Consider the following 112,675-nt stretch of genomic DNA (forward strand, 5'->3'; position numbering starts at 1 on the left):
TTTTCCAATGAGTCAACTCTTCACATGAGGTGGCCAAAGTATTGGAGTTTCAGCTTCAACATCAGTCCTTCCAATGAACACCCAGGACTGGTCTTCTTTAGGATGGACTGGTTGGATCTCCTTGCAGTCCAAGGGACCCTCAAGAGTCTTCTCCAACACCACAGTTCAAAAGCATCAATTCTTTGGCACTCAGCTTTCTTCACAGTCCAACTCTCACATCCATACATGACTACTAGAAAAACCATAGCCTTGACTAGACAGACCTTTATTAGCAAAGTAATGTTTCTGCTTTTGAATATGCTGTCTAGGTTGGTCATAACTTTCCTTCCAAGGAGTAAGCGTCTTTTAATTTCATGGCTGCAATCACCATCTGCAGTGATTTTGGAGCCCAAAAAAATAAAGTCTGACACTGTTTCCCCCTGTTTCCCCATCTATTTGCCATGATGTGATGGGACCAGATGCCATGATCTTCGTTTTCTGAATGTTGAGCTTTAAGCCAACTTTTTCACTCTCCTCTTTCACTTTCATCAAGAGGCTTTTTAGTTCCTCTTCACTTTCTGCCATAAGGGTGGTGTCATCTGCATATCTGAGGTTATTGATGTTTCTCCCAGTAATCTTGATTTCAGCTTGTGCTTCTTCCAGCCCAGCGTTTCTCATGATGTATTCTACATATAAGTTAAATAAGCAGGGTGACAATATACAGCCTTGACGTACTCATTTTCCTATTTGGAACCAGTCTGTTGTTCCATGTCCAGTTCTAACTGTTCCTTCCTGACCTGTATATAGGTTTCTCAAGAGGCAGGTCAGGTGGTCTGGTATTCCCATCTCTTGAAGAATCTTCCAGAGTTTATTGTGATCCACACAGTCAAAGGCTTTGGCATAGTCAATAAAGCAGAAATAGATGCTTTTCTGGAACTCTCTTGCTTTTTCAATGATCCAATGGACATTGGCAATTTGATCTCTGGTTCCTCTGCCTTTCCTAAAACCAGCTTGAACATCTGGAAGTTCACGGTTCATGTATTGCTGAAGCCTGGCTTGGAGAATTTTGAGCATTACTTTACTAGCGTGTGAGATGAGTGCAATTGTGTGGTAGTTTGAGCATTCTTTGGCATTGCCTTTCTTCAGGATTAGAATGAAAACTGACCTTTTCCAGTCCTGTGGCCACGGCTGAGTTTTCCAAATTTGCTGGCATATTGAGTGCAGCACTTTTACAGCATCATCTTCCAGGATTTGAAATAGCTCATCTGGAATTCCATCATCTCCACTAGCTTTGTTCGTAGTGATGCTTTCTAAGGCCCACTTGACTTCCCATTCCAGGATGTCTGGCTCTAGGTCAGTGATCACACCATCGTGATTATCTGGGTCATGAAGATCTTTTTTGTACAGTTTTTCTGTGTATTCTTGCCACCTCTTCTTAATATCTTCTGCTTCTGTTAGGTCCATATCATTTCTGTCCTTTATCAAGCCCATCTTTGCATGAAATGTTCCCTTGGTATCTCTAATTTTCTTGAAGAGATCTCTAGTCTTTCCCATTCTGTTGTTTTCCTCTATTTCTTTGCAGTGATTGCTGAGAAAGGCTTTCTTATCTCTCCTTGCTATTCTTTGGAACTCTACATTCAGATGCTTATATCTTTCCTTTTCTCCTTTGCTTTTCGCTTCTCTTCTTTTCACAGCTATTTGTAAGGCCTCCTCAGACAGCCAGTTTGCTTTTTTGCATTTCTTTTCCATGGGGATGGTCTTGATCCCTGTCTCCTGTACAATGTCACAAACCTCCGTCCAAAGTTCATCAGGCACTCTGTCTATCAGATCTAGTCCCTTAAATCTATTTCTCACTTCTACTGTATAATCATAAGGGATTTGATTTAGGTCATTCCTGAATGGCCTAGTGGTTTTCCCTACTTTCTTCAATTTAAGTCTGAATTTGGCAATAAGGAGTTCATGATCTGAGCCACAGTCAGCTCCCGGTCTTCTTGTTTTTGCTGACTGTATAGAGCTTCTCCATCTTTGGCTGCAAAGAATATAATCAAAAGAAAAGCCAAACACAAAAACTGCATACTGAAGGATTCTATTTGGAAGACATTCTAGAGAAGATGAAACTATAGTGAGACAAAGTAAATCAATGGTTGCCTGGAATCAGGGGTGAGGCAAGTATAATGACTGCAAAGGAGAAGATAGGAAATTGTTGGGATTATGCCAATGCTCTGCTTATTGAGTGTGGTTTGGTTACATGACTGTGTACATTTGCTAAAACTCATTAAATTCTTCAATACCTTGGAGTCCTGAGTAGCTCACATGGTAAAGAATCTGCCTGCATTGCGTGAGACCTGGATTCAATCCCTAGTTCGGGAATATCGCCTAAAGAAGGGCATGGAAACCCACTCCAGTATTCTTGCCTGGAGAATCCCCAAGGTCAGAGGAGCCTGACGGGCCACAGTCCATGGGGTCGCAAAGAGTTGGAGATGACTGAGCGACACACACACACAAACCTTGGAGTTGTGGAGTTCAAACCTCCATATTCCAAACTGTGTGTCCTCCATTCCACGGTAGGCAAGCGTTCTTTTTTTCTTATTGCTTTAAATTTACTTTACCTTCTCAATGCCTTAGGAAGCATGTGGCTTATGCAAAGATAGTCCAAGCAGAGCCAAAGGACCACAAGTCATGGATTACTCTAACTAGAGGATGAGACAGTAACTCCCTGACAGTTGCTGTAACAACAATCAAGGTTCAGATCCTATAAACTTCAATATACTTTAAGAAGGCAGTGTATCATATATAACTTTATAGTGATCCTTACAGTTAAGATAAAAATAAATGAGAGGTGTTCCAGAGGAAAACATGAAGATGTCTTGACTTTGCTCATGGACATTTTCCAATGAGTTGCTAACAAAGAAAATAAATGGATCAAGAAAAGCTAGGGTAAGAACCAGAGGAAAGAGAAGGAAAGCCCCATGAGGCCTTCTTAAGAGGGAGGTGTTTAGAGGCTGGCTGACCATAATGGACGCTGGCCTGGATTCTGAGATTCCTGGGAAGCCAAGAAATGACGGGTAAGATAATTATTGTCATCAAGGTCTTTGCGGGTATCTTGACTGTTGCTATTAAAAGAGCTCTGTCAGATTCACTGTAAAGAAGTGGTAGGCAGCCCAGAAGGTTTTTATTTAATTTTCTAAGTAGGGGCTTATGCGCTTGGGGTCCTCAAATGGTTATATCATGTGCACAACAGCTGTAAATCTGCATGGAAAAAATATCTGTGCCAGTGAAAACAAAATTCAGAATTACAGAATTACAATATTTGGTTATAATTGCATGCATGGAACACATGCTAAGGCTGGGCTCTGAATGCTTTGCACATACTTAGGCTCTGAATGCTTTTCAAGAGCCATATGAAAGAGATGCCATTATTCCTTCCATTATACATTTGAGAAAAATGAGACTTTGAGTGTAAGTCCAAGGTCATAGAACTAGAAGGTGGGAGAGGGATCTGAACCCAATTTCCTCTGACTCCATGCTCTATACTGCCTTCATTCATTCAATAAATATTCTTTACTATCTGTTATGTACCCGGTACTTGTCTAATAAAAGAACTCTTTTTATAAAAGGAGAGCAAAGTAAAAAAATAAAGAAGTAAAAAATGTAAAGGCTTAAATTCCATGAGCTTCAGTATACTTTAAGAAGGCATTGTAACTTATTTATATAACCTTATAGTGATCCTTAGAATTAAGATAAAAATAAACTTTTAAAGCAGAGTTATGAAAATCTCCTTATTAATCCAGAATATATCTCTGGATAAGTACTCCACAAAAGATTTTTTTTATATTCCTTTTCAATAAATCTTATTATCCTAATCAAGTATATTATTTGAAAAATTGACATTCAACATGAAATCATGGATAAATTCTAATCCTAAATTTAAACTCTTACATTTCCAAAATATTATTCATCTAATTATTCAGACATCCTGAAGGAAAGAAAAAAGGGTAACAATTTTTTTTTTTCATTCAAAGAATGGTGCAATATTATTACACAGGGCAGCATTATCTACTCTTTGATTATTGTATTTAGCTGGAATGATCAAGTGATCACTTAAATTTTTTGCATAATGTAAAGCTATGTAGGAGATTGTGTTAACAGTTTAAAGTTTTTTCCCCCCTTTATCATTTTGGGAATTGTAACAAAGTCTTTCTGTTTACACAGTTTTCTAAAACTTTAATAAAATAAAGGGAAGCTAAGAGAAAAAGCTTAAGACAAACACAATTAACTTGTCTTTATACCATTTATATCAACGGACAGATAATTAAGGCATAAGTAAAGGTTTAAGTCTGTTACTTTATGACATAGGCTCCCTGCTACCCTGGCCATTACTTGACAGGATGTTTGCTTGCAAAATGACTATTTTCCTACAGTCACTCTTGATTTTAATATAAGAGACTATCATTATGACTCACTTTGAAGATTAGTCACCATAGAACGTCAATAGTCTCTACAAACAGTTGAATATTGATCATAGCAACTTTTAGAAACAGAATAACCAAAATGAAATGTAAATGAATTAAAAAGTATTAGTTTGAAAATGCTTTTAGGTTTCTAAAAACACATTAATCATTGGTTAAAATGTCTCACAACTCTCTGTATTTTAAATTTTTATTAATGTCCACCCTGTTATAAAAGTAATTTAAGGCAAACCTCAAAATTATAACATGCACAGTAAAATATTATTTTCCTTCTATTATAATTGGCATATGTAAAATCAATATTTCCATATACACTGTTAAAGAAAGAGTCCTTTGTAGAGTAAATACTCTCTATGTTCTTTATACAGAAATTTATAAAACAAAATGTGCATCTCCTTATTGATACCATTGGTCTTATAAAAAATTCTTTATTTCAATTCACAAATATTTTAATTCAATTACTATTTTAACAAAAACAAGTTTTCTTAACCCTCTGTCCATCACTACTCACTTATATATTGTAGTTGGGCCTCATTAAAAATCTTCTATCACCTTCAGATTTTAAGAAAAGCATATGAAAATTCCGAGTTTCCTTAGGCCTCATTTGCCCATGTATTTCCATCGACATTATTATTCTTTGCCAAATTTCTCCTCATTTCTTGGTCTATAATTTATAGAACACTGCAAGTCAAATAAAACGTGCCAATTATCTGATTAATTTTGATTTAGAACACCGTTGCTCCAAATGATTCAGTCCTATTTACTTTAGCACAAAATAAAATGTTGAGTAATTACCCAGATACTAGTAACTCAAATCCAAGTTTCTAATAACATGGACTGAATTGACTGTATTAATACAATTCTCCCTTTTACCCTGTTGCCACTCATTATTTTCTTGATATTTTATGACATTAAAATGACTTTATAAATCTTGCTCCCCATTTATGGAAAGTTTCCATAAAACACAGGTTAGAATGCTTACACAAAGGAATGTAATTTTGAAAATAACACTTGAAAGAGTTAGGACAACTGTGGTTATGTTTTAACCTTAATAATCAAATGCTTAGGGAGAAAACAATGGAAATTTTCACTTATTTCATAGGCACTTGTTTTCACAACAGTCTGTAAAATTACTTTCTGAGCATTTACTATGGTGTAAAAATAAGTTATGTATCAACTTTTTAAAGTATTTTCTTACCAGAGGCAAAGAAAGAGGTTGGATGGGGATGAATGAAATAGGTGAGAGAGACTAAGAAGTACAACTTCCAGTTATAAAATAAATGAATTATCAGGATGTAATATATATTATAGAGAATACAGTATAAATATAATAACTTTGTATGGGGACAGATGGTAATGACTTACCAAGATGATCATTTTATAATGTATAAAAATATCAAATCACTATGCTGTACATCTGAAACTGATATGTCAATTACACTTTATTTAAAAATAAATTAATAAAGCAAAGTTTCAGAATATTCAGTATATGCAAAAAATGTGAGAGAATTGAACACAATTATTCTAAGAATTTTAAAAAGTATTTTTAGATTGAACTTCTTATAAACTTGTTTCAAGTCTAAATTTTATTTTGACAAGGGAAATAAAAATATGTATTCTCTTGAAAATACCATTCAAAAAAAACATAATTAAAATGTTAAATTCTTATCCAGTATTATTTAAAATATCATATATCTTTCAAAACATTAAAACTCTTTCAAGACTTTTTTTACAAAGTAATCTCTCTTAACATATTATTTTGGTTTAAGTGTTTACTTTAAATGAGTTAAAAGCATATTTTGTTCTTGTGTCTGCAATGTATTTAATTCAGATCACACATTCTTACATTATACACATAACTTCTAAAATAATTCATCTGATAAAAGATGATCAGATCTTTCATTTTATAAGCAGTACAGATGATTGTTACCTGAATACAGTCTACAAAATACTTTTTTATTGTTTCCTCTTTTTTAAATGATACTCCTTTAAACAAAATAAGTATAATTTTTGTGTATTACTTAAATTTCAAATTTTAATATATAAAAAGCATGATCTCAAAATACGAACTTTTAAAAAATACTGGCTTTACACAATAATATTCCTTTGAGCAAGTCCATTTGTTCCTTTTCGGTTGTTGTTGGAATTCATTGATCTGGTCAAAACTTCAGTTTCTGAGGTCTGAGAAAATACAGTGTTAGAATAGAGATTCCAAAACCAGGACCAGAAAGGAAGGGAATCTGTTAGATATTTTCTGTTGTTCTAGAGTAAGTATAAGCCATCTTAAAACTGGTTAGGTTCTGGACATGACAGATCTCTTGTTCCATTTTGAACATGACTGTGAGACTTAGTTGAATTCAGTGGAACTAAGAGAATCTTGCTATAATGTACTGTGTCAGAGAAAAAAAGAGTAAATAAGTTTTCTGTGCCATTTCTTCTCTTCAAGGGAAAACAATTTCCTCCCTCCCTCCCTTTTTTCCTTTCTTCTTCCCTTCATTCTTTTAAGAAATATTCAATCTCTCTCTCCCTCTCTCTTTAAAAGTATACTAACAATTTAAAGGACAGTCTGTATGTATATGGAAGAATTAATCAGACATATTCATCAAAGTAAACTTGTTTTAACATGCCCATACTTCACTTTCATTCAACTCCAGCTAACTCATGGGTCATTCTGGCTGATACCAGATCAATGAAGTAGGAAACTGAAGTGGTGATCTTTATAACTGAAGTTGGGAATAAAACCAACCTGCTGCTGAGGGGGAAACTGTTTATTATCTAAACTATTTGACAGAGCTTATTGGATGATTGGCCACTTCTAATTTTCATATCACTTCACTGGTGAAGTAAATATAAATTATGTGACAAGGAGAAAACTTGCTTATTATAACCCACACAAAAAGATACTTTGTCATCATTTCAATCACTTACTGAATTTAAAAGTAAATAGCTTTTATCTGTGTACAGAAATTCTAAGACACATAATTCAACCTGCTCTTTTCTCATGAAATACACTGTGAACTATGATTGCCTTCCTTGTTTCTTATTTCCTTACCTTTAAATTAAATTTTGTCTGCATCCCTTGCCAAACAGCATTTTAAAATTTTTATTTCCTTTTAAAAACCCATTCCCCATTTCTTCCTAGCTGAAGATTTCATGATTTTAGTCAGTGAGAGTCAGTTATTCCCATGTGACTTTAGTTACTTGGCTTCAAAATAAGGGATTAAACTTCCTAACAGAAGCCCTGAAGAGTAGACATGACTTTTCCAATATGCAGAAAATCCTTTGAAACTTATAGACTGCTAAGATACAAAGATTTAACATTAAGAATTATCATTTGATTATTATGTACATTCCTTTAATATTATAGAATTATCTCATTCTGACTCAAGAAGCTAACAAAATCAAGGCAGGACACTCAAAGATAAGTCCCAAATTTCACTTGAGAAATTCAAGACTATTTTCCTTTTTGAACAATATCTTGACTATAGACTTTCCTATTTGTGAAGTTTAACAAAATCATAGTTTCTTAATATCAAAAGAAATACTGATACTAATCTATTTAAGAAACTCAGTTTCTTAGTAGTATTATCATGTAACCTATTACAATTTAGATTTGAAATATTTAATTTTGATTACTGTTCTATCACATTTTAAAGTTTGATATTTTCCTGAGGCAACTATCTGAAAAGTGAAAATTTAAAAATACCACTAAATGATGAAATTATTAAAGAGAAATTGTACTAACTAGTCTAAATGTTTTGAATTACAGTTGGGGGGGAGAAAATTCAAAACATTTGTACAAAACCATAAGCATAAATTTTATAAGCATTTTAGAGAATGCTGTAGCACTGATTTTCATTCCTATGGTTCCAATTTCTTTAATGTGACTAGCATTTCACTTGCCCTCACATACTAAGGCACAAGCTCCAGTGAAAGGAATTTGAGTTTTATGCTCCAATTCTCAAATACAGGACAGGCTATATGATGTAAGGGAAGGAAAAGGTTGTATTTGCCTATATTAATTATTGTAGCAATGATCATTTATAAATTCTTAGACACTGGATTAAATATTTAATTTGAAAATTAAAGCTTCTTTCTCGTCCCCTCTGAATGCTCGATGTGGTCTTTTGACACATGCCACAAGACTAAATTTTAAATCACTGAACTCTGCTGTCATAAATGTGCAAAAACTTGATCATTTAAATTCCAAGACCCAATCTACACCTTTCCAAGTTAAGATATTTAATAAAAAAATGTGTGTAGATTTTATAAACTTGACTGAAATAATTTTGACTTACACTTTAATATACTATTTGCATCTCAATTAATCACTCCTCCCAAATGTCCATTTGTGGCTAAAATAACTTTAAAATAATAAATTGTTTTTATTAATATTTATCTCAAGGCTTTAAGATCACTAACCATCAAATAATCCATATGAGGGGTAGAGACAGAAGATGGTTTCTTGTGTTTGTGTAATATTTAAGCATTTTTAACATCCTTCTTTCTGGAAAATGAGCAGATATTCCATGGGTAGGGATAAAATAGAACCCCATTAGAACACAGTATGTATGCCAATAAAAACCTTTGGATGCATGAGCATTTAAGTATATTGGCTTTTTTTTCTCCCTGTGGATGTTCAAGGAACTCTTTTGTCTAAAGGAATACTTTCCTTCAGTTTTCTCTGCACAAAAGCAAAAGTATTTATACAATCTAAAAATTAAATACTAGAAATTGTTTTCTGCAACTAACAAATGTACCAAGGAGGCCTCTGGGAAAAGCTGACCACACAGATCCTATAAATGCCCCAGCATATTTAAATTGTACTCATGGTACAGAGGCCAACATTAAATTGGCTTCTAAAAAAAACAAATAAACTAACCAGCACAAAGGATACAATGTATTTTAAAACATTCTAAAACATTATTTAAAATGATACTTTCTAATTCTTTGTAGAGCCTCAAAAAGAAACCCAAATTTATCAGCATTGTCTATCTTAATATTTGCTGTGTAAGAGGAAAAATACGTTATTAACAGGATCTTTGAACATCTATTTTGCAACTTTCAGCTGCATATAACTGTTATTTTAAAAGGCTCTTTCAGGGCAAATTTAATCTATTGGCTTTAAGGCTGTAGAATTTTTTACGTCTAGTGAAAGCTCCAATGCCATTTTCAGTGATCAAAGTAAAAATTGTAAATAGTCCCCCCCACACACTTTCAGAACGTGTTCATATATAGTTTTTCTAATAATATAGAATATACTGATTTTATTGCCACAATGAAGAGAGCCTACATCTATGTAATCATGACTTTTAATGATTATACTTCAATGTATTTCAATGGCTTCCTTGTTAAAGATACACATGTATGATCTACAAACAAATACTTAATCCTGTGCCTCCTTCAAAGGGAGTTGAAATAAATGTACCTATAGGAGAAAAAGTCAGTTTTTCTAGTATTAGAGAACATTATGGTGAAAGTTTTGGTGTGAGCTGGAAATGGACCCATCACTTAGGCCTAACACAGAAATACATATAGGCAGAAGAGGACAAATGCCTTGTAAAAAAGAAAGGGCTTACATATATACAAGAGAGTAATGTGACAGTTATTACAGAAACAATTCTTGTGAATTTCCTAATTTTTATGCTCAGAAACTCACATTTTAATTGTATTTACTTTACTCTTTTAAAATAGCATTAAAATAAAATCTATGCTCAGCATTACTGCCTTCTTTTTTGACATCAAATTATGATTACAGTTATCGATTCAAATTCTTTTAGAGTATTAACAATCAATGTTATGCAAGGTTATAAAATATATGTGTAACAAACATAATGAGCTTGGGTGTTGTTAATACTGTTTAACTTTTACACAACTCTGCCCTGTAAAATATTCCTTATGCAAATCATTTGCATATCTTGACATTTTTCAACTGATGTTTTACTACTGATGAGAAACAGGGAATTTAGAAAGAAAAGAGAGATGGGAAGGAAAGATGAACATGATTAATAGGTGTTTGTTTCATAAAGACTCAAGGGAGACTTTTAAATTCTTCACTGTTCCTACAGGCTGACCAAAGTGGAAAGCTGGTTCACATGCCTTTCAGTGCTTTCAAAGGAGAACTGAGTAGTTACTCAATCTTTACTGATGCTAAATTATTCTATTTGCGTTCTGTTGTGAAATCAGGTGCTTTTTATCCATTGGTGCAAGGTTAAATGTCGACTGTATTCATTAGGAACTTGTTTTTCAAATAAGCACCTAAATTATGCCTTTAAAAGTGTTTCATCCTAAGTCTGTTTCAAATTATGCCTCCTGTAGACTAAAACATCTTCCTCCTTCCTTATCCCTCCTCTCTACCCAAAAGAATTTTAAATTCTTTTGATCAAAAAAACTCATAACCTACTTTGTTGTGCTTTTTTTTTTAAAGAATCATTCTTGTTCTTCAACTTCGTATAACTATTAAGGGGGAAGTTACTTTATACAATATTTGAAGTTTCAAAATTATGGGCATTCACTTCTAATAAAGATTTTGCCATTCTTAACTGTATTGTACTAAGATAACTATCTGATATAAATATTTGAGGGCTGCTTGACTAATTAAAACAGGACCCATAAATGTTGTGAGCACCGTAGCACAAAATCTGTATCAGTTTCTTTTGGAAAGGTGTTTATTTGCAGCTGCATCTTACTATTTTTTATCATTTTGTCCACTGTGTTCGTAAATAAGGTACTATTCTCTCAGTTGTCGAAATACAGAACTTAAACGCGCGCACTATATGTATACGTGTGTTTACACCCCCCCACGCAGAAAAGAATCAATTGCCGTATTCCAGAAATGACAATGAAAAAGGAGAAATAAGCAAGAATTATAATTAGACGTCTACAGTCTCATTCACATAAGGGCAGTGCTAGGGGATTAAGCAGTTGAGTTAAAAAACAAAAAAGCTCAAAACCAAAAACCAACCAGTTGCCTTAGATTGGAGCTTCCCGCAGCTTTCGCGCTGAGCGGGGCGCGGGGAAGGAGTAGTTCTCGGGGCCGGTGGGGACCGGGATCCCGACACCGTCACCACCACCCGCGGGGTCTTTCGGGAGCGCTCCCGCGGGCCCCGCAGGAGCCGGTGACAGTCCTAGGTGAGCGCCGAGCGCGTCCACAAAGCTCCCGGGCCGCCCCTCGCGCTAAGGCGCGGCGGCGGCGGCGGCGGCGGCGGGAGCAGAAGGAAAGACTAGACGGAAGCGGCGGCGGCTGGCGGGCGGCCGGGGACGCGGGCCGGGAGGCCGCCGGGGAGGCCCTGGGCGGGGAGGCCCGCAGCCCGCGCCGCCGCCGCCGCCGCCGCCGCCGCCGCCCTAGCCGCGTGCGCGCGCGGCCGCATCAGCTGAGCGCGCGGCGCGTGTCACGTGGTGCGCGTGTCGAAGGTCACGGCGCGCTCACAATGGAGCTTTCGGAGTATGTGCAGAAAGGCTTCCAGATGCTGGCCGATCCCGGCTCCTTCGACTCCAACACCTTCACGCTTCTCCTCCGGGCGGCTTTCCAGAGTCTGCTGGACGCCCAGGCGGACGAGGCCGTGTTAGGTAAGCCGCTCGGCTCTGAGCTGGATCGGCCTGGGTGGAGGGGCGCTCGGAGAAGAGGAGCGAGAAGGGGAAAGCCCCGGGAAGAGGAAGTCTTCGGGCTTTGCCCTTCGCTCCGGACGGAGTGTGGGGATGTGGTTCTGCCAGAACCCACAGCGGACCCAGATCATTGTTCTCTCCCCACTTGGCACTTGCACACCGCCAGCTACACTTTCCTGGTCTGATTTTCCCTCTCAGGCTCTTTGTTCTTTTGTAAAGCCGGTATTCAAGTCTTGTTTGTGGCCTAAACATCTAAGGTTTTCACCCTGGTCTGGGGCAGAGACTGTTTGACACTTGGACTTCATCAGGGCAGCTCCCTGCGATTCAAGTTTTCAGTACTAGGCTGGCGAAGGTTTTAAAGGGTCTGCTTCCAGAGTAATTACTCGGTCAAATAGTGTTGACATTTTCCAGCTTAGAGAATACCTCAAGTTCCTCTGCTCATTCCAACACTCTAGTTCAACATGTTTTGCACAGGTTCCACGCCCAGACTCTTAAAATGTGGTGTATAATGTTTTGTTCCGCATCAGTTATCAGGAAGCAAGTCTGTTTTAAATGGTCCGGTCACTGCGGAGTGCGGTGTCAGTATGGATGGAGGCATATTTAAAGATAGATCGCTTTTAAATTATTTTCTTAATTATAAATATCTCAACAATTCAAATTTTTGTGTTTTTTTCCCCTATAGTTTCACGAGCTAAACATGTGTACCAAAAGCATGAAAGTGGAAGTTCTTTAAACGAAAATAGTAACCACCACCTGGGTTAATCTCCAAAAAAAAAAGACTGTCGAAACTTGAAAATATTTTGAACCCTTTCCTTCTCCTCCACCTCCATGTATTAAAGTCCGTGGAGCCAGTTACCTACCCTAAAATTAATCTTTAGAAGGAAAGTTTATTCATTCTTAAATTGACACCATGTAAAATATTTATCTTATTTTCCTCTCAACTTACTCCATCCAGCTTTAGAATGACCACTGTATATTTTACAATAGGACATTTTTTTTAAGTATTAAGGTAAAATAAAATGAAGGTAATTTGACCAAGTAACAGCAGGATTATTGATGTGTGCTCTTCATTGTTTTGCCATTGACCATATTGCTCATCTTAAAATTTCTAGTGCTTATAGTTGAATTCTTCTTATCTTGTTAGAGTTCTTCACCAAATGGAAATACCTTTTTAGAAACAGGACTATAAAGAATTTATTATCACAGACATCATTGGCAATTACTTTTATTATAGATCACCCAGACTTGAAACATATCGACCCAGTGGTTTTAAAACATTGTCATGCAGCAGCTGCAACTTACATACTGGAGGCTGGAAAGCAAAGAGCTGACAGATCAACTCTAAGGTACAGGATTTATTTAAATATCCATTTGTTTTAAAATAGTGCCTTTATGATTCAAATTTCAGTTTTTAAAATGGAGACTAAACAATGTCGTTTTTTTTTTTTTTTTTAGCACTTATCTAGAAGACTGTAAATTTGACAGCGAGAGAATAGAATTGTTTTGGACGGAATATCAGGTTACTTAAATTTTAAAAACTTAACAATTACTATTTTTCTTCTACTCTGTTTGCAAAGACATGTTTTCTTTTTCTTTTTTTCCTACCAGAATAATAGGAATTCCCTAGAAATCCTACTGGGAAGGTAGGTACTGTATAAGGTGTCAAGCTGAGCCACTTTTCACTTGCAGGTATGAATGGAGAGTGCTGGTGTGAAACAAAACAGGACAAAAAACGGGGATCTAGACCAAAAGAAAAGGGGCCAAAGGGCAAGTGAAACAATTGAAGTTAAGCTAATGTTTTTAAAGATAAAGTTTATTGAGGTAATTTTTTAAATGCTCTTTTACTATTCAGGACTTGAAATAAAGTTTAACAGTGTTTTAATTTCAGAATGGATTAAAATTGTGTGTGTGTGGTGTAGAAGGTGGTAAAGAACAAATACTGAAAGTTTTTCTGTAGCTATTATGTACAAAATTATCATTATATCTTTCAGTATAGGCAGATCTCTCCCACATATAACTGATGTTTCTTGGCGTTTGGAATATCAGATAAAGGTAAAGTTTAACAAATGTTCTGTAGGGCAATTTAGGGAACTTTAAAAAAAAAAAGAGCTAAAGAATGAAATCTCTGTGTTGTGTTATTTTAGACCAATCAACTTGATAAGATGTACAGACCTGCATATTTGGTGACCTTAAATGTAGAGGTATTTATACAGAAGCCCTGTCTAAAAATTTATGTATAATAAAATTTTCAATTTCCTTGATTTAAATAAACAGCACTTTTTTCTTCCCTAGAACACTGACTCCCGATCCCACCCAGAGATTAGTTTTAGTTGCAACATGGAACAATTACAGGTACAGTATTAGGATCTGTGAATATGCCTATCTTCTTACAGATTTTTAATTGCGAATTATGCCCATGGAAAGTTCAAAAGAAAATTAACCATCTGTCAGTAGATAATGAAGGTTGGTTAAGGAATTATTGGGAAGGGGGCTTCAAAAGCAATATTTTAAAATAGGCTTTTGAAATTAAGATGTTAATAGAGAACTGGTCTGGTTTGCTGTTCCCTTCAATTAAAACAAACTTGTAGTGTTGAGTGTAAATTCTATTTGTGATGTGTTTGAGCCAGTAAGACAAAGGAAAAGAAAGCTTGGCTTTGAAAAATGTTCTCTTTGCTTTCAAAAATTTAGTAAACTTTCAAAACATGATTTTTAAACAGTGGTTTTAAATGACTTTTTATAAAGGGGCAAGTTACAAAAATTCTGAAACTGTTTATATTGCCTGTGTAAGTCACTGGGGAAATTCAAAATTACATTGATTAATGGAGATGACAACGAATTTATTTCTTAACACTTAAAAAAAGTGAAGAACATCTCTTGAAATTTTGATGAAATTGATTTTTTCCAAAGGAATCTCCTGCAGAGTCGTTTTAATGTAACCATTAATTGAACTTTAAACTTTCAAAAGATGTGAATATAGCATTATCCTTGTTAGGTAACTTGAGAAATTTAATTTTGGTAAACCCTGCATGTTCAGAAGATTTAGTTGGAAACTGTATTTCACATCTGAGGGCAAGCATTTTGAAGATGAGATATTTTAGAGGAAGACTTTACTTTGATAGTGGTTTGTCAAAGGTTTAAAATCTTGAATTTTAAATTGTTTAGAAAGTGTCTCCCGACTTTTTTCTTGCATCTTTCTCAAGCTTGGATACTTCTTTCTTGCGTTTTATCCTAAAAACGAGCTATGATATACATCTTTCAGGACTTAGTAGGAAAACTTAAAGATGCTTCGAAAAGCCTGGAAAGAGCAACTCAGTTGTAACTTGGGAAAGTTAACGATCTGCCCGGATCTAGAGGAAGACCAGGAACGTCTTGCCGTCCGCTGAACCATTTCTGCGAGCTGGGTGTCTTCCTTTTCAGAGCAGATTTTTTTCTTTTGGATTTCTGTCACTCATAAGTTTTGACACTTTTTTACACCTGTGGAAGGGTTAAGAGGGAATTTCTGCCTAAGTATTTGAATCTTTAGTATTATCCGTACATTTGATCCCATTTGATCTTTTCCACGTCTTCCAAAAGGAAGCAGACAGTATTACATTCTGAATAAATAAGTTGTTCCCACAAAAAGAGTGGTGAGAGTTTGTCTGGATTTGAGTTTGTTAATTATTACTTTGAAGACATAGACAGGATTGGCGTTAACTTTTAACGATCTCCTCTCCTCAAGATTAAAGTTAAACACACTGGAAAGGATGCCATCTCCGGGGTTGCTTGAAGACCCCAGCTTCGGGACGTGGGGAGCGGGCGCGGTCGCCCAGCGGCGGGAGCCAGTCCGTTCCGTTAACTGCGCCCGAGGGCTCGCCCGCTGCCCGACCCTCGCCCGCGGGGCTGCAGAGGCCTGGGAGGGCCGGCCCCGCGCGGAGCCCCTGCCCGGAGCGAGCGGCTGCCCGCGCGCGCCCCGCCTCGGCCACTGGCGGGCGGGAAAGGGGGCCGGCGCGGCCGCGGGAAGACTGGGGCGGGCGCTGTTGTTTCCGCGAGCCCAACTCGGGCGCAGGTTCCGCGACGCGGCGCCGGAGTCTGGGCCGCAGCCCGTGGGGCCGAGCGGGGCTGTCGGCCGGCGGTCTCCTCGCGGACTTGTGTGCCGCGGGCGGAGACGGACCGCGGAGAGAAAGAAATAACGGGGGCTGGGGTGGGCTGAGCTGCGTGCGGGGCCGGAGCGATGCCCGCGCCGAGAGCAGGGTGGCGCGTGTGGCGCTGTGGAGAAATGTCTCCGCAGCCGCGCCAGCGCCGCCGCCGCGCCGAGCGAGGAGGAGGAGGGGGCCGGGTCGCGGAGCTCCGAGGGGAGGGGGCGGCCGCGGGCCCGACTACACCGACACTAATTCCCAGGCCGCCCTTAAGGAATGAGGGGAGCACGTGACCCGGTGGGGGGGTGGCGGGGGGAGGGGGCGGGCGGACTCTGAGCCATTTTGGAGCCGGTGTCAGTTTCCACTCTGCCTTCAGCGGTGCATTTTTTTTTCCACCCTCCCCTCCCCCGTCCTCAGCCTTCCTCCCTTCCCCCCGCCTCTCCGCACGCACACACACGGCGCCCCCCACCCGCCCTCCTCCCCACCAACGGCAACTATGAAATAATAATCGTAGTATTAAAGGCAGAGATCGGGGCGAGACAATGGGGATGTTGGCGAGGGAGCCCCGATCCGGATTAGAAACACCTCCCAGCCCCGCAGAATAATACTGATTGCGCCCCCTCCGCGCGCTCCCTCCCCCGAGTGCGGAGCGGGAGGAGGCGGCGGCGGCGGCCGAGGAGGAGGAGGAGGCCCAGGAGGAGGAGGCGTTGGAGGCCAAGGAGGAGGAGGAGGAGGCCGCGGAGGAGGAGGAGGCCGAGGCGGAGGAGGAGGAGGAGGAGGCCGGGCTCGGGAGGCAGCATGAGCCGAGCGCGGCGGCCGCCGCTCCTCTCGGCTGCGCTCGTTGCCCATTGACAGCGGCGTCTGCAGCTCGCTTCAAGATGGCCGCTTGGCTCACATTCATTTTCTGCTGAACGACTTTTAACTTTCATTGTCTTTTCCGCCCGCTTCGATCGCCTCTCGCCGGCTGCTTTTTCCGGGTACGTAGGAGGCGAGGCGCCTCCGGGACGGGGCCTGGGGGCGGCGGGGGCCGCGCGGGACTCAGGCCGGCCGCGGGTGGACGGGGAACGGCCCCCCCCCACCGCGCCTCGCCCGCGCCGGCCGGGAGGGCGCTGACAGCGTGGGCGCCGAGCCCCGCGCCGCCGCCCGCCGCCGCCCGCCGGCCCCGCGCGCCGCCCGGCCCCGCGCGCCGCCCGCGCCCGCGAGCGCGCGCCCGCCGCCGCCCGCCGACTCCCGCGGCGCCGGGACCGACCCGCAGCCCGCGCCGCGCCGCCGCCGCCAGCCGGCCTCGGCGCCGCTCCAGCCGCCGCCCGCTCCAGCCCGGACGCGCCGCGCGCGGCCCCACGTTTTAGTTCCTTTCTCCCCCGAGCGCCCCTCTACACCCTCGCGACGCACATGGCCCCCGAGAAGAATACTTCTATTTGCAGCCTCTGCGGCTCTCCCGTCCACGGCGCCCTTTGTTGAGAGGTAGATTTTGATGAAACGGGGACGGGTGCCTGAAATCGGGAGCTGCTTGGGTCAAGTGGCTTCCCTCCTCTCCCGAAGAAAGGGCTTTGGAGGGGTTTAAACAGCCAGAGAACGCCCCCATTTTATAGGGACGGGTTGCTTGGGGGGCCGCGATCCCGCCAAGGTGGATGTTAGGCTGAAAGGAGCCCGAACAAAAATGTTATTAACTTAAGTTGGAGGGACACTTGGGTGAATTTAGATGGCTTGTAAGATGGCGGTTCCCAGTTGTTTCCAAGGTCTCCTGCGTTTGTGTTTAAAATGGTAAAGTTTTCAAGGTGTTATTTGTTGAGAGTCTCGGATAAGTTCTTCAAATATTACTTGGGAGGTGCTCAGTGGGAAGTGGGCATTTCAAATTTGGAGCTTTTTTTGGAGTGATGATGGTGAATGGACGTTAGTCTTGCAAGAGGTTTCCTCTCTTTTTCCTTTTTCTTTTTTTCCCCCGTCTCAGAGACTACAGTTTTTTTTTTTTCTTCTTCTTCTTTTTTCCACCTCTAGTATGGGATGCACTTAGAACCATGACTTAAGTCTACAACGTTTTATAGGTTTTACTAAATGTCAGCATAGGTCATGTGGTGAAGAGATGCTTTGGAGAAAGGAGCACTAAAAAGTTGATGGCATATGTTAATACAGTCTTTTGGGTTTGACAGCCATGTAGCACGATCTTTTTCCCAGAGATTTACAGTTAATAATTGGAAGTAAATAAGTATAGAGACTTTGATCATTCCCAATTGCAATAAAAGGATTTAGTGGGCTTAGTGGTCACGGTTCAGTATCTGAAATAGAAGCATGTATTAACCCCTTCCCAGAAAGTAGGCAAAATCCTGGGCATATTTATTCAAATCCAAATGTAGGTTGGTGATGCCTAGAATGTTATGTGTAGTTCAACTTATGTTTTATAGGAACCTTAACCCCCATGTTCTGGAAACATAAGCCACACTAAAGTCTAGAAACTTAAGGATGCCAATTATTAACAGCATATGCTAACTTAAGACTATATTAACATTTGAGTTTTATTTTAAGTAGAATTTCTTTGAGGTTGATTTTATGAGCAAATTTATAAATTTTTAAATAATTAAGTTCATTTCCATACATCTGCACCAAAGTGCAAGGGTGTTTGAAATAACCTACCTGTATAAACTTATGCCTAGTAACAGTATCTTTAAAGCCATTAAGCCACTGTGTATGCATGTGTGTGTTTGTATACACACACACGCTTCTGTAAGAAAATTGAGCATTTAGTTGTACTTAAGTCATTAATGCTCTATCATTAAGTTCTTGGATGTGCATTCAGTGCCCCTAAAAGGTGAAATTCTCCCTAGGAGTCAAGTTAACCCCAACTTTACCCATACTTGTATTGGGCTGGGAGCCTCAACTGGGGTTATGGAGTTCATTTGCATTTCTTAGACTGCAGTAGTCAAGCTGATTGTTAACATAAGAACTTGCTTCTGTTTTCCTTCATTTTGACATGACTGGTGTTAGGCCTCCAACTAAACTGACTGCCCCAACTAAGTATGTTATAATGACAAGTTTTAACTATTGAGTATTTTTCCATAGTATGTTTGGTGCCTTTTTGCTTGCTTAACTGGCAGTTTCTGTGGTGGAACCTAGAAGGTTTTCCTTTCTAAGGTGCAAGAGATTGTTTCTGAAACTCTTATCAAACATGTCAGATGTTTTGGAAGTCTTTATTAGGCTGCCAGTGCTTTCAAGTAGTATAAAAAGATAAAGAACTGATTCTTACACAAGTAACAAAGTGATACTTACTAGCACTATAAATGGTTATAGGGTTGTGGCCAAAGTCTTCTGAATTGAAGTAAAGGAGTTGTGTGAATTAAGACTTAAGATGAATTTGAAAGGGTTTTGGTCAAGTAAATGAGACTTCAATCTGATTGTTTTCTGTCTTAATATTTGTGTTTGTCTGGTGTTGGTTTTATATAGAGGAGAAATTAAGGCAGCTGTTTTTATTAATGCCCCTTCCTGAACTTCAGGATCCGGTGGTATTAGCATGATGTGCTTTCACATGGAGACAGAAGTATCACCTTGCTATCTATCTATCTAGGAAAGGTCCTGCTGTTTCACAAGGAGAGTTTTCTTTCAGAACCAAGAAGGCTTGTCTTTAATCACCAAGTACAATAGAATTAAATATTGCTACTCTTTAGGGACACTGCTCCACCCACAACTCCTCTGTAACCCCACTTAGATTTATAGTAACAATATGTTGACAATATTCCTCTAAACAAATCTTCCAAAGATAACTGAGGAGTCACACATGACGTTTTCTGGTTGAAGTCACTGGTTGCCATTGTGGTCATTTTTCATAAAAGAGGCTTTGTTTTATTTTTACCATTCTCCGCCCCCCGCCCCCCCCCCCCCCCAGTACTCCAAAGCTTTTAGTTTCAGCCATTGAGTTGTGTTGATTAGTATTTCCCTCTTCTGCATTGAAATTCCCTGAGAATTAAAACCTCAGATGCATCTTCAAGTTTCACCAGTTCCTAGATTTCTATTCAAGGCAGCTTTGAGAATGTGCTTCAGAGAAATCTGGAAGCTTGGTCTTATTTCGGATTCTGAAATGAATGAAGTAGGAGTCAGAAATGCATTTTTCGAGCATGCTGCACGAAGTAATTGACTTCCCTTATTGTCCACTGGTGTATTGTTGCTGACAGTTCCCCCCGCCGCCCCCTCCCCCGTGACTTTTCTGTAATATATGATATCTGTTGGGAATGTCATTTCATTGTGTGGAGGTTTGCTTGGAGGTTAGGTTGAGAAAATGACATTTGTTTTTCTCCTGTGGATGCTCAGGGCTGACAAGGTGTTGATTTAGCGTTGGGAATGGGCTGGTCACACGGTTCTTTAACTTATTGTCACTATCGCCGATTCAAGTAGTTTTTCTTGTCTCCATCCAGCATAGTTCAGGTAAAACACAAGGCTTTGTACTCGCCTCCTCTGCGGTAAAACAGATTTCAGTTTTCAGCCTTTCCAAAACTTTGTATCGCTCATCTAATCTGCAGAAGAACTTCCTACTAGAGAAGAAAGCATTAAAGAGGTTCATTTCAATAAACATCTCTGCAATTTGAGCCCTTATAGTTTCGGGTTAAGTGCACAGTTGGCAATTCTCAAAAGATCCTTCGTGAAAATTTTGACCTAGTGATTGCTAACTGGAGAGACCGAGTCAAGATCTGAAAGAAGCTCTTCGCGCCGAGTCCACATGGAAACAGGCCCCCAAGAGTGTCCGAAATGGCCGAGAGTGCGGTTTGCATTTTCCTTTACGACTTCACGCTCCAGGGTCCCCCGGGCTGCCTACCGGGTCGCCCTGCTCGGGATCCTGCTCCCCAGCGTCAAGGGGCCTCGTGGGGCCGCCCCACCCCCGCGCCGCGCGCCCGCACCCCACCCCGCCCCCGCGCCGGCCCCGCCCCCGCGCCGTGCCGGCCCCTCCCCCGTGCCCGCCGCCGCCGCCGCCGCCGCCCGGCAGCCCCGCACGCCCGCCGAAGCTCCGGGCTCGGCCGGGCTCCGCGCGCGGAGTTGCAGCGGTGGCCGGATGCCAAGTGTAAGTGTAAGTTGCTATGGAAACCCCGACAGAGGCAAGTTCCGAATCCGGAGCGAGACGGAGCCCCGGGCGCCGCCGGATCCGCCCCTCGCATCCCGGCCCCCGGGCGTCCGCGCGCTCAGGCCCCAGCCCGAGGCCGACTCGAGGTGCTTCTCCTGCGGCCCGAGCACCCAGCTCCGGAAATGCCAGGGATGCAGATAGAGCAGAATTTGCTTTCCCTTTGTATCACGTCAAAACGTGCCAGGTTCTGGTGGCTGGAACCGCCTAAAACAACCGGAACCCCTGGGAAGCGGGGGCATGCGCCTGGATTTTCGATCGAAGAGCCGTAAGGAAGTTTTACGATAAATTTGGAGTCCTGGAACAACCCCTCGCGGTTGGTAAATATCTGCGGGGAGTGTGTGGCGTCTGCAGCAGCCGTGGGGCTGCTGGGCTGGAGGACAAATGGAAGAAAGCGGCCCGAATACTCTCAGCTCCCAGCCCCCACCTCAGACCTTTTCTTCTCCCTCCTGGAATGACCTTGAGGGACCAGATATTACTTTTTTTGGGTTCTTTTTCATCTTTTCAGTAGAATTGATCGAGGTCCGATCGGTGAATTCCTTATGTAGAAGATGTTGGGACAATCCTGCTGCAGTGTTAAAAATGCATTTTATGAACTCCTCCAACATATCAGAGCGTATGGTTCCTGGGAGTTGGAGATAATCTCAATTCTCTTTCTGTGAATTATAGCCAGTATTACTTTGTCTTGCAGGATCTTTTATCAAGCAGAAATGCATCGAACAACCAGAATCAAGATCACTGAGCTAAATCCCCACCTAATGTGTGTTCTTTGTGGAGGGTACTTCATTGATGCCACAACCATAATAGAATGTCTACATTCCTGTGAGTACCAAGTTTTAGACCTTTTTATGTCGTGCATATTTAACATCTTGTTCTGAAATTTGAAAACTAACAATTCTGGCTATCCTTAAGAATGTTGGTGCAAAGTGAAGAAGTTGTCTTCTTTTGTATTTAGTGACTTTTTTGTTAATGCGTATAATAAAATACTATTGTGTAAGTATTCTCAGGCTATCAACTGAGTTTAATTATAAATACCTTTTGGCAATTACCATTTTGTTACTACTAGTTCCGTGTTTCTGACACTGATTTTATGGTTTAGCATCTAATTCCTGAACTGTAAAAAATTTATGTTTTTACTTCTAGTCTGTAAAACGTGTATTGTGCGTTACCTGGAGACCAGCAAGTATTGTCCTATCTGTGATGTCCAAGTTCACAAAACCAGACCACTACTGAATATAAGGTAAGAAAATGTTTAAAAATCATTGTTTGTAATCTTTATTGGAATTGTAGTACTTAATAAATTATAAATCTATACATAAATATTCAATAAATTGTTGAATTTATTGTTTATTTCTTCACACAAAATTTACTCTTCAGTCTCCATCTGATATGAATGTTTTGTAGAGGGTAGCTCCCTTCATTTCTTGGCCATTTTAATGATGGCTAAACAGATTTTGAGTTTTTTTAACCATCTTTTAGAAATTGAATTAATTTTCCATTTTTGCATTGTTTTTGACCTTGTGACAGGCCAAGAGTGAATGTGTTTAAACTGCTTCCATTCTCTCTTCTTTGTTCTCTTTCATATTAGCTAGTTTGGTCATTTGAAAAGCACACTTCTCTTGGTGAAATGTGAAGAATTTATTAGTGAATAAAATGAAATATTCTTCTAATTTAAGACAGTGCTACCACATAAAGAACTTTTATCCCCATAATTATGTTGATGTAGTTATAAACAGTGTCACAATCAAGTTAAATACTATAACACAAAGAAAACAAAGAATGTGTTGCAACGTATGAACATTATAGTTTTTGCTATATTGAAATTTTATTTTCTAATTTATTCTCTCAGGTCAGATAAAACTCTTCAAGATATTGTATACAAATTAGTTCCAGGGCTTTTCAAAAGTGAGTAACTTGCTTAAAAATAAACATTTTAAAAGTATTTACCAGTTTTACCTGCTACACCAAATATTTGTCTTTTTATTCTCTTTAGATGAAATGAAGAGAAGAAGGGATTTTTATGCCGCTCATCCTTCAGCTGATGGTAAACCCTTTGGAATGGGAAAGACATTTTATTTGGAGGGAGAACTTATTCAGTAATTTATTAAAACTAAGTTTAAAGTACAGTTCTTCTATGTATGTAATATTTCATTTAAATGTTTATTAAAAATTGAATTTTAAAATGTCTTTATAGCTGCCAATGGCTCTAATGAAGACAGAGGAGAAGTGGCTGATGAAGATAAGAGAATTATAACTGATGATGAGATAATAAGTTTATCCATTGAATTCTTTGACCAGAACAGGTAAATTCTTTAGGAAATATGTTTTATGCTAATATATTTATTAGATACATTGTTTGCTTAATAAATTATTTTGCTTTTTAGATTGGATCGGAAAATAAACAAGGACAAAGAGAAATCTAAGGAGGAGGTATGTTCAATGGACAAAAACACATTGTTTAGATTCTCGACTTTATGAGAGTGTATGTTCCCCTTTGGAATATTCTAGGATTGGATGATGCTATCAAATAGAAGAAAATCATCATATTTGATGTTTTAGAGTTGATCTATATCTGATAGTTAATAGATGGAATTTATATGATTATTCTTACAAAATATTTTCAGTAATATTTAATGTTTTGATATACTGAAGAAATCTGTTCATCTAGTGTTTATAATAATAGCACATTCAAAGTATAGTTGAGAACAGTCGAATCTCAGCTTTGGTGTTAGTACCTTTTATCATACTCAGACATCTATCTAATTGACTTAAAAAGAAAAACAAAGTTAGGAATTTAAAAAAATTAACTTTTCTTAAATATGCTTTTAGGTGAATGATAAAAGATATTTACGATGCCCAGCAGCAATGACTGTAATGCACCTAAGAAAGTTTCTCAGAAGTAAAATGGACATACCTAATACTTTCCAGGTATCTACTTTATGGTTTTCATGCATTTGATGTAAATGCTTTTTAAAAAAATTCAGTGACCTTTTTCTTTTTGCATTCTAAACCCAAAAAAGCAACATTTTTTTTTAACTTGGTACTTTATTTGAAAATAGCTCTTTAAATGTTTGGTATGGATCCTGTTTTATGCTATGAAAGCAAATCCCTTAATGATTTCAAGAAGTTTTTCCTCATTTGAGGTTCCAAGAGGGATTTTTGCTTTGCCCAAATGTTTGGAGAAAGTGTTTTTTAAAAGCGTTTTTGTTTTTTTTTTTTAATCATTTTTGGATTATATTTAGATGATCAGAAAATCTGTATTCACCATAATTCTTTGTGATGCTTAATAATTGAAGTGTTGTTTATCAACAGATTGATGTCATGTATGAAGAGGAACCTTTAAAAGATTACTATACACTAATGGATATTGCCTACATTTATACCTGGAGAAGGGTAAGTAAGCATACCTCATGCTCATAGATTATTTTGGTAAGCTGTACTTAAAGATCTAAGACTGATTTGTTTCCCCCCCTCTTAACTTTGTAGAATGGCCCACTTCCTTTGAAATACAGAGTTCGACCTACTTGTAAAAGAATGAAGATCAGTCATCAGAGAGATGGACTGACTAACACTGGAGAACTGGAAAGTGACTCTGGGAGTGACAAGGCCAACAGCCCAGCAGGAGGCATCCCCTCCACCTCTTCCTGTTTGCCCAGTCCCAGCACTCCAGTCCAGTCTCCTCATCCTCAGTTTCCTCACATTTCCAGTACTATGAATGGAACCAGCAGCAGCCCCAGCGGTAACCACCAATCTTCCTTTGCCAATAGACCTCGAAAATCATCAGTAAATGGGTCGTCAGCAACTTCATCTGGTTGATACCTGAGACTGTTGAGGGAAAAAAAATTTTAAACCCTTGATTTATATAGATATCTTCATGCCATTACAGCTTTATAGATGCTAATACATGTGACTATCGTCCAATTTGCTTTCTTTTGTAGTGAAGTTAAATTTGACTATAAAAGATGGACTAGATGTGATATTCATATGGACGTTAATGGAAAAGAAAGATCATTTCTCGAAAGAATTAGTTTCAGAGAAAGCAGGCAAGATGTTTTTCTGTGTTAGGACCGATGTGAAATGGTTTCTGTCACCATTGTTTGGATTTGAAAATCTTCTGCAGTGGATATAAACATTGGGCCGTAGTTTGTTAATCTCAACTAACGAAACCTCCATTACATCCTCCTTGATTGTTCTTGTTACTATGCTGTTTTGTGAACCTGTAGAAAACAAGTGCTTTTTATCTTGAAATTCAACAAATGGAAAGAATATGCATAGAATAATGCATTCTATGTAGCCATGTCACTGTGAATAACAATTTCTCGCATATTTAGCCATTTTGATTCCTGTTCGATTTTTTACTTCTCTGTTGCTACGCAAAACCGATCAAAGGAAAGTAACTTCAGTTTTACAATCTGTATGCCTAAAAGCGGGTACTACCGTTTATTTTACTGACTTGTTTAAATGATTCGCTTTTGTAAGAATCAGATGGCATTATGCTTGTTGTACAATGCCATATTGGTATATGACATAACAGGAAACAGTATTGTATGATATATTTATAAATACTATAAAGAAAATATTGTGTTTCATGCATTCAGAGATGGTTGTTAAAATTCTCCCAACTGGTTCGACCTTTGCAGATACCTATGTTTGAGCCTTATCAGCATAGAATATTTTTAACGTGGATATCTAACTTCTGTTCCATTGGAAGCAATTGGCATTATTGTCATATGGATTTTTCTCTAGTAATACCTTTTACTTTTAAAATTAATTGCTGCATTAAAGGAAAACTTTTCACTAAGGGATTTGGAAATGCTGTCGTCATTTCCTGTTGCTTACGATGGTAATTAATGTGTTTTTAAAATGCATATTGATTACTGTAATTCTAAGACCGATTTTGAAATAAGCCAGATTGCTGGAGAAAGAAAATTTTTATCTAAAATTATTTTAATATGTGGCATAGTGGAAATCTCAAATTTAAGAATTGCTTTTACAATTGTAAACAATGGAATTTACCCTCTCTGTAAAGTCTGGAAATAGAAGCAATTTATTGTGAGCTTCTACAGGTATTAGTTTTTAAATAGAGTGAGCATGTTGAATTTAAAATATGAATATGCGCCCCCCCCAAATTTTCAGATTGTGTTTTGCTTTGGTCGGACTTGGTGTGTGTTCATCACCCATCAGTTATTTGTGAGGGTGTTTATTCTCTATGAATATTGTTTCATGTTTGTATGGGAAAATTGTAGCTAAACATTTCATTGTCCCCTGTCTGCAAAAGAAGCACAATTCTATTGCTCTGTCTTGCTTATAGTCATTAAATCATTACTTTTACATATATTGCTGTTACTTCTGCTTTCTTTAAAGATACAGTAAAGTTTTATGAAACCACAAAATACATATATTTTTATTTTGACTTAAATTTGTACAGTCCCATTGTAAGTGTTGTTTCTAATTATAGATGTAAATTTAAATTTCATTTGTAATTGGAAAAAATCCAATAAAAAAGATATTCATTTAGAAAATAGCTAAGGCTTTAATAAAAATTTGATATGAAAAGCACAATGTGCAGAAGTTTTGGAAACCCTGTTGTGGATTACACCAGGTAAAGGCTAAAGAACATCCATTGCTGTCTTAGTGATGTTGCTGAGAGTACATGCTTTGTTGTATAATTGCTTGAAAGCCCAATGGAAAGATGTATCTGTTTATTTACTTTATAATCTTTGAAGTAAAAGTTACTCATGTTTGCCAATTTTGGTGAAGTTAACTTATTTTTCTAGGCTTTTCTTCTCAAGTGTTTCATGATGTTATCTAAGACAAGAAAAAAAATTAATGAAAGTTTCAAGTGATGTTTTTACTTTGGATATGACCATGTATATAAAAAATGAAAAAATATTTTCAAAGTCTAAAAACTTCAAGTGCTAGTGGACTGTCATTTGACTTAACACAAAACCAAGTCGTAGGACCAAAACAGAACTCAAAGACTTTACGTCTCAACTTTTTATGGATTTATTTTTGAATTTACTTAGTAAAATATCAGATACTGCATTTATAGCTTACCTAACACTATTTTTCCATCCTTGAAACCATGTCCATTTATTTTGTTTAAAAGAGGAATTTTCCCCCAGTCAATGTGAAAATTGCTTGAGCTTTAAAGGCTATTTCAGCTAAAATTTGTCTTTAAATAAAACAGAAGAAAGATTTCAATGTTTTTTATTCTTGGTAACCAGCCATTACACTTGACAATTAGGCTTTAAAACTTTTGCTAAACTACCACTTAAAATTTCAACCTTACAAAAACCCATAGCTGCTAACTTTGTAACTCTTAGTAGTCAATGCAGGAAACGGCTGTAAGTTTGGCTGAAAAGTATTCTGGGATTCTATACCACAAAGTTAGAGCTAAAAATATTCCACAGAAAACACCTAAATTGATTTCACAGATTTTAGCTTAAATGCAAAAAAAAAGAATGAGGCTGGTTCCTGTTGTGTAAATAGTGATCTATCTTGCTTTACACGTGCATACCCCTTTACAAGTACTTTTTTGCCTTTAAAATTGCCGGCCGTTAATTGCTTTGAGTTGAAAAAAAAAGTTGCCCTTCAGTTGACTTCACCTACCAACCCATAGTGCTTCGTTTCCATATTCGTATGTGCAAATGTTAGGACCTCTGGAGGTACAATGCAACCGGCAGAGTAAACTATTAGGGCTCTTCCTTCATCCTTTCCTCTTATTCTTTTCCCAGTATTAGAGTTGCAGTTCACTTGTGGTCTTTTGGTACACTCACTGTATAGGCCTATGAAAAAGTTTTGGTATGAAAAATTAATAGGAACGTAAAAAGAACCCATGTGAAATCCCATGAAATCTCCACTGGCCAAGGAGAAATGAAAATGTTTGGTTTTTTAAAAATAGCTTATGTTAACTAACCTTTAGAGGAGATAGGATTTTAATTTTAGAAACAATCTGCACATTGAATCTAGTCTCAGAATCCTGAGGTGAAGAAAGTGTTATTTTTGTCCATTTCTCTTTATACTTTAAAAGTTTTAAAAATACACCTTTTTCTTCTGGGTATTCCATTGCCCTGAAATGACAGTTGGAAATTCTGATTTAGTTTAGTGCTCCATGAAATGGAGGCTCCATGTTATTTTGAAATATAAGGATTGTTTCCTCCATACAATTTTACTCGCGTGTTATCCAAAACAAAAGGTCTTGATGAAATGACATTTTAAAGGGCCATTAAGAGAAAGAAAAAAAAAGTATATACCTTTAAGACTTAAGGTGTAAAGAGCACAGAACGCAGCTCCAAGGTAAGGCTCTTGGGTTAGATGAAGTCATTTCTTGAGGATGTTTCTTCAAGTATAAAATGAACAGTACAACAGGTGATTATTTCTAAGGTTGCTTTAAAAAAAATCCTGATTCATCCATAATAAATTAAACTGGGACCACAGAATTCAGATAGATGGGTCCTTTACAATGAAGAGAAAGTATCACATAATAGAACCTCCCAGTAGATCAGACGTGGGAAATACCCCGCGAAGCCTTTCCATCGCCTTAAAAATCTCAAGATCGCCCAGTTTTGATTATGAAAGTCTCCGAAAATGTTTACACAGTCGAGTGTTTCCTGTTTCCGCAGTTAATTTTTTTAACGTTTTTTTCTTCTTTTGGTTCTTGAAACGGATTTCCTTTATTTGCACCAGTTTCTTTTTCTGAGTGTGCAATTTCTAGAGGTCTCACATGAAGACTTCACCACCAACTTTATGTCTTCATCAAGTCGACGACATCAAAAGTCATTTATCACTGGAAAGCCTATTCCAGGATCGTTGGGAGTTTTCTCAAGAAGTTCCAGAGCATGTGGAAAACTCAGGCGAAGTCTCATTTAACCCTCTAGAGGAATAGTAAGCACTCAATAAAACTTCCAATAAACGAGTTAAATTACTTCCATTCTTCTGACTCTTGTCTTAAAATATCCTTTCCAGAGGCTATTAGAAGGGACTTCCCCAAAATAGCAACTGATGTTCTCTCAGATTCACCTACATTTCAATGTTTTAAAAAAGTTACTTCTTGCTCTGTTAGGTCGTCATAAACTCCAAACTTCAAAGTGAACCTCATTTCAAATTCGGTGCGGATTCGGCGCTCTCCAACCCTGTCCTTCTAAGTAAGCTGGAACCCAACTGACCCTCCGAAGGCTGCGGACCAGGGTATTCCCGAGACGCGTAGGGATGGGCGGAATGAGAAAATTACAGAGACGGATCAAGAGGTGACTGGAGTCGGCGATGTCGATCTAGGGGCTCCAGTCTTAGGTCTAAGTGCCCCCAAGAGTGGAAATATTCAAAGAAAGCCTAAGACAGGAGCGCACGGTGCGGCTTGGAACATAAAGCGGGGGCTAGGGTAATTAGGCTGGAAAGAGCAACTGTTTTAAAAAAGAAAGAAAAGGAAAGAAAAAAGGCTTCTTCTCTTCGGGTATCGGGTGGAAAGGGCACAGGACGCCCGCCTGGAGAAAATGACCTTCCTTTCCCGGTAAATGACCTGCCTTCCCAATTAGGGAGCATTCACCGAAAGGACGGGTTAAAGAGGAAACGACCCTTCTCCCCGCTTTATTTTTTAACTAGCAGCACTCCGAGGACTGCAAAGAGCTGCAGCCCAACCCTCCGCCTGGGATCACGCCGTGGGGTTCGGCCCGGCCCGGCTCGCGAGCCCAGGCCGCGGGGCACCGGGAGGCCATTTTGCGCGTGCGCCGCTCGCCTCGCGCCGCCCGCAGCTCGGCGGACTCCGCTCCCGCCAATTTTGAAAGCTAGATTCTCAGGCCCTAGCAGGCTGGGGAGGAGGGGAAACGAAGTCCTTTCTCCAAGTCCGGACCCCGTGGCGAGCTGCGGCGACAGCCGGGTGCGTGCGACCTCACAAAGCGGCCCCCGCCCGCCGAAGCTTTTCCACCGAGAGGGACACCGAGGCGCGGCAACTGGCCGCCTGTCCTATGTCCCCGGGAGGCGGCGGCTTCGCGTGCAAAGCCCTCAGAAGCGCATCCTTACGGGGGTCATTCCAGATCATCGTCTCGCTTTGCCCTTCTCCCTGTGGCTGCTTCAATCCCTATCCTCTTGCCCCTTCAATAACAAGATGTCCTTGGAGTTTGGGGTTTTGTTGGGAAAAAAATTGTAAGCCAAATTATTAATCAATATAAAACTGCCATCCTGGGGGTTCCTAAAGGCTGAGCTTCGTGGACTGGAAAGGCCGATGGGAGAGAGTCCTTAACCCTCTTAACAGGCTGAACTTGTCTAATAGGTGGAATGGACTCTAATACCCTGGGAAGGAAACTTGACCAGGTGATAGTGTCGAGGAAGTGAGTGGCCGCGCGACAGGAATGTCAAGATCTGGGTGAAGGACCACACTTCGGGACCCAAAGGCGACGCCTAGGTCTCCGGCCAGGGCAAAACTGGAAGGTCCGGCGGCCTGGAAACCCCGGCAGGGTAGAGGATCGAGCGGTCGGAGGTTGGGACGTCGCCTCTGACAGCCACCAGGACGCAGAGGTTTCCTGCAGAGTCCGCGCCTGCCTAATTCTCCGGGGGCAGAAACGCTTTTCTGGCCCAGGACTCCCACGTGCGCCCAAAAACCGGGAGAGAGAGGGACGGCTTGGTGAGAGGGGTACGGGTAACTGCAGAGAAGTGAAAGCGGCCTAAAATGGGCGACACCCGGCGAGTCCTCTTTATCGGCGCAGACTGCAGGGGCCGCCATTTGGTGGCGGATTTCGGTATTTCTGTAGCACGTTGTTCTGAACTTCACAACTGGCTGGTCTACGTGGCACGGTGGTTTCGGAACCGCAGTTCTTAAAGATGCAAATTTCCTCTGCCCACCTCCCACCCCCCGCCAGTCTCCAGGGATCCCCTTCCCTCCCCTACCCGTGGTGGAGGGCACGGGGGCTCCGCGCTCCCTCGACCCGGGGCGGGGACCTTTCCTCCGGCTCCACTGGCCTCCACGAACGGCCAAGGGCTAGTGTGATGAGGGGTGGCGCCCAGCGTAGGACGAACGAGTGTTTTCCTCCCCGTTTTCCCGGAGATTGCGAGCCCGAAGCTTTCTCCCCCGAGGAGAATCTCATTTCCTTGGCGGGGCGGTGATGGGTATTGTCTTTTTTGCAGGGACCGCATCCTAGCCCTGGGCTCTCCGCCTCACATCTCTCGGGAGCAAGGAAGAGAAAGGCGGGCCAGGCCTGGCGGGAAGGGACGCACCCGACGAGAGGCGGCTCCTCCCTAGGTGTCGGGTTAGTCTCTCGGACTCGCGATTCCAGCTCGGCCCGGCGCCCTCCGGAGACCCGGGGGAGGTAAACACCTCTCGGGAGTCTCAGGACGTCGGCGGGCGTCACCCTGGGTCACCCTTTCTTCGAGGGTCACCATGAAAAGCCCCCGAAGCGCGAGGTGCCTATCGAGTGGAGAACAAAGGGCCGAGGGGCGAGCGCGAGGCGAGTCCGCGCGCGGTTGCCCTTGGCTGGGCCCAGCTCGGAGGCGGGGGGCACCGGCTGTGCGGACTCCGAGCCCGGAAGGGAGGAGGCGGCAGCGCTGGGAAGTCCGCGGCCCCCGCCTACCCCGGCGGACTGGAAGAGCCCCCAGTCTTCGAGCCAGAGCTGCCATGTTGCATTCGCGGAGGACACCAGTGATTTGACGCTCCCGAGGCAGCGACACCCCCGACCCGAGAGCCCTTTGGGGGAGCCCTACGAGCGTCACAGCCCTAAGGGATGGCGGGCCGCGGGAGGGAACCCGATCCCGGCGGGCTGCGGAGCCGGCACGGCCGCGGCGCCGCCGCTTCCCCTCGCCACCTTCCTTCCAGGGGCTGCGGGGCTGCGCGCTCGGCAGAGGCTCGGTTGCCAGTAGCAACCACACGACGGCGATTTGCAGCCAAGGCTGCAGCCGCCGGTACAGCCGCCGCCGCCTCGTACATCTCGGTGTCTAGCATTCAGAACCCTGGGGGTTGCCCTCGCTGACATGTCTCGCCCCCGCCCCGGGGTCCTCATCCTCCAGGACCCTCAGCTCCGCTCGAAAGCAAGCTCCCCCGGCTCGGCCCTGCCCCCACGGCAGACAATAGACAAATAGGCTCGGAGCACACTGCAGCGCGGTGCTGAGCCGGCACCTGAGCCCCCGGGATCCTGGTGCTCGGCTTCGTCCCAGCCCCAGGTGCCCTTGTCTCCAACTTTAGCCGAAATTCTTTGTCAGTGGCCAGTCCATTAAGAAGCCTTTCTCGACATCAGCAGTAAGGATAGTGGTAAAGAAAGAAGTCAAGACAAGACGCCCACTCCCTTTTTAGTAACATCGACACAAAGAGCTTAGGGTTGTTTGGTCTTGGTAGCGATGGCTTCCCTCTGGGTTAGAGCCACAGTCAAACCGTACCGTCTTCCCTCTTCTTTGTCTACCACGAATATTTTGCATGAAATTCATAATATAACTTTCCAACATTACCTCCAGATACTTGTCTTTTACAGAAGTGGATGGAGCACTTTTTTTCTCCTTCCTTTCATTTGATGAACCACACCAGCCTTGGTAATGAGGACTGAGTGGTCTGATGCTTAAAGAAAATAATTGACACTAACTCTAAGGAATCTTTCTGCCTTTTCTAATATCTGTGGCTCTGGGACATTGATTTAATTTTTTAAAGAACTCTTGTTAGTGTTTTAAAGACGTTTTTATTGAAGAAAAATCTTCAGAGTATCCAGCACAATCTCTTGATTAAGCTAGTAGGATAACCCAAGAAATAGGTGCGTTGCCAAACTTCATCGCTCTTACCAAATGTCCCAGTTTTTAAAAGTCATTAAGTTAGTGGAGTGTTCTTCCTAGATTGACATTTAATGTAAGTCACAGATGTGCTGAAATTAAGTTTAAAGCTCCTTGAGGAAAAGTACCTATCCTGTTTATCTTTGCATGCTCCAGGGTCCTTTTAACATAACAAGTATTTACTGAATTTCCAGAGGATTCCTAAAGTTCAACAACCCTTATGAGAAATAAAACTTATTAACAGCTACTATAAAGCTTGGATATCTTTCATGGACTCAATGAAAAGGTGAACACTTTCCAATGAAAAGGTAAACATTTTCCAAGCTAGTGGTACTAATCAGATATCTTCACTCATGCATATTTTTTACTTAATTATATTTCAAATGTGGTGATTGTATTAAAAAATATCTGACAGATGTTTCCAGAATTCTAAGAGTGATAAGAACTTGTAACTTTGCTATTTTCCCACCAAACGTGTCTGGAAATTGGTTAAATAGGCATAAGAGGATATTTTAAAGTGACTTTCATGCGGGACAGGCAAGGCATTAACTGTCTTCACAGTTCATCAGGAACTCTGAAGGGGCTAGTATTGGATACTGCAAATCTACTAAGACAATGCACACTGAAATAGCCTATTTAACTTAATCTTTAAAATGTACTGAAAATAGTTAATATGTCTTAATCATACCTAATGGTAAACTCAAATCAACATGTCTCCTAAAATGCCTCTTAGGTATGTTATCAGAGGTTCACCTTTAAGCTTCAGAAAATGTCAAGTTCATGATATCAGACAGTTTACTTCAAAGAAGAAAGTTAACACTACTTGATTCCTAGAGGCAACATAATGACCTGTAGCTTGCCCAAACACCCCCACCACCACCTGAAAAATAGGAAAGCAAGGCTTTAGTGAAAAGTTCCTTTCTACGGTCTTTCAAGAAAGAAAAGCTCCAACAACTTGCTTTGGACCAAGTTAAAGAGCTTATCTCCCTTTTTCATTATGACTGTGTCTTTCAAAGAATTGAAGGATAAGATCAAAGTGCATTCATATTCATGTGAATTATCGCTATTGACTTGAATAATGATGGATTTCATTGTTTTATTTAAACTGAAACCAGAAATGCTGCTGCTTTTGAGTCTACACCCCCTAAGGCTGTAGAATTTCTTCTGAGGACTCAAAAGCCAAGCAATTAGGTCTGACAACCACGTCATTTCCATAATGTACTTCTGTACTGAGGACTTTTTATTGGAATTGGTTACATTTCTATAGAATCCTACCATGCAATTTTTGACTCCTCTTCAGCCTTCTGAATAAAACTCTTAAGTTCAATAAACACTTATCCAAAATACTTAAGTATAAATGGTACTGGGGAAATTGAGTGATGTTTAGAAAACATCTAGCTGTTCCTGAATCAGAAAATTAATGTTATCAGTAATTAACTCAGGAGAGTGCTTTCCCTTTGAACATGATTTATTACAGTTTGTTTTCTAGTGTAACTGAAGAAGTTAGAGTAAGCTTGGGAAAATGTGTTTTCCAGCTGTTTCTTTCTAAATATGCCTCATGACAGTTATCTTAAAATATTTTCATTTGGGTTCTCTTTAAACTATCCCATCATTTTCTAATGAGAAAGAGGCCACCAGATCCAAGGGACCCCACTCCCTTTTACCAAATAATCATTCTCCTTAAGTTAGTCACCAATTAAAATGATCACTTTGGAGAACACTTCTAAGGAAATTCATTAGAATAAAGTAAGTTTACAATAGAATAATACAGGCAACCTTTAAAATTGGCTTAAGGAAATGCCTTTTCATGAACTTTAATACACACAATTTGTATAGGCTCTCTAAACTTAAAGACAGACCTTAGTGCAACCAATTCTATTATATTATGATGATCTGCAATGGGTTCTGAGAATACCCTTTCCAAGAAAGAAAACTGATATCTTAATTGGTATCACTGTTAAATGTTTGCCATACAGTTAAAGCAAATGCATAAGCACCATTTTTTAAAAAATCAGTGTTTTTTTATCCAGTTGTGCTACAAGAAGTCTCCATCTTAATTTGTCTCCATTTGGTGTCCTTTGTATTGCAAAGCATTCTTTAAGGCAAAAGTGTCTTAGTAAATTTGATTCTTTGGAATTTGACCATAAATACACCGACATTACAAACTTTGTAAACTTCCAAGACCTTCACCCTTCACTTAAAATGATAGGTAATTATTATTATTTCACGGGGGTGGGGGGGAGGGAATCACTTCTTGAATAAAAAGTGTTTCTTTACAATTCATTTCCTGTCCTACTAAGGGGAAAGGTATTAGCATTTTTTTTATATAGTCATTAATTTTTTCTTATGTTGTCTATGTAAGAACCTTTATTCTTCGCTTTAAAAATAAATATGAGGTAACACTGAACTAGGAGGTAAAGTAATTCAGCTTTAGCCATATTCAGGTGTTTCCTCTGAAATGTATATTTTTAAAAAAGACGGCAGGAGTTGCATAGCTTGCTTGGACTACGGAGGATGCAAATCATAGCGCAAGTATTTCCACTTAAAGAATGGGAAGCTGTGCCACTGAGACTTCCAAGTCTAGCCTACATTTTAGCGGAGCTACCTCTCGGCTCTGATAATCTGTGCGGGGAACCGAAGAACAGGATGGATAGACAAGCCTGTGCTATTTTTGCGAAAGCAAAAACCTTGAACACTTTCTCTTTGTACTTTTGCACTATTTCCTAGGAATCAGAGAATAGAGTTATTTTTCTGAGTAATCAATGAGCAAGAAATTTTGGCTTGGGATTTGATGTAGCGAAATGACGTCAAAAATTTTTTTTAAAGGCTTGCACATGCGCAGTAAGACGCTTTCCCCCCCCCCCCCCCCCCCAAAGTAAGCTTTGGGCTCTTCACCCCGCCTTCGGGATTCGGCCCGCGCCGCGGGGTCTAGGAAGCTGGCCGATCTAAGGCGGTGTAGGATTCCCACACTCCACTCGGGGTAAAGAGAGTCGGATCCCCCCTCTCCAGCCAACCGGGCTCTCTTTTTTAAGTCCCGGCAAGAGAAAGTCAAGGGGAAGCAGGGCCGACCTGAGCGGCCGCCGCGAGCTTTTCTGGCTGCGCAGCGTTGCGGGACCTCGGCTCCGGGGTTCCAGCCTCCGCCCGCACCAGACTAGCCCCTGCGAGTTGGCCGCACCACTCCGGGGCCCACGGGTCAGCCGCGCCGTGGGGAGGCTCGAGCCGGGACCCCTCCGCGAAAGCCCGCGCAGCGTTTCGGTGCTTGCTGGATGCCTGGCCCGGGGAAGCAAAGCGAAAGGACTCGGGCCTTCATCTTGCAACCCGCCCCCAGCAGACGCCGGCGGCGGCATCTACGGCCCTTCTCCCTCTCGATCCCTCCGCAGGCCAGCGGCCTGAGGGGCCACGAGTCAGTCGGAACAGGGACCTGCCCGCTAGCTCGCCCCTGTAGGCCCCGCGGAAGGGGCGCCGCCGGTGCGGAGCCTGCGCGGCGTTTCCGCACTTGAGCCCTGGGGCCGCGCGCCCCCGCCCTTTCCACGCAACGGTTTTCCCGGCCCTGCCGCCCCCACACCCCCTTTTCGGCCCATCCCAGCAACCCACGGCAGGGGCCTCGTGGGTTTCTGATTCAGACAAACGGCCTGACCCCAACCGATTCACGCGCCTCCTCCCCGGTTTAGAATCGCGCGGAGTCCGCGGAAATGCCCGTTGTGGAGTTTGAGAAACTTTGGCCTAAAGGAAAAGCCGAGGACATCTGTGGAGCATCGCCGTCATTTCTTCCCCTGGGCCCCCGACACCCCACTGTCCACACTGAACGCAGTCGCCTGGCAGGGCCAGCGCCGTCGAGCCCGGCACCCCGCGCCCATTGCGCGCGGACACCCGCCAGCGCCCAGCCGTGCGGCGTCGGTCCAGAACCTTCCCCGTGCGGCGGGCCTGACAGGACCGCACCTGAGGGATGCGTGAGCTGCGTCTCCTGGGTCTTGGCCCAGACGCGGGCTTGGTGAGGCTCCAGGGAGGTTTTTTTTTCCTTTGTGGCATCTTCCATCTTTTGTCTCTGGCGTCCTGTACTAATAAAAAGATGGAAAAGGAATAGTACCGACCTTGCTTGAGTGAGTCCAACACGACCAATATTTTAAAGGGGTGGGGGGTCTGGGGAATGCTGAGGAGTGGCCGACAGACATATAAGGAAAGGCGCCTAGAGGGTATCTGGTGGTGCCCGGCTTGGATACAGTCTTAAAGGAAAACCCACATAAGTCTTTAAAAAAAAGATATTCACATAACACACACGCACATCAAGCGGCAATGATTTGTCTTCTGTGCGGTGTCTCATTGCCTTTGAAAGTGTTATGCTGATTTCAGATACTAGAGTCATCAATTACATCACTGTGCTATATAGTGATTTTGGAGGTGAACTTATTCGTGTGTGGAATTTACCCCTAATGATGGTTTACTTTGGTAGTGGAAAAGCTGAGTTCAATCTCAGCATCCACTGAATTACTGGAAAAGGAAGCCATTACAGGCATATCTTTAGAACTTTGGGGCCAGCAAAATCTGTCAAAACATTTAAACATTTTATTGGCCTTAATACAAAGAAACGTGAAAACTTTAAAGTTTAAAATATAAGGAGTTGCCTTTAAAAGGCTTGGAAAGCAAATGATAGGAAACAAGACACAAGCACAGCACCTGCATAGAAATGTTAATCTTCCCATCTTGGATGGAAGTGTCCGAGCCTCTTCTGCTTTTGCTGACCAACTTGATGGCACAACTGGTTGGTCTGCTGAAATCCAAATGTAAACTCCTAAGATTTTTTCTCAAAAGAGGAGTAGAGCAACATTTAAGATGTCATGTTTGCTTTCATCATTACAGATAATAAGAAAACTAACTTGGTTATGGGTATGTAATACCTTTATTTCTCATTCGAGTATGTATATATGGAGTTATTAATTTTAGATTTTATGTGGCAAAATGATTGTTGTGTTCTTATAACCTGAAAAATTACATGCAGTTGCCAAATGAATGCATATTAAGTACTGCCATTGTGTTTTTAATTTATGGTGTGTGGGGAAGGAGGAAAGATTTCATATCTAAAAGTCAGCTAATTTTTCTTAAAAACAAGACACCTTTTATTAAAGTGATATTTTAGATATTCTCACCTCTTCCCCTATGTCACCCTAAATCCCTCTTCTTTGTTTCCAAAGCACTTACAGCACTGAGTGCAATTATAGTCCTTAAAACGGAGCAGGCTGCAGTATATGCTTGTTTAATGAATTAAACTTTCTTCAGATGTCTTTATCTCCCACTAGATTTCATGTCCTAGAAGACAGGTACATTCTGTTATCTGTAGTGTGTAGCACACACTGATATTTAATGTTTTTGGCTTGGGAGAGAAATATATATATACACAGTTGATTTATCTAGAAGCAGTTTACAAAATGTGGATATTATATCAAATTAACATCTAATTAGTATATATAAAGTTTAACTTTTAAAATTCATCTAGAAACTGAAAAAAGAAAATGTCTGTTAAAATTAGTAAAATTTCTTCTAGGCATGTGTAGAATATATTCCCATGATAATGGGTTTTTCTGAATTCCCAAAGCAGATTTTTAAAGAGAAACAACAGGATTTTTAAACTGGCTTTAGAATGTTGTCTTTTTTGAATCTCATTTTCATAAAAAGAGAAACTACATGCAAAAATGATTTTGAAATTACATGTGATTAGCTTTATACAAAAGGGGTCAAAGTTTTCCACACAAATCTTTCATGGAAACATTTTTGCAAGTTAATTCAGATAATATGTTTCATTCTCAATCAAACATATAGTTTACTGTGTCAAGTACATTGTAGATCTGTATTTAAAGTCACCTGGTACTTTTAGAAGAATAATCTTAATAGCACCTTTTCTTTTTTAAAAATCGAAATATCCCTTTGAATAGTTTTCTTTCTCACTACTTAACTATTAGAGGTGTGTATGTCGTCTTGGGGCATACAATTAACATTGTAAAACAATGGTATTTTAAAGTTAGTAAGTTCAAAAGTGGGTCAGAAATTATACTTCTGTCAGTAAAAGTAATCTTCCACTTTTGCCATATTTTACATTTGAATTACTAACAATTCTTTTCTGTTTTATGATTAATCTATGTTACATTTCTCCATTTAATTTTAAAGACTTCTAAAAAGAAAGCTAGAATAAAGAGCTATGTTCTACTTCTTTAGTTTGTCCAATTTCAGATATAAAGTAAGAATTCTATATTGTGTTTTATCAGGAACAACACAGACACTGTTAAGGACAAATACTCAGAATCTATAGTTAAAAATAATTTATATTCCATTTAACTTAAGCTTTCAAACTTTGAGGTGTTCCATAAGTAGACTGTCATGTTTACAGGTTTAGACTTTTTTTTTTTTTCACCATTGGGCTCTTACCTCAATGCTTTTAAAGTGGAAAATACACAGTAAAAACAATTACTAAAAATGGCAGCTGTAGTCGCTTAGGAGTTCGAATTGTTAAAGGACTGAAACCAAACATAGAACCTTTTAGTTTTAAGGGGATTTTTTTTTCATAATGCAACAAGGAACTGAAAATAAAATTACAATGAAGGTTTATTTGCCATTTTAATTATTTGTCCAATCTGTCCCCCTCCCATCTCTAAATTAGTACACACCAAAACTTTAATTTTAAAAGACCTGTTTCCTTAGGGAAACATGAGAATCACTGTTAGACTTGATATCTCAGGGTTAAGTAAAGGGATTGTGGGTATTACTGGCTTCTGAACTTCGAAGCAAAAGACATGCACCTGTTCTGGGGGGTAGCAGGGATCCCACTGAACATACTTATTCTTCTTTCTGATTGCTGGTCCATCCCACAACTATTTGGGGCTTCAGAAAACACCAAGACTTCATCAGAGAGCTCAAGTCAGAGTGAGATTTCAAAGATCATTGTATAGGACTTATCCCAAATATGAGAACCAGCTAAATTTGCATGTTTCCTTCTATTAAAGAAGAGACATCAAGAGGTTTCCTGTCTTGGCACTACTCAGCAGCAGCTGTGACTATCCCCTTGACATCTGGCGAAATTGTAGTTTCTGATGGAGGAACATTTAAAGTTGACACCTGTCATTGAAACATTTGGTATACAGTTTTCACACCAGCTAGAAACCGGTGATAGACTACCTAACTTGTGTTAAAAGAAACTGGGTAAGAAAGTTATGTCAGCTAAGAGAAGTCTGATTATGATAGTTTGAATCAAGACTTTCCAGGTAAAGATTCTCTCTCCTTTTCTTTTGGAAACGTCCTTCAGCAACAAATGAAGTCTACATTTAAAAGACAAAAAATGTTTTTGAAAAATCTCATAAAAATAAGGAAGCAGCAAAGTTGGTTGTAATTTGGAAAAGTCATGGAAGATAGGACGTTTATGATAGTTTTCTTGTCTGCTTTTCTCATTGAATCTTTAGGAGTGCTAATTAAATGCTTTTAATACATTATAGTTAGGTGTATGAACCGAGGTATCCTGACCCTCTAAGAATCCTCAAACCTGAAATGCCCAGTATATAAAAGCTGGACTAAAGGGGAAAATATTTGACTTGAAGACAGCACTGACAGTAATGTATTTATCAGATAATACAGTGTTATATGTGAGATTTCTCTCGACTGTCGAATCCCAGGAGACTCCATCGCGGCAGTTTGCTTGTCTCGCCGCACTAGGATCGAGTTTCCTTGGCGCGCGAGGCTCCCTCCCGCCCCGCTGCAGTCAAGTCTGGGTTCGGTTTGTGAAGTTTTCTGACCTCCTGGCGGACGCCTGTGCCCAGAAGGTGTGACCCTCGACGGCGCACGGCTCCCGCGGCGGCCCTCAGAACTCCGCGAGTCCGGGGAGCCGCGCAGGCGGAGTACCCCACCTGAGGCCGCCGACCGCGACGGGCGCCCAGGCACCGCGCCGTGACGTCACGCTGGGGACTGCGGTTGCCGCGAGACGGCCGCGTTCCGGTTCCGGTCGGTTGCCCGGGAGACGCGGGTACACAGAGAGAGCCTCTGCCGTCGGAGGCCGAGCTGTAGCCGCGGTTGCCCGCTCCATAGACTCGCAGGCCCAGCTCTGTCGAGTCAGACACAGGAGTCGGTGACGCGCGCAGAGACGCGGGCGCCATGAGTCAGAGGCAGGTGCTGCAAGGTAGGCCCGGTCGCCCCGACGGGGGAGGGAGGACGGCGGAGCCCGCGGACCGCGCGAGGCGCTCTCCAGCTTGTTTCTCTCCCCGCAGTGTTCGAGCAGTACCAGAAAGCCCGGACCCAGTTCGTCCAGATGGTGGCGGAACTGGCGACCAGACCCCAGAACATCGAGACGCTGCAGAACGCGGGTGAGCCCTCAGCCTGCACCCGCGTCGCTGCGCACCCCTGGCCTCGCCTCGCCCGTCGCGCGTCAACCGGGTCCTGCCTCCCTTGCAGCCCTGCCCTCTCCCCACATCTTCATTCCTGGTTGCCCCCAGGTCCTCCTCTCAGCCTCGCCCCTCGCCGCATATCCCCAGGCCCTTCGCCCAGTGTCCCCTGGCTTCGCCTCAAGTCCCCGTCTCCCCGCTCCCCTGCTGGCTGGGCTGTCAGGGAGCTGCGGGGTGGGGACGGAGGATGGCGTCCCTAAGTTCCCTCAATCCACCGCGGAGGCGGTACAAGTGTTCGGTCTCTTTCGCGGCTCTTCGCGGGTCAAGTTTCCAGATGGATATGAGAGGGGCCAGGCATTCCTATTTCCATCTTTGTCGCAACTAGGAAAGTATCAGATTGAAAGTCAAGACCGTACGAATTGCCTGGAAGTCATTTTATGTGAACGTGAACCTACCCTAATCAGCCCCATTCTTCCGGATTCCCTGCGTTTGATCACCTTAGACTTGACTTTCTCACACCAAAGGAATTCCAGAGCGGTTGATAACGTTATTTCTTGCTTTATGTTGGTGAAAGAGCAAAGATAGGCTTGAATATTTTTCCAAGAGATTCCAAGTAGGCAGAGACCTAGCTTTGAGAAATCTCTAGTGGTGCTCTTATTCCACGTCTTGATCCGAACTTATGTAGATTCTATAGGCAGAGGAAGAATGCGTGTGTTATGTGTGTGTGAAGTTCTCCTTACCTTTTCACATAATGGTGGTCCCTTCTCTCTCTCTCTCAATCCTCTGTGTCTGATTAAGGATGATTCCACCACCACCTGAAGGTAGCATTTTATTGCTGCTGTGTCATGAGAAACCTTCAATTTATGGGTTATGATCTTTAAAACTCATTTAAATTAACATGGAATTAGAAGAGAATTAACATATTTCCAGGGCAAGAATTTTAGTCACACTGTTTACTCTGGGTTTCTTTGAGGGGAATTAGTACTATGCTAGGTGGAAATTTCTCTTGCCACTGGGAGGGATTCTGTGCTTACTCATTGCATGCTTTTATTGGGGAGTGGGAAGGAGTGTAGTTAGAATAGGGAAAGTGTATTTTATAACCACTTTAAAAAGCTATTAATTTTGAGGTAAGTGTACATTCACATGCAGTGGTAAGAAATAATACAGAGAACTCAGGTGCCTCAAAACTGTAGTGTGATCCAGGATATTGACATTGATAACAATCCATCAGGTTTGTTGTTGTTGTTGTTGTTTAATTTTCCCTAGTTTTCCTTGTACTAGTGTGTGTATGTGTGTGTCTAGGTCTATATAATTTTATACTGTGTGTATCCATCACCATTATAGTCAGAGATTATCACCACAGAATCTCTTGTCATGCCTTTTTATAATCACACCTACCTCCCTCTTTTCCCTAACTTTGGGCAACCACTCATCCCTTCTCCATTTGAAATTTTCCCAAAGCTGATAAGCTTTTGTTCTACAGTTGTTTCACATGGATTCATTTCCTTTCTTCTGCATGTGTATGTGTGTGCTTGTGTGCATGCATGTATATTCTCAAAGTATCCAGCACAGTGCTGGACATACAGTGTTTCATCTACACTGACTATGTTAACTTTATTAGAGCATGTTACATTTTTTGAACACACTTTTTTGAGGGATTTTTTTCCTTCCAGTCCTACTCTTGCTATTTATGAATATTTGATTTTTTGGACAGTATGTATACAGCTAAACAAAAATGTGATTTCTTAAAAAGGGAAAATGACATTATTTTAGAAATTTGATAGCTGAAATATAGATTGTATAGATAACTACTGAATATCATGTTTAATGTAAGAGTGACAGATTATCTCTTCCCATAAGTATACACTATAGACTATATAATGGAATTTAATCAATACAAACAGGCTAAGTCATCATCAAAGTATAAGTGACTTAGATATGACATTCTTAAATAGCCACCTATTTCACTTACGGTCTGACTTAGAAAAGAATGGAATACAAAAGTAATATAGCTTAACAGTTTGAAATTATCTCTACTTGGTGAGAGCCTGAGATGGTTAATTTTATGTCAACTTGACTGGACCTTGAGATCTCCAGACAGTTGGCTAAACAGTATTTCTAGGAGTGACTAGGATGTCTAGGATGGAATGGTAAGATTTTTCTTTCCCCTGAGGAACTTATTTTAACATACTTCATGTTATGTAAATTCAACTTAAGCACCCCTTTAATAACTTTAAATAGAGACAGATATTGGATATTCCAATAGATTTATCCTTTGAATATTAAAAAACCCTGTAAGCTTTGTTATGAAAACTGCTTTTATTAGTCAATTAAACATTTAAGTGGTTTCCTTTTCAAAAATCACTATGGATTTAAGATGCGTCTGAATGAGCCACAGTATGTGTACATAAATTACATATTTTGATCAATTTTTTTCCAGTCAAGTGAATTCATTTTGGTAACATAAGATACTAGTACATTTTGTTCCTGACTTTGATATACTGTCTTTATATCTGGGAGAGTTTTGTTTTCTCACTTTTCTCCCTTAATAAACTGTTTAAATAAACATGTATCATGGGTCCAAAATAATGGGAAAAAAAGTTTCCATATAGACATCATGATAAATTAGTAGTTCACTTGTTAAGAATTTTTAAATCCATTGACTATGAAAGGAACCTTAAAGGTGAAAATTATCGATGAAGTTTTAATTCATTTAAAAAACTCTGATCTTTTTCATTGTATTTTTGATGTGTCAGTGAGAGAATTTGCTCTATTAATTATGTCCAAAGTAATTTTAAAACACAGTGTTGCAAGATATCTTCTTCAGAGTATTTAGACAAAAATAGGTTTGACTCACTAGAAAAACTGTGTACAGTGTGTCTATAACCTGGATTTTTTTCCTCATTGAGATTTTGTTCTTTCTAAATCAAAAGAACATACATGAAAACATTAAAAAACATAAAAAGGAAGAAATAGAAAACCTTAACAGACCCATCACAAGCACGGAAATTGAAACTGTAATCAAAAGTTTGTTATAAAATCTCATTATGCACCTTCAAACCCTATATGTCTGAGCCATTAAATCTTGCAGGTATTTAAAAATGAATTTGAATACGTCCCCTCTTTGAATAATTAGTAACACTTGACTGCAGTGCTAGAGATAATACATAGTAACTTGTACCAATTGTAGAATTTCAGCATTTGGAAGGGGTTGTTTAATTATAAAATATAAGAAAGATGTTTTATGGTATACTGGAGTGCCAGGCCACTCTTTGGTTGTTTAGAAGGTCTTTTAGAATAAGCTAATAAAAGCCCCGAGAACTTGATTTTTAAACTGCTTAGCTACATTAAATAAACTTTTTCTGAAACAGCTATTTATATAAGAAAAGTAGGGGTAAAGTTTAAAATAATACTTTGTAATATTTTGCTTATCACCTATACCCAGAAGGTAAACATGGCAAATCAAAAGTTATGCATATTTTCAAAAGAGTAGGAATAGAGAAGTTTGCCTAACACTTTAAATATGCACCTGTATGAAGTGAATTTACAAATTGAGGCAATTTATTTGGTTCATAATTCAAGAAAATAAATAATGCATGTTGACATAAAATGCTTTTAAATTACATGTGTTTGGCACGGGGTGAAAATCTTCAGATTAATGATCTAGCACTTCGGTTTCTATGAGAAGGAAAAGCCTGTAGCAAGCATTTATGATGTATTGAAAACACATCCTGGGAGGTACATGAAGCATGATTCTCCTACAAAAACTACTTTTCTAAAGGATTTTAGAACCAAAAAAATAATTAGTAAAGCAACTTCAAAAAACTTAATGAGTTATGCTCTTTAAATTTGATGTTTTTCCAATATAAAAGGAGTCTTATAGTTCTGAATGTATGATAATTACAGCACCTTTTTTTTAGTGACGGGGAGTGTTTTTCTTTTTTTAAGGATAGAGTTTTTTTTTTTAAGGATAGTGATAGAGGTTTTTTCTTTTTTCTTTTTACATATACGTAAGTGGAAAATATTCCAGGAAACTATTAAAAATTCTGAACTTGTATGCACCTAGTATGTCCTATAAACAAGATTTTTCAGAGTTTTATTGTGTGTCCCAAATCATTGTTCCTGTGTGGACATTTCCTGTTTTGATATCTAAGCATTGGTACATAAGTAGAAAATACTACAACCAGGACTAGGATTTCACTGTTTTCCTGAGAAAAGCTGGATGATTAAAAAAAAAAAAAATCCAAGCGGTACGTGAACCTGAAAGAGTAGGTTCTTGAAATGGCAAATTGTGTGGGTTAAATTTTAATGTCACAGATTAAATGGCTTTGAAAAGTTATTTCAGTGTTTTCTAAAAACACTTTGCATTTGAATGTTTTTTCAAGGCCTTTGCTCTTCAGACTTTTCCTACACTTTTTTGCCCAATTAATTCCTACTCATTCTTTATAGCTGTTTTTAGATGTTGATTCCTCAGGGAGATCTTCCTCGAGCCCTTCCAGTGAGTTGTCTCTTAAGTTTCCCTGACTGTAGCATTTCTCTTTCATAGTCCTTATCACAATTGTAATAGTTTAATTTCTCCTTTCTCTACTAACTGTAAGTTCTGTGCTTAACATAATGCTTAGTATAGAGCAGATATTCAACATGTTTAAAGAGGATGAAGGAAGGAGTAATTATTTTTCTAAGTGTTTTCATATCTCTTAGATTAGATTCTTATAACAGCTCAGGTGAATAGAGTAGGTATCGTCTTCACTGTGGTTAAATCTCAAAGAAGACTGGATAATTGCCATCATCTCTAAGTGAGTTAGTTGCTGAACTGGGACTAGGACCTGTTTCTGTATTGTTAGCTGACTTTGTGCTCTTCCTGTGTTACCTGAGGTATCAGGAAACCATTCATAGATGTTCTAGGAGTTTCGAATAAACCTCAGTGTTAACTTTTTTTTTTTTTGGCTGAGCCACGTGGCTTGTGGGATCTTAATTCCCAGACCAGGGACTGAATCCCGGTCGTCAGCAGTGACTGTGTGGAGGGCCACCAGGGAATTTCCACTCAGGGTTAATTTTTAAAATACGTCATCTGTTCAGGCCTTTGGGTACCAGTGACTGTCCAGTAATTGTGTGTAATGGCTTTTGAGGTCTCCTCGAGGACCACTGTGGGACCTTGAGTGGAGGCCCACATGCCAAAGACTAACTTTAATTGATAAATACCCGGAGATTTGAGGAAATGGAAGTTGTATTTAGCACTTAAACTGGCCTCGGAGTTCTAGAAGACCTTTTGGCTTCCTCTTAACTTCTAAGGAAAGCCTTTTCAAACCAGAGGCTCTTTCAAATTACCCAGAGAAAGTGTCTAATCCCCTGGAAGTTGAGAACCAAGAGAGAGTACTTGAGAGAGTCGTTGGACTGACACCCGCTATCGTCAAGAAGAGCAGCTGGGAGACCTCGCCCAGAGAGGCCAGCTGCCCTCTGACTGACCGCCTGCCCTCCTGGACTTTTTGAGAACATGTGAAGTAAAGCTCGGTGAAGAAGGAGGCCCTTGATATTTGTTGGTTGATTGATGTGAGCGAATACTTAGCACTTTCTTTTGTTCTTTATTTAGTCATACTTTGTGTGAAGGACTTTTCTTCCACATTCACGGGGAGCAGAACTTTGGGATTTCTGTTAAGTAGATGTACTGGTCCTAGAAGAAATCCAGGGCCGTACCTTGAGAAAAAAATTGTCCTTGCTTTGTAGTTGGCCTATCTGAACACAAGTCAGACTTACCTAATTTTCAAAGTGAAATATTGGTTTTGCCAGACACCCCAGACTAATAAGGGCGGCTCAACTTAGAATTTAGTTTTTAATCAAGTTCTGTTAAAAATCTAGGTGAAAACTAGTGGTATTTATGCTTGAGTGCCTGTGTCTCCAAAGGAAATGATCTCTGTTCACTTTTCTATATAGTCTAAGTTCTATCTCACTGTCGATTTAGAATCACTATTTAATTGTGTACAAATGCTAGATTATATTAGCTTTCCATGGAACTGTCTTTGTAGATTTAGTCTAATAATATTCCCTCTTTTTTTTTTGAGGGCTTGTTTAAAAATAGCTGCTTAGACTTTCCCATGACTTTTAAAATCTATCATTGAAGACATTGTGCATTTTGCTGTTATTTTTAAAATATAAAATTGTATTATTTTAAAAGATTTTTTTGATATGGACCATTTTTAAAGTCTTTATTAAATTTATTACAATGTTGTTTCTGTTTTATGTTTTTTGGCCCCGAGGCGGGTGGGATCTTAGCTTCCAAGCCAGGGATCGAACCTCCATGACCTGCAGTGGACGGTGAAATCTTGACAGACTAGACCACCAGGGAAGTCCCCAAGTTATACTCTTTTATTCAATCAATCTTTTACTATTTATCTAAATATTATGTTTCAAGCTAGGCCTATGATTTCAGGAAAAAAATTGTTCCTGCTTCCTTTTATTTCACAGAATGGTTCTCTTTTTACTTTTGCTGCCATAAAACTCAAGTTTTATGCCCAGAGTTCAGTTGTAGAAACTATTACCTAAACTATATTTCTGATTTAAAAGAACAAAACACCCAGCCCCCCTCTCCATTCCATCGCTGTTAATTATTATCTTTGTATCCATATCTTTTAGAGTGAACTATCTCAAAACAATGTAGGCAGAGTATGAGTAAAACCAAAAATTTCATCTGAAGATAGATTTTTTAAAATTAATTAATTTATTTTAATTACAATATTGTGGTGGTTTTTGCCATACATTGACAAGAATCAGCCGCAGGTATACATGTGAAGATAGATTTTTGAACTGATTGCCTTTCAAAAGTTTCCTTTTCAGATATTTCCAATGAAACCTCTGGGAGCAGGCAGTCCTTTTAGCAGTGTCTTCTCTTTTCTCTGTACTAGCCTCATTCCAACATTCCAGTCTTCTCCAGGCAGATGGGTGTAGTAGGTATATATGTAAAAGAGAAAACAACAGACTCATTATTCGCTCAGAAGAATTGAAAGCAGGGACTCAAAGGGATACCTGAACATCAATGTTTACAGCAGCATTATTCACAAACCCGAAAGTGGAAACAACCCAAGTGTTCATTAACACATGAATAGACAAACAAAATGCATGTACACACAATGGAATATTGTTGTTGTTTAGTCACTAAGTTGTTTCCTACTCTTTTACAACCCCATGGACTGTAGTCCACCAGGCTCCTTCTATCCATGGGATTTCCAAGGCAATAATACTGAAGTGGGTTGCCATTTCCTTCTCCAGGGGATCTTCCTGATCCAGAGATCCAACCTGCGTTGATAAGGAGGCAGGCAGATTTTTTTTTTCTCCTGTTTTTTTGTTTTTTGCTAGGCAGATTTCTTTACCACTATTATTCAATCTTAAAAAGTAATGAAATTGTGATATATGCTACAATATGGACAAACCTTAAAAACATTTTGCTAAGTGAAAGAAGCCAGACAAAAAAGGACAATATTGTATGATTCCATTTATATGAAGTATCTATAATAGGCAAAATCATGGATACAGAAAATAGAGTAGAAACTACCACAGGCTGAGTGGCGGATATGGGGAGTTATGATTTAATTGGTATACAGTGTCTGTTAGGAAGGATGAATAGGTTCTGGAAATGATAGTGGTGATTGTGGCACAACATTACAGCTGTACTTAATGCCACTGAATTGTGCACGTAAAGTGGTTAAAATTTAGGTATATTTTACTACAACTTAAAAAAGAAAAAAAAAAGAAGATAAGTCACCAAGGCAGCCAGAAATCTTTACTGTGACTTCAGTGAACCCAAAGACCTGGTTTGCAGAGACTTGCTTTCAATAAAACAAAGTTGAGCTGTTAAATATCTTTATAAAGCACCTGAGATTGAAGTAATATGTATAGAAATTATACGCATGTAATATGAGACTGAGTTATTTCTTTTGTCTTTAGAAACATTTGACCTTTTTCCCCCTGGCTTATATATCCAATTGGCCTGCAAAATTCAAGTGATAGGCCTATGTTGTATTAAAAGGAATTAAGGGAAAGGTTGGTTGAGGCTATTCTATAATTTCTTCCAATACTTTTTTGAGAGCATGAGCTGCCTTTACTCATCTGTGAGGTCCCTATTTCTTGCCACTTGGTAAGCCTTGATCTGTTTTTTGAATGAATAATTGTGGGCAGGATTCATGGGGTTTTTATTTTTGTAAAACTAGATAACAATGTAAGTATTATTAATAGAAGCAGTGTCTCCAGTATGGCACTGGAACAAGAAACACAGAAAAGAAACTTAAAGCTATAAAGTTGGGGATGGGGAAGATTGTAAAGATTTAGCCTATAGGTTAAATTTCATAAACATTTTCACACCATTTAATGAATTTATATAGGGAAGACAAAATTGTCTTATAGATATCAGAGTATAATATATAAATTACTTTTACTATTAGATATAATATTAGGTAGTACTTGTTGGTTCCTTCAGTGGAGACCCCGGTGAGTTCATTAGCTCCTCACTGAGGACCTTGTCTTATTAGATATTATAGCAGTCATTCAGACTGCTATAACCTATGGACTCTATATTTTCATGCATTCGCTCACCAAGGATCAATCACCATGGATTCCTAATGGACAGACAGGTAAGGAAATTTCTTTTTTATGTTATATATGCTCCTCTCTTTCCTCCTCCCCTCACTCCCTCCCTCCCTTCCTTCTTTCCTCAGTTCCTCTTGCAGCATTATCTGTATTTTTAGGACAAACCTGAAATTAGAATAACAAAGTATGCTTAGCCTGTGTAGGAGATAAAAACATGTTCCTGGGGATTGAAGACTATGAAGCACTAAGAGGCAATTCAAGGACTAGAAATTCAGGCAATACTTTCTTTAGTAAAAATGACCTCGTTCAGATATTTTAAATGGAAACTTTAGCTTTTACAAATTTTTCAAAATTCTCATTGTCTGAACAAGGGCATATGACAGAGCATCTGCATGAAAGCCTAACTTTGATATTGAATATAAGAATAGAAACAAAAGGAATCATGTCATTTTATTGACCTGATTTTTGCTGGGCCAAATGAAGTAGAAAAAGGGAGGAGAAAATATATAAAGCAGCAAAATTCCTTTGAGTATGTGGACAAGTGAAATACATTTTTTGGGGTAGAACATCTTATTGCTAAAACGGCAAACTGAAGATATCCAACACTGGGAGACTTGTGGTATACTAGCTAAATATAGTAACTAATAATAAATAATAATGTAATTGTGCTTATTGTGCTTAGTCACTCAGTCATGTACAACTCTTTGTGATCCCCATGGACTGTAGCCCGCCAGGCTTCTCTGTCCATGGGGATTTTCCAGGCAAGAATATGGGAGTGGGTTGCCATGCCCTCCTCCAGGGGATCTCCCCAATCCGGGGGTTGAACCAGGGTCTCATGCAATTGCAGACGGATACTTTTCCAGCTGAGCTACCTGGGAAGCATAAGAAGTATAAACTCAGATAGATGAATTCTGGTTCAACCCCCGGATTGGGAAGATACCACTTCATACCTACTAGGATGGATTATTCTAAAAAAAATAAAATGCAACCATTGGTGAGGATGGGGAGAAATTTAAACCCTTGTACTTTGCTGGTGGGAGTTTAAAATGATGTAGCCTCAGTGTAGTGGAAAGTGGTTTAACGGTTCCTAGATACTGGTGATGATTACACACCATTATAAATGTGTTTCATGCCACTGAATTATACACCAGAAAATGCTTAAAATGTTATGTATATTTTACCACTGTTAAAAAACTTGAATCAAGTAATAAGCAACCACAAAGAAGAGATCAACAAATGGTTGGTTTTAGATCCAGCTTTCTAGAAGGAATCATGTTCACATTTGGTAGTCATTCTAATACCTTATTTTGCACATTGAACTGTTTGTTCTGAGATACTTCAGAAATTGTCTCCGTAAAAAGTGTAGAGAATAATATAAGAAACACTTATGCACATGGACATGCTGAATTGTTTAACATGAGCTGTGGCCTAGGCCTGAGAAGGCGGGCTGTGTGCCTGCAAAGTTAACCAGCTCAGTCAGGATGCAAACTCGCAGCAGTGGCCTTCTGTAAAACGATCTAACCAAGTCAAATTAGACAGAAAAAGGATCACTGAAGAAAACTGGGAACCGAGAAAAGCCAGAGGTCACATCATTAAATGTTTCTGTGATAAGCATCCTTATTCTCTGTTTATGTTATTTGATAGTACTGTTTATCTTATTTTGGTCTAATTCTAAATGTTGTTGTGTTTTCCTTTTATTTCTATTTCACGTGTTTCTGGATATAACATTACAAAAGAATATTGGTAATATGTATCTGCTTTTATAGGTCAGAGTAATATTTTTTAACAAAAGATGTAATAACGTGCAAGTTGAACAGCCCACTGTAAATGAAGTTTAAAAGTCAAGGGGCCCTTTGTTCTAGTTTGAACTCCGTTATCACCTTTTTTCGTAGTATTAGACTAAAACACCTCTATTAAGGGGTTGTCTGCAAGATGGCACAGTGGTAAAGAATTTGCCTGCCCATTCTAAAGAAGATCGCCTGGAGTAGGAAATGGCAACCCACTCTGGTATTCTTGGCTGGAAAATTCCATGGACCGAGGAACCTGGAGGTCTACAGTCCATGGGGTCACAAAGAGTTGGACACAACTGAGCACACAGCACAGCAGAGTTAATATAGAGTTGGAATATTGAATAAAATGATCCAAATGAAATAATTTACCCCACCTCCTCAATTTTCCATATTATTTCCATCCAGTTTTACGTATTTAGTAAGTATGAATAAAGAATGTCTGAATTTCTAACCTTGCTTCTGCATTTTAGCTGTGTGATTTCCCTAATTTTTCTCAGCCTTCATTTCCACATCTGTAAAATAGACATGATAATAGGACCTACTTCATAGGTTTGTTATGAGAATTCAGTGAATTGATATAGAAAATAAGTTCTTAACACAAAATAATATATAAGCTATTTTTATTATTGTGCTGTGATGATGGTATTCCTACTATGTATTCAACCCTAGAATGAATATTAATGAGAGCTAGTAATGTGACATACTTCCTTATCTTAAAGAATTTATTTATTCGGAGACAGTGTCAGAAATCTGAATTTACAGCCCTTTATGAATGGGAAGCCCTAGTCGAATGGCCCTTCTAGCTCACCTGGCCTTGAAATAGATCTTCATAAAATTTCTGTAATAGACTCTAAGTTGGTTGGAATCAGAGGAAAAAAACACCAGAAGACTTGAGAGGAAAGAACTGAACTGAGCCCTGAAAGAGATAGGGTTTGCAAAGGCTGTTGTGGGGGGCAGGGGGTGGGGTGGGGCACGTGGGGTTGAGCGGGGAGGAACACAGCTTCTTCCCCTCCACTCCCCACCCCCATAACCCTGCTAGGAAGGCTTTCTACTGTGTGCTTTATAGTCTCTCTCTGCATTCCTCGTGACGTCACACAGCTAGAGTTTGCCAAATCAGGGATTTAAACTCTGGTTCTCCAAAGCCGTTCTTAGTTCCATGCTAGGCTGCTGCTTTGATAATTGCAGGTTATATTATTCTATACCTTGTCCAGTTGGCTGCTGCTTCATATCGTATTAGGTTTTAGTGGATGGTTTTTGTTTGCTTGTTTTTAATGATATTTCCCTTTGCATTTTCCTATCTGCATATATGCTGAATGGTATGTTTGCTTTTTAATTTAAAATTTGCTGATTTCTTATTTCTTGTAACTTAGGCGTAATGGCTTTGCTGAGGCCTCTTCTTCTGGATGTAGTCCCAACAATTCAACAGACTGCTGCTTTGGCTCTGGGGAGACTGGCTAATTATAATGATGACCTGGCAGAAGCAGTCGTGAAGGGTGATATTCTTCCACAGCTTGTTTATTCATTGGCAGAACAGAATGTAAGAATTTTTTAAAACCAAAGTTACATGATTTTTGTTTTGGATTTTTAAAAAATTGATAGTTTGGGTACAATTGCAAGTGTGTAGGCATAGAATTATTAGGATATTAATACAACCTTCGGTTCTTTGAACTACACATAATAATACCTTGAGGGTGTTTTACTTTGGGGCTAATAGATAGCTTTTCTGCATTACTGTTAGTATAGGAGAAAACATATTAAAGTTTTTAATGGAATTATACACACAGCAGTACTTCTATATACGGTCTTATTCAAGTTATAGGATCAGTCTTCGAAAGATGTATGGCACCCTGGGCAAATGAGTTACATACAGTAGTGTTGTGTTATTCGCTCAGTCCAACTCTTCGCGACCTCGTGGACTGTAGCCTGCCAGGCTTCTCTGTCCATGGGATTCTCCAGGCAAGAATACTGGAGTGGGTTGCCATTTCCTCCTCTAGAGGATCTTCCCCACCCAGGGATCGAACCCAGGTGTCCTGGGTTGCAGGCAGGTTCTTTACCGTCTGAATCTAGTTAATGGGCAGTGGAAGAGAGAGCTTGGAAGCAAGGAGGAAGAGAAGCATTTGAAAGCAAGGAGAATGCATGTAAGAGAAGGTTTGACAAAGCGTTTTTTGCCAAGCATGCAAGCATGTCAAGCCTTTTAAAGGTCATCTAAGAGTGCTTCCATTTTTTCTCCCATCCTGTCTGATTCCCTTTCTGTTCCTAACAATAGTTAAGGATCTTCCTCTAGGTAGGGTCTTTGCCTGTTTGTTCCATCCTGCTGATTTATCATAACCTAGGGATGTATCTTTCTTGACATGTCTTTAAGATTAAATTATCTTTCTTACACATGTATAACCAGAGGACAAACAATTAAATTAAAACATGGGCAAAAGACTCACAGACATTTATCCAAAGAAAATGTACTAAGAGCTAAGATGAAAAAATACTCAATGGCATTAGTCATTAGGAGATGAAAATCAAAACTGTGAAGAGCCAGCCATTCTACCTACCAGGATGGCCATAACAAATAAAAGAAAGAAAAAAAAGGAAAATAGCAAGTGTTACTGAAGATGTGGAGAAGTTGTGTACAGTGGCACAGCTGCTATGGAAAACAATTTGGCAGTTCCTTAGTAAGTTAAACATAATTACTATATGACCCAGCAGTTCTCCTGGTTATATTTCCAAAGGAATTGAAAACAGGTGTTCAAGCAAAACTTGAATGCAAACGTTCATAGCAGCATTATTTGCAATAGCCAAAAGAATGACTAGATAAAGTAAATGTTATATATCCATACAATGGAGTATTATCAGTTCTAAAAAGGGATGAAGTACTGGTACATTCTACAACATGGATGAACCTTGAAAAAGTTATATTAAGAGGAAGAAGCCAGACAAGGCTACATATTGTATGATTCCATTTATTTATATGAAGTATCCAGAAAATGCATATCCACAGAGATGGACACAGATTAATGATTACCAGGAGCTGGGGGAAGAGGGGAGTGAGAAGTGGCTACTTAATGTAGAGGATTTCTTGTTGGAGGAATGAAAATATTCTGGAACTGGATAGGTATGGTTGCACAACATTGTGAATGCACTAAATGTCACTGAATTGTACACTTTAAAGTGGCCAAATTTTTTTAACGAAATAAAATTCTAATTGCTTTAAAATGTGCTTTTTTTTTTTTTTTTAAAGATTGGAGAGTCATTTGCTAATGACTTTTATCTCTAGGAGGAGTTAAATTGTATTTTTCTTGTAGGCATTCTTTCTATCATCAAATGCTTGGACTCTTAGCTGCTTCTCTGAGGGCAAGGTCTGTGTTTGATATCTCACATAGAAGGTTCTCTGAGGTTTTCTAAGTATGAATGAGTGCCCATTAGTTAAAGCAACAGGGCACACGTGAGGAGAAAGTGAGACTAGGAAGCATCTTCACAGGCTTCTGTCTCCTTCCCCTTCCAGGCCTTTAACCCATTTCTCATGTGAGATTTAATCTCTTCTCTATGCGTACAAAGTCCTCTGGTTTGGTTTTTCCTTCCTTTTCCCTCCAGGTTTACTTTCGTTCCTTCCTTCCATCCTTTCTTCTTTCTCTTCCCTTTTCTTTTCTGGCAGTTCTTTTGGTGAGGCATTCCAGGAGAGAAGAGAGTTATGGATTTGGAGAAGCAGAAGTTAAGAGGAAGAGGGAGTGAGAGTATGAATTCTAGGCACTGTTAGTTAATGCTAAATGGTGCTCAGTAAAGTGTGAATTTGAAAATTCTGCAATATACATTCAAATCAGCTTATGGTAATGACAAGAAATGTATCACTATTATTTTTCCACAATCATGAGAAAATAATCTATGGAAAGCTACTTTAAAACTCTTCTAATTTTTGTAATGATTTAGTAGATATTTGGTTATGGACTTGTAAAATTAGACTTTGTAACAAATATTTTAATGTCTATGTTGACATTTAAGAAACTAAAGAAATATATCAAATCAAAACATTGTTACTAACAGTAGATTCCTTATCTTTTCAACATATCCTAATTTTTAAAATATATTCTGTTAAAATATACCTTTTGTATTTTCTCTCTCACATAATTTTTTATTGATTTTTAATATTTTAGCCTATGTAAATAGAATGCTTTCAGAACAGTTGCTGTAGTCACCTTAGTTGCTTTTTTTGTATACACTGTGAAGAAATAGAAACTTTATCTGATGATTGCTAAGTGCACCTCAGAGCATAGCTGTTATTTCAGGATAACACGAGACACCAGAAAGGTTAGTTGAGGTCACGCTTAGAGACTGAGGGCAAGTAAAGGAAATGAGTTTGTCAGGTGACAGTTTGGTTGCACGTGCTAACAATCTAGGAGTTCCCACAGGACAAACAGTACCTTTCACTGTAATGCACAAACATAAACTCCCATTATTTTATGAATCTGTAGGAAATACAATGCTTACATTTTATTTTATGCAGTTTCCAAATGCATGTTTCAGAGTAAAACATTTGAAATGAAGTTAAAGATGTACACCGTTTCAGTTCAGTTAATGAACAAAAGCAATGCGGAAGCCTCAAAAAATCAAAATGATTTTGCAGGATGTTTTTCATCTTTTGTATTTAAAAACTGCTGAGCTTTTTTTTTTTTTAATATCAGTGTCATTTTTTTATGTTTGTTTTGGTCTATTTTAACTTTTAGCTTGATTCATACTGAGTTTTATCTCTTTATGCTTGTAGCGTTTTTACAAGAAAGCAGCTGCCTTTGTATTACGAGCGGTTGGTAAACATTCTCCCCAGCTAGCTCAGGCAATAGTTGATTGTGGAGCGCTGGACACACTGGTGATTTGCTTGGAAGATTTTGATCCTGGAGTCAAAGAGGCTGCAGCCTGGGCACTTGGCTATATTGCAAGACATAATGCAGGTAATGGCCCTTATTATAAAATAGGATTATTAAAGTTTACATTAATTAGGTAAACCTGGTTTTGCTTACTAGTAAACCATAGATAAGAGGTCTTAATGTTGTATCTATACATTATGGGAGATAAGTTTTGAATGAAGGCCAAATTGTTTGGATCACAAATTCATAAAAAAAAAAACAAAAGCCTATACATGTCAGTCTTTATCTTAGTTAGCAAAAGAGACATTTGAAGACAGAGTGGGAAGAAGGGGGACATGGGGAGAATGAGATATTGATTGATTCAAAGACGTTAGTAAATTGGTTCTGTTACAAAATTATTAGAGTTTGTTACTCCCCAGGGGACATTGGGTCGTAACTCTCACTTATGGTAGGGTATTCCAGGGTAGCCAAGAGCCATGTTTTATGAGTGAATAATGTTGAAAAGATGTGGGCATGGTAGCTTTCTAGAATATATTTGTATTCAGCCCAAGATTGGCAGGAAGAAGGAGAAAGAGAAGGAGCACCTTTTCTTACAAACTGAGCTCAGTGAGGCCATCAAGAAGGGACCTGGGCCTCTTGTGTGAAGGTTGTGCCGATACACTTGATTGCTAAAAAGTACACAGTGAACAAAATTGCCCCCACCACTTTACAGAAGTTGCTAAATAATATGCAAATAACACAATAAGAGAATAACAGTTTTAAACATGTTAAAATGAAAACTTTGCTAGTAGTCAAAGAACTGCATAATAAAACATCAGTGAAAGTAAAGCAGAAAAAAAACCAAGTGGTTAAGAGCACTGTGGCCTTAGCTAGAATCTGAGTTTGAGTCCAAGTTCCAGTCTTTAGTTGCTGTGTGACCTTGGACATGGCTTTTAAACTGTCTGAAACTTAACTTCCTCATCTGTAAGAAAGGTTGTACTACTTCCACATTTGTTGTGAGATTGATGAGATAGGCCAGTACATGGTAAATATTCAATACATTTAATATTATTAAAACTGAAGATTTGAGAGGGCACAATGATGTTTCTATTGACAAAGGCACTAGAAATTGTATGAATTTGTAAATGCAAATTCATATCATGCAAATCTAAGCCATAAAAGAGTTTATGGTTACTGTAGAAAGCCTACTTTGAGAATTCATCCTAAGGATAGAATCCCACAGAATGAAGAAGCTGCATTTATGCAAATGTTATTGTAGTGTTATTTGTAACATCAAAACCCCTCAAATATTTGGTAGAAATTTAGGGGTTAAATTATAGAAGTTTACTTAATGGAATCTCATTCAACAGTTATGAATCCTGCATGATAACATGAAAAAGTGATTATAATGTGAAAAATTAGAAAATTATATTACAATTATGTGTACGTATGAAAGTCACTCAGTCGTGTCTGCACAGTCCATGGAATTCTCCAGGCCAGGATACTGGAGTGGCTAGCCTTTCCTTTCTCCAGAGGATCTTCCCACCCCAGGAATCAAAGCCAGGTCTCCTGCCTTGCAGACAGATTCTTTACCAGCTGAGCCATAATGATATAAAAATAAAATCCTATGTGGATATAAATTACAAGTGAGTACATGTTTGTGTTACTAGGGTTATAGAATGAATATTTTAAATTCATTTTCTAGATTTTTCAATGTGCATGCATGTATAAAATAATGACTACTGTTTATTGAGTAATTACTATGTGCCTGGCTCTGCGCAGTATGCATCAGGATATTATCTCATTTTGGCTGCAGATACACTTAGGGCAGGTATTACTCTCCCTGTTAAACAGAGGAAGAGAGTGGAATGTAGACGATGCCTGAAGTTACGTTAATGGTTGAGCCAAAATTGGAATCTAAATCTGTCTGACTCCAAAGCCATATGTCAACCCCGTACCATACAGTTTGACTGCGTACTTCTTGAAAGAGTATTGAAGAAGAAATTCGAAACAGAAACAGGAAGTGGCTGTCCCATAGTTATGTTTAATTTGGTTTTTAAATGATGACACTACTGGAGACAATAAAATGATGTAAAAATAAATCAAGAGAGAAAACTATTTGTCATGCTTAGAATGATTCAGAATTGGTACAATAAAATTATTTCCTTAATATCTGAATTTTGGTTTTCCAAGTAGGTTCACCTTAGGACTATTGCTTAATACATGTTGATTGAGAAAACTAAGGCAGTGTTTTAAATTAGAAGCTGGTTATCATGGGGAAACTACATGAGTATATTTAGTCTTTTTTTTTTTTTTTTAATGTCAGAGGACTTTATAGATCGTAACATGAGTATTTTAAAGGGTGATACGAAAGAACTTTGAGGACAACTGTGCAGATACTCTGTCAGGCGGGTGCCCATAGATAACCTTTCCATATCTCCCTTTTGTTGAATCTGAGGGTAAATGATTATAGTTTATAAATAGGCTCTGTCTAAGGGATTCCGTTCCAATTTCTTGCTATAATCTGGCTCCCACATGGAATTCCCAGTGTAATTTCAATATTTCACAGTCATTAGGGGCTTGGGACCCAGAAGCTCCCAGAAGGGATTACTGAATAGATTTCTCAGAAGGAAAGGGAATTGTTATCTAGTAAGCAGTAAGTCAATATTCACATCCTGAATATCAGTGAAAAGAGAAGATTTACCTTCAAATGACCTGATTTCTTTCTTGATGATCTCCTAAAAATGGAATATATTGAGATGGAAGGGATTCATTCAGCGTTTTCTTCTGGGAACTAGTGGTAAATTGTTTGATTAGGTAGTTTAAGAAATATAAACCTTAGAGGAGATACAAAAGAAATGACCTTTAAGGGCAATAGAAGGAAAATGTTTTGCATGTAGGAAACAAAAATAAAGTAAACACACAATTACTAGAAGAGGAAAGTCAGTGGGCATCATCTGATGTTTCCTTATTTGAAAAATACAATTTCTAGAAGCTACTTGTACATATAGATTTTAAGGCATTGTACAGATAACCAGAGGAAATTGGAGGCTAACCATCAGAAATGGTGGTCGTAGACTCTATCATGGAAATTTAATGAGACGATTTGCAACTCTGAGCAAATTGTCTCAGTAAATTTCCATGATAGAGTCACCAGTTACTGAACACACTTGATAATACACACCTCTTTGAAGATAAATAAACTACCTCTTTCTGTTTTGGGTTCCTTAAGAAAGGCTCAGACTGATTGTTGGTCCTCCTCTATTGTGCTACAGTCTCCCCCTCAGCAGAATTATTCTGGCTGCATATTTACCTAACTAGTGTCCAGTCTCTCATTATTTTCAAGCACTAGTCTTGTTTTTGGAACTACAAGGGGTGAGGCCAGAGGAACGGTGGGCTCTGCTGCCTTAGTGCTCCCACCGGGAGGGCCCAGGCCTTCCCTCCCTCCCCACTCTGCCTGGCAGCCTGGCTCTAGCCTTGCACCTGTGGGTGACACAGAAGCTCCGTGGTGACCTGGGTGGAGTGTGTGGCAGCCATCACAGCACTAGGGGACTGAGGTGGGAGCAGTGGCCTGGTGGCAGCCTGAGGAAGAAAAAGCCATGTAGGTGTTTTGGAGGAATGCTGTTCCATGTTTGGCCTAAAAAGAAATAAATTTTAAGTGTTTGTTTAGGAGCTTTAGCTAAAAACACTGTCTCTTGTAAACTTTGTTTCCTATAAACCTTTGCTGTCTCTCAGTAAACCTTAGCAAGTTCTCAGTCCTGGCAAAGTGGAATAGGTTGGATTAAGTGTCCTAAAACATTTTAATTATTAACACAATCACCCTATTACAGATGAGGAAACTGAAATAGAGAGGTTAAAGGATTTATTCTGGTCAGACGGCAGTTTATGGCAGAGCTGTTTGGCCATTACTCAGAAGCCTTCAGAGATTCTTCCTTTTTATAATGTGAGAAAGGCAAGTGTATGAAAGCTCATCACTCTTCTTCTTAAGCTCCTTGCAGTATCTGCAAGTCTCGCCGGATACTTCTGTTCTTAATTCCCGATGACTGGTTCCACATGTGTGACTATGCTGTCTCCCAGGGACCTGATTTATCTCCTTAGGACCTAAATCAAAAGAGAGACGTCCCTCCCTGCTTGGTAGTGGTCAGGAGAGGGGATGGCTGCAGCCCCAGATGAGCAGTGCTTAGCGGGCTCAGCTGATTAGGATTCCACAGAAACAGCGAGTAGACTGTGTCTTGTTCACCAAGTAGATAATGTAAGGGAGGAATCCAGACAGAGCTGGCTAGCCTGATTCTTTTCTGTGTCATTTAGGATGATGAAACGATAAAAAGAAAAAATAATTCTAAAAATCAGAATTTTTGCATATATTCTTCTTGTGCCACTCAAGCCACCCATATATAAATACCAGTAGTCTACATTGTGTGGAACAGGCTTAGGTTGCAGTAATTAATTTAAAAAAATCTACATGTTAGTGACAAATATCTGAGATAATTAGGAATTCTGTACTGTAGGTCTTAGAGTAAGGAAGGAGGGGGAGCAGAGGACAAGAGGATGGTAATTCTGTGTTAAAAGCCTTAAAGACTTCAGTGATACCTGTAGATAATAAGTTGGTTTCTGTGCCATCTTTTTATAACTTATTTTATCTTAGAGGGGTTGAGGAACACATAAGCTTAGAGGAAAATGATGTATATGAGATTATATGTATTATATATTATACCAATTTTGATCCTAACATTTATTTCTCCCAATACTTTTCTCCTTATTTAGGTGTTGGTAAAAAAAGATGAAAGTGAAAATAAATGTCTCTTCTGTGTTCTTTGGACATAGGCACCAAATGTGTTAACGTAACATTTTAAAAAATAAGTTTATTTATTTATTATTTACTTCATTTTTGGCTATGCTGGGTCTTTATTGTAGCACGGCTTTCCCCTAGTTGTGGAGAGCAGAAGTATTCTCTAGCTGCAGTGTGTGGGTGTCTCATTTTGGTGGTTTCTCTTGTTGTGGAGCACAAGCTTCAGCAGTTGCAGCTCCTAGACTCCAGAGCACAGGCTCAGTAGTTGTGATGCACAAGCTTAGTTGCTTGGCAGCATGTGGGATCTTCCTGTACCAGTGATTGAACCCGTGTCTCCTGCTTTGGCAAGTGGATTCTTCACCATTGAGCCAACAGGGAAGCCCTAAAATAACATTTTTAATTGTAACTTTTACTCAGTGGTTATCTAATTTGTTAGTCTTTTTTAGGGTTAGTTTGTATGCTGGTAAAAAATTATATGTGTGTATTTTTATTTCTTGTGATTTTTAAAGTACAGACTTTTGATTAATAAAATCTTCTAAGCTTTCTTTGCATTTTTTTGGAATTCAGAATTTGGAACAATAAAATATAATTCTGTACTCTCAGATCCCCAAGTCACTGAGAACTACAACTTTATATATAAAGCTAGCAAGCAGTTTCTTTATCTCCATCATCATCATCATTGTAATTATCAAAAAGTGTTTGAGGCATTTATGTGTATGTTACCATGCTTTTGTTACTGTACAAGGTCAAATAAGTTGGCTAACATCTCACCTCTAAGACTTTATGATCTAAGATGGAAGAATTGATACAGTGAGCATAGAGGTCATCCAAAGAGCTGACCAAATATGGAACAAAAAGGTACAATATTATCTTAATATGAATAATATATTGGGTGATTTTACTTTGGCTCAAGTGAAAGACAAATTGTGAGTTATGTTTTTGTACTGTGGTAGAAAGGGGAATCTTTACTTTGTTTTTACAAACTTTGTTATATCCAGATAACCTCTGAACTCTGTTGGGCATAGATATAAAAGGAAAAAGTGACATTGATAGTGATAAACACACACACCTACAATCAATTAATCTTTGACAAAGGAGGCAAGAATATACAATGAGAAAAAGTCTCTTCAGCAAGTGGTGTTAGGAAAGTTGGACAGCCACATGTAAATCAGTGAAGTTAGAATATACCCTCTCAGCATACACAAAAATAAACTCAAAATGGCTTAAAGACAAACATTAAGACATGACACCATGAAACTCCTAGACGAGATCATAGGCAAACATGCTCTGATATAAATTGCACCAATGTTTTCTTCACTCAGTCTCCCGAGGCAATAGAAATAAAAGCAAAAACAAACAAATGGGACCTAATCAAACTTACAAGCTTTCGCACAGCAAAGGAAACCACAGACCAAATGAAAAGACAACTTATAGAATGGAAGAAAATATTTGCAAACAATGTGACTCACAAGGGCTTAATTTCCAAAACAAACAGCTCATGTACAACTATAACTCAACAACAACAAAAACAACCAATCAAAACATGGGCAGAAGACCTCAATGTCTTATTTCTCCGCAGAAGAAATACAAATGTCTAATAGGCACATAAAAAAAGATGCTCAATATCACTAATTTTTAGAGAATGCAAGTCAAAATGACAATGAGGTACTACCTCACATGAGTCAGAATGGCGATTATCAAAAAGTCACAAATAACAAAATGCTTGAGAGGGTATGGAGAAGAGGGAACCCTGCTATACTGCTGGTATGAATGTAAGTTGGTACAGCCACTATGGGAAACAGCATGGAGGTTCCTCAGAAAGCTAAAAATAGAGTTGCTGAATGATCCCGCAGTTCCCTTCCTGGACGTATACCCAGACAGAACTCTAATTCAGAATGATTCATGTACCCCTACATTCATAGCAGCATTATTCACAATAGCCAAGACACGGAAACAAATGACCATTGACAGATGAATTGATAAAGAAGATGTAGTACATGTATGGAATACGACTCAGCCATCAAAATGAATGAAATGCCATTTGCAATAACATGGATGGACCTAGAGATTATTAAGTGAAGTAAGTTAGAAAAAGAAAGACAAATACGATAGGATATCACTTATATGTGAAATCTAAAATATGACACAAATGAAACTCTTAGATCATAGGCAAAACACCTGTCTATGAAATAGATAAATTCACCTATCTATGGAATAGAAATAGATTCAGGGACAAGGAGAACAGACTTATGGTTGCTAAGAGGGAGAAGGTTGGGAAAGGGATGGAGTGGGAATTTGGGGTTAGCAGATGTAAGCTAATGTATATGGAATGGATAAACAAGTGCCTGGTAATTAGGAAAACTTTAGGCATGACTGGAACAACGTTCATATGTGAATCTACTTTTTCAACTGTAAACTTTTTGGAATCTAAATACTGGAGATTGAGCATTTCCAATAAAAATTTAGCAGCTAAATTGAGACACGCTGTAAGTGCAAAATATACACTGGATATCCAAGACTTGATGTGAAGAAAAGAGTTTTAAAACTTTTAAATATTGATTACATGTTGAAATTATAGTATTTTAGATATATTGTGTTAAACAATTTGATTATTTAAAACTTAGTTTACATTTATTTTTAAATTAGAGGATAACTGCTTTACATGGAGAAGGCAATGGCACCCCACTCCAGTAGTCTTGCCTGGAAAATCCCATGGACGGAGGAGCCTGGTAGGCTTCAGTCCATGGGGTCGCGAAGAGTCAGACACAACTGAGCGACTTCACTTTCACTTTTCACTTTCATGCATTGGAGAAGGAAATGGCAACCCACTCCAGTGTTCTTGCCTGGAGAATCCCAGGGATGGCAGAGCCTGGTGGGCTGCCATCTATGGGGTCGCACAGAGTCGGACACGACTGAAGTGACTTAGCAGCAGCAGCTTTACAATGTCTTATTAGTTTCTGCTGTACAACAATGTGAATCAGCTATAAGTATACTTATATGCAGGCTTCCCAGGTGTCTCAGTGGTAAATCTGCCTGCCAATGCAGGAGATGCAGATTTGATCCCTGGGTCTGGAAGATCCCCTGGAAAAGGAAATATCAACCCACTCCAGTGTTCTTGCCTGGGAAATCCCATGGACAGAGAAGCCTGGTTGGCTACACTCCATGGGGTCACAAAGAGTTGGATAGGACTTAGCAACTATACAACAAAAACAATGCATATATCCCCTACCTCTTGAGTCTCCCTCCCATCACCCCCCATCCCACCCCGCTAGGTCATCACAGACACCAAGCTGAGCTTCCTGTGCTACACAGCAGCTTCCCACTAGCTATCTGTTTCACACACGATGGTGTATATATGTCATTGCTACACTCTTGATTAGTCCCATGCTCTCCTTCCCCCGACCCCCGCCTGTGTCCACAAATCTGTTCTCTACGTCTGTGTCTCTATCCCATGATTAAAATTAATCTCACCTATTTCTTTTTACTTTTTAAGTGTGGCTACTAGAAAATTTTAAATATGTGGCTCATGTTCCCATCTGACAGTACTGACTTAGAATTCCTGTGCTGTGCTCTGTGTTTTTTTGTTAAAAGGCAATGAAGTGGTGATGCTGTGGCCTCAAAAAGTCACTTAATATGCTTAAATTAATCATTATAGCTGAATGGTGATATGTAGTAAGTTAAGGAATATGGAACTAAATGTACTATTTGGGGAGAAATAAATAATGAGTCAACTTCAAGCAACCACTTACTAATGTAAGGGCTGAAATATACTTTATAAGTGGCCAAACTATCAGACTTGCACATTGTCAGTGGGGCCCTGTATTGATAATCCCCTTTGGAAAACAGTATTGCAGTGCTTATTACCTTGACCTATATGAGATTACCTATATTTGATTGGTCTTGACTTAACAAAAACAGCAGTTTCTTGTGGCTTAATCCAAAAATACCAAGAACCTCTGAAGCAGGGCAGCTAAAGCCTGTGCTCTGGGACAACCTAGAGGGATAGGGTGGGAAGGGAGGTGGGAGGGGGCATTCAGCATTGGGGGAACACATGTATACCTATGGTCTGCTCACATAGGTACACATGTATACCTACACCTATTTGCCTGTTATGTATGGCAAAAACCATCACAATATTGTATAATAATTATCTTCCAATTAAAATAAAGAAATTAATTTTAAAAAGCCACCATTCTTCTTCTCAGGACCACCACCTCAGAGCCTCTGTCTTAAGTAAATACACACATGCATGCACACACATATGAATGTGTATGTTTGTCTAATGTGTGGAATATGTATGTATGAATATAGGATCCATGGTAGCTAGACTCCAAGAATCCCCTCAAATATCCCACATCCTGGCATTCTCACCCTGGTACAGTCCCTCCCATATCACACCAGGAATGATCTGTGTTACCACTAGACTGCAGCAGAAACAATGGTCTGCCACTTCTGAGCATGGGTGACCAGCTTTACAAGCCTTTACTATGATTCTGTTTTGGGGGTCTCTCATCACTTGCTTGGAGGGAAGCCACTGCTATGACATGAGGACCCTCAGATAGCCCATGGAAAGGCCTGTGTTGTGAGGTCTTTGACAGCCAGCAAGAAATGGAGCTTTCTAGAACGATGTGAGTGAGCTTGGAAGCAGATCCTCCGCCAATTGTGCCTTCAGAGATGACTACAGCCTCCACAGACAGTGTAGTAGCAATTTCACGAGAAATTCCAAGCCTGAACCACCCAGCTAGACTGCTCATGGATTTCTGACCCACAGAAAGTGTGAGAGAGAAAATGATGCTTTAAGTCGCTGAGTTTGGATCAGTTGGTATGTAGCAATGGTTAAATGGGCTTTCCTGGTGGCTCAGAGGTTAAAGCGTCTGCCTTCAATGCGGGAGACCCAGGTTCGATCCCTGGGTCAGGAAGATCCCCTGGAGAAGGAAATGGTAATCCGCTCCAGTATTCTTGCCTGGAGAATCCCATGGACGGAGGAGCCTGGCGGGCTACATAATCTTAAAGCACTGTACTTAATAATGCAAAGCCCCAAACCCACAAAACAATTAAGTGTCCCAAGTTGGGGGGATGGTTAAGTAAACTATAGCATATTTGCTCAGTGGCATATTATGCAATTATTAGCACTGTTGGGGCAGCTCGTCCTCAGGAATAAAAGTGGACAGTGGAGGCCCGAGGGTAACTTCAAGGAACCACTCAGAAGGAGTCACACCAAGAACTGCTGACCAGGGAGCCCTCGTATGAAAACGTCCTGTACACTTTCTAACCATTCAGTATTTCGTTTCTATCTCCTCTCTCCTTTGTGTGTTCTCATAGAGAATTCCACTAGGGCACAGCTGATCCTTTACTGTTTAGCCTCCTCTGTTAGCCTGAAGCTCCTAGGGGCCTGAAGCAATAACAAATGCCAATGAAGTTTGAAGGTTCAAAGTTTAATAAAATCTTTTAAACATATTAAAATCCATGTAAGATTGTTTTGTTTTTGCAGATTGTAGGTAGAGTGAAACTACAATTGTGGTTGCAATATTATATAAAGCAAGTGGAAATGTATTTTTTGTTTGGGTGTTTTTTTGGGGGCTGTGCCACATGGCATGTGGAATTTTAGTTCCCTGACCAGGGATTGAATCCACATCCCCTATGTTGGAAACAAGGAATCTTAAACTTAACCTGGATTGCCAGGGAAGCCCCTAAAGCAAGTGGAAATGAATGGGAACATTTCTAGATACAAAAAGCATATTTTGTAAAAAGCTGATTCCAAGTAATTTATTGTTTCATCCCAAGAGCCCTCCAGACCCTCTCTGTAGGTCTGGCTTCTTCCATTCAGCCTAGTCTCAGCTGTTGAGTAGGTATAACTATGAAACTGAAAGTCACTAAAATTGGGGTTTTAAAAATTGCTTTATATCTTATGCTACTTATTATCTTCCAAGGCCATACCAGTCTTTGTTTTTTCCCACCTTCTTTTTTCTCTCATCTCCACTTTTTGACTTTTCCTTTCCATATTTTGAAGCTGTTTTTTTTATGCTTGAGCCTTGTATAAGTGTGCCATCTTTCCAGCTGATTGTAATTTCTTACTAAGGCCCCATTAACTCCAGATCAATGGCTTATTTGACTCACTTGACTTTTTAAAGGAGCTAGAATTATTTAACCTTCAAAGCATATGTATGTATTTATGTATGGATGGATGTACGTTAACCTTTAATCTCTCAAACACTCAACCCATGTGTAAGGGTTAGATGGATGGTTCTGAAGATTGGGTGGAGAGAAATGGTATGGAAATGATGAGTAGGAAAAATGGCATTTGTGAGGGTGGGGGATAAATAAAAATCATAGATTAGATTTTTTTCATAATAATATGCAAATTCCTTCCACTTTTTCACACTCCCACCTGCAATTGGAGATGTCAACTTCTCAACTCAATTATAGCTCTAGTTAACTGTTAACTACACTCTTAACTACAGGAGAATGTTGCCTCTCTCAGATGTATTGGTATAGAATAAAGGTGGTCCACTGGAGAAGGGAATGGCAAACCACTTCAGTATTCTTGCCTTGGGAACCCCATGAACAGTATGAAAAGGCAAAATGATAGGATACTGAAAGAGGAACTCCCCAGGTCAGTAGGTGCCCAATATGCTACTGGAGATCAGTGGAGAAATAACTCCAGAAAGAATGAAGGGATGGAGCCAAAGCAAAAAGAATACCCAGTTGTGGATGTGACTGGTGATAGAAGCAAGGTCCGATGCTATAAAGAGCAATATTGCATAGGAACCTGGAATGTCAGTTCCACGAATCAAGGCAAATTGGAAGTGGTCAAACAAGAGATGGCAAGAGTGAATGTCGACATTCTAGGAATCAGTGAACTGAAATGGACTGGAATGGGTGAATTTAACTCAGATGACCATCATATCTACTACTGTGGGCAGGAATCCCTCAGAAGAAATGGAGTGGCCATCATGGTCAACAAAAGAGTCTGAAATGCAGTACTTGGATGCAATTTCAAAAACGAAAAAATGATCTCTGTTCGTTTCCAAGGCAAACCATTCAATATCACAGTAATCCAAGTCTATGCCCCAACCAGTAATGCTGAAGAAGCTGAAGTTGAACGGTTCTATGAAGACCTACAAGATCTTTTAGAACTAACACCCAAAAAAGATGTCCTTTTCATTATAGGGGACTGGAATGCAAAAGTAGGAAGTCAAGAAACACCTGGAGTGACAGGCAAATTTGGCCTTGGAATACGGAATGAAGCAGGGCAAAGACTAATAGAGTTTTGCCAAGAAAATGCACTGGTCATAACAAACACCCTCTTCCAACAACACAAGAGAAGACTCTATACATGAACATCACCAGATGGTCAACACCGAAATCAGATTGATTATATTTGCAGCCAAAGATGGAGAAGCTCTATACAGTCAGCAAAAACAAGACCAGGAGCTGACTGTGGCTCAGACCATGAACTCCTTATTGCCAAATTCAGACTTAAATTGAAGAAAGTAGGGAAAACCACTAGACCATTCAGGTATGACCTAAATCAAATCCCTTATGATTATACAGTGGAAATGAGAAATAGATTTAAGGGCCTAGATCTGATGGATTGCCTGATGAACTATGGAATGAGGTTCGTGACATTGTAAAGGAGATGGGGATCAAAACCATCCCCATGGAAAAGAAATGCAAAAAAGCAAAATGTCTGTCTGGGGAGGCCTTACAAATAGCTGTGAAAAGAAGAGAAGCGAAAAGCAAAGGAGAAAAGGAAAGATGTAAACATCTGAATGCAGAGTTCCAAAGAATAGCAAGAAGAGATAAGAAAGCCTTTCTCAGCGATCAATGCAAAGAAATAGAGGAAAACAACAGAATGGGAAAGACTAGGGATCTCTTCAAGAAAATCAGAGATACCAAAGGAACATTTCATGCAAAGATGGGCTTGATAAAGGACAGAAATGATATGGACCTAACAGAAGCAGAAGATATTAAGAAGAGATGTCAAGAACACACAGAAAAACTGTACAAAAAAGATCTTCACGACCCAGATAATCACGATGGTGTGATTACTGATCTAGAGCCAGACATCCTGGAATGTGAAGTCAAGTGGGCCTTAGAAAGCATCACTACGAACAAAGCTAGTGGAGGTGATGGAATTCCAGTTGAGCTATTTCAAATCCTGAAAGATGATGCTGTGAAAGTGCTGCACTCAATATGCCAGCAAATTTGGAAAACTCAGCAGTGGCCACAGGACTGGAAAAGGTCAGTTTTCATTCCAATCCCAAAGAAAGGCAATGCCAAAGAATGCTCAAACTACAACACAATTGCACTCATCTCACACGCTAGTAAAGTAATGCTCAAAATTCTCCAAGCCAGGCTTCAGCAATATGTGAACCGTGAACTTCCTGATGTTCAAGCTGGTTTTAGAAAAGGCAGAGGAACCAGAGATCAAATTGCCAACATCCGCTGGATCATGGAAAAAGCAAGAGTTCCAGAAAAACATCTATTTCTGCTTTATTGACTATGCCAAAGCCTTTGACTGTGTGGATCTCAATAAACTGTGGAAAATTCTGAAGGAGATGGGAATACCAGACCACCTGATCTGCCTCTTGAGAAATTTGTATGCAGGTCAGGAAGCAACAGTTAGAACTGGATGTGGAACAACAGACTGGTTCCAAATAGGAAAAGGAGTATGTCAAGGCTGTATATTGTCACCCTGCTTATTGAACTTCTATGCAGAGTACATCATGAGAAACGCTGGACTGGAAGAAGCACAAGCTGGAATCAAGATTGCCAGGAGAAATATCAATAACCTCAGATATGCAGATGACACCACCCTTATGGCAGAAAGTGAAGAGGAACTCAAAAGCCTCTTGATGAAAGTGAAAGTGGAGAGTGAAAAAGTTGGCTTAAAGCTCAACATTCAGAAAACAAAGATCATGGCATCCGGTCCCACCACTTCATGGGAAATAGATGGGGAAACAGTGGAAACAGTGTCAGACTTTATTTTTGTGGGCTCCAAAATCACTTCAGATGGTGACTGCAGCCATGAAATTAAAAGACGCTTACTCCTTGGAAGGAAAGTTATAACCAACCTAGATAGCATATTCAAAAGCAGAGACATTACTTTGCCAACAAGGTTCGTCTAGTCAAGGCTATGGTTTTTCCTGTGGTCATGTATGAATGTGAGAGTTGGATTGTGAAGAAGGCTGAGCACCGAAGAATTGATGCTTTTGAACTGTGGTGTTGGAGAAGACTCTTGAGAGTCCCTTGGACTGCAAGAAGATCCAACCAGTCCATTCTGAAGGAGATCAGCCCTGGGATTTCTTTGGAAGGAATGATGCTGAAGCTGAAACTCCAGTACTTTGGCCACCTCATGTGAAGAGTTGACTCATTGGAAAAGACTCTGATGCTGGGAGGGATTGGGGGCAGGAGGAGAAGGGGACGACAGAGGATGAGATGGCTGGATGGCATCACTGACTCGATGGATGTGAGTCTGAGTGAATTCCGGGAGTTGGTGATGGACAGGGAGGCCTGGCGTGCTGCGATTCATGGGGTCACAAAGAGTCTGACACGACTGAGCGACTGATCTGATCTCTGATCTGAAAGGTTTCTTGCTAGCTGGCTTCCATGTCTGCCTCCTCCTATTCACATCCCTGTGTAATCTGCTTCCACGTTGCACCAAATATATATAGCCGAAGTGATGGTATGTGCCTTCTGAGGTTAGATTATGAAAGACTACAGCTTTTGTCTTGGGTTCTCTCCTGTGGATCTCTCACTCTGGGGGAAGCCTCATCATGAGCAGCCTATGGAAAGACCCAGAGACAGGGAGGAACTGATGCCTTCTTCCAACATTCCCATGGCTGTGCTGGGAACAGATGCTGTAGAGCCAGTCAAGCCTGCGATACCTGCAGCCTTAGCTAATGGCATAATTGCAACCTCGTGAGAGGTCACTTCCGGAACCTCTAGCTGAGGTTCTCTCCCAGATTCCTGAACCTCCAGCTGAGGTTCTGTCCCAGATTCCTATATTCTTATTATAGAAACAATAAGACTATACATGTTTCCTGTTTTAAGCAGCTGAGTTTGGTGTGATGTTACATAGCAGTAGGTAACAACCCATTGTAAACAGTGGATTAGACCAAAAACTAGACAAATTCTTCTACTTTGGAAGTGACATTTCTAAAGTCAAACTGGAGTATGCTGTGCTGTGCTTAGTTACTCAATCATGTCTGACTCTTTGCGACGCCATGGATTATAGCCCATCAGGTTCCTCTATTGGAGTGGGTTGCCATGCCCTCCTCCAGTGGATCTTCCCAACCCAGGGATTGAACCCAGGGCTCCTACACTGCAGTCATTCTTTACAGTCTGAGCCACCAATGGTCAGCATGTAACTAACTTTGGTGATTGCAACTCCGTATTTGTTTTGACTGTGATTTCACCAAATCATGAAAAACTTGGTTGAATGGCTTGATAATGTAAGATTAACATCATAAGTTGTAGCCAAATCTTAAATCTTTTTTAACCTGCTTTATTTCAAACAGGTTTTGAAGTAATACAGTTATGTATTTTACAGCCAGATGTAAAACCAGCCTATCTTTAAACCGATAAATAGGGCAAACTAAATGCAAAGAAATAATGATTCCTAATTTTATTTTTAATGAAGCAAATACTGTAAAACATAACTTTTTGTTGGGTTTAAAAACAATGAGTTACAAGCAGTGTTTGGAAAAATATATAAAGTTAAAAGAAATTAGAGTCCCTGAGGTATTTGAGTTGCCTAACTACTTTTGAATTAGTGTGCTAAATATATATACATATTTTTTCCTTTCTTTTTTCTTTTTGGAGAACCTCTTCATTTTGAGTCCTTTTTGTGAGTTCTCATGATGGATCACTTAATTTTGCTCAAATTCTTCCCTCCTACATTGCCATTGTGAGCAGGAAAATTAGCTGAGTATCATAATATATGTTTAGATTAATCCTTTTTTTACAGGCCAGTTTTTAGGTTTTTGTCAGTCTCTTGGAATTCACCTCTGAATTTTCTTATATAACCACAATAGTGGTTCTTCCTTTATGACTCCACAACATGTCTTCAAGAATCAAAAGTAGAGAGAACTACACCTTTTTCACATCCAGAAAGTCCCCACAGCTCATTTCAGAAGGTTTAAGATTTAAGCCTAAGATTGTAAAATGACGAACATATTTTATTTGGCCTGCACTGTGTTGTTTTAGGGGGCTTCCCAGGTGGCACTAGTGGTAAAGAACCCATCTGCCAATGCAGGAGACATAAGAAAAGTGGGTTCGATCCCTGGGTCAGGAAGATCTCCTGGGGCAGGGCACGACAACCCACTCCAGTATTCTTGCCTGGAGAATCCCATGGATAGAGGAGCTTGGCGGGGTAGAGTCCATGGAGATCACAAAAGAGTCAGACACAACTGAAGTGACTTAGCACGCACGCATGCATGTTGTCTTACACAGTGTTTTTTTGTTTTGTTTTTTAAAGTTTCCAAAACTTAAAGCAATCAGATGTCTGACATCTCTGGAAAAATCCAAGGATCTGACAGTGGTTAGGTCTGCATTCCCACGCGGCAGCGCTGGGCTGAAGAAACTGAGTAGATGGTGCTCCTTGTATCTGGTGCATATGTTTTTCCAGTTTACTGTGCTCCCCACTCAGTTATTGTTCCTCTGGCTTCACTTATTTTAGTTACTTGCCTGGGCCCTGTCTTTACCACTGCTGATCTAACCAAACCATGAGCTGTAACAATTAAGAGGGGTTAAGGCCATGGTGGTTGTTTAGTTATGTCCAGCTCTTTTGTGACCCTGTGGACTGTAGCCTACCAGACTCCTGCTATCCATGGGCTTTCTCAGGTAAGAATACTGGAGTGGGTTGCCATTTCCTTCTCCAGGGGATCTTCCCAACCCAAGGATTGAACCTGCAGCTCCTGCCTTGGCGGGCGAATTCTTTACCACTGAGCCACCAGAGAAGCCCTAAGGCCATGATGAGCACTATTAAAGCAAAATCACTTTTGCCTGATGCACCTGGTTTCACCTGTACCTATTATACACTGATGGACTTTCCTGTTTGTGTTGTTCCTGTCTAGTCCGCATAAAGTCATTTATAATAGTTGATTCATCCAGATTTAGATACTAGTAATTTTATGAATGTTGTTGATCTCAAATGTCCCCCCTTTTATCTGTGTCTCTTTTTGTTTAAAAAATTAAATCTAAAGTCATACTGAGCTTGTCAAAGTTCCATAGAGATGGCTGCCTCATTTCCTTCACTCAGCAATGAGGTGTTGAGGAGGCCGAAGAGAACTAGTTATTCCTTGGCTGGAAATAGCTGACCATCAGATTTGAGGACTGTATATCAGTTGTCTACATGCATGCAATCGATGGCTTTAATTATTATTTATGAATAAGGAAGGTGCTATTGGATAGCTTTATTTCCACTGACAATTTGAAGCCTAAAAAAATGTTAAAAATGGATAACACTTAGCATTTAAAAAATGTAGTATTTTAACTGTAACAAAGGCATGAATTAAGACAAGAAGGAAAGTGTGAAAAAGTGAATAGTATTTCTAGAATATATTTGTAATTTTTCAAAGAAAAATTATGCATTCTTTCCTAATTTGTTTAAAGGAGATATATATTCCCACCATTTTTAAAAATAAGAAACTTTCTTCCATATTGAGAAGTAAGCTAAAGTATTTATATTTATTTTTCCTTTATAATAATAATGTTAGTATAGTTAGCCCCAGCAGTAGCTATGTGTATAGTCAAAGACATGTTCATATTTCTTTTATTTTTAAAAAATAATTACATTGAAGAAAATTTGGCAAATAGAGAAGAAAATATATCACCAATAGTGCCCTATGCTATGCTATGCTACATCACTCCAGTCGTGTCCGACTCTGTGTGACCCCAGAGACGGCAGCCCACCAGGCTACCCCGTCCCTGGGACTCTCCAGGCAAGAACACTGGAGTGGGTTGCCATTTCCTTCTCCAATGCATGAAAGTGAAAAGAGAAAGTGAAGTCGCTCAGTCGTGTCCGACTCCTAGCGACCCCATGGACTGCAGCCCACCAGGCTCCTCCATCCATGGGATTTTCCAGGCAAGTGTACTGGAGTGGGGAATAGTGCTATAAACCCCACTTAAATCCTATTAATGTGTTGGTATAACAGAAAACCTTTTTTCTCTGATTTTTTTTTTTTTTTGGCATAACTACTTCTAATCTTGCTGGTTACCTAACAGTATATGATTATGTCACATGTTCTTGCATAAAAGAAGATACAGTTGTTAAAAATTCACTTTTTGAAGATTCATTTAAAATTTACAAGGAGGTTAAGATATTTTCCCACACTGAAGATAAATTTCTTGGCTTGTTTTTTCCCCTGGTTAAAACTTTTATGAACGTCTGTACATATCAATCTTTGATTTCCAAAGAGTAATAATTAAACAACCCAAACTCATTTCCAAATTAGAGTTAAAATGAATTCTGTGAGATTTCTCCTATGGGGAGTAACTTTAAAAAATGTATTTATTTATGTGGTTGTGTTGAGTCTTAGTTGCTGCAAGCAGAATCTTTTAGTTGCAGCTTGTGGGATTGAGTTCCCCGACCAGGGACTGAACCCGGTCCCCTGGGTTGGGAGCACAGAGTCTTAGCTACCGGACCACCAGGGAAGTTCTCTATGGATATTAACTTTTAAGTATACTAGATTTTTTTTGAGGGTTTTGGTTTTTTGAGGGTTTTGGTTATTCCTGCCTTTTTTTTTTTAAGAGTAGAAAAGTATAGGGAAGAAGAAAAGGGGAGATGGAAGGAAAATGGGAAGCACTGCCTGAAATTGCACCGTGTACATTTCCCCAAACACTCCACGTATTGACTCTCAGCCCCACTCTGCACTGCGGTCTGTTCACACACTCACCTTTAGCAAAGTCCACCAGGACAGAGCAGTGTTTTACTCTATTTGGCTTCCCCAAGATCTAACTAACCCAGTTTCTGGCACACAGGAAGCATGTAATGAACACGAAATGACCAGAAAAGAGAGCAAAATATGTGCATACACCAAGCCTGAGAGGGCAGAATCATATCAGTATGGCTGGGGCTGTAAGTCAGACTATCAACCACACGTGGCTTAAGCCTGAGGATGTTTTTCATTTCACATGACACAAAATTCAGAGTCAGGGCCATTCCAAGGTTGGTTATGCAGCTGAACAGTGTCACGGGGGACCCAGATGTTTCTTATTTTTGTACTCAGCCATCCTCAGCATATTGGCGATTTCTCCTATTACAGTTGCAAGATGGATGTAGGAGTTCCCAGATGTCATTTGCAGGCAGATGTGCCCATGTCCAGCACAGATGAGGTGGTGTTTCCTCCTGTGTATCTCTGTTTATTACAGAGGAAAATTTCTCACAGATGCTTCCAGCTGACTTCTACCCAGGTCCCATTTGCCAGGATTGGTTCACAAGCCCATGCCCGGACTGACAAGAAGCCAACTGCGACTGGTACAGAAATACCAGAGGAAGCAATGGTACGGAAGAGAAGAAAGATACACCACAGGAAAAAAGAGCGGTAGAGGCAGGATGAAATAGTTAGCCTGTGGTTTGTGTAACATATTGGATTGGCCAAAAGGTTCATTTGGGTTTTTCCATAACATCCATAATATCCATAATATCTTATGGAAAAACCTGAATGAACATTTTGGCCAACCCAGTAGTATGGCTTGCGTTATTTAGGCCTATTATAATGTAATGTATGTATGTACTCTTACCTGTATATACATCTTGTACCCAGTATATGTATGAAGGTGGTTGAACAATATTGTTTATTAATAACAGTGTGTGCCATCTAAGAGCAGAGCCAGGTTTTGAAGGACCATGTAAACTGGAGAGAGAAAGTATATGAAACTCAAGTACAGCATTGATTGCTAGGCCCCATCCAGGTCCCTAGAAGCTTCATTCCTTTCAGGCAAGCCTTTCTTTGGTACCCTACTCATCCTTCCCCTCATTTAGCATTACTATTTCAGAAAGAATGGAAAGCAGCTTTAGATGGAAATGGGTAACAAGCCAGAAAAACTGGGGTTTCTTTCATAACAGAGTTCAGGGAAAGGAGGATAACAGAACTCAATTATTCAAGGAAAGAATACAATGTATGGGAGTTACAACCATAACATTTGTTTTAAAGAACTTTGTTTTCATTAATAGTACTTTTAATTGTTCACTGCATATTCTTTACTCTTAGAAACAGTGTGAAAGTGAACATACATACATAGATGAAGTAATCCTTATGCTTTCTCAAAATAAAATATTTAGCCTAGTAGAGTTGACCTTGAACAATGTGGGAGTTAGAGGTGCTGACCCTCTCCGGAGTGGAAAATCTGAGTATAATTTACAGTCAGCCCTCATATTATCACTTCCTGCATGTCTGAGATCCTGAATCCAATCAACCACTGATGGTGCAGTACCGCAGAGTTTATCATTGAAAAAGCCCGCCTACACGTGGACCCACATGGATCAAATCCAGCGTTGTTCAAGGGTCACCTGGATATATAGATTCCAGGCACCCTTGAATATGACTATATAAATTTGATGTTACCATACAACAGGGAGGTCTGGCATGTTGCAGTCCATGGGGTCACATAGAGTCAGACACAGTGGGGCAACTGAACAACAGCAACAACCATACCACACCTGTATAATTTGAATTGAATTAAATTAACATGCTAATTATTAAAGTAGAATATAAAAATTATATCTGGAAATTGCATGATATCACACCCTTATGTTTTCTTCCCTTTTCCCTTGGGAAGAAAGAGTGATCACCTGCTTTACCTGCTATATTGTTGGTCTTCAGGGAATGGCAGTAGAATCTCAGAGCGGTTTCTGAGGAATGTCTTCTATTGATTTGAGGTGGATATTCCAGTCAGTTGCTGCTGTTGTCTTTTTTTTTTTTAATTAAAAAATTATTTTTTATTTTTACTTTTTGGGCATACTGTGCAGCATGTGGGATCTTATTTCCCTGAACAGGGATTGAACTCATGCTCCCTGTAGTAAAAGCAGAGTCTTAACTACTGGACCACCAAGACAGTCCCCTTCCCACCTTTTTTTAAAAAACATATTCCTCTTATCTGCCTCTGGTTCTTGAGATTACATATTAACTTCCCATTGTATTTCATATTTCACACTGGATTTTTTAATTGAAACATATTTGCTAATCAGCGTAATGTTAATTTTAGAAGCGTATCATTTGCACCAGCGTTGAATGAGTCTGGCACATAATAACCTTCCATTGATACTTGTTTAATGAAAGAATGAATGAATCATTTATACAATATGGGACTTCTCAGATAATTATAATAATTGAAGGAAAACAAGTGTTGGACACTAACCTTCATTTTCTAACATTATTTCCTTTTAGAAAATGTGATATTACCAGTTGTTTGAAAAATTAAAGACTCTTCTTTAAAGACTAAGTGATATGCTGAATTGATAATTTGGCTATTGACATAAATTGTCCAGGAGTGGAATTGCTGGGTCATATGATAGTTCTGTTTTTAGTTTTTTGAGTCCTCTCCATACTGTTCTCCATAGTGGCTGTACCAATTTACATTCTGCTGTGTGGTGACCTAAATGGGAAAGAAATCTAAAAAAGATTATGATATTATATATCATATACATATAGTCATATATGTATATGATTTACTTTGCTGTACAGCAGAAACTAATGCAACATTGTAAAACAACTATACTCCCAATACAAATTTTTTTAAATAACAGAAAAGATAAATTGTCAAGCTGCTACACATCTGAGAAAATGAGAACATAATTTGAAAGGAAGAGGTTGTAGAAATGGGTGTATGTGATTCAGTAAGAGAGGCCATGAACACGAGAGTAGGATCTGTAACTATGCAGTGTACTTTATGCTTCTGAAAAGACATTTTTTACACATATATGGGTCTGCCTGTTTACCTTACATTCTCTGTAATTTAAAAACTGTGTTATTTTTTTATAGCTGTTATTCTTGGACACACAAATCAACATGTATATTTGAAAGATATTATTTCTGACATATCAAATGCTTATGATTAATTTCTTTAATGTTAAATTTTATATATTAAATCCTGTTGTTTGGTTGTAGTTCTCATTTTTTAAAATGTTTTTGTATGTACAACAAAAATGCACCTTTTGTGTACAAAGTTTTAAAAAATCTTTTAAAATATGATAAGATGAAAGGAATTAAAAAATCGACATTATTGGCACGAGATTCATGTTAATGTTTACTCATGTAAATAGAACAAAATACTGCCTAATTAGTGTGGTTGGTAAATTTTTGGTACTTTAATTTTCTCTGTTATTGTAAACCATGCATAAAATGCTTGCCTATTGAGAAGTGCAGAATTGTCAGAGCTTAAACAGCTGACATCTGCTTACTCTCTTAAAAAAAAAAAAAAAAAAGAATAACAAGCCATTTCAGCCTAATCTACCTCAAATGTGTTCATGTAAATGGAGGTCCATCTATTGACCTGTATTCTTTTCAGCTCGCGATTGGCCCACATGGTTCATGAAACCAGGAAGGCTGATTTGAAATGCAGATGTCGAGACAGTGAAGTACACCCTCCCCTTTTCGCTTTGCTGTATCTGTCAGGGTGAAAAGTGGCTTGTACAAGGGTCAGTCACCCATACTCACTTAATTACTTTTCTTGGACCCACAGAGCTGTCACAAGCTGTGGTGGATGCGGGAGCTGTTCCTCTCTTAGTGCTCTGTATCCAGGAGCCAGAAATTGCTTTGAAAAGGATTGCTGTTTCAGCCCTCAGTGATATTGCAAAGCATTCTCCAGAGTTAGCACAGACAGTGGTGGATGCAGGAGTGATTGCTCACTTAGCCCAGATGATCCTGAACCCTGATGCTAAACTGAAGGTATTTAAAAATAAAGTTGAGAAACAAACAAACCAGGATTCTGATAATCTAAGAAAATGGAAACGATATGTGTGCAGATGGATAGTATACATTTTTAGATATTAGTAAATTATCATGCAAAACAGGTCTGGGTATATTATGTATTTGGGTCCTTTCGTATGTGGAAACAATGCTGTAAGGATTAGACAATCAAGATGTGACTGGGGAAAAGTACATGCAATGCTGAAAACTAGAAGTAACATCAGAATCAGTAATTAAAGTAAGGAATCATGTCACGATTAAACCTCAGGGTTAGAAGGGACCTAAAGATTTTCTAGCCCACTATTATATTTATGTTTCCTATGAAAATGGTCATATTAGTCTTTTGAGCTTTCTAAAATTTAATTTTCAGTTAATAGTCACCAATTATACTTTTATATTATAATAGTTATGTTCTATAAAATTTTAAGATTGTCAATGTTAATTAGACAATGTAAAATTCTTTAAAACTGTAATAGCCACCTGCCCAAAGTTTTGCTTGATCATGTTTGTATTACATTACTGTACTTATCATAAACTAATGATTTAAGTAGTGCATAATTAAGAAATAATATTCACCCAAAGGTCATATTCTTTGACCAGCCTCAATAAGTAAATATTTAAATAGTCAATAGTGTGAACTAAGATGTTCAACTTGGAAATTAGGAAATTTAAGAAATTGAGTATTTAGGTATAAGAGTAGGAGGTGAATACTTCAAGACTCTTAGGTTATGTTGAATTTGTGTTTATTTCTTCCTCTTTATAAAGGAATTTGAATGTGATACAAAGCTGTTTAAATTACATCTGAACTCCACAGTGGACCCTGTGTAATGTTTGGGTTTGGTTTTTGTTGAACAGCGTCAGGTCCTTTCAGCTCTCAGTCAGATCGCGAAACATTCTGTGGATCTGGCAGAAATGGTGGTTGAAGCAGAGATTTTTCCAGTGGTACTTACCTGTCTGAAGGACAAAGATGAATACGTGAAGAAAAACGCTTCTACTTTAATTAGAGAGATTGCAAAACATACACCCGAGGTAAAACAAGGGGAAAAGAAATCAGCTTCGAAATACAACCACATGCTGTTAGTTTAAGTTATTAAGCAGAACATCAGTTTGTTGACAGGGCCCCGGGTGGTGTCACGTGTTGTGAGGGTTTCTCACCCTTAGCACAGTGGTCGTTTTGGCCGAGATGACCCTTGTCGTGGGGGGGCTGTCTGTATACTGTAGAGTGAATGTTCAGCAGCATCTCCGGCCTCTGCCCACTAGATGCTAGCAGCGCCCCTCCCCTAAGTTGTGACAATAAAAAATGTCCCCATGTATTACCAACTGTCTCCAAGGGGACGAAAGTGCCCCTACTTGAGAACCACTGGGTTGTAGCAATGGAATTTGAGTCTGAAATCTCAGTTTTTAATCATTAATCATTGTCTGCTTTCCACTTCTAAGTTGTAGGGACCGTGGACCTTTGTTGTCCTGTCACTCTAGGTCATCTGGGCGTAGTGAGAGACACTGCCCCTCCAGGATGGGAGAGATCACCAACTCCCTGCTCAGCCACTCATACATGGTGGTTCCTGCTCTGGGTTCTTAGATGGGAAAAGAACAGAGACGAAGTGAACTTGGGTAGATTAATCTGCTTCATACTCACGCATTGTGTGGAGGGGGCAGGGAGCGGTTTCAGCAGTTAGCTAGTTATGAACTATCCCTAGGTTTAGTGTTTATGTGAGGCGTTTTGACATCTATTACGATAAGGATAAAAGTCATGTAAGAAAAATTGAACAGCAGAGAGGCTCACAGTGAGCATATTCTGTAATTAGAAATAGCAGGATTGTTATCCTTGTATATTTCTTTGATAAATATAATACTTTCGAATGATATTTCAGATTTTGTTGTTTAGTCCCTAAGTTGTGTCCGACTCTTTTGTGACCCCATGGACTGTAGCCTGCCAGGATCCTCTGTGCATGGGATTTCCCAGGCAAAAATACTGGAGTGGGTTGCCATTTCCTTTTTCAGGGAATTTTCCTGACCCAGGGATTGAACCTGAGTCCCCTGCCTTGGCAGGTGCATTCTTTACCACTGAACCACCATTTTTTAGGTCTGAAATTTTAAAATTTGGCAATGCTAATATAATATTATCAGACATCCTGGAATGTGAAGTCAAGTGGGTCTTAGGAAGCATCACTACAAACAAAGCTAGTGGAGGTGATGGAATTCCAGTTGAGCTATTTCAAATCCTAAAAGATGATGCTGTGAAAGTGCTGCACTCAATATGCCAGCAAGTTTGGAAAACTCAGCAGTGGCCATAGGACTGGAAAAGGTCAGTTTTCATTCCAATCCCAAAGAAAGGCAATGCCAAAGAATGTTCAAACTACAGCACAATTGCACTCATCTCACACATTAGTAAAGTAATGCTTAAAATTCTCCAAGCAGGCTTCAGCAATATGTGAACCGTGAACTTCCAGTTGTTCAAGCTGGAAAAGCTTAGAAAAGGCAGAGGAATCAGAGATCAAATTGCCAACATCTGCTGGATCATCGAAAAAGCAAGGGAGTTCCAGAAAAACATCTATTTCTGCTTTATTGACTATGCCAAAGCCTTTGACTGTGTGGATCACGATAAACTGTGGAAAATTCAAAGAGATGGGAATACCAGACCACCTGACCTGCCTCTTGAGAAACCTGTATGCAGGTCAAGAAGCAACAGTTAGAACTGGACATGGAACAACAGACTGGTTCCAAATAGGAAAAGGAGTACATCAAGGCTGTATATTGTCACCCTGTTTATTTAACTTATATGCAGAGTTCATCATGAGAAACACTGGGCTGGAGGAAGCACAAGCTGGAAACAAGATTGCCAGGAGAAATATCAATAACCTCAGATATGCAGATGACACCACCCTTATGGCAGAAAATGAAGAAGAACTAAAGAGCCTCTTGATGAAAGTGAAAGAGGAGAGTGAAAAAGTTAGCTTAAAGCTCAACATTCAATAAACTAAGGTCATGGCATCTGGTCCCATCACTTCATGGTAAATAGATGGGGAAACAGTGGAAACAGTGGCTGACTTTATTTTTCTGGTTTCCAAAATCACTTCAGATGGTGATTGCAGCCATGAAATTAAAAGACGCTTACTCCTTGGAAGGAAAGTTATGACCAACCTAGATAGCATATTGAAAAGCAGAGACATCACCTTGTCAACAAAGATCCGTCTAGTCAAAGCTATGGTTTTTCCAGTGGCTATGTATGGATATGAGAGTTGGACTATAAAGAAAGCTGAGCACCGAAGAATTGATGCCTTTGAACTGTGGTGTTGGAGAAGACTCTTGAAGAGTCCCTTGGACTGCAAGGAGATCCAACCAGTCCATCCTAAAGGAGATCAGTCCTGGGTGTTCATTGGAAGAACTGATGTTAAAGCTGAAACTCCAGTACTTTGGCCACCTCATGCGCTGACTCATTGGAAAAGACTCTGATGCTGGGAAAGATTGAGGGCAGGAGGAGAAGGGGACGACAGAGGATGAGATGGTTGGATGGCATCACCGACTCAATGGACATGGGTTTGGGTGAACTCCAGGAGTTGGTAATAGACAGGGAGGCCTGGCGTACTGTGGTTCATGGGTCGCAAAGAGTCGGACATGACAGCGACTGAACTGAACTGAACATAATATTCAAAGGTCATCTTATACTGGACTTCCCTCATGGTCCAGTGATTGAGAATCCCCCTTGCAATACAAGGGACACAGGTTCGTTCCCTGGTGGGGAAACCGAGATCCCACATGCTGTGGGGCCTGCATGCTGCAATGAAGACCGAGCACAGTCAACTCATACTGCTAATAATAAAACCAAAATATCCTCTACAAAATATTTTAAAAAATAATAATAAAGATCATCTCATACTTTAGGGCCGTGATAATGTAACTCTCCCTCTTTTCTCTTAGCTTTCTCAGCTGATAGTGAACGCTGGGGGAGTTGCTGCTGTGATCGACTGCATCGGGTCCTGCAAAGGGAACATAAGGCTGCCAGGCATCATGCTGCTTGGCTATGTGGCAGCTCATTCTGAGAACCTGGCAATGGCGGTCATCATTTCCAAGGTTTGCCCTTGTTTCCTTTCCCCCTGATTTTGCAGCAAGATCCTCTAAGACAGTCCACAGATTAATATTCTCCCACAGAATGTACAATATAACTGATCAGAGACAAAGAATTATCAGCTTTTTTCCAGGCTTACTAGTAAGTTTGCCAGAGCAATGCTTAAAGTAAGGTTGACTTGGCAGGAAGTTTGAAGTTTTACCCAGTGTTTAATATTAATAAAATGTCAGCACCTCTGAGTGTTAGTATTATCTGTATCTAAGTGATGTGTATTTTGTATCTTGAAGGATTGGCTTTACAAATATGTAAAGCATACTTTGATTAAAGACAACTAACATACCCAATGGTCATTTGTATCATCTTGTACGGATGGCTCTCTCTCCTTTAGCTTCCAGGAGCTAATTTCTCTTCTTAGATGTGGGCAATTCAGAGTGCATGGGCACATGTCGGATAGCAGTGTTTCTGTTTGCTTGCTCGAGGGATTTGGCCTTATCTCAGTTTACAACTCTGTATTAACCCACCAGATTGAGTAACCCTGGCTCATAGTAGGTGCTCAAAAAATATTTGTTGAATGAGTAAATATTGATCTCCTGAAGCATGCTTCAAAGGCTGTGTGCTCCCAGTGTCTCTGGCAGCCCTCTAGGGTGCAGGTTTCTTATCAGCATGGAAAACCCGCTGCTGTATGTTAAACAGAATTGTGGATTTTTTTTTATCCTTTGCTAATCCTCAGAATAAAAAGGAGCCTCAGACCTTTATTTTCTACCTATTCCTTGATAATACTATACTTCACTCCCTCTTTATCCTGAGCTTTTCCTTTTGTTCTTCTATTACCAAAGACTCTGATAGTGACTAGGGCAGTAGTGCTGCTTCCTGAAGGGTCACGGTGGGGGTATTATTGGAATTCTTGATTCTTGGTTCTTGTGTGGATTGTCAGAAAGTCCACACATAGGAAGGACGAGGAAAGAAGCCGCGATTACTTTTGCTTCCTGTGTTTCTTCCCCAGACTATCCAGGAGGTGCTCCCCCTCTTTGGTCTGGGGCTGCTGGCCTCTCACACCTGGTTATCTTTCATTTAATTGAAGATCAAGGTGGGGGCAGCAGCAGTTTGAGGCCGATCACTCAGCACTGCATTATTCTTTCTGGTTCTGTGTAGTACTGTCAGGACTGACAATACCTCCCATCTAAATAATACTTTCTAATGTTCAAAGCACTGTCATGCTTCTTGTCTCATTTGCTGTTCATAACAGCCATGGCTATTAAGTCATCGTTTTGGGGACTGTCTTCTTTTCCTCCTGCTTCTTCATTCTTGGTATGTCTCAGATGTATGGACTTTCTAGAAAGTTGCCTCATTCTGAAGATAGAAAAGATTCTGACCTTTTTTTTTTAATATATATGGGCTGACACACATTTTTAGTTGTAAGAAAGAAGTCAAAGAAGTAATATGGCAGATCTCTTCTGGAAATTGGTCTTAAAAGCCAAATTTAGGGACTTCCATGGTGGTCCAGTGTTTAACACTCCTTGTTTCCAGTGCATAGGGATTTGGATTTGATCCCTGGTCAAGGAACTAGGATCCCACGTGCTGAGTGGTGTGGCCAAAAAATTAAAAAAAAAAAATTTAAAAGTGGAGGGAAAAAAACTATAGATGATCATTTGGCCTTTGCTTGTGGGAGGATGACCATGTGATAGTGGCTTTTGTGGTACTGAATTTAAGGTGATAATTTAGTATCAGCATTAGATAATTTAGTTTAGTCTCAAGTTAAAAAGTTATACCCATACAGAATGAATTATAATTTGATTTGGTTATTTGACTCTTCTTTGGGTATATAAGCTGTGATGCATTTGAGGCCCTTTAGTTAATTCTCTTTTATTTAGCTACAATTGAAGTTTGAAGTACAAAATACAAGCACATGCCATCAGTGTAGTAAAAGTGCTCATCCCTTCTTTGACATTCAGTCAGATTAAATTGGGCAAAACTATTGTGTAAATGTTGACCAAAAGTAATGGAAATTTACTATTTCAGGAAAGATTTTAGTGAATATATTTCACCTAAAATTTACTTAAATAGAATTCTTGCTCATGTTATTCATTTGATTTTGGGTCCATAGTAGGTATTTTGTTTTTGGATCTCTTGGTGAAAAGTTAATTTTTAAAAAGATTCTAAATTAACTTTTTTAGTTTAGAAGGAAAGCAAATGATTTTAAACTCCTGTGCATTTTTAATTTGTCACAGTGGTATCTGGCTTTGCCTAAATACTAGCCTGTGGCATCTGTTTTTTGGTTAAATGCCTCTGTTTGGGGAGCAAATGCTAGTAGAGATACTTAGTTTAGTTGGGTTGTTACAGATAATTAAGGTAAATTAGTTCTAGTCGTTTTATTGACTTGAAAAATGACGGCCCCTGTGAAGTGCTCATTTATTGAACAGTTTAAAGGAAAAAAAGGATCAAGACCGAAATGATTCTTCTAATGTCTGAGAGACATGGAAGACCCTTTAATCCTGCTCTGGGTTCGTAACTCTCGCTCTTTTGATCCACACTGCAGGGTGTGCCCCAGTTGTCCCTCTGCTTGTCAGAAGAACCAGAAGACCATATTAAGGCTGCTGCTGCCTGGGCCTTGGGACACATTGGGAGACACACTCCTGAGCACGCACGGGCCGTCGCTGTCACAAACACTCTGCCTGTCCTGCTCTCTTTGTACATGTCAACCGAGAGTTCTGAGGATCTTCAAGTGAAAGTAAGTGCTTAATTCTTCATCGTTTTAATGAAGGTTTGTTAGGTTTTTAATTCATAATATGTAATTTAAAATGTTTTAATTTTTATTGTGGACAACATCTTTTTTTTTTTTTTTTTGTACGCTTGATTGATTGATTTTTGTCTGTGCTGGTCTTTGCTGCTGCTCTCAGACTTTGTTTAGTTGCTGTGAGCGGAGGCTAGCCTAGTTGTGGTGTGTGGGCTCTAGGGCACTTGGGCTTCAGTAATTGAAGCTGATGGGCTCACTAGTTGTGCATGGGCTTAGTTGTTCCAAGATATATGTTATCTTTCTGGACCAGGGATGGAACCTGTGTCTCCTGCACCGCAGGGCAGTTTCTTAACCACTGACTGGACCACCAGGGAAGTCCAACAATATCATTTTTCTGAGTCAAGAAATAAGTTTATCAGAAGAATTGAGGTGACTCTTTGAAAACGAATTACCCTTGTCTCTAAAAATCAATGATAAATTTTAAAGGAAGTTCTCTAGGGTACAAAGTTTTTTGTAAAATGAATGTCTGATTGTTGCCACTTACATTTCTATTGACTTTTCTTATGGAATAGGAGTTAAATAATAGGACTTTGGAGGTGAAATTGGCCAGAGAGAACTTTAGTCCATTTTAAATTAAAAATTGAGCCTAAAAAAATTTAAAAGGAATGCCTCTCCAAAGGCATTCCTGAAGCATGAGTGACGAGTGACCTCTCCTAACTCCAAGTCTGTCTGATCTTTTAGTTATGTCTTATATTTGTTCCTTGAAAGGAAAATGACCATAAGATTCCCAAAATTAAACATTTAAAAATCTTGTATTAAAAAAATGAAGATTTCTGAAAAAAAAATTACTAACTACTAAAATGGTTCATTAAACACTAATATAAAGCAGGATGGGTTTTAAAAATAATCTTAGAATTTCAAAGGAAGAAAAATGTTTCCCAACATACTCCCTATTAGGAAAACATCTAACTTCTTGAAAGCAGCTCTCAGGATTAACTTGGGTTGAGGGAAATACACAGGAAAGACAATAATTCAAGATAAAATGAACAGTAAGTTAAATTGTAACTTAAATTTGAAGGAAAACAATAAAGTAACAAATAGGAAAACACATTTTACAACAACTTTAGACAGTATAATGGGACAGGAAATCTATTTGAACTGCACAGTTTGAGGGACTCTGAAAGCTATCAAGTGAGTCATTTATTTATAAATTTTATAAAAGTAAATTTATGTTGATTTGATTATGTTTACATGTTTTTTCTCTACAAACTCATTGAGGGAAGTTGATTTCTAAGATTAAGATTAAGATTTCTAAGATTTCCATTTTTATAAGACTTTCTAGATTAAAGCAATGATTTAATAGATTTCTATTACTTGTCTCTAATGTTGAGTCTATTCCTTGGCAAAGCATGGTAGATGGTAAAATTGATAATGTGCTAAGGTCTTTTCCTGTGTAACAATTCTGTGATTCTTTGACTTTCTGGTGAGAAAACACAAATCCATTTCCAGTTTTGAGTTGTCTAAATACAGATGATTTACATATGTGTAATTTTAACCTATGTATGTCTTTCTCTTTTTACGTCAAAATTCTTTAACCCATTATCATCATTGTCTTTCTTCCTCCCTCCCTCTCCCCCTTCCCTACTTCCTCCTCTTTCCTTCTCCCTCCTCCTCACTTCTCATCCTCCCCACCCTTACCTCTAGTGATCCAGGGAAATAAAAGAATACATCAGCTACAGCATGAATAATTAATAGCAGAGTAGATAGTAATTATAGTTTGAGAAACCCTTGCAAATAGTCTCTTAGGGAGCGCTATATACTATTTACATGCTACCAAGTTTATATAACTTGATTTTTGATTAACATTATGATGCTATATTGTATAAATATCATCGGAGTAAAAATAGTTGATTACTTTTTGAAGTCAGATAATTTTTATTGTATATTAGTTTAACAAAGGTGGTTTTGTTAAAACATTAAGGTTTACTAATAGAAGTTTCCTTCTACCTTTATTTGATACAATATTTTCAGGAAATACAGTAGGTATTAAATTAAAAGTGATTTATCAATCATTATCCTGTCATCAATCTTTCCAAGGCTTTAAATCCATACAAATGTTTTCTTATTGTAGGGACTTAATCATTCTGTTGTTTTTTTTTCTTCTCCAAGGTCTCTTGGATTCTATCAGTTGTTTTAAAGGCTTTAGAGTAAAAGTCCAAACCCTTTGATTTGACACTATCTCAAAAGGGAAAAGTATCCAAGCACTTTAGGAACTGTCTCATGGTGTTTCTCATTTGTTATTCTGTAGCAGCTTTCAAATTACAAGGCCATGTTGAAGTTACTTTTGTCCCAAAGACATGTAAGCTTTTGTAAGCATTCTCTAATTGGTTCTGATCCAGGAGAGCCCAGGAGCAGCTCCTTGGAATTTCTTGCACATTTTCACATGGTCTTACTATCTGCCTGTACCTATGTAATTTCAAATGCCTTATGAAAGTGAAAAAAATATGTATCTTTTATATAATCATCTTACCCATATATACTTTGAAAATATTCAGGTAGTTGCATTTTTATTTGTTTTGATTCAGAGGTATTAGATGGAATTAGTTTGGTATTTGAATGGTTACAAAGCTATTCAAATAGTTATAAGACTATTTCTAACATAATTATTTAAATATTACATTCTTACTGTCTTGGTTGTTCCCCTTTGTTTTTAGCAGCTTTATTGAAATATAACTCATATTCCATATAATTTACCCATTTTAAACTATATAATTCAATGGTTTAGTGAAGATTCACAGGTGCTACCATTGCCACAGTCTAATTTTAGAACTTTTTATTTTCCCATTAGCTGTCACTCCATGTCCTCCCTGTCTAGCCCCAGGCAACCATTATTTTACTATCTGTCTTTGAGGATTTGCCACTTCTGGACATTTCATTTAAACAGAACCATACAATATATGTTGCCCTATGTGCCTGGCTTCTTTCGCTAAGTGTAAGTTTCAAGGTTCATCCATGTTGTAACATATATCAATATTTTGTTCCTTTTAATTACCAAATAATATTCATTGTATTGATATGCCACATTTTGCTTTTCTATTCACTGCTTGGACCTTGGGTTGTTTCTACTCCTTGACCATCATGAAAATGCCACTATGAACATAACTGTACAAGTTTTTGTATGGATGTATGTTTTCATTTCTCTTGGGTATATACCTAGGAATAGACTTGTGAGGTCGTATGATAACTCTTTTTAACATTTTGAGGAACTGTCAAACTGTTTTCCAATGTAGTTATACCATTTTGATTCCCAGCAGCAATGTATGAGGGTTCTAATTTTCAACATCATTGCCATCTCTCGTTACTGTCTTTATTTTTAATTGTAGCCATCCTAGTGGGTATGCATTCATATCTCATTATGGTTTTGATTTGCATTTCCCTGATGGCTAAAGATGCTGAAATTTTTTTTCTTGTGCTTACTGGCCATTTGTATATCTTTTTTGGAGAAATGTCTAATCAGACCTTTGGCCCATTTTTAAATTGGGCTATTTATGTTTTTATTATTGAGAATTTAAGGATTCTTTACATCTTATGGATACAAGTCCTTATCAGATGTATGACTTACAAATATTTTTTCCTATTTGGTGGGTTGTCTTATCATTTTATTGATAGTATTGTTTACAACAAGTCTGTAAAAAATTTTAATGAGATTCAATTTATCTTTTTTTTTTTGTTTTTTCGCTCCTGTGCTTTTGGAGCTATATGTGAGAAGACTTTTCCTAGCACAGAGTCAAGAAGATTTACTCCTGTGTAACCCCCTCATTTAAATAACTATAGCTCTTTGGTCAGAATACTTTCAGAATAAAATTAACTTTTGAATAAAGAAGCATTTTTCATTTTAAGCAGTTTTCAAGGAAGATCATTCATTTTCAACAATGAAACAACAATGAATGATTTTTTGTTACTCCTTTCATTTTCTGTGAAAAACAAAGCGGCATCAAGTGTTTGTCTCGAATTGACAATTTTGTTTTGCTAATTACTATTCTTATGTGTATTGTTAATAGGAAAAAAGGGTAGTATTGCTAATCACTTATTGTGGTTTCTACAAGAGCTTTGATCAGTGTGGCTACAGTCAGCTTTTAGAAATGACAGAAAAATTAATGAATGTAGAATTGTAGATGCTACACTAGTTTGTAGGAAAACCAGGCTCAAACCCAAGTTGTCCTACACAGACAGTCCATGATTCCTTCCCTCACATCATCATGTAATATTATATATGTCTAAAGATAGACACTAACTACTAAATGCTGTGACATTTAGCAAAATTCATAATCTCTTATTCATTATTTTGAAGTAACACATGACTTGATTTTCTGACCCAGGTAAAGAAAAGGATTTGTTGACCCCACATAATTTCTGTACAATTTACAGAATAAAATTATAGGAACAATTTTATTTCACTCACAGCCACAAGTCACCAAATACAAGTCATATTTTCTAAAGGCTTATACATTTTAAACCCAACATATAACATGATCTTGTATGTAGAAAATCCTAAGGAATACACACACACACATTCATTAATACTAGAAGTAGTAAGAGTTCAACAGAATCACTGGGTGGAAGAGAAATATGTAAAAACCAACTGTATTTTTGTATTCTAGTAGTGAGTAATTCAAATATGAAAGTAAGAAAATAGTTTCATTTATAATAGCATCACAAGAATAAAATATTTAGGAATAAATTTAACAAAAGAAGTATAAGACTTGTACACTGAAAACTGTAAAACATTGCTGAAAAAATTAAAGAAGATCTGAATAAATGAAGAGACATTCCATGTTCACAGATCGGAAGGTTTGATATTGTTAAAATGGCAATTCAATACTGTTAAAAATGATCTATATTTTCAATACAATCCCTTTCAAAATCCCAGATGTCTTTTTTCCTCAAAAAACTTGAGAAGCTGATCCTGAGATTCATATAGAAATGCAAAGGACTTGAACTTGCCAAAACGGTCTTGAGAAAGAAAGACTTAACACTGCCCAGTTTCAAAACTTACTATAAAGCTACACAAACAAGGTGCTTACAGAAAGACTATATAGATATCAATGTAGTAATCAAATAAAAAATCTGAAATGGACCCTTTTATCGTCAACTGACTTTCCCAAAGGTGCCAAGGCAATTTAATGTTAAAAGATAGTCTTGTCAGCAAATGGTACTAGGACAATTATTATATCTTCAGAGAAAAATATTAATTTGGATCCTTATCTCGTACCATACACTAGAATTAACTAAAAATGAATAATACTGATAGATCTAAATGTAAGAATTAAGATTATAAAACTCTTAGAAGAAAACATAGGAGTAAGTCTTTTTAGCCTTGGAATAGGCATTGATTTCTTAAAAATGACACTTAAAGCACAAGTAATAAAAGAAAACACTGATAAATTGGATTTCATCAAAATGAAAAACTTGTATGCCCCAGAAGACATTACTGAAAAAATGAAAAGACAAGCCACAGACTGAAAAATTACTCGCAAATCATATATTCAAGCAAGGACTTGTATTCAAAGTATATAAAGAGCTCTTACAACTCAATAATAAGAAGATACATAACCTCACTAAGCAATGGGCAAAAATGAATAGACATTTCACTGACAAATGACCAATCAGCACATAGAAAGATTCTCAACATCATTAGTCACTAGAGAAACACAAATCAAAATCATAATGAGATATTACTTCACACCCACAAGAATGGCTATAATTAATAAGACAGAAAATAACAAGTGTTGGTCTTTCTATGGAGAATTGAACCTTCCTACACTACTGGTGACCCACTCCAGTATTCTTGCCTGGAGAATCCCAGGGACAGAGGAGCCTAGTGGGCTGCCGTCTATGGGGTTGCACAGAGTCAGACATGACTGAAGCAACTTAGCAGCAGCAGCAGCAGCAGCACACTACTGGTGAGAATGTAAAATGTTGCAGTCATGTTGAAAAAGAGTTTGGTAGTTTCTCAAAATATTAAACATAAATTTACCATTATCACCCAATAACTCTACTCTTCATTATTTTCCCAAGTGAAAAAATTTGCATGTGAATCTTCATAGCAGCATTATTCATATTAGCCCAAAGTGGAATTAACCCAAATGTCCATCAACTGGTGAATGGATAAACAAAATGTGATAAATCCCTGTAATGGAATACTATTTGACAATGAAAGGAGTGAAGTACTAATATGTGCTATAACATGGATGAACCTCAGAAACATTATACTTAGCAAGGGAGGCCAGAACCAAAAGTTAACATATTATGATTTCATTTATATGGATGGTCCACAAAAGTAAAATTTATAGAGACAGGAAGTAGATTAGTAATTGTCTGGGATTGGTAGGATAAGTGGAGGAGGAAATATGGAATAACTATAAATGGGCGTGGGGTTTTTTGGGATGATGAAAATGTTCTAAAATTAGATTGTGGTGATGGTTGCCCAACTCTGTAAATTTACTAAAAATCCATTGAACCGTGCACTTAAAATGAGTGAATTTATGGTATGTAAATTATATCTCAATAGTGTTGTTAAATAATCTTAAGCCCAGATATTGACAAGTAAACAAAATCTTAACTAATAGACTAATATTTGTTTCATGCTGGATGATTCAACTGATTATTATTCATGATATACATCCTGATATAGAAGTTTATAGTCAAAAATCAAGTATATTTCTTGATGAAGGATAGTAAAGCTCAGCGGATTCCTACTGTCATTAGATTCTTGATGAATAACTTGACAGTCTGTCACCAACTTGGAACTGTTAGGATTGGGGTAGGGCTGTCTGGTACAGTGAATGTGATCTCCACTAGCACATTAGTAGACTTTGTCACCAACAGCTGTTAAGTTCATCATAAAGCTCTTCATTTTGTTTTCAAACTCCAGATCACAAGACGTGACTTTTTGTCACGCTTTCATTAATTACTTACTTTGGTATGTATTTTGCTTTGTATTTCAATAGAGTAAAAAAGCCATAAAGAATATCTTACAAAAATGCACCTATTTACCAGCTCTTGAACCATTTCTGTATGATGCTCCTCCCAATATTCTGAAGCACGTGGTTGGACAATTCAGTAAGGTAAGACATGCTCTCTTAGCCTGGAAGTGGGGAAAGAGAATTAAAACGAGGTATTAACTTGCATTGTTTTGTTGGGTCAGTGTTTTCTTCTGTAAGATGGGGGCAGGGTTTTACTATTTGATTTTACTGATCATATCGACAGGGAGGGTAATATAGGTTAATAAAATTCACACATAACTAATTCACACTTTTTTCTTCATCATGCTTCCTCACAGCCTCTGTACTGTCTTTTTTATGTTCTTGGAGAATAGAAGAGTCAACATGTGAAAACCTCATAACCCTTTGGTAGTTTTCCTGGTGACTCTTAGTCTCACTCAGCTGGAAACAACTGCAAAGATCCCCACAGTATTTTTTGTGAAATCCATGTATTTAACCGGAGATGCTTCCAGACAGTCATTTGGAATGTATTGGCTTATTTGGTAACCACTCTTTAACCAGCATGGCTGTCATGTTTCTTAGCTCACTGCAGACTCAAGATAGTAAGGTGGAAAGGTCAAGCTGCTGGATGGGGTTCAGCCAGAGGAACTGACTCCTGACAGCTGAGGCCAAGAGAGAGTGTGTGTGCTCCCACAGCCGTGGATGGCCAGGAGGGGGACCCTAAGTCATCAAGAAGTGGTCAGGTTGTGTTCAGGTTGGATTTAGGAAAATAGGGTCTTTGAAATTAGTATCTCGGTGTGGCTGTGAGCTCAGGCTCTGGAGCTGGGTTGCCTGGGTTTCTACTAGCAGCAATACCTTTAACGACATCTTGACCTCTCTGAATCTTAGTGTAATTATCCATAGACTGGGGCTAATAAGAGAACCTATTTTATAGGGTCATGTAAAGATTAATGAGTTGTTATATGTATAGAGTTTAGCCTAATCCCAGGCACTCAAAAAAAAAAAAAAAAAAAAACAAACACCCACAAAACCCCAAAAAGTTGTTTTTGAGAAATAAAACATAAAAGTGCTAAAGGCTGATTTTAAAAAATTAATAAAAATGAATGGGGGCCAAATTCACTTGAAGCATCAGTTATAAGGCTGTATAAAGGAGGTACTACTGTTGTGTACTATGTTTCTACAAATAATAAACAAAAACTGTATGTTGTTAAAATGTTTAAGCTAGGCCCTACAGCTGAATAGGTCTAGTTTTAGGTATTCCTCTGAAAAATCATACTGTCTTTGAGTCATTTCTGTGATCTCCAACCTCTTGCTGCCCCTTAAGCACCACAGTCACTGTATGGTAGAAGGTTTTACGTTGCTAAAGCCCCCTCAGGATATAGCTCTGTGTATCAAACACCTGTGCTCTGTCTTCTTCCTTCTAAGAAAATAATGAGACTTCCCTGTGGTTCAGTGGCTAAGACTCTGTGCTCCCAGTGCAGGGGGCCCAGGTTTAATACGTGGTTGGGGAATTAGATCCCGTATGATGCGTTGAAGATCCCACATGTTGCAACTGAGACCTGGCGCAGTCAAATAAATACATTAAAAAAAAAAAGAAAATAATCAACCTTTGTTTTCTGGATGCTAAGTAAGAAAGCAACCAGTTAATTTGATCAGCTAAGAGGGAGGAAGGTGTAAGGGGACGAGTGGATCATCTACAGACAGTCATCACCTCTTGTGAGTAGCTGACATTATTTCTGAAAGTTTCATTTCATACTCTAATTTTTTAGGCTACCAGGAGTGAGATATTCTAGTTTTATTGAACTTGCTGTGAAAACGAACACTAGCCTGAACTGAGTTCAAAATAAGTCACTTTTAAAGTAAGTCAGTGGGATTTGTGGAAGTTAGCTAAGATAAACACAATACCACATACCACATACTCTTATGAATGTGCCTTTAGGAATATTTGCTTCAGGTAGAATTTTACCTTTTCCTTAATCTAAGGATCCAGAGCACTAGAAAAGAGAGAGGAAAGCAAGGCAGAAGATAAAAAGATATTAATTTAAAAGATAGGAGGTAATAAAAACTCTCCAGGCCAAACAAAATATTTAAAGCCTATCGGCATTTCTGTTTTTTAGAAACATGCACACTTAGTGTCATCTTTTATTGTCCAGTTGATGTGTATTATCATTCTAATAGCAAAATCCCTTTGTAGTTTTAGTTTTGTTAAATGCCTACATGTTAAGCATTAAGGGATAGACAAAAATAGTTAACACCAAGTTCTTTTTCAAGGAACTTTATAATTGAGCTGGGGGACTGGATGAAACAATCATAAAACACTTCAGTGTGCTAGACTTCATAATAAACTTTTAAAAATTTTATTTTTTTAATAGCTTATGGGATCTTAGTTTCCTGATCAGGGATGGAACCTGTGCCCTCTGCAGTGGAAGTGTGGAGTCTTAGTAACCCCTGGACCACCAGGGAAGTCCCTGATAGTTAAACTATTATGTGGCAAGTGCACTGAATGGGGTCTAACAGAATGCTTTGAGAGAAGAAATGTACCCAGCTCAGCCTGGGAAAGAGAGTAGGGGTGTCCCAGAGAAAGTTTCTTAAAGGAAGTTACCCCCAAGTAATGGGAGAAGTGTGTGGAGGGCAGAAGGGATTTCGAAGAGGAGGAAGCAGCATAGGCAAAGCAAAAAATGCTTCAGATGCACCCTTTGAGGTCATTGAAACACAATTTAGTGTAGAGGTTGGTATGGAAGGACTTCGGAGAGGTATTTAGGACCTGAGTCACAGAAGAGCCCCTGAGCTTGCCTTTAACTTTGGAGAGACCTTGAATGGCTATAAGCGAAGGACGGCCCCTGTAGTATATCATACCTATATGGTTGGATCTCTATTACCTTTGCTTCTGTTCATTGGCTTTATTCCATCTCCACAGCATACCAAGTTGATACATTTCCAAAAAGGCTGCATTTTTCTTGCAATCATTTGCAGATTTAGGCTCATTATGTTCCAGGTATATTAGACATAAATTCTCTTTTTCATTTCCTCATATATTATTGCTTTTCAAGAGTAAAAGTCCAGCTTGGGAAAGAAAAGCTGACACTTTTATGTGCTTCACTTTTCAAGGTGCTGCCACATGATAGCAAAGCTCGACGACTTTTTGTAACAAGTGGTGGACTTAAAAAGGTGCAAGAGATAAAAGCAGAACCTGGATCTCTCCTTCAGGAATATATCAACAGCATTAACAACTGTTACCCAGAAGAAATAGTAAGGTAGGAAAAATGGACTTTGGGAAGGTCAATGTTATTCTGTTTTTCTCTTCTCAAATTGAGATTTTTATATCCACTATGTGAAAATGTGGACTTTGAAATAGCACAGACGACCAAAATATACTTCTGCTTCTCCCTCAATCTTTTTTATCCTTCAAATTAAATGATGTTCTGATTGACACATACTTTTCCAAATGAAACTGAAATGTCATTTGAGACATTTCTGTAGTAATTTAATATGTGCTTTACTAAAGAGTACCCCAAAACAGAGTTCAAAGTAAATTATCAACTGTTAATAGAAAGTGTTTGATTTTCATAGTTCCCTGCATATTGTTTCTCTGCCTTAAGCTCACATTCATATCAAAGAGACTATTATTACAAATTACAAATTACTGCTATTACAGATAGAAAGGAGATGTTGATGGAATACTCAGTTCAGTTCAGTCGCTCAGTCATGTCCTACTCTTTGCGACCCCATGGACTACAGGATGCCAGGCTTCTCTGTCCATCACCAATTTCCGGAGCTTGCTCAAACTCATGTCCATCGAGTTGGTGATGCCATCCAACCATCCTCTGTCGTCCCCTTCTCCTCCTTCCTTCAATCTTTCCCAGCATCAGGGTCTTTTCCAATGAGTCAGTTCTTTGCCTCAGGTGGCCAAAGTATTGGAGTTTCAGCTTCAACATCAGTCCTTCCAATGAATATTCAGGATTGATTTCCTTAGGATTGACTGGTTTTATCTCCTTGCAGTCCAAGGGACTCTCAAGAGTCTTCTCCAACACCACAGTTCAAAAGCATCAATTCTTCAGCGTTCAGTTTTCTTTATGGTCCAACTCTCACATCCATACATGACTACTGGAAAAACCATAGCTTTGACTAGACGGACCTTTGTCAGCAAAGTGATGTCTCTGCTTTTTAATATGCTGTCTAGGTTGGTCATAGCTTTTCTTCCAAGGAGCAAGCACCTTTTTAATTTCATGGCTGCAGTCACCATCTGCAGTGATTTTGGAGCCCAAGAAAATAAAGTCTGTCACTGTTTCCATTGTCTCCCCATCTATTTCCCATGAAGTGATGGGACCGGATGCCATGATCTTCATTTTTTGAATGTTGAGTTTTAAGCCAGCTTTATCACTCTCCTCTTTCACTTTCATCAAGAGGCTCTTTAGTTCCTCTTTGCCTTCTGCTATAAGGGTGGTGTCATCTGCATGTCTGAGGTTATTGATATTTCTCTCAGCAGTCTTGATTCCAGCTTGTGCTTCATCCAACCTGGCATTTCACATGATGTACTCTGCATATAAGTTAAATAAGCAAGGTGACAGTATACAGCCTTGACGTACTCCTTTCCCAATTTGGAACCAGTCCATTGTTCTATGTCTGGTTCTAACTGTTGCTTCTTGACCTGCATACAGATTTCTCAGGAGGCAAGTAAGGTGGTTTGGTATTCTCATCTGTTAATTTTCCACAGTTTGTTGTGATCCACACAGTCAAAGGCTTTGGTGTAGCCAATAAAGCAGAAGTAGATGTTTTTCTACTCAGCCATAAAAAAAGAATGCAGTATTGCTGTTTGCAGCAACATGGATGCAACTAGAGATTATCATAATAAGTGAAGGAAATCAGAAAGACAAATACTATATGATATCACTTATATGTGGAATCTAAAATATGTCACAAATGAACCTATCTATAAAACAGGAATAGACTCACATACATAGAGTACAGACTTGGGTTGCCAAGGGTGAGGAAAGACTGTAAGGTGGAATTAGCAGACATAAACTATTATATAGGATGTTTAAACAACAAGGTCCTACTGTATAGCACAGGGAAGTATATTCAGTGTCCTTTGGCAAACCATAATGGAAAAGAATATAAGAAGAATGTCTATATGTGTATAACTGAGTCACTTTGCTGTATAGCAGAGATTTGCACAACACTGTAAATCAACTATATCAATAAAAGAATAGAAAGTGATATTGAATGGCAAAAAGAAAGTTACTATCTGTATCTGAAAAAAATAATATTTATGAAATGCAGGTTCTTCATAGTAATGTAGCAGGAAGCTATTTTCAAGATTAATTTTTAATTTATTTTTAAAATTGGTGTATAGTTGCTTTACAATATTGTGTTAGTTTCTGCTATACAACAAAGTGAATCAGCTGTATGTATACACATAGCCCCTCCCTCTTGAGCCTCCCTCTCACCGCCCTAGGTCATAACAAAGCACCGAATTGAGCTCCCTGTGCTGTACAGCAACTTCCAACTGGCTATATCCTGTGCATACAGTAGTGTGTAGACAGTAGTCGGTGCTACTCTCAGCTCATCCCACCCTTGTCTTCCCCCACCGTGTTTCTGTGTCTGCATCTCCATTCCCGTCCTGCAAATAGGTTCATCAGTGCCATTTTTCTAGATTCCATATGTATGTGTTAATATTTGTTTTTCTCTCTCTGACTTACTTCACTGCATGTGACAGACTCTAGGTTCATCCACATGATGACAGATGGCCCAATTTCATTCCTTTTTATGGCTGAGTAATATTCCATTACTTATATATACCACATCGTCTTTATCCATTCATCTGTTGATGGACATCTAGGTTGCTTCCATGTCCTGGCTATTGTAAATAGTGCTGCAGTGAACCCTGGGATGCATGTGTCTTTTGAATTATGGTATTCTCAGGGTATGCTCAGGAGTGGGATTGCTAGGTCATAAGGTAGTTCTATTTTTAGTTTTTTAAGGAACCTCTATACAGTTTTCCATAGTGACTGTACCAATTACATTCCCACCAACAGTGTAGGAGTATTCCATTTTCTCCACACAATCTCCAGCATTTAGTAATCAATATAAAAATTATTAACGAGCTATTTGACATTTTTTAAACTAAGTTCTAGAAATCTGGTGGGCATTTTGTCACTTCCAATACATCTCAATTTAGATATTAAATTTCATTGGAAATACATGATCTGTATTTAGATTACATAAAGTTTACAGTTGAAATGCAAGTTGTTCCAAACACACTTAAATTTTTTTCCAACAACTGAGTTGAATATCATTTATTAATATTTTTAATTAAAATTTAATATAAAAGTCAGTTCCTCAGTCATATTTCTAGGGCTCGAGAGCCACCCTAGCTAGTGGCTACCATGTGAAACAGCATGATTTTTAAAGTTTTGGTTTTTCTAAATCCACGCTTTACCATTTCTATAAAAAGTATTTACCTTGTATCTAATGCATTTATAAGACCTAGGAAGGTGAGGCCTGCTTTAAAATTTGTGGCTAACTCATAGAGAAACAGCTGTAACTTCCTTGGTATAGGAATACTTGGAAGAGACTCACTGTTTAGGGGCAGTTTTTCTCAAGGGTAGGAGGCCTTTTGGGACTTCCCAAGTGCTCAGTGGGAAAGAATCTGCCTGCCAATGCAGGAAACACAAGAGATGTAGATTCAATTCCTGGGTTGGGAAGATGCCATGGAGAAGGAAATGGCAACCCACTCCCATATTGCTGAGATAATCCCATGGACAGAGGTCCATGGTGTTGCAGAGTTGGACACAAGTGAGCAACTGAGCACTCACATAAGCCTTTGGTGGAGAAATATTCTTTAATGTAGCTCTTTATGTATGCATGTATGTACATGTTTATCCGTGACTGCTTGTAAGCACGCTGTTGAGAAAACACAGCTCTTCTATCCACAGTAACTTGACAAAATGTGGAAGAAATTAATGTAACATAAATTATGAGTTTTTAAGTCAAGCACGTGAGGAGAAATAAAGATAATTAACAAAGGATAAAGTAAGTCTTGAACATTAGGTTTTATCTGGAGAAAACACCTTAGGAGGTTTAATTATTCCAAGTGTTTTAGAAAATTTTAAATTACATTTGCTAGGTTTTTTTATCCATTTATTGTATCATATATTTATTGTTGTGATCCACACAGTCAAAGACTTTGGTGTAGTCAATAAAGCAGAAGTAGATGCTTTTCTGGAATTCTCTTTTTCAATGATCCAACGGATGTTGATCTCTGGTTGACCAGTTTGATCTCTGGTCCCTCTGCCTTTTCTAAATCCAGCTTGAACATCTGGAAGTTCTTGGTTCATGTACCATTGAAGCCTGGCTTGGAGAATTTTGAGCATTACTTTGCTGGCATGTGAGATGAGTGCAATTGTGCGGTAGTTTGAACATTCTTTGGCATTTCCTTTCTTTGGGATTGGAATAAGAACTGACCTTTTCCAGTCCTGTGGCCACTGCTGAGTCTTCCAAATTTGCTGGCATATTGAGTGCAGCACTTTCACAGCAGCATCTTTTAGGATTTGAAATAGCTCAACTGGAATTCCATCACCCTCACTAGCTTTGTTCGTAGTGATGCTTCCTAAGGCCCTCACTTGACTTCACATTCCAGGATATCTGGCTCCAGGTGAGCGATCACACCATTGTGGTTATCTGGGTCATTAAGATCTTTTTTGTACGGTTCTTTTGTGTATTCTTGCCACCTCTTCTTAATTATCTTCTGGTTCTAATAGGTTCATATCATTTCTGTCCTTTATTAGGCCCATCTTTGCATGAAATGTTTGTTCCCTTGGTATCTCTAGTTTTTTTCAAGAGATCTCTAGTCTTTCCCATTCTGTTGTTTTCCTCTATTTCTTTGCATTGATCACTTACAAAGGATTTCTTGTCTTTCCTTGCTATTCTTTGGAACTCTGCATTCAGATGCTTATATCTTTCCTTTTCTCCTTTGCCTTTAGCTTGTCTTCTTTTCCCAGCTATTTGTAAGCCCTGCTCAGACAACCATTTTGCCTTTTTGCATTTCTTTTTCTTGGGGATGTTTTGATCACTGCCTCCTGTACAATGTCATGAACCTCTGTACATAGTTCTTCAGGCACTCTGTCTATCAGATCTAATCCCTTGAATCTATTTGTCACTTCCATTGTATAGTCATAAGGGATTTGATTTAGGTCATACCTGAATGGTCTAGTGGTTTTCCCTACTTTCTTCAACTTAAGTCTGAATTTGGCAATAAGGAGTTTATGATCTGAGCCACAGTCAGCTCCCAGTTTGTTTTTGCTGACTGTATAGAGCTTCTTCGTCTTTGGCTGCAAAGAATATAATCAATCTGATTTCAGTGTTGACCATCTGGTGTTGTTCATGGGTAGAGTCACCTCTCATGTTGTTGGAAGAGGGTGTTTCATATGACCAGCATGTTCTCTTGGCAAAACTCCATTAGCCTTTGCCCTGCTTCATTTTGTACTCCAAGGACAAACTTGCCTGTTACTCAAAGTGTTTCTTGACCTACTACTTTTGTATTCCAGTTTCCTATGATTAAAAGGACATCTTTTTTGGTGTTAGTTCTAGAAGCTCTTGTAGGTCATCATAGAACTGTTCAACTTCAGCTTCTTGGCATTAGTGGTTGGAGCATAGACTTGAATTACTGTGATATTGAATGGTTTGCCTTGGAAAGGAACAGAGATCATTCTGTCATTTTGGAGATTGCTCTTAAGTACTGCATTTTGGACTCTTTTGTTGACTATGAGGGCTACTTCATTTCATCTAAGGATTTCTTGCCTGCGGTAGTAGACATAAGGGTCATCTGAATTAAATTCACCCATTCTGGTCCATTTTAGTTCACTGTTTCCTAAAACAGCCATCTCCTGTTTGACCACTTCCAATTTACCTTGATTTGTGGACCTAACTTTCCAGTTTCTATGCAGTATTGTTTCTTACAGCATCGAACTTTACTTCCACCACCAGTCACATCCACAACTGGATATTGTTTTCGCTTTGGCTCCATCTCTTCTTTCTGGAGTTATTTCACCACTCTTCTCCAGTAGCATATTGAGTACCTATGGACCTGGGGAGTTCATCTTTTTCAATGTCATATCTTTTTGCCTTTTCATACTGTTCATGGGGTTCTCAAGACAAGAATAGTGAAGTGCTTTGCCATTCCCTTCTCTAGTAGACTGTGTTTTGTCAGAACTCTATCTTGGGTGACCCTACATGGCATGGCTCATAGTTTCATTGAGTTAGACAAGGCTGTGATCCATGTGCCTCCTGAGAAATCTGTATGCAGGTCAAAGAGCAACAGTTAGAGCTGTACATAGAACAACCAACTGATTTCAAATTGGGAAAGGAGTACATCAAGGGTGTACATTGTCACCCTACTTATTTACTTTATAGAGTACATCATGTGAAATGCTGGGCTGTATGAAGCACAAGTTGGAATCAAGACTGCTGAGAGAAATATCAATAACCTCAGACATGCAGATGACACCACCCTTATAGCAGAAGGCAAAGAGGAACTAAAGAGCCTCTTGATAAAAGTGAAAGAGGAGAGTGATAAAGCTGGCTTAAAACTCAGCATTCAAAAAATGAAGATCATGGCATCCAGTCCCATCACTTCATGGGAAATAGATGGGGAGACAATGGAAACAGTGACAGACTTTATTTTCTTGGGCTCCAAAATCACTGCAGATGGTGACTGCAGACATGAAATTAAAAGGGGTTTTCTCCTTGGAAGAAAAGCTATGACCAGCCTAGATAGTATATTAAAAAGCAGAGACATCACTTTGCTGACAAAGGTCCGTCTAGTCAAAGCTATGGTTTTTCCAGTAGTCATGTATGGATGTGAGAGTTGGACCATAAAGAAAACTGAACGCTGAAGAATTGATGCTTTTGAACTGTGGTGTTGGAGAAGACTCTTGAGAGTCCCTTGGACTGCAAGAAGGTGAAACCAGTCATCCATAAGGAAATCAATCTGAATATTCTTTGGAAGGACTGATGCTGAAGCTCCAATACTTTGGCTACTTTGAAAGTACCCTTTCTTTGCCATTGCACTGATACTCCTTAAATGTTTTGCTGTGTTTCTGGTACAGTCTTGTGAGCTGGTGTTCTCTTCCTTGATTGTTTCTAACCTCATACACAAAGCATTTCTGTAATATAATTGGTTGGTGTAGTAGAGATTTCATTCAGAGAATTATTTCAGATAAATATCTTCATTGAATCTTTTGTGCCTACTGTGCTAAATCTTTTCACAAAGATCTAATAGAAAATTTTCTTTTTCAGGTATTATTCCCCTGGATATTCAGAAACACTTCTGCAGAGAGTGGACAGCTATCAACCACTTACTAACTGAGCAAAGTTACATTTTTATGCTCGAATTGATAGCAAAGTATTTGTGAATGATATTTGTTAAAGCTCTTTCTAAGTATTTGAGCTAAATACATACTAATTTAGTCAATGTGAAATACTTTTGGATAATATTTTCTAAATTTATGTAACACTCTAAAAAACTAGTGGTTTGAATGTATGAGGAACTAGTCACTATCCTTTGCATAGGATCTGATGGAAAGGCAAATTTAAAAAACACAATAAAGGGTCTTCACAAATTTGTTATTGTTCCATTAAAGACCACACATGCACACACTTCTAACTAGATATAGACGAAAGATAGTGTTCAGAAACTCTTAATTAATTTGCCAGTTCCTCATGGGCACAGGCAAGGAAGACTGGCCTTGGAAAGTCTAGGGATATCCAAAGGAAGTAGTTGCAAGAGGACACAGATGACAAAGTGCAAGGCATTTGAAAGATGCTGATGCTGGTTACACAAATGCATTATCTGAACACATGAACTCTATGGGTAATCTGGCAGGTTTTCCTAAGAATTTAGGAAGTTTCCTCTTCCTCCTAAGTTTTTTACCTCTTATCTTACTCTTCCCTAAACTGTTCCTTACCTTTCCTGGGGCTGGACAGGGTAGAAGTCAACATTAAGCATTATACTATTGCAGACATCCCTCTCCTGTTCATTGAAAGGTTTCTTCTTAGTCTAGGCCTCCTATTGAAGCAAGCAAGTCAAGGGGGTCCTCAGTGTTCCCTTGTCCTAGTTTCACAGTCCCAAGTTTCAAAAGTCAGATTTTCAGGGATTTAAGGAAAAACTTGAAAAGGATACCATTCGACTCAGACTTTACATGCATTTTCACAAATGGAGCTGAAAGGAAGATAAGAGGGAGTTGTGATAAAATTTTAATTAAAAAGAGCATTAGTATTAAATGCTGGGCTGGAAGAAACACAAGCTGGAATCAAGATTGCTGGGAGAAATATAATAACCTCAGATATGCAGATGACACCACCCTTATGGCTGAAAGTGAAGAAGACTTAATGGCCTCTTGATGAAAGTGAAAGAGGAGAGTGAAAAAGTTGGCTTAAAGCTCAACATTCAGAAAACTAAGATCATGGCATCTGGTCCCATCACTTCATGGGAAATAGATGGGGAAACAGTGGAAACAGTGTCAGACTTTATTTTTGTGGGCTCCAAAATCACTGCAGATGGTGATTGCAGCCATGAAATTAAAAGATGCTTACTCCTTAGAAGGGAAGTTATGACCAACCTAGATAGCATATTCAAAAGCAGAGACATTACTTTGCCAACATAGGTCCGTCTAGTCAAGGCTATGGTTTTTCCAGTGGTCGTATATGGATGTGAGAGTTGGACTGTGAAGAAAGCTGAGCACCGAAGAATTGATGCTTTTGAACTATGGTGTTGGAGAAGACTCTTGAGAGTCCCTTGGACTGCAAGGAGATCCAACCAGTCCATTCTAAAGGAGACCAGTCCTGGGTGTTCATTGGAAGGACTGATGCTGAGGCTGAAACCCTAATACTTTGGCCACCTCATGCGAAGAGTTGACTCATTAGAAAAGACCCTGATGCTGGAAGGGATTGGGGGCAGGAGGAGAAGGGGACAACAGAGGATGAGATGGCTGGATGGCATCACTGACTCGATGGACATGAATTTGAGTGAACTCCGGGAGTTGGTGATGGACAGGGAGGCCTGGCGTGCAGCAGTCCATGGGGATGCAAAGAGTTGGACACAACTGAGCAACTGAACTGAACTGATTGTGCTTTTTATTTTTCCTGTGTGATGTTTCTAACCTTGGGGAATATATGATTGGATTCAGGAGTCTTGGTTAGTTGGCATGTGTGTGTCTTTTTCTTTTTTTAATGGGACATTCCTGATAGTGATCTACCCTGGAGGCCTGAAGAGGAAGTAAGTGATAACCAGAGAGCCCCTTGGACATAGTTTCCAATCAGGTTAGCCTTCAGGTTTCCTAACTGGACTCTTTTTTTTTTCCCCTCTCAAACCTATCCATTTATTTTTGATATTTTCTAGATTAATCTTTGTCATCATTTTCTAATAATATGTAGCTTTGTTGTATCTTTTAAAATTTCATCAAACCCAAGATAATCCCATTTCTTTTTGCCTTGTATCAGTCTAGCAAATGTTATGGGAATGGTGAATTTCTCATTATATATTTCTTGCTATTATAGTTTATGTTTGAAAAATTTCACTTCTTACATCATTTCATACTTACCAAATAGTTTTAAACTAAGGAAAATAAAACATTTAATGGAGTTTGAATGGGTGCTTCAAGGTAATCATATGCAATTTGGAAAACGTATGCTATGAAATGTTTCTTGGCTTAAAGCAAAATGAAGCTTTCTATATTCTTTGAAAAGTCTATTAAGAGATTAAAAAATTTTTTTTTTCTATTTATACTAGAGGGGAAATAGCATTTGTCCTCTATTCTTTGTTATTTTCACCCCTGGTTTGAATTTTGTCAATTCCAATCCTCTGGCCTTAGCAAACCCTGTCTTACTATTTCCCCTCTCTGGCCCTTGAAGTTTATTTGAAATTCAACTGTCCTTAGGATATCTCATTTAACTTAGATGAACAGCAATTTATTTTTAGGACTTTGGGAACAGAGTGGTTGAATCTTACTATTGTTTGAACTTTATTCATTCAGTCACCTGTTGCAGAAATAGGTGCATATGTATCAGTGATGCCTGGAAGGAGATTAACGTTTGGGTTCTAGTCAGGTCTGTCAATTAGTAAGACTGATAATACTTGTTCAGCTGACTCATAAGATGCTTATGAAGATAGCTTGCATTGATGCATAAAACAATTTTGTCAACTATTTCATTCTGTACAAACCAATATGTGATTTATGGACAATCTGACAGTCAATGAGTATACTTTTTGGCCAGCAATTGGGCACACCAGGCCCCACACTCTTAGATAAGTGGAGTTTATACCAGATGATTTATGATAAAGAAAAACTAAATTTCCTGCCCTCATGGAGTTTTCTAATATAAACACATTTGCCCAGACACAGGGAGTAAAATAGATAGAAGACACTGAACACCAAACAGGCATATTTCATGCAGCATGTAAAAACAAATGACAACCTCATATTTACAACAGGAGGCTGATCTGTTTTTCTAACCTTTCCTCTCAAACTATCCCCTTAAATACAGGATTAAAGATTTGCTTGTTTCTAAACTTGATTTGAGGTCCTGCTTCACATAAACTCTGATCTTAAATTCCTGGGTAAGGCCATCTCCAATTCAAGATGTCAAGTTTAGAAACTAACCTTGAAAGAATGAAGGATTTTTCTGTTGTGTTTTCAGATCTCCAACCCTTTCCTTAAATTCATAAACCCTGACCTTAAATTCCTGGGTAAGGCCAACTCCAGTCTAAGATGTCAAATTTAGAAACTGACCTTGAAAGCATGAAAGATTTGTTGTGTTTTTCAGTCATCTAACTTTGATTAAGTTAGGTGCTAGCAAATGGTGAGGTTTGCGTATACTGTGTTTTATTTTGCTACAAAATTCACTGTGTAGAAAAAGCAGATTTGTAGCTCTTCTGTTTCAGAGATTAAAAGGATTAAATGACCGTCTTAATTATAACTATTGCATTTACCCATTGGTTAAGGCACTTTGTATTTTTTTTAGAATCAAACTGGCTTTTAGTTTATTATTTTTTTAATTGTATAGTTGATTTGTGATGTTATAATAGCTTCAGGTGTACAACACAGTGATTCAATAATTCTATAGTTTATACTGCATTTAAAGTTATTATAAAATACTAGCTGTATTCCCTGTGCTGTTTAATGTATCCTTTTATACATAGTAATTTGTGCCTCTTAATTCCCTATCCCTAACTTGCCCTTCCCCCTTTCCCTCTTCCCACTGGTAACCACTGTATCTGTGTCTGTTTTATTTTATTCATTTCTGTATTTTTTTATATTCCACATACAAGTGAGATCATGCAGTATTTGTCTTTGTCTGACTTAGTTCATGTAGCATAATTCCCTCCCAAATCCATCCATGTTGTTAGGTCAACTATTAGTTTCTTTTACCTTGTTTTGTCACTGACAACTGTAAGGAGAGAAGAGGAGGAATTTGGACCATTAATTTGCAGCATGTCTTACTGACAGTTAAATACAGTGGTTTGTTCTGTTTTCTGAAGGTTATTTAATTAAATTCATGACCTAGGAAGCTAACTAGCCCCACATCTAAAATAATTGCTTCTCTGTTGGTGAGATGTAAAGCCAGGATTGATTTTCTCCTGGCTGATAGCTCTCCTTTCTGAGTCATGAATGTCATCTCCACTCTCCTCCCCACATAATTTGATCTCTGTATTTGATCACTATTTAGTATACACTTCACTAAACAGATGTCTGAGTAATTAAAATCCCACATGGGCGCACTCATCAGTGAGCTACATCTATTTAACAGTCAGCATAGAAACTTCTCACCCTCGGCTCTTCTCTCACCCTGGTGTCATCTGTCACTGGCCTTTAGCAGGCTTTAAATATTAGAGTTCAAACCTGGCTATGTTTGTTTTCCTGTATTCATAGAATCTCTCCTTTCATTCTCAGCTTGCATTTTCCCCACAAGTCCCTGATCTCTTTCTCCTTCAACTCACCTGGAATTTATGTCCAGTTTTCTACCAGCATTCAAATTCTCATTGGATGAATCATCCTATATTTTGTTCATGCCAGCACCAGGAAAAAAAAAAATCAGAACCATGGATTAAGAGTGCTTTTTTTCCCCTGTGGCATAGCCAAATATTTCAGTCTGAACAATCCCCCCATTTTTTTTTTTTTTTTTTACACTATTTGAGATCAAATCCTGGAAACCTGTTTGGTGGCTACAGGTCACTGAAGGACTTTGATGGCCAAGAATTATAGAAGGAAAGAATGTGGGTTTGGAGCAGAAAAGGGAAGCTAGGAAGGACTTACTACATGAAATTTACTCACTTTTGAGAGAGGATTTAGATAGAACTTTATTGATGAAAATGTTTATACTTAGGCTGTATTCTTATGATAAAGCTTACAATACTGATATAACACTACATACAACTTGAGGTCAATGCTGTAATTTACAGAGGTAAAGGAATTCTCTTTGCAGTTGATGATGCACATTGATTTTAGGAAAATTTTGAAATGAGTATAGAATATATATTTTCTGATACCTATCATTTGAGACTTGAACAAAATCAGGTAAATGAGTGGGCAACAGTCATATGGCAAAATAATTCTTTATTTTCCTACTTTAAAATAGAATTCCAGTGCATTTAACATGGATCATTTTTATAGACATAAGTTTATCAGAACATGGGTGACTTGTGAGGTTCCCTTGTATTCACGACACTGGGGAATTTTTAAGGTGATCAAAAAACAAGCAACAGGTTCAGAGGTTAATTAATACAATTTTAGTTCTATGAGAGCAAATTCTGAAAGTACTTGTATAAACCTTATTACCATGATTGTATTTTAAAACTACGTGAAAATCCTATTTTGCTTGGAGCTTCTTGTTGGTTGTTTGGACGTAACTCCTAGCCTTGCTGTCTAAACTGACAAAGGCCAGGTAAATAAACAGAGACATAAATTAATAACAGGATTCTTGGACAAATAGTGACATGGACCAGGAGCTAGTATTTCAGGAAGGTAAACGAGTTCAACATGATGAGAATGCTTGTGGGCGTGAGTTCTTTCACCATTTATCATCCAGCATCACTGTAGGCCTGATGGCTCCTGAACGAGAACAATTTTCATTCTTCCAGTGCTCAGGGTAATCTCCCCTTGCCTGTTCCCCAGCTCCCTTCCCCTCCATGCAGCGTGTGTTTCATCTATTTAAAGTTCAGGGCACTTTTTTCTCTTATCCAAGCTTTGTAAGTCTTGTTTCCCCTCCAGTCATTCCTTACCACATGTCCATCCATGTTCTGCTGTCAGCTTTTTTCAGATCATTTAAAAAAAAAAAGGAAAAGATGACTGAACTCCAGTAACCAATTTCTGGCTTTCCACTGCCTTAGTGTAAATCAGGGAGAATCTTTCCTGACCTTCTTACCATGTTGTGAGGGTCAGATGTGCTCTGTGGATACAAGAGCTTTATACATGGTTACTTGTGGCCAAGGGGCTTGGGCTCCAGCCCCACCTGCCTGACTGAGATCCAGTTTCAACCACTCCCTTGCTGTGTGAGCTTTAACAAGCTGCTTACCTTTTCTGTGCCTCAGTTTCCTAAGTGGAAAATGGAAATCATAAAAGTACTTAAGTCCTGGGGTTGTTTGCTGATGGTTACATGAAACAATTCATGCGTATTATGAAGTCAGTACACGCTCAAAACAGTCCCTGTTTTTTGAGCCCCCACCAGGTGTTAGCACAAGTGCAGACATCTGTGAACTTCCTCCCAGCCTCCCCTCTTCATTGGGGCCTCTGGGACCTGTCCTCGTTCAGGCACTGCCGAAAGCTGGGCTGTATCCCTTGGGTGTGGTCTGTGAGCTAAAGATGGGGCAGAATGTAAGAATCCTGGCTAAGCACACACCTTTGTGGATTGACAGGCCTCTGTTTCTCTAAATTGTGTTCACTGGGCAGAGCTTCTCCTCTAATGACATGTTTATGTTGATACTTTAGTTTGCTGCCTTTACGTACTTAAAGCCACAGAGATACATCTTTCCTAACCTGGCAAATGGGGATAGTAAGAATATCTACCCCTGGGTTTGCAATGAGAGATGTCAAGTGAACCCCTTAGGAGGAGACAGGGAAGCACAGTATTCTAGGGTTTGCCTTTGAAAAAGAACTGGAAAAAAAAATCATCATGTAATCCAAATATCATCACTTTGTACACATGAAGTAAGGTGGAAACAGAACATATCAAAAGTAAAATCTTGCATTCTAAAAATGGGACAAATGATTCTTCCAAATGAACTCTCTTCTTCAAAGTGGTTTCCTCTGAATTCATAAGACATAACCCATAATACAAGGACACTGTTTTTGCCCCAAATGTGTTGGGATTTCTTCTTTGAAAAGGCTTTTAAGAACCCTGGTGCAAATACTAACTCTACATTTTATGACAAATATCTTTCTACTTCTCAACTTTTTATTTATTATTTTTGACATGTTGTTGTTCAGTCACTAAGTCATGCCTGACTCTTTGTGACCCCATGGACCCCATGGGCTGCAGCACACCAGGCTCCTCTGTCCTCCATTGTCTCTCAGAGTTTGCTCAAATTCATGTTCATTTAGTGATACTATCTAACCATCTCATCCAAAAATGTCCCTCTCATTTTTGACATACAGATGTTCTAAATGTTTATGCAGATACATCTATGTATCTTCCATTATTTTGCATTTTTTCCCACTCAAAATTTCTTATTTAAGGGACTTATTTATATTTTCTTTTAATATCTCATGTTTGCCTCTTTAATCCACTTGGGATGTATTTCAGTAAATTGTATGAAGTGGGCATCCAATGGACTAAACTATTGGCCAGTTTTGAATAATCTGTGTCCTCATTGGTGATGCTTCATTTATGGACATATTAAATTTTCTTTCAGGATTTTTTCTGAAACATTCATCTATTTGTCAAGCTTTTCTCAGTCGTTCAAAATCACTGTAATTACTTTGGCTTTATAATTTGCATTAACATCTGGTACAGTGAATCTCCTATTATTATTCTGTCTTTTCAAAAGTATTCTGGCTATGATTCTGCTTTTTCTTCCAAACAGCAATTTTTTTTTTTTCATTAAAAAATAATCTTACTGGAATTTGGTTAAAGTCACAAATAAAGGAATAGATATATTTACCTAGAAGCATATCAGATTTCTCAATCTATTTACATCTTTTGCTTTCATGCTTGTTTCTTTCTTTCTTTGCATCAATCCCTTCCAGGTGTTGCCAACATACTTATATGTTAATAGAATCTTTTAAAAATATATATTTCCCAACAGGTTATTACTGGATCTGGAAAGGTTACTGGTCTTTAATAGTCATTTAAAATAGCTTTTTAATCATGTCTCTTGAGTTTTCTAGGCAAAACATCTGCAAATAAAGGTAAATTTTCTTCTGCCTTCAATATTTTACCTGTTATTTGTTTCTTGTCAGAGTTATTTCAGCATAATTTTAAAGGATAGAGTTGATAGTGAGCATCTTTATACCTGATTTTAAGGAGAATGCCTCTCCTGTCATATCACTGGATATGGAAATTTAAAAAAACACCCCAAAGAAGATTGAATTGTAAAAAGAACTCTCATTGCCTATTACCTAGCTTCAACAATTATCAGTATTTTGGCAAACATTTAAGATTATAAATTAATCCAGACTTTTTAGATGCTAATTTGGAAATATCTATTCAGAAATGGATCCAGCAATTACATTGCTAGGCATTAATCCTAGTACACCAGTAGCAATAGGCAAAGATACACAAGGATGCTAATGTAACTGTATAGAATTGCAGAAAACTAGAAAATATTTCCCAATAGGTGAATAAAAAATAATGGCACATTCATATATTTAAACTGTTCTATTATTCATGTATATTCAAATAATAAACTATGAAAAATTTTGCACACCTATGTGCTGATATGGGAGGATGTCCAAGATACCGTATACAATGAAAAAATCAAGTGCTGAATAATCTGCATAGTATTCTATTAATATTTTTTTTGAAAAGGCAGTAGTCACATACTTAAAAAACTTTTTTTTTTTGGCTATCTTGTGCAGCATGTGGGATCTTAGTTCCCTAACCAGGGATCAAACTCGCTTCCCCTGTATTGAAAGCTCGGAGGCTTAACCACTGGACCAGCAGGGAAGTCTTAGTCATATTCTTTTATGTGCATGGGAAATTTCTGCAAAGATATGTAAGAAACAGTTAGTGGAGGTTATGTCTGAGAAGAACAAGGAGTGATGATGGGAGGCTGAGGAATTACTATACAGTTTCTCCTCTTCCTTACAGTTTGACTGTGACTGTCCTACCATTAGCATTATTATGTTTAGTCCCTAAGTTGCGGCTGACTTTTTTGCTACCCCATGGACTAGCCTGCCAGGTTCCTCTGTCCATGAAATATTCCAGGCAAGAATACTGGAGTTGGTTGCCATTTCCTTCTCCAGGGGATCTTCCAAACCCAGGGATTGAACCTGCGTCTCCTGCATTGGCGGGCGGGTTCTTTACCACTGAGCCACCTGAGAAGCCCCATTATTTTTATAAAACCTTATTAAAGATACGATGTTGGCTATTGGTTTAATATTTACTGAGA

The 112,675-nt window shown here is 39.0% G+C and overlaps 3 protein-coding genes across 8 annotated transcripts; all 3 read left to right on the forward strand.

Annotated features, from left to right (window-relative positions):
* Positions 1 to 11,831: 11,831 nt before the first annotated feature.
* On the forward strand, positions 11,832 to 15,674 carry COMMD3 (COMM domain containing 3). Its single transcript, XM_019973031.2, has 8 exons — positions 11,832 to 12,017; positions 13,288 to 13,399; positions 13,509 to 13,572; positions 13,662 to 13,696; positions 14,045 to 14,105; positions 14,198 to 14,254; positions 14,346 to 14,405; positions 15,313 to 15,674. Exons 1-8 carry the CDS (start codon positions 11,879 to 11,881, stop codon positions 15,370 to 15,372), a joined length of 588 nt encoding a protein of 195 aa, XP_019828590.2. The 5' UTR covers positions 11,832 to 11,878; the 3' UTR covers positions 15,373 to 15,674.
* Positions 15,675 to 16,976: 1,302 nt separating this feature from the next.
* BMI1 (BMI1 proto-oncogene, polycomb ring finger) lies at positions 16,977 to 26,604 on the forward strand. 4 transcript variants are annotated; one of them, XM_070800811.1, is made up of 10 exons: positions 16,977 to 17,145; positions 21,961 to 22,091; positions 22,413 to 22,509; positions 23,119 to 23,174; positions 23,263 to 23,313; positions 23,464 to 23,572; positions 23,654 to 23,699; positions 24,099 to 24,197; positions 24,582 to 24,662; positions 24,756 to 26,604. In XM_070800811.1, the coding sequence occupies exons 2-10, from the start codon at positions 21,980 to 21,982 to the stop codon at positions 25,083 to 25,085; spliced, it is 981 nt and encodes a 326-aa protein (XP_070656912.1). In that variant the 5' UTR covers positions 16,977 to 17,145; positions 21,961 to 21,979; the 3' UTR covers positions 25,086 to 26,604. The 4 variants fall into 4 exon arrangements, with proteins under 4 accessions (XP_070656912.1, XP_070656913.1, XP_070656915.1 ...); XM_070800812.1 differs by lacking the exon at positions 16,977 to 17,145 and adding an exon at positions 17,449 to 17,632; XM_070800814.1 differs by lacking the exon at positions 16,977 to 17,145 and adding an exon at positions 21,128 to 21,218.
* Positions 26,605 to 41,001: 14,397 nt separating this feature from the next.
* On the forward strand, positions 41,002 to 105,718 carry SPAG6 (sperm associated antigen 6). 3 transcript variants are annotated; one of them, XM_070800816.1, is made up of 11 exons: positions 41,004 to 41,166; positions 41,255 to 41,350; positions 53,106 to 53,272; positions 56,486 to 56,669; positions 79,042 to 79,247; positions 80,124 to 80,297; positions 83,187 to 83,339; positions 85,871 to 86,062; positions 93,079 to 93,195; positions 96,181 to 96,326; positions 103,369 to 105,718. In XM_070800816.1, exons 1-11 carry the CDS (start codon positions 41,142 to 41,144, stop codon positions 103,436 to 103,438), a joined length of 1,530 nt encoding a protein of 509 aa, XP_070656917.1. In that variant the 5' UTR covers positions 41,004 to 41,141; the 3' UTR covers positions 103,439 to 105,718. The 3 variants fall into 3 exon arrangements, with proteins under 3 accessions (XP_070656919.1, XP_070656917.1, XP_070656918.1); XM_070800818.1 differs by lacking the exon at positions 93,079 to 93,195 and having other exon boundaries at positions 41,002 to 41,166; XM_070800817.1 differs by lacking the exons at positions 41,004 to 41,166; positions 41,255 to 41,350 and adding an exon at positions 49,923 to 49,989.
* The last annotated feature ends 6,957 nt before the right edge of the window (positions 105,719 to 112,675 follow it).

Source organism: Bos indicus, chromosome 13 (genome assembly GCF_029378745.1).
Source record: "Bos indicus isolate NIAB-ARS_2022 breed Sahiwal x Tharparkar chromosome 13, NIAB-ARS_B.indTharparkar_mat_pri_1.0, whole genome shotgun sequence".
NCBI lineage: Eukaryota > Metazoa > Chordata > Mammalia > Artiodactyla > Bovidae > Bos > Bos indicus.

Excerpts from the sequence above, each read along its gene's own strand:
- COMMD3 (XM_019973031.2), top strand. The coding sequence starts at position 11,879 with ATGGAGCTTTCGGAGTATGTGCAGAAAGGCTTCCAGATGCTGGCCGAT. Across the intron at positions 13,697-14,044 it reads CTAGAAATCCTACTGGGAAG|TATAGGCAGATCTCTCCCAC; the intron begins GTAGGTACTGTA and ends TATATCTTTCAG. Across the intron at positions 14,255-14,345 it reads TGGTGACCTTAAATGTAGAG|AACACTGACTCCCGATCCCA; the intron begins GTATTTATACAG and ends TTTCTTCCCTAG.
- BMI1 (XM_070800811.1), top strand. The coding sequence starts at position 21,980 with ATGCATCGAACAACCAGAATCAAGATCACTGAGCTAAATCCCCACCTA. Across the intron at positions 23,314-23,463 it reads CGCTCATCCTTCAGCTGATG|CTGCCAATGGCTCTAATGAA; the intron begins GTAAACCCTTTG and ends ATGTCTTTATAG. Across the intron at positions 24,663-24,755 it reads ACATTTATACCTGGAGAAGG|AATGGCCCACTTCCTTTGAA; the intron begins GTAAGTAAGCAT and ends TTAACTTTGTAG.
- SPAG6 (XM_070800816.1), top strand. The coding sequence starts at position 41,142 with ATGAGTCAGAGGCAGGTGCTGCAAG. Across the intron at positions 83,340-85,870 it reads TGGCGGTCATCATTTCCAAG|GGTGTGCCCCAGTTGTCCCT; the intron begins GTTTGCCCTTGT and ends TCCACACTGCAG. Across the intron at positions 96,327-103,368 it reads TACCCAGAAGAAATAGTAAG|GTATTATTCCCCTGGATATT; the intron begins GTAGGAAAAATG and ends TTTCTTTTTCAG.